General features: G+C 35.3%; 2 protein-coding genes, 1 non-coding gene and 1 pseudogene across 7 annotated transcripts, besides 8 other annotated features; 2 read left to right on the top strand and 2 right to left on the bottom strand.

The window, feature by feature from the left end:
• On the bottom strand, positions 20935 to 21023 carry MIR4795 (microRNA 4795). Its single transcript, NR_039958.1, has one exon. It is a non-coding gene; the product is annotated as a microRNA 4795 (primary transcript).
• Positions 21507 to 21646: an enhancer, noted in NCBI's record as "active region_20110". NCBI's record gives its function as "activates an Ori minimal core promoter by ATAC-STARR-seq in GM12878 lymphoblastoid cells {active_cell/tissue: GM12878}" and the evidence as "EXISTENCE:reporter gene assay evidence [ECO:0000049][PMID:35858748]".
• Positions 21757 to 21816: an enhancer, noted in NCBI's record as "active region_20111". NCBI's record gives its function as "activates an Ori minimal core promoter by ATAC-STARR-seq in GM12878 lymphoblastoid cells {active_cell/tissue: GM12878}" and the evidence as "EXISTENCE:reporter gene assay evidence [ECO:0000049][PMID:35858748]".
• Positions 21907 to 21956: an enhancer, noted in NCBI's record as "active region_20112". NCBI's record gives its function as "activates an Ori minimal core promoter by ATAC-STARR-seq in GM12878 lymphoblastoid cells {active_cell/tissue: GM12878}" and the evidence as "EXISTENCE:reporter gene assay evidence [ECO:0000049][PMID:35858748]".
• Positions 22007 to 22076: an enhancer, noted in NCBI's record as "active region_20113". NCBI's record gives its function as "activates an Ori minimal core promoter by ATAC-STARR-seq in GM12878 lymphoblastoid cells {active_cell/tissue: GM12878}" and the evidence as "EXISTENCE:reporter gene assay evidence [ECO:0000049][PMID:35858748]".
• CHMP2B (charged multivesicular body protein 2B) lies at positions 22055 to 50302 on the top strand. Of its 4 annotated transcripts, NM_001410777.1 has the most exons (7): positions 22055 to 22302; positions 35073 to 35199; positions 35445 to 35536; positions 40460 to 40654; positions 44621 to 44723; positions 48150 to 48256; positions 48458 to 50302. In NM_001410777.1, the coding sequence occupies exons 1-7, from the start codon at positions 22300 to 22302 to the stop codon at positions 48566 to 48568; spliced, it is 738 nt and encodes a 245-aa protein (NP_001397706.1). In that variant the 5' UTR covers positions 22055 to 22299; the 3' UTR covers positions 48569 to 50302. The 4 variants fall into 4 exon arrangements, with proteins under 4 accessions (NP_001397706.1, NP_054762.2, NP_001231573.1 ...); NM_014043.4 differs by lacking the exon at positions 35073 to 35199; XM_011533576.3 differs by lacking the exon at positions 22055 to 22302 and having other exon boundaries at positions 35070 to 35199.
• Positions 22147 to 22266: an enhancer, noted in NCBI's record as "active region_20114". NCBI's record gives its function as "activates an Ori minimal core promoter by ATAC-STARR-seq in GM12878 lymphoblastoid cells {active_cell/tissue: GM12878}" and the evidence as "EXISTENCE:reporter gene assay evidence [ECO:0000049][PMID:35858748]".
• On the bottom strand, positions 54150 to 71330 carry POU1F1 (POU class 1 homeobox 1). 2 transcript variants are annotated; one of them, NM_000306.4, is made up of 6 exons: positions 71067 to 71330; positions 68093 to 68164; positions 59034 to 59258; positions 56817 to 56981; positions 56019 to 56079; positions 54150 to 54850 (listed from the first exon to the last, which is right to left on the bottom strand). In NM_000306.4, exons 1-6 carry the CDS (start codon positions 71206 to 71208, stop codon positions 54640 to 54642), a joined length of 876 nt encoding a protein of 291 aa, NP_000297.1. In that variant the 5' UTR covers positions 71209 to 71330; the 3' UTR covers positions 54150 to 54639. The 2 variants fall into 2 exon arrangements, with proteins under 2 accessions (NP_000297.1, NP_001116229.1); NM_001122757.3 differs by having other exon boundaries at positions 68093 to 68242.
• Positions 67798 to 67847: a silencer, noted in NCBI's record as "silent region_14544". NCBI's record gives its function as "represses an Ori minimal core promoter by ATAC-STARR-seq in GM12878 lymphoblastoid cells {active_cell/tissue: GM12878}" and the evidence as "EXISTENCE:reporter gene assay evidence [ECO:0000049][PMID:35858748]".
• On the top strand, positions 117942 to 119652 carry KRT8P25 (keratin 8 pseudogene 25; annotated as a pseudogene).
• Positions 140395 to 140896: an enhancer, noted in NCBI's record as "H3K4me1 hESC enhancer chr3:87394799-87395300 (GRCh37/hg19 assembly coordinates)". NCBI's record gives its function as "activates a minimal SCP1, AML or CMV promoter by ChIP-STARR-seq in naive H9 embryonic stem cells {active_cell/tissue: H9 hESC(naive)}" and the evidence as "EXISTENCE:reporter gene assay evidence [ECO:0000049][PMID:30033119]".
• Positions 140897 to 141396: an enhancer, noted in NCBI's record as "H3K4me1 hESC enhancer chr3:87395301-87395800 (GRCh37/hg19 assembly coordinates)". NCBI's record gives its function as "activates a minimal SCP1, AML or CMV promoter by ChIP-STARR-seq in naive H9 embryonic stem cells {active_cell/tissue: H9 hESC(naive)}" and the evidence as "EXISTENCE:reporter gene assay evidence [ECO:0000049][PMID:30033119]".

The following is a 144179-nucleotide window of genomic DNA, read 5'->3' on the forward strand; positions in this document are numbered from 1 at the left end:
ATCAAAAACTTATGATTCAAATATCACAAAACTTTTGAAATGCCATTGTCCTAGTCTGTTTGGGCTCCCATAACAAAATACCATAAAGTGAGTGGCTTAAACAACAGAAATTTATTTTCTCACAGTTCTGAAGGCTGGAGGTCCAAGATTAGGGTGCCAATAAGCTACATGGTTGGAGTCTGGTAAGGGCTCTTTTTGTAGCTGGCAGATAGTTTCCTCTTCTTTGTGTACTTACATGATCTCTTCTTGGTGAATGAGGTGGGTGTGGGGGGCACAAACAACCTCTTTAGTGTCTATTCTTATAAAGGCAATCCCATTATGAGGGCCATACTGACAGCTCATTTAACCCTAGTTACCTCCCAAAAGTCCCAGCTCCAAACAATACCACATTGGGGGTTAGTGCACCAACATACGAATTTTGGGGTGACAAACATTCGGTTCATAACAACCATTAAATTTCTAGCTTAGAAATTGCATGTTGGTTGAGACAAGAAGTAAAATATCTGTTCCTATATTCCTGGAAGAATAAGATAAATAATTGTCAATTACTTTTTAGTGTATCACATATCTTCGTTGTGTGTTCAGATTACATAAGCATTATTAACACTACTGGACATTTTTATTGATTAATTTTAAATTATGCTAGGTCTTCCACTTATGAGTTTGTGTTTTATTTACATTTATATAAAATAAAAAGAAAAAGAAAGAAATAAAAAAACTACCCAAAATATATAGGATCCAAAAACTATGTAAAATAGTATTTTTACTATTTACTAAAACACTAGTCTCGGTACTGAAAGTCTGAATGTGATTACTCTGACACACAGGGAAGGAAGAGTGACTGAGGAGTTGAGCAGGTGGGTCTGAGGGGATGCTCAGAGTGACAGAGTGATTCTGAGCAGCCATTTCATGGCAAAGTTGAATACACGTTGTGACTCATCCAGTTGTACACTGATAATTTGTATATTTTTCTTTATATACTTTACAACATAAAAAAAATTTAAGAAATGTTATGAATCACACATTTATGAATCACACATTTACTGCTTTTGCAGGAAAGATAAAGAAGACAGCCTCAACCCTCAAGCAAGTCAAAGTCTAAAGAAAGATTCAGACCTGCAAACAGATTGCACAACACAATGTGGTAAATGATAAATGACATATATGAGCAGAGTTCTTTACTAACACAGACGAGGAAATAATTAACTATGCCTGGGGAAATCAGAAAAGATTTTATGATAAGTAGCATTTGAACTGGGTCAGGAAGCATTGTAAGGGCTCATATTGCTACAAGTTAGTTACAAAAATGTAATTTAGTTTTGAAGAACAATTATAAATATAGGTTACCTGATCGTCAATCACCTTCAGGTAGCTCAATATTTATTGATTAACACTAAAAAAAATGTGAACCAGATGCAACCAAGTAAAAAAATCCTTGCCTTATTACCCAGAGTTTTATCTAAAATAGTAATAGTAAGCCTGGACATGTGTTTATGCTCCAACTGTGGATGTCTTTGTCATTGAAATGAGCTTTTCTTTTTTTTAACCATGTGACAATGAAAGGCAGAGGGCAACGAGACAATAGAAGAGATGAAACAGTAAAATGTCACATAAATGCTGATGGAGTACATTATGCAAATTGATACTATGCAAATACTTAAATGTAGTCTTAGTAATGAAGAGATATGAAAACATGAAAAAAATTCTTCAAAAATGGTTGCCAATCATCAGTGGCTGATTATGAATACAAAAAACTAACCCTTGAGGAAAAGAGCAATGGCCACATTCTCATTGATCCAAAATTTAACTGGAAGGAGATGCAGGCTCTGAGATACAGAGTCGCAGCAGCATCCATGTTAACAAGAACTGGAGTTCAAAGAGGAATTACTCTCAACCTTGTATACTGGTAAGAGGGTCTGTTTCAGGGAGTGGTGAGAAAACACATTAATTTTAATGAAATAAAAAGTTTGGCTTAGGAATTTCTGTTTTAGTGGAATTGTATTCTTGAGTACTGCTCTTCTCTGTCAAAGCCACTGTTGAATGATATGCTGGAAAAATTACTCAACCAGAAGTAAAATTTCACATTATTTAAAACCTCTATTTACTTTACTATCATTTTAATTTGGGAAATCCTCACTCTTTTTTCTTTAGCAAAACTCTCTCAAGATGGAACACTCAAATTAGTCAACTGTCAGGAGTGCTCTTGTAAGCTTCAACTCTTAAATTGTGGTTTACTCCTCACAGCCACCTAAATTTTCAGACTTTTCAGTGTCTTTCTCCATACTACATATTTTCTTTAACCTCAACTTGGGAATTCAATAATTCATCCTACTCTATTTTGCAGCTCAATGCTGAATTTAACATAATGGCATTTGCCACACTTTCCTGGATTCTCTTGTTTTGTCATCTTTCTGCTACACTCTCAAAACTATTTACTCCCCATGAATCAATACAAGCCCCACCTTTAATCCTCTTTTATGATGGATGTCTCATCCACTGGTAAAGATGAATCACGTTACAGCATCCCTTAGCATTCACACAAAAATGTGTTTTCTACTTTAAACTACATCAATAAGGTGCTTCCTATTACAATTACATTTTTGTCTATTGTTTGAAACATTTGTTCCAAATATTTACTATGCTCTTCAAATTCCCAAGCATATCCCTATCCCACACTGTTGGTAAAGATGCACATCAGTCAAAAATCCCATAACTTCTCTACCAGGCTCAGTTATCCACATCCAGAGCTGCACACCCACTTCTTTTCTCCTTCTCTGTCTCTGAGATCAAACTTCTCCAATTCTCAGAAATCAAACCTTTGACCTATGAACTAGAAATTATATTCTCTTTCCTTTTCTGTTGATCTCACTCCACTAATTATCCTCTTTCTCTTTTGCATTATACAGATTCTCTTTTACTTACCTAATTAAAATAGGTAAATTCTACTCAATCCAAAAACAACTCTGATTCCTTTTTCCAGAGAACAACAAAAACCATATCTCCATGTTACTACCTCCTACAGTTACTGACTTAGCTCCCTTCATGCGCTTTCTCTATTTGGCCAAACTTCTTGAAAGAATACTTTAGACTTCCTTTTATTTGTATCCTAAATTTTTATTTATTTCTTGTAAAGGGGTAAATAGGGAAGCGAAAATCTGGCTTGAGCGTATATAGAAGGCTATAGGTCCTTGGGCAGATTACATAAGTTTTCTAAGTCCCAATTTCCTATTCTATAAAATGTTGTTACCCACTGTGCAAAATTGGTAGAGGAATTGAATAGCATAATATTATAAAACACTTGACACAATACCTGATATAGTATAAATGCCCCATAAATATTATCTATCATTATTCCTTAATATTTTTGTTTTTTTTTTTTTACTATTGTTCTTCAACCCACTATAACCACTTCTGCCCATAAACCCATCCTGCATAATTCTACGGAGTCACCCTTGTGAGAATCACCAACAACCTTGTCAAATCCAATGAACTACATGAAAAGTTTTTGTTCTGCTTTAATACTAATATTTGATGTCGTTAGGTGCTCTTGCCACTTGGAATACTTCCTTTATTTGATGTTTACAATGTCTTCCTCTCTCTTAGTTCTTCCCTCTACTTATTCCTTATTTGTGTCCATTGTTGAATACTTGCTCTTAATGAGCTGCTAAATACTGGATCTCATCAAAGTTCCATCCTTGATTCCATTTTCCTCACTTCCTTGAATGTTCGTTAGGAGAGTTTACTTGAACAAAGCTGATGACTCCAGCTTCACATCTTCCTTGAGCTCCGAACTATTTTCAGTTCTGTGCTGGAGGGCTTCACACAGATGTCTCACATACATACGAAACATAGGATGTCTAGGGTGGAACTCATTTGCATTCCCCTCAAATAATGTGCCTTCTGCAATCTTTATCCTAATTTTCTCTATCTACTAGTCTGCAGTTCTAATTTTGGACCTATCATAACTCAACTGAAATATTCAATTCATTTCTTTTTATCTAGTGGATTTGCACTCCCAGCTTATCTTCCATACAGTTGTCTTCTCAAAAACCAGATATTGGCAGTAAGCCAAGATCGCACCACTGCCCTCCAGCCTGAACGACAGAGTAAGATTCTGTCTCAGGAAAAAAAAAAAAAAATCAAATATTGGCACTACAACATGAATGTACTTAATACTAATGAATTGTACACTTACAAATGATAAATGTTATGTTGTATGTATTTTACTACAATAAAAAAATCAAATAAATAAAGTGGTTCAAATGCTGAGGACATTTAGTGGTCTTTAGTGGTTCCCACTACTACAAGCTCTTCATCATTGCAAATAAGATATTTCAGATAGAGCTCCAGCTCAATTAAGCCACGACATATGCTTTTCTAAAGCTTACAGATTTAAGAATTTTATTTATATTTGCTGAAAGGGCTCTCTTTTCTTTTGTTTCTCTCTCTCTTTTTTTTTTTTTTTTTGAAACAAAGTTTCTCTCTCTTGTTGCCCAAGCTGGAGTGCAATGGCATGATCTCAGCTCACTGCAACCTCCGCTTCCCAGGTTCAAGCAATTCTCCTGCCTCAGCCTCCTGAGTAGCTAGCTGGGACTCCAGGCATGCACTACCACGCCCTGCTAATTTTTGTATTTTTAGTAGAGACAGGGTTTCACCATGTTGGCCACGCTGTTCTCAAGCTCCTGACCTCAGGTGATCCACCCGCCTCAGCCTCCCAAAGTGCTGGGATTACAGGCATGAGCCACCACACCCAGCCTTTTTTCTCTTTTTTTTGAGACAGTCTCCCTGTGTCATCCAAGCTGGATGAAGTGCAATGGTGCAATCATAGCTCACTGCAGCTTCGACCTCCCAGGCTCAAGTAATCCTCCAACCTCAGCCTCCTGAGTAACTGGGACCACAGGCATGCACCACTATGCCTAGATAATATTTTTGTAACTTTTAAAAAATTAATTTTTAATTTTTGTGGGTACATAGCCAGTTTATATATTTGTGAGGTACATGAGATGTTTTGACATAGGCATGCAAGGTGTAATAATCATATCATGGGAAATGGGGTACCCATCCCCTCAAGCATTTATCCTTTGTGTTGAACATAATTCATGTATACTCTTTCAGCAATTTTTAAATCTATAATCAAATTATTTTGACTATAGTCATCCTGTTATGCTATCAAATTCTAGGTATTAATAGTAACATCATGGAGAATGGGGTAGCCATCCCTCAAGCATTTATCCTGTGTGTTTCAAGCTATCCAATTACACTCTTAGTTATTTTTAAATGTACAATGAAGTTATTATTGACTGCAGTCACCCTGTTGTGCTATCAAACAGTTGTAATTTTTGTAAAGACAGGGTTTCACTTTTGCCGAGGCTGGTCTAGAACTCCTGGGCTCAAGCAATCTTCCTGCCTTGGCCTCCCAAAGTCCTGGAACTGGCCAGGCACAATGGCTCACGCCTGTAATCCCAGCACTTTGGGAGGCAGCGGCGGGTGGATCACGAGGTTAGGAGTTCAAGACCAGCCTGGCCAAGATGCTGAAACCTCGTTTCTACTAAAAATACAAAAAAATTATCTGGGTGTGGTGGCACGTGCCTATAATCCCAGCTATTCGGGAAGCTGAGGCAGAGAATTTCTTAAACTGGGAAGGTGGAGGTTGCAGCGAGCTGAGATTGTGCCATTGCACTCCAGCCTGGGCACAGAGTGAGACTCTGTCTCAAAAAAAAAAAAACAAAAAAAAAACTGTGCTGGAATTACAGGCAGGAGCCACCATGCCCAGTGAAAGAGGTCTTTTAGACTCTGAAATATTATTTTAAATTATTTATTACAAAGCTTTTAATTATTTTATGTATACACATAAAGAAAAATGCAAGCAGACTATATCATCTTGGGCAGATTACATGACTTTTCTAAGCTTCAGTTTCAATTGGTTATGAAATTCCTACAATATATTCACAGTCAGAGTCCCACTCTTTTGAATCTCTTTTTGACTCACTCATCACTGACCATGTTTTCCCACCAATTACTATTTGATGCACAGTTATTCCTTATGACCTCACTATTTTCTTCAAGATTTTCATCTTAACTCTGACCCCTGTTCTACAGGTTTTGATACCTGTCACTTTATTAATCTTACCAGAAGATATCAATAGGTATTTTTCTTTTGACAACAAGGACTTACACCCTTTCCCAATGGTCCTTTGATGGTTGGTTGGTTGAAAACTTGGAGATTGCTGTTGTCCACTCTTACTAACAGCAATAACAACTATATAGTTTTGGGTATATTTATTTTTAAACACAGCTGATGTATATCCACTATCTAACTACAACCAAAAAGTGAAATTATGACAAATGTTAAAAGGGGATTGTGCCTGTTTCAGATAACAATAGGCAGTTCATTAGCTCAGTCATTATCCTCCAATTGTGTGTGTATGTGTGCATGTGCACTTGTGTGTGCATGCAAATACAGAATAACATTTTGGGGAAGATATTCTTCAGAAGTATTTTAAAGTCAAAAATTCAACATAGAAGAAATGTTTGGTGATTGGCAGTTATGCAAAGCTTCACAATGATAGCATTGCCTTTCTTCATCTATGTTCATAATATTCAACTTTTTAGTGTCTTTAATATTGACAGGATCATTGTGAGACATATTAAAGAGCTCCAAGATTCACTGGCTTATCCTACTTGACTACACTTATATTTATTGTTTTCCTCAGTTGAATCACATGTTGCTCAAAGTAAAAATGCTACCACTCAATTAGCTGAAAATTTCTGACAAGCTGCTATCAAACACCTTAAAGATAGTCCTGTGCTACAATTGAATTAGTCACACAAGCTTCTCATTTGTTTTGATATTTCATCAATCTACTCTGAGATACACAGCAATTTCCCTTACCTTGGGTTGCATTGCCTTTTATATGATAGCCATTCTTTTTACAAACATCTCAGTAATAAATACGTGAATATCTCATATGTGTGGATCCTATTAAAGCTTTGGTTATTCTTTACAAGAAATTATGGATTTGTATTCATTCCTCCTCTAATGAATATTTGCTTCATTAATATCAAGTCTATGCCCCACTGCTCTGTTTTCATGCTCTTCTAAGTACACAATAACATATTGTTTTAATGCCAAATCAGAGTAATCTTTTTGATGACGTTTTTAGCAATGCACATAACTCAACTTAAGTGACAATAGAATAGCTATAATGGAGTTCCCACATGTGCTGGAAATAACAATTCCATCAAGATTTAGCCAGCAGTGATTGTAAGTTGCCCTCAGCTATTAAAATATTAGAAAAAAAATGTGCTTTACAACAACAAAATATTGTTGATTCCTAGAAAACTCAGAAAAATGAAAATTCCAAAAATTCTTTACTTTTTTCTCAACTGACAATTTCACCCATTTACTTCTTTCTCACTGGATGACTTCCCTTTCTACATTACATAGAGATTAGAGGTGTTATAAGTAAGCTGCTTATGTTCTCATGTGTCTCATCCGGCCTTTGTTCCTTTGCTTACATCTCAAAGGCAAAGATATTCTTTTTCCTTTCCAGGGATAAACTCTCTCTTTTGCTCTTGGACTGGCAAATCTGTGTACATAGCTAACACCCCAGGTGACTGATGAAGGTAGTTTCCAGATCAGTTTAATAAATAATGTTGCTACTATCTTTCCACTGAGAGTTATCATCTTGTTATAAGTATACATAGGCGGCAATATAAGTTTTCTGTTCCTTCTGTTCCCTTCCTTTAAGGTAATCACTATTAGTAGAAAATTGTTTGTCTTTTTGATGTTACACTCAAAAGAATACAGATGTTCTAAACTATTCTAAACTGAGGACACCATGAAACTTTAAAACAAGAGTATTAGTTGCCTTGACTGCAAAATACTCTATTGACTTTAATCCTTTGAGGGTGAGAAGAATAAGAAGAAAGATGAGAGAAAAATCTGTGAATGATAAAAGGTAAAGGTACTTCTGGGCACTCATCGAAGGCTGGTAGACTATGCACTAAAGGGAGCTGTGGATAAAACCTAATACAGTTTCTTACCTTTCTCCATAAGCTATGTGGGTTTGAATCTAATAAATTAAAAGAGAGCTACTGGAGCTATACACACCACCAGACATCATAAGGCACAATGGTGAGGTTATATTTCATTTCAAGTGTCTTGGAAACTATCTACTTCCTTTCATTTTACTCTGAAACTTTTGAAGTGTATTTGATCCTTGCTGCCTCCACTTCCTTTCCCACCATGAGTTGGTCTTTAATTCCATGCATTTTGACTTCCTGTCCCTATATTAATGAAGCTGCATTTCTGAAGGTCATCGGTTATAATTACAAAATAAAATGTCTTTTTCTCCATTTCATATTTTTTATACATTCTGTATGATATTTAACAGTTTTGACTACTCATCCTTGAAATTCTGTTTCCTTCTGACTTTCCTAACACTAAATCAGGGTGGTTTAACTTACTTATTTGTGTTGTTTATTTTTCTTGTAATAAGCTCAAATTTTACAAAAGGAAGAAACTAAGAGAAGTTGGTAAAAGAAGATGGTATATTGAAAGAAAATTCCTACCAGGAAGTCATAAAATGAAATAATTTGGAAACATATAGCTCTCCAACTCTCTATTCCCAAATTGATTTTCTTTAATGCATGGTAAAGGGGTTAAGACAAAAAGGTATTTATCAGGTAAGAAATATTCTCTCAAGCATAAAGACAAGAAAGTGAGCATGTTATCTTTCTCCTATAGGCAAAAGGACATTTAGTAACATGCTTTTAGAAATCACAAACAGAGGTGATTTCTTGATTCACAATAATTTCTTTCATAACTGGATATAGCCCATTACTTAGTGGCTACATCTGTACTCAATGCTTTGTATTCTGAGTGTACCTGAATCAGCAGGGGTAGACATTTGACCCAAATTAGGAATACAGATTTGTTAATCTTGGAATTAGACATTTACAAGGAAGTGACACAAAGGTTTGCTGGGCATTTTATCTGGGTCCTGCTAATAAATATCAGTATCTAGAGAAAAAGAGGAGTTCCTCAAAGTGCTTACAGTTGCCCTAGCATCTCCTCTTCAGATATACAACACAGTGCTCAATCTTTTAATTAAAGGTGTAATTCAATAACAAATACTGCATAAATTTACAGAGATAATCTAGCATTACCTGGTCCCTCATGTAACACTCCATAGGGGAAGGATGTGTTTTTCTCCTTTGTTGTTCCTCATAGGTTTTGGAATGTGCACAAAGTTAAATCGTATGAAAATTTTGGTAATTAAATATTGTTAGAAAATGTTGCTCTTTTCAGGTTAAATCCTTCATAGAGTTTCATTATAAAGTTCAATCCATTTTTTTGTATCTCTTAACCATTTGTTTACCGTCTTGGCTCAGAGAATGCTTGTATGTTCAGAGTTACTTTTTATTTTCTATTCTTTACAACACACCTGTGAGTTAACAAAATATGATTATTCATACTGTACAGATGGTGGGACTAAGGTATAATGCCATCTAAAAGCTTAATAGCAGAGTTGAAACCAGAATTTATGATTCCCCAAACCTCACGTAGAGCAATATTTTCTGTGATATCCCTGCCCTCTCTTTAATGTTCATGAACAAAAGGCTGCATATAATTTCAATTTCAAATCAAAATGCCAACTACATTTTCAGAATGGGTTTGGTCTTTCACTTCAGTACACTAAAGATAATGTTATCAATTATCTTATCAGATCAGGTTACCAAAGATTCTATCAAGCTTTGTTACAGATGTAATGCCAATTCATTTTTTATCATCATAGTTTATTTTAAAGTTTGTTTTTTGCCTATCTCAAAGAGTATGTCAGAAACATAATTCTTGGTTGATTTTAGAAAGTATTATCTTCTGTTTAATTATGCTTCAGTTTAATTCCTTTCTGATTTCTTCTTTGGGGCAGGTTTATTGAAAGCAAGCAGTGATTTCCGGTGGAAATAACGTGTTGAAAATAGCACATGCCATAAAGTACAGTGCTCAATCTTTTAATTAAGGTATAATTCAATAATAAATACTGCATAAGCTTACAGTGAGCATCCGGTATTAGCTGACCGCTCACTTAACAGATACTGAAACACTCTCAAGGGGCAGGATGTGTTTTTCTCCTTTGTTGTTCCTCTTAGGTTTTGAAATGTGCATAAAGTTAAATCATATGAAAATTTTGGTAATTAAATATTGTTAGAAAATGTTTCTGTTTTCAGGTTAAATGCTTAACCCTACATGCCAGGTTTGGAAACCTGTCAGTTTAATCATTCAGAGTAAATCACATCTTATGCCAAGAAACATGAAAATTCAAATTAAACATATTTGACTACTGATAAAGAAAGGACAGAGGAAGAAAAATAATTTGGACTGATATACTTTTGTTCCTTTTTATAAAACAGCTATATATCAATATTAATAAAAAGGTATTTTTCCAAAAACCTGAGTACAGGAAGAAAAGGTATTGGCCTGAGTATGTATTTTACCAATTCCTTTTCTTCTAGGGCCAATTTTGTACTAACTCAGTTAACTGAATACATAGGATAATATATCAATTAATTTACTATAATGCAGAGCAAAATAAATCTTTGCAACATTTATCCTTTAAAATTAAGATTTATTAATGGATTTTCAAAGTTTAGCTTGCCATCCGTGTTGTTCTGACTTTCTTTCTGTCAGTTAATGAAGCGCAGGGGCTAACCTAATTCATATGATTCCCATCTGTCATCTCTGCAGCAGTGATGAAACCCAAAATGAAATTCCATTCTTCATTCAATTCCTGTACCTTGATATTAGTCAGGTAATCAAGCACAACTCCCAGACTCTTGCGTTTTCAGATGAGGAAACTAAGGTCAAGTAACTTGCCCTGGGTCACACAGAAAGACATCATAAGAAAAGGGAACAGATCCAGTAGCCTTGGACTTTCTTAGACATTTCCAAGACCACTGAACCATACTACCTTCCAGGTAATTGCCTTTTGTAACATCAAGTGGGTCACATCTTTTTTTCTTTGTAAGCAGAAACCATCTCTTTTTCTTTCTTATTTTTCTTCTTTTAAACGGGCATGTAGAAATGCTGTTCTCTATTTAGTATTTCTGGTAATTATCTTCAAGAAAATCAGAATACAAATTTAAAGTACTCATTAACATGCTGATTAGGAATTTCTCTCAAAGACTCAAAAGGCTGGAAGAGACCCCCAGAGATCATCTGATCTAGCCCCTGACTTCAGGCATGTTTCACCTAAACAGTTTCAGGCAGATGGAAAACTGTATTTATGACCCCCAAGGAGAGAGTCCCCAGCCTCCCTTGACAACACAACCTTGGGCTTAGATCTGCTCTTCTACATAATGGGTTATGTGCAAAATACAGAAAAAAGAACCTGCCCTCCCTTGTAATGTCAGATATTACTAATACGACTAAGATTATCCATATATGTTTGTATTCAAATATCTTCTTATCTGATCAATATTTCTGATTCTATTTTGGAAAAGTCTTCCTAGTCATTAGGCATTCTTTTACATAAAACCTGTTCTGATTTATTTTTCAATTTGAAATTATATCCTCAAAGATACTGAATGTCGTTACAATTTTAATTGAGTTGAAATGTCTTTTTAGGCTTTTCTGCTTCTGCAATGAAGAATGTATCCCATAGAAATGCTAGTACTTTCTCCCAATCCCTACCCCTTCACGCTAACCAGGATAACTTCAGACTGGGTTTGAGAGAACTGTGAGAACTAAAAACTACTTTTCATGGCTTAGAAATTGTATGATGACATGTTCACATCATGACTTGTCCATGAGAATTGCCTTCCTTACTTTAAATGTAATCTTCATGATCCCAATCCCATTTCTGCTTATGTTTTATCAGAGACTGATCTCATCTTAGACCAATTTTGCTTCAGTCCTAAAATAATTTTCTGTTTACATTAAAATCATACTATTTTTATATGAATGTTAATGAGTGTGTTTCTAAATCTCCACATTGAATGACAGAAAACATTTACTAGGGGAAAAAAAAAAGTTCTTATCCCAAATGTATCTAACAGAATGAGAAGTTTTCCCAAGAGGCTGGCCTCTGATGTTTATACAATCAGCCTCAGTACACTACATAAATTATGCCCTGGGCATTGAAGGTGGTAGAAACATCCTGTCATTTCTTCATATGCCAAAATGTCTGAATGTATCAACAATTTGTACAGATTGCTGAGAGCTTGCCTTCTAGATCTTCTCTCCTCTCCTTTATTTTCTCCTGCTTTATTAAGACAGATCTACAGTACAGGACAAGCATTGGGTTGAAAGCTGGATCTTGCGGGTTCCTAGTTGTAGACCTTCTGCTGAAAAACAGGTGTGCAATTCTGTGAGGTGTGGCAATTCTCTGTTATGTGTCCTGATATACCTATTTGTAAAATGAAGTCCTTATAATAGATGACCTCTAAGGTCCCTTTAGCCTCTAAAATTTTAGCATACATAAATGAACAAATGAATAAATGACAAATGAATAAATGAATGACAATATACAATTATTGAAAATGTTGATCTAGTTCTGCCTAGTTTGTCTTTTTACAATAAAAATTGAATGGCATTTCTCAAATATGCATTTTTAAGACATATTTTTAAAGTCATTTGTATGGGTATTTCAACTAAATTATTGAGTGTCTTAATTACATCTATATTTTTTATTTTTTTTGAGACAGAGTCTATCACACAGGCTGGAGTGCAATGACATGGTCTCGGCTCAATGAAACCTCCACTTCCTGGGTTCAGGCAATTCTCCTGCCTCAGACTCCTGAGTAGGTGGGGGACTACAGGTGTGCTCCACCATGCAGGGATAATTTTTGTGTTTTTAGTAGAGACAGGGTTTCACCACGTTGGCCAGGCTGGTTTCCAACTCCTGACCTCATGTGATCTGCCTGCCTCAACCTCCCAAAGTGTTGGGATTACAGGCGTGAGCCACTGTGCTCAGCCCAAATGTATTTTAATCATAAACTTGATGTAGATTGAATTTTTTTTTTACTTAATATAACAAATATGTGGCTGGGTGCAGTGGCTCACCCCTGTAATCCCAGCACTTTGGGAGGCCAAGGTGGGCGGATCACCTGAGGTCAGGAGATCGAGTCCATCCTGGCCAACGTGGTGAAACCCCATCTCTATTAAAAATAAAAATAAAAAAAATTAGCCGGGCATGGTGGTGCGTGCCTGTAGTCCCAGCTACTAGGGAGGCTGAGGCAGGAGAATCACTTAATCCCAGGAGGCAGAGGTTGTGGTTAGCCAAGATCGCACCACTGCACTCCAGCCTGGGCAACAGAGGAACACTCCGTCTTAAAAACAAAACAATCAAAACAAAACAAAACAAATATGTATTGGATCCTTAGGTGCCAGATATGTGGAGGATAAAAGAAAAAGGCAGTCAGTTACTGAAACATTTAAAATGTGCTGATGGTTAATACCATGAATGCAGCTTTAGCCCCAAATTAAATGTCAATTAAGCAAAATTTTTAGGCTGGATGTGGTGGCTCATGCCTGTAATCTCAACACTTTGGAATGCTGCAGTGAGGGGACTGCTTGAGGCCAGGAATCTGAGAATAGCCTGGGCAACATAATGAGACCCTGTCTCTTAAAAATCAAACAAACAATCAGACAAAAAATCAAAAAACAAATTTAGCTGAGCTTAGTGGTATACACCTGTAGTACCAGCTACTTGGGAGACTGAGGAGGGAGGATTGCTTGAGCCTGGGAGTTGGAGGTTGCAGTGAATTATGATTGCTGCACACAGGAGGAGGTACCATCTCTAAAAACCCCAAAATGATAATATTAATAAATAAATAAAACTTCTATTAAATACTAAAGTGGCTTTACGTATCCACAAAGCAGGCCTTGGAATAAAGTATTAAACCAAGTCTGTTCCAATGAAAAATGTCATGTCAGGATTTGTACAATTCATCTTTCCTAGAAATCTTCTAGGGTTGATCTGAGAAAACATCAGGAGTCCTTCTGCCAAATGAAAGCCAATTAGGTCAATATTTTGAACATGTCTAACCATAATGGACAATGATAGCAAAGGACAGCATATTCGTGTCAATAATGTCAACAGTGACCTTAATAAACATATGGAAGATGTTAGGTACCATTGAGAAAGCAATCTGCAACTGGAATAGCCCAAAGAATATCATGTAGGGCCAATGAATATATACTTTATTTAAAAACTTAGTCTTATCTATGGTAGGCAGAATGTTGTCCCTCAAATATGTCCACATTCTAATCCCTGGAACCTGTAAATATATCATGCTACATGGCAAGGGGGAATTAAGATTACTGATGCAGTCAAGGTTGCTAATCTGCTGACTTTAAAATAAGGAAAATATCAGATAATATTTGAGTGGGTCCAATGTAATCCAAGAGTCCTTAAATGTGGAAGAAGAAAGCGCAAGAAAGTCAGAGTCAGAGAGAGATCTGAAGATGATAGGCTGCTGCTGTTGAAGATGAGAAAGGGGCAAGTAGCTAAAAGAATGCCGTCAGCTGCTGGTTGCTAGAAAAGGCAGGAAACAGATTCTCCCCAGAATTTCCAGGAGTGCAGCCCTGATGAATCATTGACTTTATCTCAGTGAGACCCATTTCATACTTCTGGCTTTCATAACCATAAAATGATACATTTGGGATTTTTAAGCCACTAAATTTGTAAAAATCTAGTAGAGCAGCAATAGGAAATTAATACAGCATCCTTCTGTCCCCAAATGAGGGACAACATCCAAGAGAGTTGGGAGAAACAATGTCTGAACAATCTCTCTTATAAATCAATATCCTCTCCCACCTAAAGTCAAAATGGTTCTTAAGACTCTCCACACCTCTAAATGAAGCAGATGTTGACACAGTAACTGTTGTAATCCATAAAGTCTGTTTTGACATGATAATTCAACTTGTTATTCTAAAGTACAAAGTTAATCCTCTTAATACAAGGTACTTTGCCTGTGTGATTAGTTGTCACTATATTAGTCTGGTTTCATGCTGCTGATGAAGATATACCTGAGAGTGGGAAGAAAAAGAGGTTTAATGGACTTACAGTTCCACATGTCTGGGGAGGCCTCACAATCATGGTGGAAGGCAAGGAAGAGCAAGTCACATCTTACATGAATGGCTTCAGACAAAGAGAGAGAGCTTGTGCAGGGAAACTCCCCTTTTTAAAATCATCAGATCTCATGAGACTTATTCACTACCAGGAGAACAGCACTGGAAAGACTCACCCCCATGATTCAATCACCTCCCACCAGCTCCCTCCCACAACACATGGGAATTATGGGAGCTACAATTCAAGATGAGATTTGGGTGAGGACACAGCCAAACCATATCAGTCACCATCCAAAATAGATTCTCCTTATTTTGGTAAAGACCCTGTCTTAATACTTCTTTATAACTCTTCATGCAATGTATAGAATAGGTCATCACTAAATATGATTATTCAATGCATTATCACAAGGAACACTTAAAAGTGAGTCTCAGGTAAAGAGCCATCCCACCACAGGTATAAATACATATTATTGACAAAATTCCAACACACTGAATGTGTAGGTCTTTGTTTATGAATAGTTGCCTAAACATTTTATAATATAAAAGTAATATTCAAATTCTAACTTTTTATTGCATTCTTTTAAAATGGTGGTTAGTAGCCAAAATTGTAATTCTCACAAATAAATTAGAAACTGCAAGTATGGATAAGCAATTTTCATATTAAACTCTTGAAAATATGATACAATATTCTTCCAGAGTGTGAACATTATACACATTCAGATATTACTTTTCATTACTGCTGCATCTATCAATAAATTCATGGTTATACATTTTAGATATTCTTATATCTAAAAATTATTTTTAAAATTGTTTCAGTTTTTCATCTGATCTTAGGCATGTTTGAGCTTCTGAACTACTTCTTGTATATAGGAGAAACAAATTTAAGTGAAGGTATTTTTTTAATGGGGATATATTTTAAAATATAATAAACTATAGCCCAATTATTGACAATATTTCTAAACAAAATTTCTACTCAGAAATTCAATCATTTATGTAATTTTGTTAGTGACTCCAAGTTGTATAGCTATCTATGGCATCTTGTAATTTAATTCTTGTTGTAGACTTTTTAATTTCTTTGGACTTTTAACTTCTTTGGAACAGATTCATGTATAGATCATTCATAGATTCCTCAGAGTGAGGAATCTCTCTAGCACTACACATTTCATATAGTAGTTGCTCTATAAGGATTTGTTAGATGACTAAATTAAAAAATGCATAGAAGACCATATAAATGTAGCTTGAAATGGTGATTATAAAAAGGCCACCTTATTTGTATGGAAAACGTAATGCCATTGTTTTAGTAAATTATTCATACTTAGTAATAAACATCCAGCCAGCACCTCTCTTAATTCCTATTCATTTAAAACATAAAGTGGGATAGCTATTACAGTTTTATTTTATTTTATTGAAGAACCAAATCCATTACTCCCATACTTACGTTTATTTCTATTTTGTATGGGAGTAGCTCTGCACTCCACAGTCCTTATTGAATTGAAGAGCAAATATATACATATGCTGTGTTGTGCCAGGGGGCACAAATTCTGCTTTGATTTACTCATGTGAAACTCCTATTAACACTGTGAGGAATTCAGGGCAAAGTTTAGTTTATTTTTCAAGAAGGATCATGTTGTTACATATTCCAAATAACACATGAAGTCTTTTAGACTTTAAAACCAATGATGTGCAGCCATACACATTTCGGGTACTCATTTAGCTTTCCATTGACTAAGTCTCTGAATAGTCTCACCCATTCTTTATGGCACATAGTTTTAAAAGCAAGATTTGACAAAGAGGGAAATGTGCTGAGTTCCTGGAGCTATTAAAGTATAAATGTAAAAATTATGAAAAAATTCCAAATTTAAGGCTTACATACTGAAACATGAAAATAATGTTCCATGCGTTATTTGGTAAGAAATATACAAAAATTATACATGTGTTTAATTTGTTGATTGTTGTCATTTAGTCAGCTAGAATAAGTGCTGCCTACTTGCTCTGAATTTGGATAAGTTGAGAGAAGGGAATGAAGACAGAAAGGGAAGATATAGCAGAATTTCCTTCTAGTTAACCCTCTCCTGAAACCAGACCTTCCTCCGTGAGTAAGTGTGGAAAGTAACAATCTTAGACAGGTCAACACTCTTTTCACTGTCCTGCCCCTGAGCAAATACAACCTACCTGGATACCATCTCAAGAAAACTGACAAACAGCTTACATTGCTGGTTATAGGGTCTGAACACTCAAAGAGTCTGTCTTCACATATTCTGGCTGAACACCTTACTAACTATAAAATTTGGGGAAACCATTTTATTTCTGTATTGATTGCTTACCTCTTATTATGGGCTGAATGTTTGTGTCCCCCCAAAATTTAAATGTTGAAACATAATTCATATTGTGCTAGTACTAAGAGGTGGAGCTTTTGGAGGTGTTTAGATAATGAAGGCTCCACTCTTATCAATAGAATTACTGCCCTTACAAAAGAGGTATGAGGAAGCTTATTGATACGGTTTGGCTGTGTCCCCACCCAAATCTTATCTTGAATTATAGTTCCCATAATTCCCACGTTGTGAGAGGGAGCTGGTGGGAGGTAATTGAATAATGGGGGCAGGTCTTTCCCCTGCTGTTCTCATGATAGTGAATAAGTCTCACAAGATCTGATGGTTTTATAAAGGGAATTTCCCCTGCACACGTGCTCTTGCATGCCACCATGTAAGATGTGACTTTGCTCCTCCTTGCTTTTGGTCATGATCGTGAGGCCTCCCCAGCCATGTGGAACTGTGAGTTCTCTCTTCTTTATAAATTACCCAGTCTCAGTTATGTCTTTATTCGCAGCATGAAAATGAACTAATACACTTATTCATTCCTCTAGCCATGTGAGGACACACAGAAGGTGATATCTATGAAAAACAGTCCCTCACCAGATGTGGGACCAGCTAGAACCTTTATTTTGGACTTCCCAACCTCCAGAACTGTGAACAATAAATCTGTTTATAAATTACCCACTCTAAGGTATTTTGCTATAACAGCCTGAATAGATGAAGTCACTTATAAGAAATGAGATATTTTAGACTTGAAAAATGATGATTCTCTCTGTGCTAAGCTTCTACATATCTCTAAAAAATTTTTCAATGTTATATAGGTTAATGTTTTATTCTTAATTTTGTTTATGATAATCATGTAGCATCATGATAGTCACTGTAGCATTATTAAATATAAAGCAGAATACAGTGTAGTTAGTGAAATAGCAAAACAGCTTAAAGTATGCTCAAATTTGAATCCATGTGAAACATGAAACAAATGAGTTGATGTTTTCGCTAAATCCTTACATACATACAGAATTATTTATTGACTTTTAGGTTCTCTAGATCTCTACTGTTGTTCATGGAGATAGATAATGTTAGCTGCTTTTCATATATAAAGAGACTTGAAGTTAAATGTGTCAAATCAACAAAAATGTACCAAATGTATATATATATACTTGTCATTTGGCGTTAAAACATTGAAACATGGATAATATGAAAATACGATTGCATATTAAGTTTCTATTAAATATATTTACATTCTAGTAGGAAAATTATTGAAGGGCCTGACAAGAGATTCTCTCTGAACCCAAGGAGTTTAAAATTGAAGCTGAGGAGAAAAGACAAACAGAAACAAATCTGCACCGAATCCTTCCAGTACCAATGTTAGATACATATTTCTATAACAAGTCAATTCCTACACAAATAACAGATTTAAGAACAAGAAAACCATTATCTTATTATTTATTTGTTTATTTTACTTTAAGTTCTGGGATACATGTACAGAACGTGCACGTTGGTTACATAGGTCTTCATGTGCCATGGTGGTTTGCTGCACCCATCAACCCATCATCTAGGTTTTAAGCCCCACATGCATTAGGTATTTGTCCTAATGCTCTCCCTCCCCTTTCCCCCCACCCCCTGACAGGCCCTGGCATGTGATGTTCCCCTCCCTGTGTCCATGTGTTCTCACTGCTCAACCCCCACTTATGAGTGAGAATATGCAGTGTTTGGTTTTCTGTTCCTGTGTTAGTTTGCTGAGAATAAAACCATTTTTTTATTAAGGAGAAAGAAATGGGCTAATTTGGGGAGGTGGTGGCTGTTAAGGTGAAGGTAACCAAGATCAGCATCAGAAAGCCTAAATCTTCAATTTGTGTTTTCTGTACTACAGAGAAGAGAATTTCAGCATGAAGATTACTTGAGAAAGCATAAAAAGGTAAAACAGCTGGAAACAACAATACAGATAATACAAAAATGATTATTATGTGATATGGTGTGAATGTACCCCCCAAAAATTCATATGTTGAAACTTAATCACTAATGTGATAGTTTTTAGAGGTGGGAACTTTAGGATGTGATTAAGTCATGAGGGTGGAGCCCTCATGAATGAGATTAGTTCCTTTATAAAACAGGTGTGAGGGAGCTGCCTACCGCCCTTTTACCCTTCTGTCCTTCTTGCCATGTGAGGATACAGCATCTCTTTCTTCTTGAGGATGCAACAGCAAGGTACCATCATGGAAGCAGAAAGCAGCTCTCACCAGAAACAAAACCTCTGGGTTCCTTGATCTTGGACTCCCCAGCCTCCACAAATGTGAGAAATAAATTTCTACTGTTTATAAATTACCCAGTCTGTGGTATTTTGTTGTAGCTGCACAGAGGGGCTAAGACATTACGTGCCAAGCACTACTTTGAATGTTTAACATATTAACTCATTTAATCCTTGCAACAGCTATTAGGTTGGTGCAAAAGTAACTGTGGTTTTCGCCAATTACTTTTGTACCAACCTAATATATGAAAGGTGGGCTAATGTTATCTCTATCACATATGTGATGAAAGAAACACGGAGAGCTTCAGTGAACTGGCCTAGGTCTTAAAACTTAAAAGTCACAGAATTGGTCACAGAACTGGGCAGTCTGTGTCCAGAATCAGCACTCTCCAATGTTATGCTATCTTTCTTCAAAAGCTGAACAAGGAGAAGAATGCACCCATTCAAATTATAACCCGAGGTACCCAAAGATGAAAAAATGGCAAATATTTCAGTTTCAGAGGAGGAAACTATGTTATGAAATACTCCAGAAAACAACATATATTTAAGTGTATCATGCCCTTTAAATAAGGAGCGATATAATAATACAAAATGTGTACAGGAGAAATGTGGCCACCAACTAATCAGAATGGACTCTAGCTAGACTGGTGCAATCAGCTGAATATCAGCCTTCTTCAAACTATGGGAGAACAAGCTATTAGAGTACTGAGTTTAAATAGTAAATATTTCTATTTTGTCTTTATTGTAATGAACAAGCCCTGTCTTTAGCTCCTGCTGTGCACTTTTGGAGGGTCTTCCATATGGTTGCTCCTAAGTATTTTGGCATTTTCCCAACTGTTACAATTGGGTCAGTGGGGGGGATTGTATAGGAGTAATAAAACAAGGGTGACTGCAGCAGGGAGGAGTACGATTACTACACACATAACAGCTTATTGCCTCTCATGCGTTCAAGCACAGCTCTATGCCATTCATTACAACAGACAGCCAGGGCAAACTGCCATAGAGCTCACTCCAGAAAAGGCCCGGTCTTGAGTGCAGAGACTAAATCTTCTCACTTACATGTCTTCCTAATGTTTCCTTACTTCATCTTCCCATATCGAGAATAACTTGAGGAGAAGCAAAACAATTATATCTTGCATATTACTACGTCATTCTTAAGAAAGTTTTCTTGAACAGACTCTCAGCTAACTTTTAGCAGCAGCAGCAGCATTATCAGTGGCTATGAGGGCTTGGATATCTCAGGAGGGGAAAAATGGGAAAGGCTGGCCTGATTATCATAAATAATAATCCTTGAGACATGATTCATAAATCCAGAAGTGGCTAATAATATTGACATTATTGTTATAGTGTCAATATTATTAGCCACTTCTGGATTTCTTCCATATCAGAGATAATATTTATGAAAAAAAAAATGCTACCATTATTTTTATCCTGTGGAAGGCAGTGTTGCTTTAAACAGTAGAGACTATATACAGGTACGCACGCATAGGTTGTATTTTCCATTTTATACATGCAAGGATTCTTTAAATAATTCATTACATTTTTTCTTTAACATGATATGCAGTTTTTCACAAAAAGCCCAAATAAACGGCTGTGAGGAATTCTAATAGGATCACCGTATAGCCATGACACTTTATGATTCATGATTTACAAGAAATTAAGAAATAGAGCTGGAGACATTTAGACCAGCCTACAAATTTGTGTGTGTGTGTGTGTGTGTGTGTGTGTGTGTGTGTTTTAATGTTTCCAGGCAAGAACCTTAAACAAAAAGTGTAGCATTAAAAAACTTCCCTTCGTCCTCGAGACCCCCCCAACTCTAGACACTGGATCCCCGGAGACCCACGCTGGGTCGTCGGAGTCTGGAGCCGGGGGCGGCAGGTGAGCGGCTAGGGTCCTGCAGGGGTCTGCGCGGTGCGGGGGAGGTCGCCGAGTCAGTCAGTGCCGAAAGGACCGCGAACTCCAGGGGCCAACAATCACCGGGTACGGAACTCAACGTTTCCGCCAGTTCCTGGATTACTCGAGTAAAAACAAACAAACAACAACAACAACAACAACAAAAATACTAACAGCAATGGGACCGTAATAAATCAACTCGGAGTGGGTACAGGCGGTTCCGGGACAACCCACACTTAGTCTAGGAGCCCGGAGATCCCTCATCCAGCTTTCCCCGGGGCAAGGGGTGAAGCGCTAAGCAAGGCTGATCACTGTCCTCAATCATCACCCAACCCGCGCACAGAAGCCGTGGCCCCACGCTCTCCTATCCCCGCCAGCTCCAGACTCGCCCCGCTGCCAACTCCCGGTGCAGGAGGAACTGGCAGCCGCAGACGTGAGGAAAGCGGCCGCGGCTTCAAACTCCGTAGTGCGCAGGCGCCACACAACGCGCAGGCGCCGCCTAGAAGTGACTTCTCCAAAAAGTGTGTTAGTTCCCGGTCACCTGAGCTCCGGGTGACGCGGCTGCGGTAGCTGCGGATACAAGCCTTCCGCGGGTCCTGCCTGGCGACCCCGACCTCCTCCTGCTGTCTCTCCGCTCCGCCACCCCGAACCCGCCAAGGTCCTGTCCTTTTCCTCCTGTCCTTTGCCAGCGTTGGGCCGGACCGGGCCGAGCCGGGCCGCCCGGGCGCAGTCTTTAACCATGGCGTCCCTCTTCAAGAAGAAAACCGTGGATGGTGAGTTCCAGGCCGGGCTGAAGGGGCCCAGCTCTGCGTTTTCTCGGCGTCTTTCGAGGCCTGCTGGCCGCGATTCTGCCTACTGTCCCTGGAGGCGGGGCTGGATCAAGTGGTCCCACAGGTGACCGCCCTCGCGGCACCACTTCTCTGCCTCCCTCTTGCTTCTGACTCACCTCACCTTAGGCTCACCTAGGCAGTCTGGTTGCTTCCCTATCCTCACGATTCCCCCACCCTCGGGTTTTCCTCAGCAGGATCCTGAGCGTTTCGAGGAGGCTAGCTGGCCCTTGAGTGTCAATAAACTTGGAAATCTGATGGATTTCTTGTTGGTTTCCTCTGCTTCGATTGTTGCTCTTCAGTTGGGCGATATACTACTTGTAGGCATCCATACAGGAAACTGGCAGTCTCGGAATGGGGAGGGAGGGGATAACAGGCTCCAGTTAGGAAATGAAGTTGGGTCTGGGTCAGTTGCTTCTTTAAGAACACCCCATCAGTAAAGAGATGTGAAACAAATGCTTTTTTGATTAACCCCAGTAGAAAAATAAACCCAAGGGAAGTGCCCAGATTTAGTTTTCATAATGGATTTTTCTCCCTTATGATTATTTTTTGCCAACTAAAGAAAGAGATGGGGTATATATTGTCTTCATAGAAGTTTAACATGTAAAGATAATTGTGTTGTTTCCCGCATTTAGCTTAATATCATCTTAAGCGGGGAAAAAAGTGAATGTAAAGGAATGTACAAGTTTTATGGTGCTCATATGCGATGCCTATAATGTGTTTATATAACACTTGATGTTTTCATTGATTGCTACCAGGAATTAAATTCATTCAAGTTATTTAAAAATTGTGTTCCCCATTATATGTTTAGTCTAGGTTGTTGCTGGTTCAACCAAAGAATCACTTCTTTGTAAGGGTCTAATTCTGCCACAAAAGGAGCAGTGGTAGCTAGACAGTGATTGGTACAAATAGGGTGCTCAGTCCAGACCTGGACGTAACTCCTTCATTCCTTTGTGTTGACTATTCCAATGCCAGCAAAATTATTTTGGGGAGGATAACAAAGAAGTCATCTCTGCTCTGCTGCTGTACACTTCATTTCAACACATAATCTACTTTACCTCTAATTTATCAGATGACATAATACATTTTTCCTTACTCTGGGTGACTGAACATTTTTTTGATTTATTGACTTTTTATTAAGTACCATTTGCAATACCTGGAATAACTACCAACTTCGTATATTAGGTGATACAGTGATGTGAAATGGATTTTATGTGTGCTTTTCATGAGAATGCTGCTTAATCTTTAATATGGCACTTTATTTTTTCAGTGTTTTAGCTGCCACTGTTGTGAGCTTCACTTATTTTACAGTACTCCAGGGAGTGGGGGTGGGGGAACGATTTATTTTCTTTTTGCTTGAGTTTTATATAGTTACAGTTTTTTTTTGTTGTTTAGTTTTATATAGTGAGAATTTACTAAATGGAGAAAAAATGGTTTCATCTCCTTTACTGTGATGTTACAATTAGAGTTAATTTTTTTTTAACAATAAAAGCCAAGCATACTAGTTTTAATCGCCTAATACCTGTCAAATATTTTCAAAGACATAAATCTCAGTTCTGTGCTTCCTGGTGCTTTTGGAAATTTAGTGACTATTGTACTTGAAGTGTAGAGGAGAGAAAAAAAGACAATGGGGATGTGCAATGAGTGTTTAACTGTATACTCATTTGCAGTTAATTCTTCCAAGAAATAATGTTTTTGCTGAATAGACTTATTTGTAAAAGAGTCTTAAGGACTCTTGCTAGGAACTATGCCACTAAATTAACCATATGTGCAATTTCCAAATGTAAATTTGGCCAGCAGGTACATTTACTATAAACTACCAAGATGCATACTTGATGTTTTCTTATATTATTGTGTCAATTCCAGTCATTTACTGACATCTTAATAAATAGATCTGTATTTTCGTTATTTTGATATAGAGCTTTACTTTTTTTATTCCCTGTTTTATTGAAAGGAAGTTTTTTTTTGTTTTGTCTAAAAGGTGACAGCATTCTTCTTGGTAATGAGGCTGTATATTATGAATATGAAGTTTAATGTATTTTTATGTCTCTCAGATCGTTGGATTGATCATGAGCTCTTTTATTGTATGCTGACTTTTAAATCTGTTCCAGCAGTAATGAAATTCTGATATATAAGGGAAACATGTACCTGCCTATAGATCTGGGGAATAATTGAATCTTTTTTCCTGTTTGGATTGGCTGGAAGAGTTATATACTGTATCATTAAAGACTACTGCACATGTAAATTTAAAAGGAAGACAACATTACAGCACTTATTACTATTCAGAGTTATGTTTAATTCATTTTGACACAAAGATGAACAAGTCTCTGCGGTGTATACTTTGCTGTAGAAATTAATGAGAGGTATACCTCAAGAGAAGGGAAGGATTCTTTGGAATTTGAAATTACAGTTGAGTACTACTTGGTTTTTCTTTTACCTGTGTAAGGATATACATATATATAGTGTGTTATGTTTACCTACAGTGTTTATTTTCCCCCTTTGTAGATTAATAGTGACCTATTTAGGGAAGCTAATTATGAACCTGTAAATCAGGATCCCACTAGGACTTGTCACAAATGCACAACTAAACATGCTTAAAAGTGAAGTTCTTTAAACACTATATAATTTTTGTCTGTTAACCTCAGTAAAGACAAATTTGACTAAGCCAACACTGTGCTAAGCATTGTGCATGCCATGTCTTATTTCTCATAAAACATATAAGTACTCATATAACATCCTTATAAAATGAGAAAAGCAAAGGACTAAGTCGTGTGTTCAAGATCATACAGCTATTAAGTGTCAGAACTAGGACCTCATCCCTTTGAGTATTATTATTACTTTTTTCTTATTAGAGATTGATACATGACACAGTTTAATTTTGCTCTTATCAAGCACATGGAATTCTCAACTTTTGGTAGATACCATGCAACGTTTACATTCTTTCTGGAACCAGACTTTTCTTTCGGAATTAGTGGTAGAACTTTACTTTCTAATGGTGGTGGAACTGGAAATAACCCACTCCTGACTCTCCCTGGACACAGCATTTCTTCGAAAGTATGGCCAGTTTCTTTTTGCTTTTCATCTAAACCTTTTGAAGGAGTAGTGATGTCTTATCTCCACTTCTTTACTTAACAGACTGCCTCCCCCACCTTACAGCAGTTTGCCTTGCATGGCATGCAATGAGATGTTGCTTAGATCATCAGTAACTTCTAGATTGTCAAATCTAATGGCCATTATTAGTGAACATCTCTTGGGCCTATGTTTTGCATTTGATCCTGATAATTAATTTATTCTCTGAAATTCCCTCTCTTAACTTCCAAGACATAGCACTCTCTTAATTTTCCTCAAATTCCTCTGACCACTCCTTTCTTTCTCCTTTCTGTATTTATTTTTTTTTCTTTTTCTTAAACCTACCCATTATATGTTAGTGTTCTTCTTGGTTCCTTCCTACGCTACCACTGTTCTAACTGCATTCTCTCCCTGCATGATCTTATTTACTCCTATTTTAATTGTAACTTAAGTACTGATGGATCCCAAATTTGTGTCTCTAGATGTGTTTTTGAGTTTCAGGCCAGATATCCAACAATTTGCTGAATATCTGTACCTAGGTGTCTCACAGTACCTCAAACTCAAGACCCCAAACAGAACTCATCATCATATCCTTTGAGGTATCCTCTTCCAGTGTTGACAGTGCTTGATGTTGCCTTCTACCATCAACTAATTACCAAGTCATGCTTCTTTCGCTTCTTAAATATTGGACACATAGGATCTTCCTCTCTGTGTTTGCAACTCTTTCCTCTATTCAGATCCTACTTAACTTGCACTTTACGATACCACCTTTTTGCTTTTCTTTCCTGTAGCTTCATAGCCCTTAAATCCTTCATCCACAAAGTTGGGTATGTGATTGAAACTTGAACCCAAATCTGACTATGTTACTCCTCAGTGTAAACCCCTTTATGAAATCTCTGGCACCAACAGGATCCACTGTGAGTGTTTTAATAATGCGTGTATGGCTCTCCTTGAACTGGCCCTTCCCTTTCTTTCTAGCCATGTCTCTGGACATTTTAGCATCCAGCAGCACTGTTCTTCTGTTCATTGTTATCTCCCATACTCTTTCTCACCCTGACATATTTTTGCTTTTGATGCCCTTATGCCTAGAATTCCCTTTTTATCTTCCTCTAGCTAAGCTGAACTATCCTAGGTTTATTTCTTCTCAAAGTCTCTATGAAGTACTCCTTATGTTCCCCTTTTGTGGCATTTCTTTCTGACTTGGATTCACTAGAACCATAGTAGACCCTCCTGCACTTTCAAAGTTGGATAATGCTTATTCTGTCTCTTCTACATTCCATATTTGTAAGGGGCTTCAGAGTCTTCAGCAGAAATGAAAATATATCTGCAAGAGTTTCTAATTTAGAGATTAAATATCTAAAATAATATCATTTACTAACCAAAGTAGTATTCCAATATCCAGGGCTTAGAAGAGTCTGGATCCACACTTTGCCACCCACTGTGAACTTTAGTGCAAGTTAGAGGTAATTTGAAGAACACTACAGAGAGAAGAGGAACAAAGCTTCTTGGCTTTTGCCTCATTGGGATGATATTTGTATATGCTAGTTGTCTAGAGTTCAAAAACTGTGAGGTTTTGACTAAGTTGGGATAAATCCCCTTTCAATGTATTAGTTGTGATGCCACATTTCTGATGTTAAAAGGAAATAAAACGGAATACCCTTCAGAAACATTTTTTCTGTATTCCAGAATAAAATACACTATTCTCATGGTGGTACCTGCAGAATTCAGATCTTTCCCAGGATGCTATGTGTTCCTTTAGTGCTCCTTATTCTGGATATTTAAAAAACTCAAATTTTACTTTCTACTTAACCCCTACATTCTTGACATACCAAAGAAAAATAATTGAACATGGGATTGAGGAACACAGTATACTCTTCTGAGCATTTTCTTAGAAAAACATTCTCCCTACTTTTAGAATAGATATTTCTGTAGGAAAAATGTGTTCCCTCTGTATTTCTGCATCCCCAGCATGACAACAAAGACAGACATTTCCTTTCTGGCTACCATTTCCTATCTTCAGGTCCATTGGCCTGTGAGGCTTTTCTTCCAGGACACATTGCCTCTCATTCTCTCATTTATCTAAGATGAAAAATGTGCTTTGACAGTTTTCTGAACTGCAGTTTTATTGATGATGTTACTAAAGCCTTTGCCGTTGAGGACCAAACAAGACTCAAAAGTCTACTGACATGTGCCCATCTCAAAACCATCTTTTAGCTCTTGAAAACCAGTGGCATTTTTATGTTTATAAATTGGTTCACATGAATTCCTCAGGGCTTGAGTGACTTTTGAGAGTTACTAGTAGGAGAAAAAAATTATTTTTGCTACCGCATATGCTACTGTAGGGCTTGGCTTGACTCCCCAATTTCTCTTCAGTATTTTGCCTCTTCCAAGTCCTGCTGTTTTTCAGTTTAAACCTGGTTCTTAAGTTAGTTGGCTCTCTTGACGATGTCTAGGTAGAATAAAGCTGTTGGCATGATCCCCCTTTGTTCTTTTTGTTTTCTATAGTTGCCTTTTGTTTTCTTTTTACCGTGTATTAGAACTGATTAGTTAAGCTGATAATATTTGTCCCTGAGTGTCAGATATACCATTCCCAAAACCTGAGAAGCAAATTTGGTTTGCATATCAAATTCTAATTACTTTGTACCCACTCTCACTGTCATTTTCCTTCTGCATTTGAGTAAATCTTGTTCCTAGAACCGGAACTTTCTGGATAGTGACCTTTAATATTTCTTTTTAATGCCTTAGCTTTTGAGTTTGTCATATTTTTGCAGTTTTTTTTTCTCTTCATCAAGTCAAGATGAAACATCCTTACGTAGCCAGGACTTCTTTTCACTTTACTGTTCATTGGCAAGCTCCATCATGCCTAGTTAGCTGAATTGACGCTCACTCTGGGCTTTTCTTATATCCATAGCACAATCAGGATTTGTCCAGTGCTGTTACCAGTGTCACAGTGCCCACTATTCCCACTGACACTAGCTGTTACAGAGCTTGCAGGTAAAGTCTAAAGTAGAAGCTACCTCTTCCCTGGAGATCTTGATACCTTAAAACCAGTTAATGGAGATTATAAAGTAGGATGTGGGAACATTTTGTTTCTATCTCAATTGATATGATGATTAGGTTTAGAGTAACTGATAGGCAATAAAATCAATAGATAAAAATGTATTTTCTCAAAAGAAATACATTTAATAGTAGGAAATTTGGCTTATTAGATTAAAAAGTCTGTTATGACCTTATAGTGAAAAACACAGCATACAGTATAGTGGCTACTTCTCTAGTAGATCAGCTTGAATCCTGCTGACCGATGGTGATTTGCATACTGTCCCAGCATTCTTGAGGCATTCATCCTGAACTGCCTTGCAAACTTGAGATAGCTCCCCACCTTCCCCCAAAAGAAAGGCACTTTAAATAGTATTACTCACAAATTAATGAATGTCCATATTTATACTTGATAATTACTTTTTGCTTTTATCCTCAAATGTACAAATTATATCTGAACTAATGGTAGGGAGGACAGGCATGATTCAAGTTGGGGCTTGGCCTCAAACCCCAAGTAGAGAATTCTGGTGAGCTAGACTGGACCACATGGGAGACCTTTTTTGTTTTGTTTTTATTTTTTATTTTTTGACTTTTTATTTTTTGTAAGCAGATAAACCATATTGACTCAGAACCAAAAAAGGCAGAAACACCTTGTGTCTCTTAAGTCCAAGACTTAAGTCTATGATCTCATCACTCTACTGTAGACCTGTGTATTTCCTTCAGTAAGAAGAACCTGAAAGACTTGAGATAGGCTTTTAATGCCCAGAGTGGAGCCGGCCTGGGTGGCCTTTTCTTAAGTGTTGTGCTGGGCATGGGTGAAAAGAGGGTGGTGGATGAATCAAGCTTCCAGACCCTTTTTATCTCACTGAATGGTAAGAGAGAGAATATACCATATCATATCCATGTACCTTTGGCATTTTTACAGTGTGAAGTTTTCTATTACCACCTATTATGATGTCTTTGAAACAAACCACAAGGTAGATGAAGTCCTAGAGAATGAAAAATTGAGTGTATACCTTTATCTGCCTGAAGAAAGAAGCAGAGGATAGACAGGAGTCAAGCACTCCATCTCTCTTAGGTGGCAGCAGTACCCTGTACATGTTTCTGTCATGATCTTGCCTCACATTGAAAAATCGGGGAAGTAGAAAGTTATAAGGAAAACAGCCAATTATTTCAATGTTTCACATTTCCATTGTAGAAAGCTACCTATCATGTTTCATATTTTACTATTGTTAAATTATCTTTTTTGACAACTGATTTTGTTTTACATTTTAAAGACGTGTTAAATATGCCTGTAAGAGGAATCCTTTCACATTTCAATGTATATGTTTGTACTCCCATAGATCGCTAGTAAGTATGATATATTGGTATGCTATTTGCATGAAGAAAGGTGGGACTACAAACAAGCAAATAAATAAATATATGTATTCCCTTCTCTTAAAGAGATTGTAATCTTGGGATGGAATCATACCTACTAAGAAATAAATCTAGTGGATAATAAATTTGGCTGTAAAAACATTAAAATTGCCTCAGACCGTTCTCATATTATTCCTTCTGTATTATCTAGAAGACCAAATTATTAAATGTGGATTTAATATAGAGATTGTTTTAAAAAGAGAAGAGTAATATGTTAGTTTTATAGTATATTTCTATTGTCTCGTATGAAAATATGTTTTACTGTCTTTTCCTACTTACCATAATATGTTTTAAGGTGTTGTGATTATGTTTTAGTATGTAACATTAGCCGCTCTGAGTTTATAGCTTAGAACTGTTTAAATATTAATAGGCCTATTAACAACTATGAGGCTGTGGAATATGCAGTAGTTAATTTTCTTTATTTTTCCTTTTATGATATACAGTGACTGTTATGATACATATAGTTACATTATATTGAGAAAAATTAAACTATTTTAATTAAATTACATGTTTTGTTGAATTCTCATGTAATAATACTTGTTTTTCAGTAAAGATGGCTATATCTAGCCTTGACTCTGATTCTCAGACACCTATTGGGTGTTCAGCAATTCAGTTCACTTCTGACGGTAATTATCTAGAGTTAGGGCAGACCCTATAGGTGAAAGACAGTCCCACAAGACTGCCCTACTTCAGATGCCACTTGAAAGACGCAGATTGTGCTTCTGGTGAGTACTTCTGACTGACCAGGGTTTTCCTACAACTTCATCTTCAACTTTGATAATTCACTAGGACAACTCTCAGAACTCATCAGAGTGCTTTATTTACTGTTACTGGTTTATTTTAAAGTATACAATTAGTAATAGCCAAATGGAAGTGATCCATAGGTCAAGGGTCGAAGGTGGAGGACAGAGCTCCCATGCCCTCTCTGTGTGTGCCATCTTCCTAGCATATCAGTGTGTTCACCAATTGAGAGGTTCTCTGAATCTCTTAGGTAAGGTTTTTTTATAACCTAATCTCAAGCACCCACCTCTCCTGACATATGGGGGTGGAGTTAAAAGTTCCCACCCTTTAGTCAAGTGTTTGGTCTTTCTGGTGACTAACCTCATCCTGAGGCTATCAGCTACCCTCCCACACCTACCCCATATACTCAGATATGGTACAAAGAAGCTTGTTGTGAATAACAAAAGACATTCCTATCATTCAGGAAATTCCAAGGGTTTTAGGCCCTCTGTGCCAGGCACCCAGGATGAAGACCACATTTATATTTTTAATATCACCCTCGTAATGAAAAAAAAATGTATGTAGATAGAATTTTAGATCTTAACTTTCAGCAGTTGCTGTGCACCTGTGTCAATTATCTGGCCACAGTTTAACTTCTGAGTATAGTGGCTTGTCTTTCTGAGCAGTATTGTTGTAGCTTGTATAAGACCATCATCACCACCGAGCATGGTGGCTCACACCTGTAATCCCAGCACTTTGGGAGGCCGAGGCGGTTGGATCACCTGAGGTCAGAAGTTCGAGATCAGCCTGGCCAACATGGTGAAACCCCGTCTCTACTAAAAATACCTAAAAATACAAAAATTAGCCAGGCATGGTGGCGCATGCCTGTAATCTCAGCTACTTGGGAAGCTGAGGCAGGAGAATCGCTTGAACCTGGGAGGCGAACCGAGATCATGCTGTTGTACTCCAGTCTGGGTGACAAGAGCAAAACTCCATCTCAAAACAAAACAAAACAAAACATCACTATCTGATACTGTCAATTCATCTTATACTAGTTGAGTTTAGGGAGTCCTTAGTCCTTAGTACACAAAGGGGTTGTACTCCAGAAGTTCATTTATTATTTAAGTTTAAAAATTAGAGCACATTTTCTATGGAAACAGTGGGGTAAGTGGTAAATGTTTTTTATATCAGTCCATTGGCTTTGACAAAATAGGGAAGTAAGTCCAAAAGAGGATCGAGTGTGTTTGGGTGTTGGCGGATGAAGAGGTTCATGATTCCTTTGAAAGACAGGGAAATGAGAGCATTTTTGTTATTTGGGGTCAGCCTATAGATGTCTGAGGAAAGATGTGTATTATGGGCTGAATTGTCCCCCCTGCCTCCCACAATTCATATGACAAAGCTCTGACCACTCATGTGACTGTATTTGGGGATAGGGCCCTTAAGTATGTAATCGAGGTTAAATAAAGTCAGATGGGGCCCTGATTCAATGACTGCTATCCTTAGAAGAAGAGAAAGATCCACAAGGAAAAGGCCATCTGAGAACACAGCAAGAAGGTGGCCATCTGCAAGCCAAGGAGAGAGGCCTCAGGAAAAATTAAACCTGCTGGCACCTTGACTCCTTTCAGCCATCTGAACTATGAGAAAATACGTTTTCATTGTTTAAGCCATCTACTTTGCGATATTTCATTGTGGCAGCCCTGGCAAACTAATACAGCATGTTCCAATCCATGCTCTAGGGGACACTAGTATCTAGGAAATATTAATAGATATTTCTTAAAAACAGTTCTTAATACGTTTGGTCAATAATCTATGATAGGTTCTTCATTTAAGGATTGACAATGCATACCCATGTATTAAACATTCCCAGAAGCCTTGAAGCAAAGAAATGTGTTTAATTTTTTTTTCAGTTTCAACATTTCCCAAATATATTTATCTGTGGATCATCCATGCCCTCTCTTTTAAATGAAATGTATGTTTCCCATCAAGTCTCACTCATTTTAGAAGAAGAAAGTAGGTGGCAGGAGAGAAAGCCCCGTCCTTCTTTATCTCTGTTAGAGATGTGCTATGGTTTCATATTCCTGTATTTCAACAATAGGTAGAATAAATACCTCATTAGTAGATCCTGAGTATTAGATGCCCACCAGTATAAAATTGAGAAACAGAATAGGCAAAGGAGATACGATAGATGTCTTGTAGGTAGGATATAGGAGCTTTGACATCTTATTTTAGCTTTTATTCAGAAAGTAATTGTGGTTGATTAGTTTTATCAATATGACTGTAGTAACTATTAACTGTAACTATTATAACTATAGAATAACTATAATTATCCTAAAAAAGATAAAGATTTTTGGCTTTGATGTTTTAATTGAAGTTAAATTCATATAACATTAACCATTTTAAAGTGAACAGTTCAGTGGCATTTAGTACATTCATTCACAATGGTGTGTTACCACTACCTGTATCTAGTTCTAAAACATTTTCATCACCTCAAAATAAAATCCTGTACCCATTAAGCAGTTCACAATGGTGTGTTACCACCACCTGTATCTAGTTCTAAAACATTTTCATCACCTTAGAATAAAATCCTGTAACCATTAAGCAGTGACTTAACCATTGTCTCTTCTCCCCAACCCCTGCCATATACCAATTTGTTCTGTCTGTATGGAATTACCTCTGATATTTCATATAAATGTAATTATAAATTGTGACCCTTTCTATCTGGCATCTTCGCTTACCATAATGTTTTTGAGGTTCACGCATGTTGTAGTATGTATCAGTACTTCATTTCTTTTGATAGCTACATGATACTCCATTGTATTTATATACCACCGTTTGTTTATCTGTGCACCTCTTTGTGATCGTTTGGGTTATTTCCACCTTTTGGCTAATGTTACTAATGCTGTGAACATTCATGTAGAAGTATTTGTTTGAATACTTATTTCACTTCTTTCGATCTAAGAGTGGAATTACTAGGTCATACAGTAATTTGATGTTTCACTTTTTGAGGAATCACCAAACTGTTAAGCATAGTAACCAAACCATTTTACATTCCGACGAGCAATATGCAAGGGTTCCAATTTTCACATCTTCATTAACACTTGTTATTTTCCTTTCATAAAAAATTATCCTTTCTAATACATGTGAAGTAGTAGTATTTTCTTTAGGACTAATGTTGTGGAGCACACTTTTTATGTGTTCATTGGCCATTTGTGTATCTTCTTTGGCAAAACGTCTGTTCAAGCCTTTAGCTCATTTAAAAGTTGGGTTGTTTGTATCTCGTTTCTTGAGTTATAAGAATTTTTTATATATTCTGCATACCAAACTCTTATCAGATATATTGTTTGCATATATTTTCTCTTATTCTATAGGTTGTCTTTTCACCTAATAATGTTCTTTAATGCATAAAATTTTTAATTTTCACCAAGTCCAATTTATCTTTTTTTTCTTTTGTTCTTTATGCTTTTAATGTCATATTTAAGAATGTAATGCCAAATCCCAGGTCATAAAGATTTACTTCTATGTGTTCTAAGGTTTAGCTCTTACATTTAGGTTATTGGTCTTTTTTGAGTTAATGTTTGTATACAGTGTGACGTAAAGGTCCAACTTTATTCTTTTTCATGTGGATGTCCAGATTTCCCAGTACTATTTGATGAAGAGACTGTTCTTTCTCCTGTTGTTGTTGTTTTTAAATCTCTTTATTAAAAAGTTAGCCTAGTAAAGTAGTTAAGATCACTGGTTCAAGAGACAGAATGGTTGGATCCAACCAAATCTGGTGTTACTACTTGCTATCTATGTGGCTTTGGGCAAGTCACTTAGCCTTCCTAACATTGAGTTTTCTTAATTAAAAAATACTTTAATTCTTCAAAAGGTAGGTCTAAAGAATCCAAATGAATTCAGATAAATTAGAAAGATACTATAATTGAGAGGATACTTGCAGTTATCAGAGCATTTGTATGTTATTTACTCCTTACTATCCTTTTTTATGAAAAAGAAAGCTGAGGTTTCGAGTATTAACTAACTCTTCCAAGGTATAATCATGATGATCAAGTGGCTGAGGTGAGATTCAAATCCAGATCTGCCTCATTGGAAAGTCTGGTGTTTCAGTCTGTTAATATTTACTGCAGAAAACCAAACAGATTTAATAAACATATAACCTGTCTTCCTTCCTGAATTTCATATAGTATTAGAGTAAGGAAACATGAAAAGGGTGTGTGTGTGTGTGTGACATATATATGTGCTATATTAAACACTATACTAATCAGTTCTGTAGGGGAATATTTTATTGTGATGTAATACTTTTGGTTAAATCTCAGACTGTAGCATATTTGCATTCACCTGCTATCAATTCTTTATATTTTATTAATATTTATAATTCAGGTTTTAATATTTAATTTTTTAGCATATTAAAGTAAAAAAAATATTTTGACATCTAGTAAATCTAAGGGTTTTTTTTTGTTTTTTTTTTTTGGAGACAGAGTTTCGCTGTTGTTGCCCAGGCTGGAGTGCTGGAGTGCAATGGCATGATCTCGGCTCAACGCAACCATCACCTCCCAGATTCAAGCGATTCTTCTACCTCAGCCTACCGAGTAGCTCGGATTACAGGCATGTGCCACCACACCCGGCTAATTTTCTATTTTTAGTAGAGATGGGGTTTCTCCATGTTGGTCAGGCTGGTCTCGAACTCCTGACCTCAGGTGATCCACCCAAAGTGCTGCGATTACAGGCATGAGCCACTGCGCCCAGCCAATATAAGATTTTTTTAAATCATGATCTGTGAATCCAGTATTTTAAATGATATTGAAAATTTTACAACCCATAAATTTAGGTTTCTTTTGTGATTCTCCTAGATGTAATAAAGGAACAGAATCGAGAGTTACGAGGTACACAGAGGGCTATAATCAGAGATCGAGCAGCTTTAGAGAAACAAGAAAAACAGCTGGTAAGTAGAACGTTAAATTTCAGTTTAACTTTTCAAACAAATTTGGAAATTACTGTAGGAATAATTAGCTAACTAGGAAGAAGGCACATGGCAGGTGGTAAGTGATTTACTTAATTAAGAAATGGCAGTTAATGATTTTTGTATCTTCTGCTTACCTTTGTTTATTGTGTCATTCTGCTGACTTTTATTGGGATTCTGTGTATTCTGTTGATTATAGAATCAAATTATTCTTCAGTTTGTGAGAGTCATAAGTATCTAGGAAGAAAGATTGCTCAAGACAGAACCACCTTCTTAGTTAACAGGAAGATGAAATAGTCATGGAAAACAAAGGAAGGTTATTTTAAAAATTACATTAACTCATAGGAGTCTTGCTTGATATTTTAAAGATCGTTGTGTCTTTGACAATGAATGTACTTTTATAATAGACTGGTCTGGTTCATTTTTAAATATTCTTTATGCTATGTTTTTATGTGTATGTTGCCTCAAATCTTTAAAAAATATCTTTATTGAGGGATAATTCACATGCAATAAACTGTACATATTTCAGGTGTACAATTTGATAGGTTTTTGACATATGTATAAACTCGTGAAACCATTATTACAGTTAAGGTAATGAACATACCCATCTTCCCTAAAAGTTTCCTTATGCCCCTGGAAATCCCTCCTACGCATCCCTGCCTGTCTCCCTTTTTCCTGGTGAAGCAAATACTGATCTGTCTCTGTAGATTACTTTTCATTTCTAGAATTTTATATAAATGGAATCATATAATATCAACTCCTTTTTTATGGCATCTTTCATTCAGCATAATTATTTTTAGGTTAATTAGTGCTGTTTCATGCATTAGTGTTAATTACTTTTTATTGATGAGTATTATTCAATTGTTTGAATATTTCACAATTTGTTTATCTGTTTACCAGCCAGTGGACATTTGAGTTGTTTCCAGGTATTGGTTATTTGAATAAAGTTACTTTAAACATTCAATCAAAGTTTTTGTGAACATGGTTTTCATTTTTCTTGGGTATATTCCTGAGAGTGAGATTGCTGGGTCATAGGGTAAATGTATGTTTAACTGCTAAAAAATTAAAATTAAAGTGCTGAAAAATTTGCAGAGTGCCTGTGATGTTTTCTCTTCCCATTAGCAATGTATGAAAGTTACAGTTGTTTCACATACTTGGAGTTGACAGTCTTTAATTTTAGCCATTTTAGTGGGTGTATAGTACGTTGTCATTTTAAATTTCATTTTCATAATCACTAATGATGTTGAACATCTTTTTATATACCTGTTTACCATTTACTTATCTTTTTTGCCAGAGTGTCTATTCAAATATTTTACCCATTTTTTCATCAAATTGTTTTCTTACTTAGTTACAATAGATTTTTATATATTGTGGAAACAAATGCTTTATTAAGTATATGTTGTACAAATATTATTTCCAAGTTCTTAACCTTGTCCTTCATTTTCCTAAGTGTGTTTTGAGGAATGAAAGGGTTTTTTGGGTTATTTTGATCAAGTACAATTTTTTATTCTTTTATTCTTTTTTTCAATGTTGGAGTTTCTTACAAACGTCAATTAGGTCAAATTGGTGATAGTGTTTTCTAAGTCTTCTGTATCATTGCAGATCTTCTGTCTACTTGTCACAATTAGAGTGTATACATAAGAGTGGAGTTGTTAATATTTCTCATCCTTTTTTCTGTGATTAGTACTTTTAGTGTACTACTTAACTTTTAGTGTACTAGCCACGAGTGCCTAACTCATAGTCAGTAATATTTTCTCCTATGTTTTCTTCTAGAAATATTACAGTTTTAGTTCTTACATTTAAAACTGTGAACCATATTGAATTAAGTTTCAGTATGGTGTCAGGTAAGGGTAGAGGTTCACTTTTTGCATATGGAAAGTCAGTTGTTTCAACATAATTATTGCTGACACTTTCCCTTGTCGTCTTTGTGGAAAATCAGTTGTCCAAACGTAGGCATCTTTCTGGGCTCTGTTCCATTGATTTACATGACTGCTTTTAAGCTAATACCGCATTATTTTTGTTAATAAAGGTTTAAATAAGTCTAAAAGTTAGACAGCATTAATCCTTCCACTTTGTACTTCTTTTTTCATAATTGTTTTGGCTATTTTAGGTGCTTTGCATTTCTATAGGAACTTTAGAATACAAATCAATTTCTACAAAAAAGATCAGATTTTGATTGGGATTACATTGAATAGTTACATATTAACATTGTGTCATAAGACATATTAACATAATGTTAGTTAACATTAACAGAAGACATATTAACATTATGTCTTCTGACCTATGAAGTTATTATGTATCTCTCCATTATTTAGATCTCCATTTATTTAGATCTTCAACTTTCCTCAGCAGTGTTTTGTACTTGTTGAAATGGTTGTGTGGTTTTCTTTTTTAGTCTGTCAATACAGTGAATTACTTTGATTATCAAAAATTGAATCAACCTTTTGTTCCAGGGACACACCCCACTTGGTAATGATGTATTTTTTTTAATGTATTTTCAGTTTGCTGAAATTTTAAGAATATCTGCACCTGTGTTCATAAAACATACTGATTTGTAGTTTTCTTTTTGTGTGGTGGGTTTTTTTTGTTTGTTTGTTTGTTTGTTTTGAGATGGAGTTTCACTTTTATTGCCCAGGCGGCAGTGCAGTGTTTTTATTTGATTTTGATATCAGGGTAATAATGCTGGCCTAGTAATGCTGGCCCCATAGCTTGAGTTGGCAAGGGTCCCATACTCTTTTCTTTACTGGAAGGGTTTGTGTAGTTCTTCCTTAAATGTGTGATAGGATTCATCAGTAAAGTCATCTGTGAGTGAAGATTTTCTTTGTGGGTAGGTTATTAAACTACAAATTCTGTTTTAAAATAGATATAATAGATTAGGTTATCTGTCTTATTGAATGAGCTTTGGTGGCTTTAGTCTGTCAAGTAACTTGTCCATTTCTACTAAATTTTAAAATATACTGATATATTGTTTATAATATGCCCTTACTATCCTTTAACATCTTTAGGATAAGAAGTGATGCCCTTCTTTGCATTCTCGGTATTTGTAACTGTGTTCTCTCTCTCTCTGTCTCTTTCTCAGTTGTTTTCATCATCAGCCTGGCTAGTGGTTTATCAATTTGATTGATCTCTTATTTAAAAAAAGAAAATAACTTTTGATTTTTTGTTTCATTGATTTTTCTATATGGATTTTTCTTTGTTTCTGTTTTTGTTTTTTGTTTTTTTTTTTTTGTTTTTTGTTTTTTGTTGTTTTTTTTTTTGAGATGGAGTCTTGCTCTGTCACCAGGCTGGAGTGCGGTGGCGTGATCTCAGCTCACTGCAACCTCTGCCTCCTGGGTTCAAGCGATTCTTCTGCCTCAGCCTCCCAAGTAGCTGGGACTACAGGTGTGTGCCACCACGCCCAGCTAATTTTTGTATTTTTAGTAGAGAGGGGTTTCACCATGTTGGCCAGGATGGTCTTGATTTCTTGACCTCATTATCTGCCCGCCTCAGCCTCCCAAAGTGTTGGGATTACAGGCGTGAGCCACAGATTTTTCTTTCCTAGTTTATATATATATATTTTTTGTTTATCTTATTTCCCTACTTTGTGTTTCATTTGTACTTCTTTTTTCTATGTTATGTTGAAGCTTATGAAGTATTCATTTTTTTTCAAATACAAACTTCAATGCTGTAAACTCTTCTAAGAGCAGTTTTAACTGCAACTCACAAATTTTTATGTTGCATTTTCACTTAAGTTCAAAATATTATTTTCTCTGTGGTTTTTTCTTTAACCCATGACTTATTTAGAACTATTATTTTTAAATTTCTGCTTATTTCTGATTTTCTTTTCATATTTTTCTTATGAATTTTGAGTTTCATTGTAGTTAGAGAGCATACTTTGTGTGATTCCAGTCCTTTAAAATTTATTGAGCCCTGTTTTCTGATGTAGAATATGGAATACTTTGGTGATTGTTTAGTGACACTTGTAAATAATGTATATTCTGCTTTCAATGTTGGAGTTTCCTACAAATGTCAGTTAGGTCAAATTGGTGATAGTGTTTTTTAAGCCTTCTATATCACTGCAGATTTTCTGTCTACTTGTAACAATTAGACTTTGCTTAAGAGTGGAGTTGTTGATATTTCTCATGCTAATTATGCATTTGTCTATTTCTCCTTTCAGTTCTGTCCATTGTGTTTTATATATTTTGAAGCACTTTTATTAGGTACATACACATTGAAGATTGTCCTGGTATCTTTATGTATTGATTCCCTTATATCATTATGAAATACCCCTTTTTATTTCTGGTAGTATTCCTTGGTCTCAAGTTTATTTCATCTCTATTAATATAGCCACTCTAGATTGGCAGGTTTTGATAAGTACGTATATAGCATATATTTTTCTGTCCTTTTACTTGAGTTTGTTTTTGTATAAGTTGGTGTCTTGAGATAGCATATAGTTGGGTTTGCTTTCTTATCTAATCCGACAGTCTGTCTTACAGTTGAGGTATAAAATGGACTATTTTATTTAATGTAATTATCTATATTACTAGTTTTAGATCTATCACTTTGCCCTTTATTGCTCTGTCCCACCAACTCTTTGCTTGTATGTTTTTTCCTTTTCTCTTACCTTCTTTTGGATAGTCTTTTTTTTTTTTTTAATTTTCTTCTGGGCTCTACATGTGCACTGTTTTGTAGACTTGCTTTGTATTCATGGATGGAGATACTAGTTCTGTCCTTTCCATGTAAACATGTAGACTAAATTGCCTTCTTAGATTTCTCTTTTGCTCTATGACTTTATAATAGCTTCTTCCCCTCTTCATGATCGGGGACAAAGGGTCTGTTATGTGTATTAGATCTGTTCTTCTGAAATAAATTATTGACGACTACCCTTTAATAATTTTATTTTCTTTTGTTTGTTTCTTCTCTTAGGAATTAGAAATTAAGAAAATGGCCAAGATTGGTAATAAGGAAGCTTGCAAAGTTTTAGCCAAACAACTTGTGCATCTACGGAAACAGAAGACGAGAACTTTTGCTGTAAGTTCAAAAGTTACTTCTATGTCTACACAAACAAAAGTGATGAATTCCCAAATGAAGATGGCTGGAGCAATGTCTACTACAGCAAAAGTAAGTGAGAGCTTTTATATTCATAGATTTTTAATTTTATCAACGATATTTAAATATCAATATTGAAAGCAGATTTAAAAGCACCTCCTGGTGTATATGTGATACAAAATGTGTGTAATTTTTAGTAAAATGAGTTATAATACTAGATAATCCAGGTAATTACTTCTAGATTCTTTATTGATATGTTTTAATACAAAATTTCTTGTTTGAGGACAATCCGTTTTCTTTCTTCTTTTCTTTTTTTTTTGAGATGGAGTCTTGCTCTGTCACACAGGCTGGAGTGCAGTGGCAAGATTTTGGCTCCCTGCATCCTCCGCCTCCTGGATTCAAGTGATTCTCCTGCCTCAGCCTCCTGAGTAGCTGGGATTACAGGCATGCACCTCCACACCTGGCTAATTTTTGTATTTTTAGTAGAGACGAGGTTTCACATGCTGGCCAGGCTGGTCTTAAACTCCTGATCTCAGATGATTCGCCTGCCTCAGCCTCCCAAATTGCTGGGATTACAGACATGAGCCACCGCGCCCAGCCAACAATCCCTTTTTCTAAAGATCACATGTAGCTTCTAATTTTATGAAATTGACTTTTAAAAGTATTTGCTTTTTTCCCCTCAAATTGTCAGAAGATTTTTGACCTTCTTGTCTCATTATATGTTCTGACTACTTTTGAGTGATAATTTCCTCTTGATTCATTTTTATGAATGTGTGAGAAGGTCACATGAATAATAAGAAAGATTTATCAGAATGTTTGTCTAGAACTTATGTTTAACTTACTGTATACACACACAAACACATTTTTCTATATCTGTAATCAGTGTTTTTACTGTAGTTTAAAGGACTCTGAGTCTTTCAGTCATTTAATAAATAAAGCACTCCTTGATACTGTTAGTCATCAAAAGAGGTTAAGACAGAAACTGTGCTTTCACAAATTTTATAGTTCAATTGGAGGCTTAAGATATGTCTCTTGGAACCTACCCACTATATATCAGTCATGCTAAGCTTTATGAACTGCACAGACCTTTGAGTAGGGTGATCTAAAAGACATTGCATAAGACAAAGGTTTTAAGAATATCATTAGATGTTAGCTGTACAGAAGAGGGATTGTGAATATGAAGTGCAAAAGAAAAAAAATAGCCTCAGAGGAAAGTACAAGCTTTATGTTAGGGAAATGGTATACACAGGCAATTTATGTTATTCATAGTAGTTATGTCCCATGAAGTCGGGAACACTGAAATAGTGCATATTGAACCATTGCTCCCAGGGGAAATACTGAGTTATATTTCTGTGAGCCTTTGCCCACAACGTTTTTTCATTACCTAATCTGTACCTAACTAACCTTGTGTTTCTGTTTAAAGATGCCATATTTAATATATAGCTGATTTGCTCATATTGAGCTTATGACTAATGGGACTATACCTCATTCTGGAACAAAGCTTATCTAACGTGTATTTTCTCCATAAAGCACATCATGTCCTTCTTTCACTTAGGAACACTGGGCAGCATGTTAATACAATGCTTGGGGATCATTTTTTATCAGTGAAATCACAAACAAAAAGCACAAAAGTGAGAAAAATGTGACACTAAGTAAACTATGGAAAGGACACTTAATTTGCAGTAAGAAGGCAGAACATCCCCTTGTTTGACCTCAGCTGGAAATGTGCATGTTGGGTGACTCACATGTTTTGCTGCTTTGTAAATGTCACAGATGAGCATTAAAACACTGCAGGTATTCATTTGAGGTTACAAATAAATTTTAATGAGTAGGTAAATTCTCAGATATGGAATCTACAAATAAGGAGTATTAACTGTAATTGCATTTTAGACAGCAGAGCACATGAAAGTCGAGTGCTGTGCAAACATACAGTTAGAAGGAATAAATTCAATCTTTGATCGCAGAGTAGGTTGATTATACTTAACAAAAATATATTGTACTTGGGTGGTGGACACCCTAAACACTCTGACTTGATCACTACGCATTATATACATGTAACAAAATTTTATATGTAACCAATACATTTGTGCAAATAAAGAGTAGAATGCATCCATTTTGTGAAGTACAAAAAGTACAGTGACACATTATAATCTTTAAAAAGAGAAAGTTTCAAGCCTCAAGCCGGGCATGGTGGCTCATGCCTGTAATCTCAGCACTTTGGGAGGTCAAGGTGGGCAGATCAGTTGAGGCCAGGAGTTCAAGACCAGTCTGGCCAACATGGCAAAACCCCACCTCTACTAAAAATACAAAAATTAGCTGGGCGTGGTGGTGGGCAACTGTAATCCCAGCTACTTGGGAGGCTGAGGCAAGAGAATTGCAGAAACCTGAGAGGCAGAGGTTGCAGTGAGCTGAGATCACGCCACTGCACTCCAGCCTGGGTGACAGAGAGAGAGACTGTCTCAAAAAAAAAGAGAGAGAGAGAACGTTTCGGTATACATTTTGTTTCTCAGTTACCTTATTCTTTTTGAGTGTCTGATTTTTGAGACAGTCTCGCTCTGTTGCCCAGGCTGGAGTGCAATGGCGTGATCTTGGCTCACTGCAACCCCTGCCTCCAGGTTCAAGTGATTCTCCTGCCACAGCCCCCTGAGTAGCTGATATTGCAGGCATGAGCTACCATGCCTGGCTAATTTTTGTATATTTAGTAGAGATGGGTTTTCACCGTGTTGGCTAGGCTAGTCTCAAACTCCTAGCCTCAAGTGGCAGGAGAAAACATAGCACATTTAAGGAATAAAAGATGTGTGTCTAGAGGGCAATAGTGCAAAGTTTAATCCATGTTAGTTCTCATAGGCATATTATGGAATTTAGCTTTTAGCTAAATTTAACAGCACTGGAAAGCCACTAGAGAGTTAGGTGTGTTGGGGGTGGGGAGGGATGGGGGGAATGCAGTGTCATACTTGGAAAGAATACTTTGGCTACTGCATTGCATGCCATTGAGAAAGGACTGTTTGCTTCATATCTTTGAAATCAACATGTTTCTATTGTATGGATTCTTTTAATATACTGAATTAGCTATATAATGCATACATATATGTTTATCATCTATGTATTATGCATCATATATATAAAAATGCAGTCATGTCTGGCTTAACAATAGGGATACATTCTGAAAAATTCATCTTAGGCAATTTCATCATTGTGTAAACATTACAGAGTATACTTACATAAACCTAGGTGATACAGCCTACTACGCATCTAGGCTATATGGTATAGCCTGTTGGTCCTAGGCTACACTGTACTGGATTTTGTAGGCAGTTGTAACATAATGGTTTAAGTACCTGTGTATCTAAACATAGCTAAACATAAGAAAGGTATAGTAAAAATGCAGTATTATAATCTTATGGGGCCACTGTCGTATATGCTGTGGGTAATTAACCAAAATGTAAGCACATGAAACATGATTGTAAATAAATTTTGGTGGTACTAGAGAACATGAATCTCTTAATGAAATGAGTTGTGAATATATAATGTAAGAGAATTGTTTTCACATAGTTTTTCAAAGCTCACATTTTTATATTTTTTTAAACCATGGTTTAAAATGTGTTAATAGATTAAGTATATATGCTAGTATATCTTCTAATCTTTTTTAATTTAGACATTAAAATTTTAATGAAAGTTTTTATAAAAATTAAATTTAAAAATTTATTGACATTACCTACTTGCCACAAAAACAGGTAAATTTTATTTTCCTATTTGAATAGCAAAGGATTTTATGCTGATAATGTTTTTTATTACATAATTCCTTGCCTGCTGTTCAGATGAGGTTTTTCACACTGGTCTTTATTATATAGATGTTAAGCAGATGGTTTCCAAATGACTATTTCATTTTTTTCTAGAATATTTAACAGTCTATGTTTGATTACGGCAGGATGGATATCTTTTTAAAGCCTATCTATATTTGATGTGTTCCCTTTTGACTTATTTCATAGTAAAATTTTCATAATTATGGAAGTAACATGAATCTTGTAAATACATTTAAAGACAATGCAGGCAGTTAACAAGAAGATGGATCCACAAAAGACATTACAAACAATGCAGAATTTCCAGAAGGAAAACATGAAAATGGAAATGACTGAAGAAATGAGTAAGTTTAATAAATTATAATGAAATTTATAGTTTTCTCATCTTTGAATTAGCCATTTATTTACTATGTCTCATATTCTCATTCACGAAGGCAGAAATGATGAAACCAAAGATGATAGGCTCAAAATTCTATTTGTATTTAACTGAGGGAAGGTATAAACTATGTTATGCCACATCACTGTTACACATTGGCTTCAGCAGTTTTACTTTACTGATTAGTATACCAAAACCAACTTGTGAGGTACATAATTCATGATATAAGTCAAGCAGTTTCAGAGTTATGTCAACTCTTTGATACTGTAGAAGATTTGCCTGTATTAGAGGTAGAGGTAATGGAGCTCTTTTTTTGTTTGTTTTTATTCTCACTTTTTTTCCCTCTCACAAGAGTCTTCTAATATTTAGTTTTTGTCTTTTTGAATATAAACTAATTACATGTTATGGTGGAAACACAGAGAATACAGAGACAGAGCATATAAAAATTACCACAGCACTCAGATGTAGTTACCGTTAATGTTGTATGTTTATTTTCTGTTTTTTTCTCATAATCTTGATCTACAAAAGTGAGATCACCTTACATGTACAATTATGAATATCTTGCTTTTTAAAAACATAATAGTATAACATAAGCAGATACTCATGACCTTGACATTAAATCTTCTCTGAAGTCTTTTTAAAAAATAGCTTTAATATCATTTAACATCAGTATACCCTAGTTTATCAAACCATTCTTATGTTGGTCAATAAGATTGTTGTAAAATTTTTAACGTGTTTGATAATCCTTTGAAAAATATGTGTAAGTATTATCTTTGACTGAATTTCTTAAATCTCCTCAGAATATTAACTTTTATAAGGCTGTTGGTTTGTACTACCAATTCTTTCCGGAAGACTACACCAATTTTTATTTCACCAATAATGAATGACCGACCCTTCATAGCACCCTCGTCAACATTAGATTATTGCTTATATTATGTCAAAAACTGACATCATTGTTTTGAAAGTATGTTTTCTAAATGTTTTACAACTATAAAAAATGAAAAATAGAAAATTAAATGTTTTACAACTATGTAGGGATATACCAGTTTAGCTTTGCTTATCTGCTATCATTTTAGTTAACAGCATTTAATAACATTTAGTGTATAAAATAGTATCTAATTAAGTTACCAGGGTTAATAAACTCATTGTTCTAGTATTCTATTTCAGTATACCTATTTTTATTCTTGGTTGTAATAATACTGTATGTTTATCTTTGGCAGCTCCAAAAGTTCTGTAGTTTTTACTTCAGGCCTTTAGTTTGAAAACTATGAGTTTTTTCAGGTTGTTGAAGCATCATCAATGATTTTTTAATGACTGAGAGAATTGTTATTTATATAATGATCTTAGTACTTAACATGTGGTTTCCAATGCCAGTGATGGCAGTTCTCAGCAGAGAAATTAACTTTTCCATTAAGCTATAATGAAAAGAATCAATAACCCTTACTTAATCAGATATCTATAATACCTACTGCAGTTGTTCTCATTTGTATTTTAATACATTACAAGTTAGTCTGTAATATAATTTAATGCATAGCAAGTTAGTCTGTAGTATAATAGTAGTTATTGATGGTTACTCATTTTTTTAATAACGTAGTAAAATACACTAACAATATTTTCATCCAAAAATAAATTCAAGGTGTAAATCAGCATATCTTTTTCAACTTGGAATTTATATTCTGCCATGTTGCTCCAAAGCTTGTTCACAGTTAAGACACAAGATCGTTGGGAAATCTTATACTATACCTCTGATGAGCATTATTACACTTTTTCTGAAAGCATTCTTCTTTGTTAGTCTGATTACACCTTTCTAATCTTTTTCTTCTATCTACTTCATTCATTTTTTTTTTTCTGCAACTACTACTTTACTTATACTTATAAACTCTGCATGACCTGGACTTTGCATCTCCTGTATTACTTTGCTAAGTTACATCTGAGTAACATACCGCGAAATTATTTTTTTCCAGAGGCTTACCTTTGAGCATATTGACTAAATTCCTTTAGGGGTTTTCTGCTTACTACAAAATAAAATCCCCAAATTTTAAATAAAAGACAAGAAGGAAGTATTTAGCTTATGAAACATCTTCAGTTTATACCCTAGATGACTGACTACCTTATGTGACATTTCCAGGGAGTCATGGCTCATAGATTATAGGTTTGTTACTATAGCAGTCCTAAACCAGGACACCCTGGTAGGAGCATTGCATAGACAAGGACTCTCTTGCTAGTAAATATTAAGCCTATTTGCCAGGAGCCCCAGTTACCAACATGATTACAAGGAAATCACACTAGGTTACCTGTCTTTCTTTTTCTGGGGACATTCCCCAGATACCAGGAGAGGAACAATTTTAGGCTAGCTGCTTTAATTTTTTTTTTTTCTCCCAGACATTTGCCATTTATGTACCTTAAATAACAACCAAACAGAAGAACTTATTCCTTCTTGCTTGTGTCCCTGTTGCCTCACAGTGACTTTGCCCAGGCCATTCCATTTATGTATCTCTGTGTGGTTAAACCCTACGTATCCTTGCCAGATTACTTCACATGTAACTTCCTCCCAGTTGGATGTGATCTCCTTCTCTGAAACTTTATAATCATTTATCTTTTCTCTTACCACAATCTGTTTCTTAATTTTTTTCTTTTATACTCAAGTGTCAACTACCCGAGGTCTTTGTTTTTCTCCGTCTATATACCCATTGTATTTATATTGCATTTCAGGCACTAGATGCCCAAGATTCAAAGATAAAAAAGACATAATCTCAATCCATCAAAAATTGCTTCCCCACAACTCAACATGATGCATTCTATACAGAGTGCTTTCAATAAATATTTTGGGGAGGGAAGAGAGGTAGAAAAGGTTGTAGCAGTAATAATCCTGTTAAATCGGACATCATTCTTTGGGCAAATTTAATAAAATATTGAACCTTAGATTTCTCTAGAATATTCTACCTGTATCTTGAATGTAAATTTAAGAGGTATAAAAATATGATTATAGATATAAAAAGAGTAAATCGTTTTCCAGATATTAACAGGATATTTATTCTTGCATATTCTTCCTCTACTAGCTTAATGGATACAATTTGTGAAATAATATTTAAAAATCTTAAACATGTAGCTGTGACTATCACATTTTTTTGTCTATTAGAATTAATTTTTTAAAAAAGAGTAGACTTGTTTGCTATAAGATAATTTGTGTTGAAATGAACATTATTCCAGATTTAATGGCTCAAATATGTATTTATCAATTTACTTCACTGACATTTTGAAGGATTTTTTTAGTTTGTTCACTGAGTTTGCCTTCTGTAATATACAAAATAGTTGGGCTAGACTGTAAATATGTAAGTCTAACCTGAAGTTTGTTTGAAAGTAACTGCTTTGCTCCTTCTCCCATATCCCCTAGTCAATGATACACTTGATGACATCTTTGACGGTTCTGATGACGAAGAAGAAAGCCAGGATATTGTGAATCAAGTTCTTGATGAAATTGGAATTGAAATTTCTGGAAAGGTATGAACATCATCTTTTCTTAGTTGGAAATAGTTTCTGCCTACCACGTTTGTCACTTAATTGTTTTGTTTTTACTAGGAGGTGCATGGTTTTTATTTCTGTTTCAAAAGTAAATTAAACAGACCTCTTTACAGCACATCCTGTATGTCCTAGTCCAAATGTTTCCTAATGCACGTTTGTCTTTTTCATTGTTTAATATAGATGGCCAAAGCTCCATCAGCTGCTCGAAGCTTACCATCTGCCTCTACTTCAAAGGCTACAATCTCAGATGAAGAGATTGAACGGCAACTCAAGGCTTTAGGAGTAGATTAGTCAAAAGAAGTCATACTATTTTGCTTACTTATAATTATGTAGTATAAACCAAGCACAGTGCAGATTTCTTTTACAAAACACATGTATTTTGCAAAAAAAAAAAAAATGAAGACCATGAGTGAACAGTTGTTTCCTAACCCATGGCTATTTAGAATCTTTTGCCAAAGAATGACAATGATGCAAAAATGGGAACAGTTTGGATTTTAATTAGAACTGTTTAGGAGTGATGATGTGTAAAAAGTTGACTTCTCTTTTGCATGGCACAGAGAAATTATATTCCTTACTTCATGTCAGTTTATGTTCTAAATCTTTTTCACTGAATATAAAAATCTTGTTAAATGCCATTAGGCACCAACTTAAAGAGGGTTGTAAAAATATTAAAAGTATATCGTTAATTCTGTATCTGTTGCTTGTCTTTTGTAAGTGATTATGTGTTATGACCATAGGTGGTTACAGCTGCCAAATTATTTTTAAATGGTCAAAAAGAAGAGTGCTATTTAAACATCTGTCTTAAACAAAAACTGTCATAACTTTTCTTTTTTCTTTTTCCATTAGGAGAACATTCTAGTTGGTAAATTTCAAAATGTGCTTGACACCTGCCTTAAATAGCACAGACCTATTGTGCACATCTTTAAATTATTTCAGCTGGCAGAAAAGAATTACATTTAAAACTGAAATCAAGGCCTCAATACAAAGATTATCCTGGCTCTTTTCTATCTCTGTGGGCCTAATTGAAATATGTACTCTTATTTTAGACACGCCTCTGTTAAAACAGACCAGGTTTTCCTGGTCTCAGACCTATGATGACTTGTCCCTTTGATGTCACTACTGTGAATTGAATATAATTAGTAAAAATAGACGATGAATAAATAACACTTTATAGTAAGAAAACAATATATTTTGGCCATCTAAAAATGAGAATTATAATTATATGAATTATAATTTAAACTGTTTAATTTTGTTTAATGTGTATATTGAATCTTCCAAATTGAAGCCATTATTCTCAATTAAGTACTACAACTATGACAATGCTTGACCTACATTTCTAAAATAAAAATTCACATTTTTTGATAAATAAACTACAGTTTTACCAGAAATTACTATCTAAATGTGTATTAGCAGTATTTTTTAAGGTGAAATTGCCTTGGTATCTAATGAATGTGTAGACAGGGAGATAAAATGAAGGATTGCCAGACTAGTTAGAATAGAATTTAGGATTAGGTTAGTTTTGAAAAATGATGTTGTAATATATGGGTTCTAACACATCCTACCATAAAAACTGGAGGAGATATGTGTAACCTGGTTAATTTGGGATGGTGGACATTTTGGGCTAATACTGACAAAATACATCTTAGGACTAGTATACATGTGACACGGATTGCTAGGAGGAATGAAAAACTAAACTGTATAGTTTATATTCCGTAAACCATTTTATAATGTTCAAAGATTAGGTTTTGTTATTGATAGTATTAAATACACAGTTTCTCTTAACAGTGATGGGTGAAAACATTTTACCGGATTATGGAATGTTTACCAGAACATGTTTTGATTCTTGAATGTACATAATAATGCCATCTAACTTATTTACGTTCTTGTTTACATGTGGGAGCTTTTGTTTTCAAAAATTATTTTGTTAAAAAATCTCAATAAAGATTTATTATTGTTGTTCTTTTCTTACCTTTTTTGCTCTTTTTGGTTCCTGCTAAAATTAAAAATTTTATGCATATTTGGTAATTTTTCAAAAGAATGATCTTTATTATTTTCCTAGAAGTACAATTAGATAAACTCTGCTACTTAACATTAAAAAAAAAACTATCTTCTTAAGAAATAATTTGTACTAGACTAATGTTTGTGAATGTAATAAGCCTAAGAATTGGTGGTTTCACATTAATTTGTTCCCAGTATTCTCAGGGATTAAACATTTTTAAGTTTTATTTTTGAATGTATAAGTCCCAGTGACTTATTTCATTTCAGTCAAACATGGATACCACAAAAGAATTTGGACATAAAAGACAGAGAGATCATTCTGATTTGGCTACATTTATAAAGTGTTCTGGTGGTAGTTTTCACAATCACTGTCACTGTGAATTTGTAATGTTATTCTATCCTTTGCTAAAAAGGAAAGTTACTTTTGAGCCCTTAAAGAATAAGAAATAAGGGTTCTTATAGATTGAGCTTAATGAAAACACTGGGTTTTTTTTAACCTGTTTTTTCTAACTTCTTTAGGCACAAAAATAAATATTTAACAATTGTAATCAAATAAGAGGTTGCTGTAATCAAACAAGAGGTTGCCATAGAAAGAATAGAAGAGTATCTCTATGACTGAAAAGGATGCAGCCCAAAGCCACATTTTGTTACCAAATGAAAAAGTTATTTATGGGGGAAATTTCGGAGTACCAGAGAAGTAGAACGTCATACGAAAATGTCAATACTCATGATAACACCTGTTCTTAGAAAACATAAAATGACCATCTGTCAGATGATTATGTTGCACACACTGTACTGTGTGCTCTGAGGGGAGTATCTGGTTATTGCAAGAGCTAATGGGAAGGGGCTCAAGATTGTGACCCTATGGACCAGAGAGAGGAAGCTGTCAGCCTATGGGCTTTATGTTGTTTGACTTGCACAGTGATATATCTTTTACTTTTTGCATTTGAATGCCTTTAGAGAAAACCTGGTACTCTCTTTTCCGCCAAAATGTGCATTTCCTACCATCCTAGTTGCCATACTTCTCACCTGATCTCTGTGGGCCTAATTGAAATATGTACTCTTATTTTAGACACTCCTCTGTTAAAACAGGTGTTTTAACATGTTAAAACAGACCAGGTTTTCCTGGTCTCAAAAGAGACCTGTGATGACTTGTCCCTTTGATGCCATTACTGTGCATGAAAAGGTTTTGGCAACTTCAGAAATACAGATCAACTTTCCAGTTTCCTCTCTGTAGAAGCTGAGGGTTCAAAACCATTCTAAGCTTAGTTGTTTTAGTAGTCAATTGGATTGATGTTGCCTTAGAGGAAGCCTGAAGATTGTGAAGCCTGATTTCAGGTGTCCTACTGTTGGAACACCACATTCCCCCAACAGCTTGAAAATACACCCCCCCCGCCGCCATCCCCAAACACTGAAAATATTTCTCTGACTACACAAATCCTTTCCACCTTTAGAGATGGAAAGGTAAATTGTATGAATGAGTTTATCAGCCACCTTTACTAGGTAAAGTTGAATGTACCAAACTAGTAGAAATGACAAACATCTTTCTTCCATTTTAATGGACAAATCTACTGAATTCCTGAAGACTTAAAGAGTTCACAAATATGTAAGAGGGAAAGACTATGGCTACAGTCAGCCTTTGTCATTTATTCCCCAAAGTATGAACATATCAGTCTACACAGTGAATTGTATGTCATTTGTTTAATTGAGGTTTAGGATTCTAAATGGCATTAACCATTTTCTATTGTTTTGAAGATTAATCAAAATAAAGCATTATTTTAATGTAGTTAGAAAGTAGTCTCAATATAAATGAGTTTTGTATAATACAAAACATTAATACAAATGAGTTACTGGTATTTACTGGCCGGGGAGGCCTCAGGAAACTTACAATCATGGTGGAAGGTACCTCTTTGCAGGGCGGCAGGAGAGAGAATGAGAGCCCAGCTAAGGGGAAAGCCCCTTATAAGACCATCAGATCTCATGAGAACCAACTATTGTAAGAACAGCATGTGGGAAACAGCCCCCCTAATCTTCATCTGGTCCCTCCCACTACACGTGGGGATTATGGGAACTACAATTCAAGATGAGGTTTGGGTGGGGACACAGCCAAACCATATCAGTTAGCAAATAATTGCTATTTCACTGGGCACACTGGTTCATGTCTGTAATTCCAGCACTTTGGGAGGCTGAGGAGGGAGGATCGCTTAGGTCTAGGAGTTCAAGATCAGGCTGGGCAACACAGGGAGACCCTGTCTCTACAAAAATTTTGAACATAGCCAGGCATGGTGGCGTGGCACCTGTAGTCCCAGCTACTTCAGGAGACTGAGGTGGAGAGCCCAAGAGACTGAGGCTGCAGTGAACAATAATCGTGCCACTGTACTCCAGCCTGGGTGACAGAGCAAGATTCTGTCTCAATAATAATAATAATAATAATAATAATAATAATAATTTGCTATTTCATTAGTAAGTATTAACTCAAAATAATTTCTTTTAGGGAAAATACATGGTTCCCAATACTGGTAGTGTCTAAACTTGAAAATAATGACCTTATGGATGGATGTTTGATAATACTACTTATGATCTAAACATATTGATTTAAGCATATATACATGCTTATTTTTGTTACATAAAGTAAGAGTAAACATTACCAGAGGAATCATATTTAAAATGCAAAATAATCACTAATCTAGATTTATATTGCATGACATTTTGTTTCTATTTGCAAGTTTCAAAGTGCATATATACATTTTTGCATATATACGTATACATTTATGTATACATGATCTGGCTTTTAGCAAACTAAAGAATCCCTTCCCCAGTTAATGTGTTTTAAGTAGGCGAAGAAATACTGAGTTATCCAGAGAAGGGGCTTGAATGCCTGTGTGGCTGAATAATTTGGAATTTACTCTTAAATAAGAATGTTGTATTTAATATCTTTTGGATGCTAAATGTGTGCTTAAGCATGGATGATTAGGCCACTGAAAGCTGTTTTGTTAGTTAAATGTCTATCTTTGTTAGTAATATATCAAATTTTACCCATCTAATTGATGGTGATTATGTATGAACATACATATATGATCTATGTAGATTATGACCTGTAAAAATGCTAGGTCTTTAATAATATCATAAAAAGAGACTGGACAGTATAATTTATTTAGTAAGCATTCTAATTCAACAATAAAATTTGGTCTAATTGTTACCACTTTTGTTATATAAAATAAGTTAGATAAACATAGCCAGCAGATTTACATCCAAATGCAAAACAGTCACTATTCTAAGTTAATATCACATTACAGTTTGCTTCTACTAGCATGTTTCAAGGAAATGCATTCTTATAATTTAAATAAATATGTTCTTGTCGATAAAATTCTCAGAATTAAAATCTCAATATGTCAAACTTTTTACAAATAGTAAATCAGATTCTAATCGATTATACCAAAAGTGATCATGTCTTGTTATAGAAACCTGGATGATTTTCTAGATTGTGAGATTTCAAAAACATTATAATTTAAAATTAGGTGACACCATTCACATTTGTAGCCATTGTTAACCTTAAACACTCCTTCATTTAACAAAGATTGCATGCCTAATATGAGCAAGAACTTTCCCAAGCCCTGGAGAGGGAACACCAAACAAGCCAGATCTCTTCCTGTCCTGTTGCAGCTTACAGACTAATGGTTTGAGGCTCAAGAATCCATAAAGCATTATTTTCTACAGCTACACATCAAAAAGCTAATATTTAGGAAGAATAAAAAGATCAAAAATTAATGTTTCTACACATCTCTTTTGAAACAGTTCTATCAGCTATGCCCTAAATTTTAGCTTCAAAGTATCAATTCTGATTGAGGTTTATTCCTAAAGGGAGTAATAAAACTATAAGACACCTCCAGCTCTTAAGTTCAAAACTTTTAGTTCAGACAAATTAGTAGAGTTGGTAGAAAGCAGAACATTGGTTAATTTTTGAATTGGATATTTCTGGTGATGTGCTTTACATATGTGTCATTACTGACTTACATGTTAAAAAGCTAATATACATGTTTGGAAAAGGAACTTATAAACCCATACTCATATGTCTGCGTGTGTGTGAGAAAGAGAGCGGGAGAGACAGAGAGATCATTTTATTACTGTTAATATATTTGGCTTAAAATAGATAATGTGGCTTCTGAGAATAATTATTTTAAGTAAATAACATCAATATAATTTAAATTGTTGGTTTCTTTTTTTTAAAAAAAAGTGGAAAAGTAAAGCTTCTGTAAAAGCTATTGATATAAAATGATTTTAAGTCAACCAAGTAATTTCTGTTTTTGTTGAGGAAGAGAAAGGAATGAAACGGGAGAAAAAGGCTATTATACAATAGAAAAATCTTATCTGCACTCAAGATGTTCCTTAGAAATAGAAAATAAACTCTGATTCAGACTTGTTTTCACCCGTTTTTCTCTCTGCCTCCGGTTGCAAAACCAAACTCTTACTACTTCTTTCTCCAGATTCAGTTCTTCAGCCATCCTCATGATCTCTTGAGAAGAAGGTTTATTCTGTTCTCCAAAGTGTCTCTCCAGAGCATCTTTAGCAGCAATGCTGGCGGGGGGTGGACATAGGGGGTGAAATTTTGTTGTTTTTAGTGAAGTTTTTGGCAGCTCAAAATTAAGGTAGGTTGAATTTCCTCAATATTAACATGAAAAGGAAACTTAAAAACTCTGAACACACTTGCAGGACACTTTAACAAGGACAAATGTATAATGTGTTAAATATGTAGATATTTTGTCTTATGTAAGGTAGAGTTACACGAGAGTCACGGAAAGCATTAAGTAGGGGACCCAGACTTTCTATGTTTTTCCCACTTTGTGCCACCAGAGGGCACTGAGTTCTTGAGAAGAAAATGAACATTTTCCTAGACATTTCTAAATATCTCCCCAAAATCATTTAGGGCTGTTTACGATAAAGGAAATCTCTAGTAAACAACTGACCAACCAAAACAAAACCTGTCTTTTAGTATTTGCTAAGCATGTCTCACAGAAACTACAAAAAGATCAATGAACAATCTTTCTGGGTTGAAATGCAAGAGGTCATGTTGAACTTGAAGAGACCGAAACACTGATTACTAGTGTCACATTTTTAAATACTATAGACACCATGGATACTACATTGTCAGAGCAATAAGTTATAGCTAAAAGGGGAGAAGATATGGCCAGTCTCTTAGAAATGATTGTTTTCTTTCTGTTTGTATTCAAAATTTTGGAGTAAAAGTGTTCTTGAATCAAACAATACATAATTTTCCATCAAATGTTGAAAATTATTAGCTCTCCATTTCTCAAAATTAAGTTATTACATTATTATTATTTTTTTTTTATTTATTTATTTATTTATTTATTTATTTATTTATTTATTTATTTATTTATTTTGAGACGGTGTCTCGCTCTGTCGCCCAAGCTGGAGTGCAGTGGCGCAAGCTCGGATCACTGCAACCTCCGCCTCCCAGGTTCAAGCCATTCTCCTGCCTCAGTCTCCTGAGTAGCTGGGATTATAGGCACCCACCACCATGCCCGGCTAAATTTTGTATTTTTAGTAGAAACAGAGTTTCACCATGTTGGCCAGACTGGTCTCGAGCTCCTGACCTCAGGCCCGCCTTGGCCTCCCAATTCACCTTACATTTATATGTTATGTTACACCTGCATTACACTCAAATGCTCATTCCATTTATAAAATACCAGTTTTGTCCTCTAGTAACTTTTAATATAAAGAATACCTTATAGTTGTTCTTCGTTTTCTTTTCCTTTCATTTGCTCCCACTTTTTCATTGTACAAAGCTATAATGTGGAAAAGAGAGATAATTACAAACACAAAGTAGACTTTTTATAAAAAACGATCTGATTTGGATTTCAAATTTTCTTCATAAAACAATGCAAAATAAAAATGCTAGACATTTTTGTCTTAAATTTTTGCAGTCTTTTTCTATTACAGACCTTAGAGAAAAATCTCAACGCAGAAATAAATATTAACCTTGCAAAGACACTTTCTACAAATAATATCCTCACTTTACTTTTGTTGGAATGCTTGCTGTAAATACTCTCAAACCTCACTCTTTATCAGGCTCTGACATTTGTATGAGTAGATAATTTTAGCTCATTAAGTTGCATATCTAGCAATTGCTTATATTATTTTCTTGGAAGACTGGTGTGTGCAAATGTTTTGTGTACACTAATATTAGGATACAAATGTGATTCATATATAATTTCTCTAGTATAAAAGAGAGGAAAAAAATGGATGTGTAAAAAAATAAGTATTTTACCCCTTCATGCTGATGCCAACAAGCTTTCCTTATATAGGTTATTCTATCCTCAATAAATTTATTTCCACACTTACATTGCCCTTCCTTTTTTGTTGTTTGTTTTAGTGTGATATAACAAAATGTTTATTTTTCATCTCAAAGAGAAAAGGCGGAAAAAAACCCCTCAAACCTCCTGCTTTAGCATTAATCCTACTTATTGAAGCCATTATTTTTAGGTTAAAACACAGCACAGCCTTCAGAGACACAATTTAGTACCTCCTACTTGCTCAGCTTCCTCCAGCCATTTGGATAATATTGCTTTCAGTTTGCATGCATTTTTAAAGCTGAGCTGCAGATTTTCAAATCGGCAGATTGTTGTTTGACTGAATTCAGAGCCATGCACAGCTGCCAGGGCCTCCCCAACATTTGTCTGGGTGTATCCTGTGAAGGGACAATAAAGACCATCAGCTCCAACTTTCCAGGAAATGTTAATTTTGGTTCATTGTCACACAAATCTGTGTATCTTTGTCAACTATTACACACTATTTTTTAACTATATATTCTTGGCAAATCAGAATTATTTAGTAAGATTCATTATACTTTGAAGTACTTGTGCAATACTTCAAAACATATTTCTTCTAGTTAATAAATTACTTTTATCTAGTCACTGAAAGAATTCAGATAGAAACATCTGCCATTCATAATATTTAACCAGTGTTTAGGTGTGTCCTAAACACTTCATAAGGCACTTGAAAATTATGGCTTTTTTATCATTATTGTTAGTTATCAAATAATATATGCTCAAAAAATTTTAATATATTAACTATAATGCATAAAATATACGGTTATATATCATAACATTCTTATTTCAACTCTAAAAGATTCAATGATATTGTTGAAGGGTACTAAATAAAACTAAGAATTATGTCACTTTCCCTAAAACCATATTTATTAAGAGGCTATGATTACACATTTCATGTATACTTCTGAGCCCATTTTATAGTTTTTGATAATGCCTCTGTCTTCAGACTAATGATCCTTATTGTTTGTCGCAAACATTTTTAGAGTACAGCTGAAATAACATATAATTTGAAACATTCACAGTAATATAGATAGAAAACTGAAAATGAATTTCACAAAGATTCCTACTACTGTGCTTATCACATGTAATAGCTACATATTATTTCAGGACCTAAGGCTATATACCTATATGTATAAAATGGTTGCATATGATGCCCATCAATAAATATTCTTATTACATTATCTATTGTTCATTCTGCAAGTGCAGAGGTTTGAACTATTATTTCAATCCATTAAAAAAATACACAATTTTATGCAATTTAACCAAAGTCAATTGTTATAGTTGTTTTATTTTAAAAACACTTCAGTAGAAAATGAGCAAAGGCTCTGAACAGATAGTTCACAGAAAAGGAAATATAAATGATTGTCAAGCATATTAAATAATATACTTTACACTCATAATAAAAGAAATTTTAAATGAAAAAACAGTGAGATGTCACTTTGACCTGTCTGATTTGCAAAGATCTAAAAGATTAACAGCATATTTTTTCTTTCAACCACCATTTATTTATTTTGTGTTATAGTTATACTCTTCTAGATGCTGGAGATATCATTAAGGAGAAAATAAAAAGAAATAGATTTTAAAAACTCATGCCGTTTTGGAGTTTATATAGCCTGAGGATGGTGAAAAAGATTCTCATGGTAGTAGTAAAATTTGGTACAACTTCTCTAGAGACCAGTTTGATAACATCTATCAAAATTACCAGTACACATACTTTTGATCAAGCAATTGTGCTTCTAACATTTTTGCTGCGCATATATTTATATGAGTGCAAAATAACATTTATAGGGTTAATCATCGTGGTATCGTTTTTATCAGCCAAAGATCAGAAACCACCTAAATTTCATCAGTAGAGGACTGGTCAAATAAATTGCAGTATATTCATAAAGTGGAACTTGACAGCCCCACAAAGGAAAAGGAGCTCTAGAAAAATTACTACTGAAAACTTCAAATAATACATATGTTTGGCACAATACATATATTTCCATATATATTTACTTATATATCCATGAGATATCATTGGAAAGATACACAAGGAACTAACAACGATATACAGAAAAAGCAAGCAGAAGGGATACATGTCACTTATACTCTTTTGTACTTTTGAATCATATAAATGTATGGCCTATTCAAAATTTCAAATAAAATATAGATAAAAATGGGCACTTCAAAACTAATGTTGAGGTAAGTTTTGAAAGAGTATTATTAATTTAAAAATTATGTATTTAGGCTCTTAAGAAATTATAAGGAAACAAATGTTTTTGGAGGATTTCCATAACGACTAACTACGTCCACAGTAGAGATGAAGAATGAGAATCATCTTGTACTTTTTAGCAATATATAAGAGATTTAACAGCAATAAAGATTTGCAAACCAAGTTCTTTTTCCTGTTGCCTTTAACAAGCACATACCTAATTTAATTCGTCTCACTTTAAATTCATTGGCAAACTTTTCAAGTTCTCTGATTTCTGGAGAATCCATGTCTATTGGCTCTTCCACCAATTTACTTTTCCGCCTGAGTTCCTGCTTGAAATCAGCAGCTGTGGGGTCCTCTGCCAGAAGAGGCTGGTGTATAGGAGGAAATCCATGACTCAAGGTGTGGTCAGGAAATTTATAAAGACAAGGGGTTAAACTACCTGTGAGTAAACAAAGAAATAAAATGAAAAAGACCATTTGTCATTCTCCTTATTTCTATATAAGAAAGGGTTTTGCCTGACTTAGCCCATTATTCTGCTCTAGCCTGTCTCAGTACTTACAAGGTTACCTTACATTCAGTCTTCCGAAGAAGGAGTCAAAGTAGCTTAGTAGAATTGAGATTATTTGTCTTCTACCTTCTCCAGAGCAGCAAAACCAAAGATAGGGTTAAAGGAAAGAAGCAGGGGACTGCAAATAACTAAAATAGAAACAAACAACTTCTCTCAGAAGCATACATTTTCTATCATGTTTTTCTCTTAAATGACACCTATTCCTGGGAATCTGAGGTTGAACTCTAACCAGAGTCTATGCATTGAACTCTGTTTTCTTAATTCATTGAATAAATAATGGGTGATGTTTGTTGTGATCATGGCACTAAATGCTTCGGCTAAGTGCTATGCTGAGAAGTTTTCTTGTGATTGGGAAATTGATTTCACAATATAAAAACGCCCCACTATTTAATCAGTAAAAACTTGATTTTATTAAGAAATAATCACATCTTTTTTAATTAAATGAAGGTAGGCAGAAAGAGAATGATGAGAATATAAAGTATATTAATATGGCTAAATAGGCTTGAGGAGTGATTAAATATTAACAAAAGGTAACCTTAAAAGTTCTATTAAAAAGTCACTAACAAGATTTCTTGAAAAATATACAATATAATAGAATAATTTCTTGATTATTATTTAAGGAAAAGCAAATATAAGAAGCAAGAAAGTTTGCAACTTTATATATGATAAGTGATTACCGATAAATGGTAAAGCATTGACTCTACTGAGTGGATATGTTAAATCACAAAAAATGTAAAAAGGTCTGAAATTATTACACAATTGCTTCCAGATTTCCTTTTTCATTGGAAGAGTCTATCTCAGTTGGGAAGTATAGGTGAGAGGACAGTATATAAGCCAAATTCCAACACATTTTGTTTCTTGTTTTCTTTATCAATACATTACAATTTTTATCGACAAAGATTCTACTTCAATTTATATTAAATGACATGTCTAGTGTGCCTTCCATATCCATGGGTTCTGCATTCATGGATTGATGCAACCATGAATTAAATACACTTAAAAAATAAAGTAAAAAATAACAACACAAGAATAAAAATGATACAAATAAAAAACCCAATACAGTATAACAATTATTTACATAGCATTTACATTGATTTAGATATTATAAGTAATCTGGAGATGATTTAAGGTAGAAGATGTGCCTAGGTTATATGCAAATACTACACCATTTTATACCAGGGACTTGAGCATCGAAAGATTTTGGTATCCTTGGGGGTCCTGGAACCAATGTGCCACATAGAAGGATGATTGTATAAGCAAGACATTTTTATATAAAAATATTGAGTAATTAATCATTTTCTTATAAATATAAATATTTTAAAATAAATTACTATGGAATACATGCAATAATTATTCTTAGAAACTTACTGGAAAAAAATGCATCAAGAGTTCATGCTACCTATAATTTCTCCACACATACATTCTCAAATCAAAGACATGAGTAATAATATATTTTCCAGAATACAGAAATCTTACATTAATATATCAATATATAATGAGCAAAGAATACCGTAACTCAGCAAATTGTTGGTTTATATTTTTTATATAAAAATATGTAATCATAAATATGTAGTTATTTATTTAATTTAATTTATTTATATAAAATTTATATTTTATATAAATTTAATTTAATGTATTAAATTTTATATAAATTTAATTTAATGTATTATTTATATAAAATATGTAATTATAAATATATAATTATAAATGTGTAATTATAAATATATAATTATAAATTTATATAAAAATATGTAATTATAAATATGTAATTATATCTAATAGGGTATATTATTTTTTCTAAAACAAAGTAAACATACAAATGAGAGATTAAACAAATTAGCATAACATAAATTTATCTGCTCTAAAGCTGGGAAAAGATGTGAAAGAAATTATTTTTGTCTTTAAAAAATTCCTGCTACTTTTACAAACCAAAATTATCCAGGTTTACTTTTGTAAAAGTCAGTTAACTATCCATTTTATGCTTTATTGTGTGGCATCTTGATCAGACAAGAGAACATTTTTAAAAGCAATTTTACCAACTTTTCTTTTATTATATAGCTTTTCTTGAAAATATTTATTGCCGTGGGGTTTATTTTTAGCTTTTTATTAATTTTAATTTTCTGCTAAATTAAAAGAAGGACTAATAGATGTAAAAGAAAATTGATGACATTTATGTTATCATTTATTTAATCTCATATTTATCTGAAGACTTGTTTTGTGCTTATGCTTTCAGAATTGATTCTCACATATATTTATAAAACCTTCACTTCTTTGATTATTTAGGTCCATCAGGTATCACTTAATACATTTAATGATAAAATACCCTGAGAAAGAGTACAAAGAAAAGCCAGGCTACTGTTAGATTTTGTACATTTAACATATTTTAAGACACTTTAGATAACTCATTTAACCTATGTCAAATTATGTTTATTTTATATAAAAAATTTGTGTGTTTTTTACTTACGCATACTAAAAGGTCTAAATTTGTTATCAATTATTATTATTATTTTCAATTTCTCTTGCTGATCATAATTATGTACTGCTACAAATCTTCTATGCAACACTTTGTGTCGTGTTAATTTCACATTTGTTATCATCTTTATCCTTATACAAAAAATGAGTCAGGAAAGATATATATTTTTCCCCATAATTTACAATGGAGGAAATTTAAGTAGAAAGAAAGTAAATAACTTGCCTCCAGTGCCCAACGAATTAACTTTGCAGTTTAAACCAGAACTAAAGTCTAATAAGCATTGCAGTAAGCCACATCAAAATCATTGCCCGGTTCATTCTCCAGGCAGTCTATACTCAGGCAAATTAAATAACTTCTCTTTAAAAGGTTTTCTCTGCATTTAAACACCTTTGGCTATATTAAACAAACACTGTTCCACAAAAATATTACAATAAAATATATATAAAGTGTGTCATCCCTGTTTCCGTAAAATTGTTTATTTGTTTGTTTGCTTATTTATTCTTTATTTTTAGAGATGGGGTCACACTCTGTCTCCTAGACTGGAGTGCAGTGGTAAAATCTTAGCTCATTGCAATCTCAAATTTCTGGCCTCAAGCCATCCTCCCACCTCAGCATCCTAAGTAGAATCTACAGGCATGCACCGCCATGCTCATCTACTTTTTTAAATTTTTTGCACAGACGGGATCTCACTATGTTGCCCAGGCTGGTCTCAAAACTCCTGGCTTCAAGCAATCCTCCAGCCACAGCTTCCTGTAGTGCTAGAATTATAGGTATAAGCCACAGAACCCAGCCACAAAAATTGAAAGGTAGTTTATACATTGTAAGTACTCTGGGAAAGTGGACACGCAGAAAACAAATTTGAATGGAATCCATGAAAAGTACACAGAAAATACCATGCTCCAAGGTTTGGCATCCAGAACAAGAAGGAAAATGTGATGTGTGATACATTTTTTATTTTTTTCCCTTTCCCTTTTTTTTTTTTTTTTTTTTTGACACAGCGTCTCGCTCTTGTTCCCTAGGCTGGAGTGCTCTCGGCTCACTGAAACCTATGCCTCCTAGCTTCAAGCAATTCTCCTGCCTCAGCCTCCCTAGTAGCTGGGACTACAGGTGCCTGCCACCACACCCGGCTAATTTTTATATTTTTTAATTTATTTTTTATTTATAATTTTTTATTTAGAGACAGGGTTTCACCACATTGGCCAGGCTATTCTCGGACTCCTGACCTCAGGTGATCTGCCTGCCTCGGCCTCCTAAAGTGCTGGGATTACAGTTGTGAGCCACTGCACCTGGTTCACTTTCATTTTTCATTGCATGAAAGTATCTACAATTATCTGCAAGGTCACAGATTTCCTGGAACTAACTTCACACAGAATTTCATCACAACAATTTAAAAGAACAGCCAAACGAACCTCTGTTTCTAGCATCTGAGCCTGCATTTGGGGGAGTGTGGAGAGTGATTGGGATGATATGTATAGCAATATGTTTTTCAAATCTTTTTAAAACCCAGATTACTGCAAAAAGTAGGAATAAGATAAAAGATGTTGTGAGTCATGTGTGACAGAGGTCTCATCAACATTTTCTGAAACATGGATAAAGAAAAATTATCTTGAGGCCTGGACAGCACACACACACATAGCTCAGAAGTGTTTGCACACTGTAGTTCCAAATACATTTTCACATTGAAGATTAATTCACCAGAGCCTTTCTAAATTGCTATGTATGCATTTCTGTGTGACAGAGGAGAGAGAAGAACAGAGGTAAATCTTTTAAAGCAGGCAATGGGGGTCAGAGATAGGGATGCCTTACTAGGCGCTGACTCAATGTACCATAGCATGGGGCAAATTGATCTTTGCAGCATGTGGTTAGCTGACAACATCATCTCACGTTACTGGCTTGATGCCTTAAAAAAACAAACAGGGGAAGCAGAGGGACATAGTAAAATACGCCACCCTGCTGTGCTTGTAACATGCACAGGAACATGTATCTGAATATTTCCATATATTCCCCTCTGTTGCTTAGGCATAAAAATTCAAAGGAAATTATAAACTTCCACTGTGATCTTTTCACTCTTGTGCATTGGTAAATCCTATCCGTGTACAACTGGGGCCTATTGCCTGTGTTTGTAAATTAAGTTTAATTTGAAATGCCTATTTCTTTACACACAGGCTGTGACTGCTTTCCTACTACAATGACAGGTTGAATAGTTGCAACAAAAACTAGAAAGGTTGAGATATTTACTGTCTGGTTCTTTACAGAAAAGGGTTGCCAACCCCTAGTCTGGAAGTGAAAATACATCATGTTACTGCTACCAAAAGACCTTTCACGATGTGGAAGCAAAAGATCTTCAGAATTACTTGTTTCCTTAGAGTTGTTACAACCAGAACAATTTAGGGCCAAATAAAACAAAGAACTAAACAAAAGAAGTAAATTAAGAAAAAAAAATTTCAAATTTCAAAAAATGAAAAGATGGGTTCCAAAAATAGACTAGACTATTTCTCCCTGTCAGTTGCCAGGCTGATTTCCGTTTTCTTCTGTATTAGCCCAGGCAGCAAGAATATTTTCAGCCATAACAATCTTTTCTTTTAATATCCACTTCTCATGAAAAAGAATTGGATGCTCATCATCTTGTTTAAGTCCCAAGAGTTTGGGACTTAAACAAGTTTGTTTGTTTTGTTTTGTTTTGTTTTCCCCTTGAAATTAACTTTTAAAGCAAGGACTTTCACACTACTTCTTGGTTTGGCCACTACATCATGTAAAGATGGTGGGTTTAACATTTATTACAGTGAGGTTGATTTGCTGTTTCCACAGGACAGCAGAAAGGGTGAACCCCCATTGAGCTTGTTTCCTGAATTGTACTCTGCTTCAGATACTGGAGAACAGAAACAATCTCAGAAACCCAAGAGTCAGAGTTTTGAGAACTTTTTTTTTGATACTTTGTTTTGTTTTGTGTTTATCTAGGAGAGACTTTGAACAGCATCTGTAATTCTAGGTTTTCTATTATTTGTACTGTAAGGTGTTGATTTGAATTCTCTAAGTTCTCAGGAGTGAAAGGACAGAAGGAATTTAGCTGCAAGAGTACGTGAAGAGAAGGGCAAAAGAGAAATCATTTTGAGCTGACACAAATTTGCTACTACTCAACCCCAGTAGAGTTGTAGTACCCACCACAACGTAGATATGAAGAGATTGGAACTCAGAGGTGTTAATCACTTGAACAATGTTAGTAATTAGTTAATGGCATGGATAATTCATTACTCCCAATTAGTCATTCTCTTTATTTTGCCTGCACCTGGACTATTACGTACAGTGGATTCATCTGATCATTAAAATTCTACCTACCAACCTGACAAAATATTAGTTATAGCTCTTCTTTTCCTGTGAGTTATTAATTTAATGAAATGCTCAAACTAAATGTAAGCATCAGAGTATGAGTAATGAAATAACCATATGAAAATAAAGTAATTTCACATATTTTAGAAATATAGTTCTTCCTGTAGCTTCACTTTTATATAGAGTATGTGACACCGTGTCGTTGTTGTTGTTAAGACACTTCTGTGGATTGTGTGCAAGGGGCTGATTTGATTAATGACTTAAGACTTCTCAGAAAATTCAGATGACATAATAAGGTTTCTATTGTGTACTTTATACATTTGTCTCTTATTTACCTTTTCTCTCTTATTTCTGAATTGCTGTATTTTGTAACTCAATTTATGCAGCTTTACTGGGGATAAAGTCAGGAGAGTTCAGATTCTCTAAGATCTAATCTCTCATGAAGCAAATGCTAATACTGAATTATGTCCCAATATAGACATTCTGACATTTAAAGCATATCACATTTTAACAAAATTTTTGAGAGGGATTTAACAATCCCTCTCAAAAATATTCAAATATCTTTGTGCTTGTGATGGTGAGTTTTTCTTTCAGTCACAGAATATATTTAATCTTAAGACCACAGTGATAGCTCCAGACCTTGGTGTAAGTCTTCTGCTCTTGATGTCACTAAGACAGGGTTTTGAATCATTTTGAAAGGCTCTTCCAGGGGTCTTTACATTTTAATTGAAATGAGGAAGAGGTTCGTGGAAGAGGGTTTGCTGAGTTCATGCTGGAGGAAACTTGTATCAGAAAGACATGAGCTGCCAACACTCTCAATGTGAACATTGGCATATTGGCTCCAGTCCTGGAAGCAGTAAGGGTGTTAGAATTCTGAGGCCAGCTGCAAACTCCCGAGGCCAGTGGTGGCCCTCTCTGATTAGGCAGGGTGGGAGTTGGTAGCAAAAATTATCTGAAGGTATTTGGGCCAGAGATTATTGGCCCCTGCTCTGTGACTGGTTTTAATCTTGGTGCCAACCTCAATCAACTGGCAGGGACTGCCTCTGTGCTGGGTTAAGAGAGAAACTAACAATGTACCTTGGTTCCTGGGAGTTCCTCTAAATGAACTGTAAGGTCTTTCCTCCAGGAAACAGTGGCATGTGTTTGTCATTTCCTGTCTCATAATCAAAATGCTGTAAAGGCCACAGAAAGCAATCCACCCGCACCTCCAGTAGCTAAACGCATTTATTTTACTATTTTATAATGACAGTAGTTCATCATTGAGGAGGGCTATTCTCATTAACCATGAATACTAATTAAGCATGTTGATCATAAATAATCAATTTTCAGAGAGGAAGAAAAAATATGGCTTTAATTCTTAATTTTTAAAAAAAGACGTCAGGATTTACAGGTCATTGTTAAGAACACCAGTCTTCATTTAACCATAAATGTTAGGATACTGGTTTATTCAGAATGTTGCTTGATAGAATGTAGGAGAAGCTCATATTTTTCTGGATTATTATTTTAAAGTTTTAATGTTCTATTTAGTCTTACATGGACAAATTTTGAGATATCAAAGGTTAAACAATTTAATTAAAATTAAACTATTTGCTCCATTTTACTTGAAAATTATAGGAATAAATCAATATTTGTCTGCGGTTTTTTTTTTTTACTGCTTATCTGTATCATAACAAAACACAAGTCAATTAGAAAAGATTTCCCTAATAAGTGATTCCTTTATCCACAGTTTTTCCCTCAGTATCACACACATACACACACACCATGCACACGCACACACACATTTACTCACACAGTTTGTCATCAATAAGAATTCTTTTCCTGCTGTAGTAATAAAGATAAAATATCAAAGAATTTCTTTTCTTTTCTTTTATTATTATTATACTTTAAGTTTTAGGGTACATGTGTACAATGTGCAGGTTAGTTACATATGTATACATGCGCCATGCTGGTGCGCTGCACCCATTAACTTGTCATTTAGCGTTAGGTATATCTCCTAAAGCTATCTTAAAAATAAACCAACAAATGAAAATCCTGCGCATAATAAAACTGTGTACTTTTTAAAAACAATTAAAATCTTATGTGGCCATGCCATGAAATTAAACAAGAATTTTTGATGAATAGATCTCATAAGCCAGATCTACGCATTCCTCAAAAACTGTGCTTCAATGCCTTTATAGAAGGATCAATAAGCAGGTAGCCATAATTGATACAGTCATACTTCACTTACCTATAGGAGAAAAGTATGTAACTTCAATGATTTCAATCTCACTTAAGACTCACTCAGAAGCAATTCAGAAAGGGCTGCTAAAGCCTGAAACAGCTATCACTAAAGCCCCTACCAATCACTCTTAGCTTCAATCAATGTCTTATTTATGTTTATGGACCAAAGGTCCAGAAGAAATATAATGATGAGGGGGGGTGTTCTGTAAACCTGTGCTGTCTGATATGGGAGTCGCTAGCCACATGTGGTTATAGAGCACTTGAAATGTAGCAAGTGCAACTGAGAAACTGAATTTGAAATCTTGTTTTATTTTACCTAGTTTACATTTAAATTTAAATAGCCACACGTGTCTAGTAGCTACTATATTTTTAGTGAAGGTAAGCCTACCAATAGCATCATGTTACAACTAACAGTTTGACGATAGTGAATTTCAATAAAAACCATACAAAGCAAACTCAAGAAGCACAGCAGTTCAGAGATACGTAAGTAGGGAAATTAGGTATAACCCCTATGGTCTCTGTGGGTGTCACAGAGCAGGAAACAAGAAGTGGTGATTTTTAACAGTAATTTTCAAAGTTAAGAAATCAAATTTCATGTCACACTCTGATCACAATTCTTTCAGGCCCAGAAAATCCATCTAAGTGTCCCCAAATTCAATAACATGTAAAAGACAACTTTTCTTACCTGCCATCACTCCATAGGTTGATGGCTGGTTTCCATAATGACAGGAAGGAACAGAATAATGAAGTCCTGTTGCTGTGTTTCCCAACGTTGTCACCGAGAAATGTGTGCACAAACATTTAGGAGTTTGGATCAAAGACAAAATAGATGGGACTGGTAAGAAAATGTATAAGGATTCAAGACACATTCGTTTTATTTCAAAAATACACATTTATGTGGTTCTTAAAGTTACATGCCAATATGTTTTTCTCATTTTGGGTAAGTTCTCTGACGAGTAGGTTAAAACTAGGGGGGATCAAAGTTTGTCTCATGTAACGAGATAATAAATCATCAAAACGGACTTCATTAATTATCCTGTGCTCTGTGCTATGGCTACGAGTGCCCCGTGAAGGGGTGACTGACCAATTTAGACCTTGGCCCTTTGGGAGTTGCAGAATGCTTGTTGGTTCTGTTCAATGCAGACATTGCAACTCGCCGACTAGAAGAATAGTCCTTTAAAATTCTTGTGTTGCATGGTATTATAAAGCAGTCTGTATGAATGAATACAGAAATTCACTCTTGAACAGCGTATTTTTGCTTATTTGTCTAACAAATTTGTTTCATCAAAGTGGAAATGGCAGAGCAAGTAGCCTTTTATTAGATACAATCATAAAAATCTCACTGCATTCAGAGTGCTATTAAAAACCTGTAACAATATATGATCTATTTATTTTGATGTTGAAACCATGAGGTTGTTAGTTGTCTGCATATACACAATTGATACAACCATTCTAATGATAAAGCTGGTCAAAAAATGAGTTCATTCATTGAGTGACTTAATATCCATAAAGCCATAAAGCCGTACATAAACATAACCGTTCATAAATGGTTATATGCTTCAGGAAATCAATGTGTATTTTGGAAGTAAACTGGAATTATTAGACTTTTATCAAGTTTTAAACACAAATCATCAAGTTGATAGGGAGCACAAAATATTGACAATAAAACCAATATTTCCTTATATATTTTATTTTCTCAATTTTTTCCTTCATATTCTGAATATATTGGTTAATTTTCATAAATTAATTTTCTTGAATAAATGAGATATTATAAAGTATGGTTAGAATCCTTTGAGAATACCAATATACAAACTAGTGATTAAAGACATGCCTTTCTTCATAAAGTAAAATAAATTATTTTAAAATAGAGAAAAATCTTTAATTTTTAAAAATCTGTATACATTTTTATTTTATAATTAATAGCTCAAAAGAACTAAAGTCATTTTGCAATATAATGATTACATATAATGCATTACTGTGCATTCCAAAATTAAGCAAATTATCATTAAACATATTTAATACTCAAGTGTTCCCATTAAAGTCAGTGTTTCTATAATAGTTCCTTAGACAATTAGATGTATATGATTCAAATTTCATTAAAAAATTATAAATCAATGCTATTATCATTTAAAACATTTGTAGGTCACTTTTATTAATTATAATTCTTTTTTAATTTTAAGGCTTAAATAATTTTTGCTTTTCAGATTTTAGGAAGTTAAATACAGGATAGGCTAATTTACTAAATAAATTGTTACTTATTTTAAAGTAAATAAATGGCATTTTGAGTATAAAATTAGATTTTACTAGATTATTACCTCGATTCTGAATTGTATTTTCATGCTGGCCAAATTATCTTCAAACACAGAAATAGTGTATTATTCTCATTATTCTCAATCTATAGGATGACCTACTATTTAAAATATGTGATTAGCTATGTGGTAATTGCTTAGATTTATTTATAGCATATATTTTTGATAAAAACTATTGTGTCTTCCAAAAATTATGTTGGAGGATACTTCCTGTATTACCCTTTAAATTAAATTACAGAAATCTTTGGCGGATTCCTGAAATTTAATTTAAAAGGTAATATTGAAAAATCTCTACATTAAATGATTTTACCAAAGTCTAAATATCTGACCTCTAGATTCTTTAAAATCCACCAGAAGATTGGTGCCAAACTTACGCATGTATTTAGAAAATGCTTAATAATAACAAAAGATAGAGCTTAAATCCTTCAAATCAGAATAATGTATCAACTCAAACTTTGATTTCTAAATGTATATAATTTCATTCCTAAATATGAGAAAAATTGCATTTAAAACAAGTGGAAAGTGAATATTATATTGCTATTCAATGGAAGAAATTTACCCAATTCAAGTCTTTCTCCATTTGTAAATCAACTCTAAAACACTTTGTTACTGCATAAAGAATGAACACACTGGCAAAACATATGTATTTGGCTGATTGTGTTGAGCCTGTGAATTCTTAGGTTTAATTTTTGTTCTAAAAAGTTATGTGAGATAAATGTTAAAACTTAGAAGTGAAGTAAGTCTCTTCAGAATGCAATTTTGAGAAAATTTACCTTAGTTAATGGGCTTTAAATGTCATGTTATTTCTTGCTATAATTTCTGTATCTTATGCTAAAATATGTTAATTAAAACTCTATTTTATTCTATGAAATCCATTGTTGTTGATATTCAGATTGTTCTGTTGTGTTTAATATAAGGTTTATAGCTGTTTTTAGATAGTAAATGTAATTTAACAACCGAATAAACCTTTAAGATAAAGAAGTAGCACCTTTTAAATATTGTTATTTTATAATATTCATTTCATTTGCTCCTTATTCTATAAATATTTCCATTAAAAAGGTTTTTAGATTTAAAATGTCCAAGTTCATTCTTTTCTTATGTAGAAAACAGATTTTCTTCCTTACAACAAAGCCAACAGTGATTTTAAATTACTACACTTACTAATATTTCTTTAAAATTTATTTGGCATGTTGGCTTTTTAGATATGCTTAATGCTTACTTCACTTAAGACAAATTAAATTGGAGGGGTAAAATGAAAGATGCAAAGAGATTATTAACTATCAAGATTCAAAGCATTCATTCTGAAATATTTAGGCCCGGTCATATGTAAACTGTCATAGGAGTCAGTACCTGTAGACATCACATTGGTGGCATGGTTGGAGACTGGTAGACACTCGGCAGCACTGTGATGCATTATCAGAGGCAGAGTTGCAGAGGCGTCAGAATTCAGAGGTATAAAGGTATCAGCCGAAGTAAAAGCTTGGCAACTCATTCCCACAAGAGAGTAGAAAAATAAGGAGAACCGCTGCTCCCCAAATCAGAGTTTTATTATATTACTGTCTCAAAGGGCCGATTCAATTCTCACTACCTGCATATATACATCAGGAAGGCTCTGAGGCACCAGGAGGGTGCGCGCTAGTATTTATACTGCAAGGAAATCCCTTTATACATGTTAATAGTCTTTTCCCAGGAGTATTGCTTTATCAATCTGAACCGTCTTCCTTTTTTACCCCAAACATAATCCATGGCAGAGAAGGAAGCTGATTCTGGGGTATAGATGGAGGGGAAGGGAGAAATCTGAAACCTTATTTGACAACTTCAGTAGTTCAGACCTTTTAGAGAGGAATCAACAATTTTGAAAACACGTCCCTCAAAAAAATAATGCCACAATCAATTGAAAAATAGTAGGTATCTTTTTGCTACTAACACAATTGCAAATGTATAAATATGAGATTTTTTTAAACAACTTCTCATTAAATCTGCGATAAAACATGAAACAAAAGAAGTGCATAGTATTATACATAATTTTAAGAAACAATATTTAAGATTATGAGAGAAGCATATAATACTAAACATGAGAAAATATGTTGTCAATTAATGATTCATACTCAAAAATGCACAGCTTTTAAAAACGATGACAACCAATATAAGTTTTACTATATTATAAGTGAAAAATGGAAAAAAATTGGATAAAATGTAGTAATGATAGGTTGGTGCAAAAGTGATTGCATTAATGGCAAGAACCGCAACCACTACTGCACCAAAGTTAAATACAACTAAGATATGGGTAATTGTTATCTTTACCTCGATTTCAATTCACTCAAGAACCCAATATTTAGTAAGCTGTTACTAGATGCTGACAGTATTCTAGGTATTTATACAGTTACGTCATGCAAATCTCACAACATCTATGTGAGTTATGTACCTTGCCATTCTCACTAAGCTAGACTCTGTGCCACAAAGCCTGAGATAACCATGGTAGTTGCTAACTAGATGCAAACTTCTCACACAAAATATATTGACTTTATATGAGAATGAAAAAAATAATATGCTACAGCCAACTATTTCAAAGATAAATAACAGCATCAAAACTTTACAATGATCATGATTTATGAGTATGTAATGAGTAAATAAAATACTATTTATGTATTGTATATTAAGGTAATATAGCAAATAGAAGTAAGCGAACAGGAATAGATATTATTGATGTGAGTAGACACTAATTTTGTACTACGGAATGTTTTAAGATAATTTGGAATTGGTTGCTTTGTATCAAATTTCATGTTAATATTGATAAGACATTTTCAAAAACTTGAACACTTTGTCAGTAAGCAGCTGATATTTTGAAGGAAAATATGTAAAAGCTTGCCTAAATCATTAGATATGGAATGAAAATATTTATTCTAAAAATGACATATTTTTTCATTCTGAATTCTATATCTTTGAAGCTTTATTAGTCTTTTCTAATGAGAGAAAGTTTCAAGTAATCAAAAGCATTATTATACCCTTGCAGAATTCTGATCATTTTCAGACTTCACATATACAAAAAGGTGATTTTCAGTATGTCTATTTGGAGTTTCTGTTAAGAAAATTAAATAAAAGTGTGTTTATTGGGTATCATGTATGTTAAAAATTAAGCTAAATGATATTTATAGAAAATGTAATTTGAAAATGTCCCTTAATAATTTTACTATTGTTATATAAAGTCATTGGAATATGTTGGTAAAGTATGTGAAAAATATACTTTATGAAGTATACTGAAGATACTTTATGAAGTACCATAAAACCTGCCTAGCAAACAATATAAAATTTTCCCAGTTATTTACCATGATATCTAAAAAGTTTTAAATTGCAATCGTAGAATTTCTTCCATAATCATTTTTAAAAATTAAACACCTGTTCTGTTAAAATGAGGTAAAGCCAGGAAATAAATGTTTCCATTACAGTCTTCTACGATACAATATATCTATAGGATTATCTGGAATGTACCCCTTTAAGATAGATTCTTAGAAGTAGAATTACTAAGCTTAAGTCTTACAAACTTTTAACATCTTGAAAACATTACTAACTTGCATTTTCAAATAATTAATTATATTATGATTTTGATGTAAAATATCAGGAGTAAGTCAAGCAAAAAGAATTGTTTATTATCAGGAGACACAGGAGTTTCTTGGCACTCACAGAAAAGAAGGAAGTCAGGCCATAGAGACAGACTGAATAGAAAATGAGGGCACACCTCTCTGACTCTCCTACCTGCTTTTTTTTTTTTTTTTTGTCTCAAACTTTTTTCCTTCTCTATAGAACAGCCTAGGCTGATTCTCCATCCATGTTCACCTCAAAAATCTCTAGATCATGCCTTAAACTTTCAAGGAGGCAAACAGACTATCTTGTAGCTTCTCAGTCGACATTTATGATAATTTTTTTTTTTTTTTTGGGGAGTCTCACTCTGTCACCCAGGCTGGAGTGCAATGGCGTGATCTTGGCTCACTGCAAACTCTGCCTCCCATGTTCAAGAGATTCTTCTGCCTCAGCCTTCCAAGTAGCTGGGATTACAGGCGCTTGCCACCATACCTGGCTAATTTTTGTATTTTTTGTACAGATGGGATTTCACCATGTTGGCCAGGCTGGTCTCGAACTCCTGACCTCAAAAGATCCACCCGCCTCGGCCTCCCAAAGTGCTAGGATTACAGATGTGAGCCATGCGCTGGGCCGAGAGAAATACTCTTATTGGCTATAACTTTTTGGTAAGTTCCAGAAGTATAAAGATGGTTCCCAGTGGTCCACACTTATGAATGGGTAGGATAGTCCTGGATACATTCAGATGTTTGTAGACAAGGAGGGATAGAACATTGTCTTGGAAGACACCCTTAAAATATGACTGATGCTCTTATACCATCTTACACTAGCATTAGTGGTGTAAAATCCACAATTGTCTGGCATTCTCATTGTTAGTAATAATGTGTAAATATATATGCCTTATTAATCTGATAGGATAATATTTTAATATTTTAATCTGCATTTTTGATTGCTGATATGCTCTGTTTTCAGGTTTATATTTGCTATCTGTATTTATCGTTTTGTTAATTAACAGATTCTATATTTTATCCTTTTATTTAAAGGCCATTCAATTTTATTATCCATTTGTGTCTTTTACAAATACACTGAAAATTTTAATTTTCATTGCTCTGATCATTGTATGATTAAAATTTTCTTAATGTCTCATCTTTTAAATTTATGCTGGACCTTGGTATACATAGTATTTTATGTAAGAGCTAAACATGTGGTTCATTTTTTGCATGCATTTTTAATGATTTCAGACTTTAAAATTTGACCTTATCCAAAGGCTTATTTATTTATTTTTACTTTTGTTTTGTTATTTTGGCACCTTAAGAAATTTTCTATTGACATTTTAAGCTGCCATATTCTGTATGTTTCTAGAGCTCATTTATAATCACTTAGATAATAATGAAAATTGTAGCTCAATTTGAAAACTACCAGATAAATAAGAAGAAAATTCTACTTCAATCTAAGATGATAAAAGAAAATATGCAGAAAAGAAGTCTTCGCCAGGTGTTTTTAGCCTGATTTATTCACCGTATTTCCTCTTAAATTAAGCAAAGGATTGATTTTTTTAAATACTCTGAGTTTCAAAAAAAACCACATCTTGAGAAAAATATATATAACCCCAGAAAAAATCCTGTCATACTAATATAAAGACACATGCACATGTATGTTTATTGCAGTACTATTCACAATAGCAAAGACTTGGAACCAACCCAAATGCCCACCAATGATAGACTGGATTAAGAATAAGTGGCACATATACACCATGGAATACTATCCAGCCGTAAAAAAGAATGAGTTGATGTCCTTTGCAGGGATATGGATGAAGCTGGAAACCCATCGTTCTCAGCAAACTAACGCAGGAACAGAAAACCAAAGACCGCATGCTCTCACTCCTAAGTGGGAGCTGAACAATGAGAACACATGGACACAGGGAGGGAAACCTCATATACCGGGGCCTGTCTGGGAGTGGGGGCTAGTGGAGGGATAGCATTAGAAGAAATATCTAATGTAGATGACGGGTTGATGGGTGCGGCAAACCACCATAGTAGGTGTATACCTATTTAACAAACCTGCACGTTCTGCACATGTATCCCAGAACTTAAAGTATAATTTTAAAAAAATAGCTGGGCGCGGTGGCTCATGCCTGTAATCCCAGCACTTTGGGAGACCGAGGCGGGCGGATCACCTGAGGTCAGGAGATCGAGACCAGCCTGGCCAGCATGACAAAACCCCGTCTCTACTAAAAATTCAAAAATTAGCCAGGCGTGGTGGCGGGCTGTAATTCCAGCTGCTTGGGAGGCTGAGGCCTGGAGAATCGCTTGAACTCGGGAGGCGGAGGTTGCAGTGAGCCGAGGTGGCGCCCTTGCACTCCAGCCTGGGCGACAGAGCAAGACTCTGTCTCAAAAAAAAAAAAAAGAAAAAAAGAAAAGAGAAAAATATGTAACCCCAGAGAAAAATTCTATTAAGAATTAATATTCAAATCTAATTATCTCTGGGTTATATATAAAATTAAAACCTCTTTTCCTCTATTTTTCATATTTATGTTTTCTAATTTTTCTACTTTTTTTTTGTGAGTTCAGAAGCAGTATATATATTCAGCATGGAGATAGATTCTGTAATTAAACTGTCTGGCTATAAACCCAAGCTTTATACCTTAGTGGCTATACATTGATGGACAAGTAATTTTACCCTTTAGTGTTTTGGGTTATTTTATCTGTAATATGGAGATAATAGTAATATTAAACCCACTTACAACAATACTTGGCATGTAATAAGCTTTCAATAAATGTTAGCAATTACTAATTGCAAAACTTTTTAACTATTGTTTATGCATAGTTAGTCTATGTGCTTTATATGTATTATCTCATTTTATTTTCACATTAACCTAGTGATATAGGCACTAGTTTACTGACTGGGAAACTGAGATAAATTCTTACCAAAGGTCATTCAGTAAGTGGTGAAGCTGGTGTAGTAATATAAGCCACTTAAAGCCTGAGCAAGCTACCTAATACTGTCCTCTATTATATAAGGAAAATCTATATAGATATTGATATTTGTCTAAGTCTAGTTCTGTATCTCATCTGTGTATCTTCATATGTAGACTTTTTGTTTGTCACATAGATTCAGAGAGAAAACATGGAAAGAAAGCTGATTCTCAATGACGTGATGATCTTTTCAACTGTATCTCTGTACAATCCTGTATTAGTATTGCGCTATAGTACATGAATGATATGGGCATTATTCCTTGCAGAGCAATAGACTGGAAATGCTGAATAACCCCATTCAATAATGTGTTCAATTGATGCTAATAATTGTTATTTCCACCAACTTGCAATTCAAATTACTTTGAACTGATTACAAGTTGTGGATAATTCATACACACACACACACACGCACACACACATATGATATAAAGACAAAGGAATTAAGATGGGGGCTTCCATTACAATAAGAAAGTGAAAATGAATCTAAATTAATTTATTCAGTTAGCTTAAGTGGCAGTAAAATGTTGTATTTCCACAACTCATAACCTTTGAAAAGATGATAAGTTTTACTCAAAGTAGTTTATTAAGAAAAGGTTACTCAGCCATATGGTTTAAAAAGGGACTCTGCCACACTGGAAGCAGACATTATTTAAGGCACATATCAGTCATGCATGCCATGTTGGGCTCTTTATTGATAGTGAAAACAACAATGAATGTACACATTATGTAGATCGCCCTTGCTTAAATTAGTTTATATACAGAAATCAAGGTTCTTTATTGCCCAAGGAAGAGATAATGTTGACGGTTTGCAACCTTGCTGAAGATGAATGCTCTCTTAATGCTGTCTAAAGGGTAAACTTGTAACTTATGGCAAATAAATGTCAAGGTGAGACGCTGACTTAGAAATGATGCTCGCCCATAAGGGCTATCTCTCTGTTGTACTATAGCTCAGGGGTAGATTTATCATTTGTCTCACTTAAATAGATCCATCCTTGTCCAAACAATATACCACTGTGTCTGAGTTAATTTAGTTGGAAAATCTCTTTGCTCTGAATTTTCTTAGACCACATTAATAGATAATGCATAGAGGTACATTTTAGAGTGTGTAAATCTTTCACAAGAGATATGTTTGCTATTGCACTTGAATAAGAAGTCAGATTTTCATTCCTTATGCCCATGGTGTAAATAAAAGAAAAAATGATTAGCTCTTTAGTAGTCTTACTGGGTGACACAAGGATATCATATGGTGTAATAAGAAATGAATACAGAACATTGCAAATTAAATGACATTGTGCTGAGTGAGTCTGCCACCTTTTTTCATTTAGGCATCTCTAAAGATGAAAGAAGCAGAATGCTTTCTTAGTTACTGCAATAAGATTATTTAATTATAATCATCTGGCTATGGCTTAGTTCATGACACAAGATAATCTAATGTAGGGATTGCAGAAGGGAGATGAGGTAAACAGGGGTACAAAGCGGGAAGAAGAAAGGTGTTTCATTTCCTCTGATGGAGATCAAAAGGTATATTTGATTATTTGGGATTTCCCAGTGTTTTGTTTTGTTTTGTTGTTGAGGGGGCCTGGACTATGTTAACTAAAAAATTCAGCCTATCAGGATTGTTTAAGGATATAGAGACTCAGTCATGTCTCTACAATCCACAAAATTTGGTAAAACAATTTCATAAAAGTGAAGGTAGGCAAAACTTACCATATATCACAATGAAGAATTAGAAGGCTTTCAGAAGACAGATTCATCCCATGTTCTGCTTTAAGACTCTCTATTCTACCATAAATTGTTTATACAATTTCTGCCTATCCTTGTTTATTTTTTAACTACTATGTTTCAAAGTATAATTTATGCTGTCTTTTTCCCTACTTAATATTCAGAAATGTAATAGGCAGATGAAGTGCTTATAAATTTTTGTTCCTTCCGTCGAGAAACTGGGTATCTAATAAATTAAATTTTCATAAATCATTGTTATTCTGAATCACTAAGGAGAGTAGATGTGGCTGAATCTTACTTGATTTATGATTCAAGCAGGAAAAAAATGAGTGGTTTGATGGATGTGAGAGAAATAAATGGCAGCATAACTAAATGAATTGAAAAATCCCAGTGACTGGGGGACATTACTTAGTGCTTAAGGCTGTTCCTGGCATGTAGCATAGGAATGCAGTACTCTTTTTGATTATTTAGTGATTAATTATTTAGTAATTAAGAATGCAGTACTCTTTAGTGAAAAGAAAATTGTTTCTTTTATAATAAGATAGTTCTTTCTGAATTCAAAATCAAAATCAGATTCAGTTAATGTTTATTGAACATGTACTTTGTGACATATTTGTACAATGTACTTTAAAATACATTGTTATTCTATCATATGCTATTTAAATTGTTATAATTTTAGTGCTTTCCGAGTTATCTGCTCATCTCTGTCCTATATTTTCACAACATTGTTGGAGAGATTATTGTTTGTAAATTTGTCATTTACCTTTTTATCGGTTTAAAAACAACACGTTCCTATATGTTTCTTATAGTGTTACTATCACAGAAACATTCAATATGCTGGTTTATATTTAATTCAAAAATCATAATCTTCCCACATACTTTTTTATCAAGTACTAAAATTCTTTCAGTGCAGGAACTGAACAATTATTGTGCAATTAAATGTAGTGATAAACTCAAGCTTAATTCTTAAGTGTCATGCTGAGGAAGTGAAATATGCTGTCCTCTATGCAGGGGAAAATGGAGAGAACAGATTAAAGAAAATTTATATGAGAATACTTTCTTATGTCCCAAATAGCAATGAAATATGCATGTATATGTGTAGGTATGAATATATGTGTGTATATATATGTGCACGCATGTGTGTGTATATATGTGTGTGTATGTGATTAATTGCTGTCTAGATAATAAAGCTCTGAATAAAATAAATATAATAACATTACTTTTGACAGGAGGCTGGAAGTTTAATTAAGAAAAATTGAAAGATTCAATAACAGGTAAATAAAATTATAATTTCTCTCACTGAGACACCTGCCTTATACTACATTGATTCTGCAAATGAAAATTGCCACGTTGTGCCCTGCAGGAACTGTCTCTGCAGCTAAAGCTGTTCTTCTCACGGTTCTCAGAGAACACGTAGGATGTAAACAAAGTGCTCTGACAGAATTTTTTAAAAACTAGGTTAGTTAAATTCTGAATTTTAAAGGATGATAAATAATCAATCTGAGTAAAACAGCTGACCTGAAAATGTTTGTAGACAATATATTTAAATGCATAAAATAAATTAAATCAATGACATTGATATTATTAAGATACTACAGATAAGCGAACATTAAAAAGTGAGTTTTCATGAAGTCAGGTAAGGAACTATAAAGTCAGAAGTGACTAGAATCTTCTAATTACTTCATCCTATGAAGTAAGATTATTTTTAAGCACATTACATGCCATAATAAATAGTTATTATTCTTCTAATGAAAAATTGAAAAACTGATTCAGAAGTTACAAATGATTAATAGTTAAAAAGTTGATAATATTTACAAAATATAAAAACACATGACAATGTTTTCTAAAATACATTCCCTCTTAATAAGCCTGTGTATTGACTAGTTAATACACAGTGAAATAAACACGTACCTTAACTTGTCTTACTTTAACTCTATATACTTTCAAGGGATTAAATAGACTGGAGATGGTGAGGGGAAAGAAAAGGATAAGGAAGAGAAGAGGGGGTCCAGGGAAGAAAGGTGCAGAGACTGAGAAAGATTGACCATTTACCATAAATCTAAAAGGCCCATGTGTGTGTCATGGTAGGTAGGAACATGCACACGGTACATGTGCGGGAGAAAATAGTGTTCATGTTTCATATGTGCCATATGCAAAAGAAAAATATACCATACAGAAAATTCAGTTTATTGTAATAGAGATGGTATAAAGGAAAATATCATAAAGTATTTTGGTTTTGTATTCTTAAATTATTACTTATAGTATCTGCTCTATTTGTGCTTGATATTCGTAATTTGGAGAGAAAAATTAGGGAGATGGGAAGGATGAAAATAGAATGCATAGAACAAGTTCTTAGGATTAGTCAATTACGCAAGTTTGTAAAGCTAACTACAAAATTCTAGTTTAAAAATGACTAGTAATGAGAACAAAAGTTCTTTAGAGTTCATGGGGCTTTGTAATATTTTAATTGCTTCTTTTGTGTTGAAGAACAAAGTACAAATCATAATGATGTTGAGAAACGATGACCAAATGGAGATTAACGTGAAAGCACTCAGAAAATCCTTTTCATTTTTATTCATACCTGAACTTTGGGCACATACTTCTGTTTAATGAATATTGATGCGATAGACAGAAAAACATCATCTGTTCAAACATGGTCGGTAGTTTAAGGTTTCATTTTTCTATCAAACATCTTGCAGACCAAGTGATTTCATCAACATATTCAAATCAAAGCCTAGCACTTATTAAAGGTCACTTGTAATACTTTGAAACATAAGACAGAGAAGACAAGATGTTAACCTAAAAACATTATAATGGAGTTTTTTCTAATAAAGTAGTAATTAATATTTCATATTTATAATAATTCATTAAATTCTACTAATAATTTCAAAATCATTTATACAAATCTCATTGTAAACATTTAGTTTCTGATGTAAATGTTCTTAAAATGAGTAGGAAAAAATGTTATTTAATAAATGGTACTGTGACACTTGGCTTACATTGAGAAACATTTTGAGCTTCAGTTCTGACCATATAAGCACACATAGACTAAAATGTATTTTATAAAAATGCAGTTACACAAGTAGAATTTATAGGAGATTATTTCATCTCATCTTGAAAATTGACCTGTAAAGAAAAAAATAAGGATTCTTTTTGGAAAAGACATATAGATTTGTGTGTGGGTGTGTGTGTGTATATATATATATATATATATATATATATATATATATATACACACATACATATATACATATAAAAATGTCTATACACTAAAATCACCATAAACATACTAATTTTAACACTTTCAGCTCTGAAAAAATGACAGTCTTATTAATGGAGAAAATGTTCTGCCACAAGAGGAATGATGTATAAAATAAAGTGTTTAAATGTATAACTGGGCTCCCATACACACACGAAAGAAACCACAAAGAAAAGGGGGGAAATAAAAGAAAAAAGAGAATCAGAAATCTTCATATATCAGGGAAAAGGTGGGTAAATATGTTGGTGAATCTATGCCACACCTGGCTTACTAGTGTGGTAGAACAAATGCCTCGCTTAGCAATAGTTAGCGACTTGGGTTTTAGTCGCACATTTAATGTACAGGAAACAAAAGCATGGATCCATACAAAGTGAACAATTGGATTCTAGACAGCTCAATTGCTACATCATCTTCTAAAGCTTGCACTCTCACTGGAAAAAAGAATTAGAGAAAAAGTATCTGCTAACAGAGAAAAAGAAACATGACAAAAAAAACCAAAACAAACAAAAAACCACCAAGAAAAAGCTTATCTCTGCCTGGGCTGCTGGTGAAAACAAACAAAAAAAACACAAAAGCTTCCCTTGATACTTTTTCTAGAAAAGAGGTATTTTTCACTCTAAGAAATAATCATGAAAACTATTCCTGTGAGAGTCATAGTCATGCTCCTTTGACAACTGGAAGGACTCACTCATAATGCTAAGTACCGGGGATTCACACAGCTGCACAATCACCATCACTACTGAAAATAAAGCTCATGACTAAAAATGACAAATCACATGAGTAAGAAATCCACCATGAGCAAGAGTGCAAAACCAACAAATTAAAGACTGAGCAGCCCAAGAACTTGAGCTAATGTAAATATTATTCAAAATAAACTAGAAAATAAATAAGGTCTAAAAGAAAAACTGGAAGCTGTAAGAAAAGAATAGGCACTAAAGTAAAGAACATGTACATTTAAAAACAAACCAACTTGAAAATATAGAAATGAAAATAAAATAAGTGAAATGAAAAACTCTGTAGATAGCATAAACAGATATAACTGAAGAAATAATGTAAAAAATTCTATTTATATCTGTGGGAATAATTTACAACAAAGTACAAAGAAATAAAGAAATGTGAAATAAGCTAGAAAATTTAAGAGATGGTATAACATGAGGTCTATTATATTATGAATAGGAATTCTAGAAAAAGAACATAAAATCTGGGAGGAGCAATATTCAAATATATGATGGCAAAGAAATTTCTAGATTTCCTGACAGATAATGTTCAGATTCAAGAACAGTAGGCCCCAAGCAAATCACAAAATACCCCAAAGAGCCAAAGCAATCTCAAGTAAAAAGAATAAAGCTGAAGGCATCAAACTATCTGACTTTAAAATATATCGCTAGGTCATAGTAACCAAAGCAGCATGGCATTAGTACAAAAACAGACATATAGACCAATAGAACATAATAGAGAATCTAGAAATAAATGCATGTATTTGCAGCTAATAGATACTTGACAAAGGTGCCAAGAACATCCAATGGGCAAAAGACAGTCTCTTCAATAAATGGTGCTGAGAAAATTGGATATCTATATGCAGATGAATAAAACAAGACCCCTATCTCTCACCATATGCAAAAATCAACTCAAGATGGATTAAATATTTAAACATGAGACCTGAAACTGTAAAACTACTAGAAGAAAACAGGGAAAATACTTCAGAACAATGGTCTAGGCAAAGGTTTTACAGCTATGACCTCAAAAGCACAAGCAACAAGAACAAAAATAGACAAATAGGACTATATGAAACATAAAAAGCTTCTGCACACAAAAGAAACATTCAGTAGAATGAATAGGTATCCTGTTGAATGTAAGAAAATGTTTGCAAATTATTTATCCAACATGGGACTAATATCCAGAATATACAAGGAACTTGAACAACTCAACAGTACAAAAAAGTGGACACAGGACACGCATAATTTCTCAAAAGAAAACATAAAAATGGCCAACAAGTATGATATGTTTTGTCTGTGTCCCCACTGAAATCTCAATTCGAATTGTATCTCCCAGAATTCCCACGTGTCGTGGGAGGGAACCGGGGGAGGTATTTGAATCATGGGGGCCGGTCTTTCCCATGCTATTCTGGTGATAGTGAATAAGTCTCACTAGATCTGATGCTTTTCCAGGGGTTTCCGCTTTTGCTTCTTCCTCATTTTCTCTTGCCACTGCCATGTAAGATAAGCTTTTCACCTCCCCTCATCATTCTGAGGCCTCCGCAGCCATGTGGAGCTGCAAGTCCAATTAAATCTTTTTTTGTGTTCCCAGTTTTGGATATGTCTTTATCAGTAATGTGAAAATGAAATAATACAAGGTATATGAAAAAAAATGCTCAACATCACCAGTCATCAGGGAAATGCAAATCAAAACCACAATGAGATATAATATTACCACAGTTATAATGGTTATTATTTAAAAGACAAAACAACAGATGCTGGCAAGGATGAAAAGAGAACTCTTTCATCATTGGTGGGAATGTAAATTAGTACAACCACTATGGAAAACAATATGAAGATTCCTCAAAAATCTAAAAATAGAACTACCATACGACCCAGCAATCCCATTACTGAGTATTTATTCAAAGGAAAAAAATAGTATATCAAAGGGATATCAGCACTTACATGTTTCTCGTAGCACTATTCACAATAACAAAGATATGAAATTAATCCAAGTATCCATCAATGGGTGAATGAATAAAGAAAATGGGGTATATGTTCACAGTGGATGACCATTTGACCATAAGAATGACATCTTGTCATTTGCAGCAACATGAATGGAACTGAAGGTCATTATATTAAGTGAAATAATTCAGGCACAGGAAGACAAATAATGCATGTTCTCATGCATATATCAGAGCTAAAATAATTCATCTCATGGAGGTAGAGAATAGAATGATAGATACCAGAGGCTGTGAAGAGTGTGTGGGTTGAGGAGTGGATGAAGAGAGGTTGGTCAGTGAATATAAACATAAAGTTAGATGATTTTTTTTTTGAGACAGAGCTTCACTCTGTTGCCCAAGCTGGAATGCAGTGGCACAATCTCAGCTCCACCTCCCGGGATCAAGTGATTCTCATGCTTCAGTCTCCCGAGTAGCTGGGATTACAGGTGCCAACCACCATGCCCAGCTAATTTTTTATATTTTTAGTAGAGACGAGGTTTCATCATGTTGGCCAAGCTGATCTCAAACTCCTGGCCTCAAGTGATCTTCCTGCCTCAGCCTCCCAACCTGGTGGGATTACCAGGCATGACCCACTGCACTCGGCCTCAAAGAAATAAGTTTAATGTTCAATAGCAGAGTAGGGTGACTGGTTGGCAATGATGTATTGTATATGAAAGTGGCTAGAAGAGAGAACTTGAAATGTTCCCATCACACAGAAACACTAAATACTCAAAGTGATGGTTACCCTAAATACCTTGACTTGATCATTATATTAATACATTATATTACTACATTCTAAGCATGTAACAAATACCCACATTTACCCATAAAAATGTAAAATATAATGGATCAGTTAAAAAAGAAAAATCTGGGCCTGGCACAGTGGCTCATCCCTGTAATCCCAGCAGTTTGGGAGGCTGAAGTGGGTGGATCACTTCAGGTCAGGAGTTAGAGACCAGCCTGGCCAACATGGTGAAACCCTGTCTCGACTAAAAATACAAAAATTAGCCAGGTGTGGTGGCACACATCTGCAGTCCCAGCTACTTCGGAGGCTTGGGCAGGAGAATGGCTTGAACTTGGGAGGCTGAGGTTGCAGTGAGCTGAGATCATGCCACCACACCCTAGTCTGGGCGACAGAGCAAAGCTCTGTCTCAAAAAAAAAAAATAAAATAAAATAAATATAAAAAAGGAAAATCTAAGCAATAAACAAAGTCAACAACTATTAAATCTGGTGCTAAATATGTCAGTGTCTGAGTTTTTTATACATTAGGAATACAATACAATTGAAAATAAATTAAGATATAAAATACAGTTAATAACAAATTAAAGTATGTTCATGTCCTACTATGTGTCAGGTTGTTTTAGGCCCTGGAGATATAACAAGGAAGGAAACCCTGACAAAGCATACACATAGTCATTAAACAATATAAACAATATTCTGTTATACTAATACTCAAAGAAATAAAAATTATAATAACAATAAGATATGATTGATCATATATTAAGATTGAAAGAATAAAAAAGATAACAAATTGAAAATGTTATTCTCATAACTCTGTGTAGAAATGTAATCTGTATTGCATTTCTTATAAGTACCACATGCTAATTGATTGCACCACTGGAGCTACAAATTGGTATTACGTATCTATACATCTATTTGGCATCATCATCAATATGATGATGAATCTCAAAGTGTTAATGTAGAGTTCTTGCCCATAGAAATGTGTCATAAATATTTAGAGATGCCAACACATATTTCTGTATAAGTGTTTTCATAAAATTATTATTTTCTTAATAAGAAATGAAAAAGTCAGATGATAGGGGAATGTTGAAATAAATAATAGTATTTACATATAAGGAATACAATGCAGCAGTGGAAAAAATGTTTTAAAATAATATTTAATGGAATAGGCAATAAATCTCATTATAGAAATATAAACAAAGCAAGATAAAGAGCTTTCATAGAGATTTTCGACAAGTACTCTGAACCATGTTAATAGTTTAAAATTTTGTAAATAAACACTAGAATTCTTAGAAACTGTATTTTTTCTTTTCTAAAATGATGATAAAACAGATATGAAAATTCAACAATTATATCAATCAATCAACATAAAATAAAAATTTCAGTTTTCTGGTGAATCAGGATGTTATTCTAGAAACTGATATTCTCCACACCTTCTTCACCTGGAATGCAAAACACACAAAACAAAATGAAACAACAAACAAAAGAAAACAACTCTAAGGAATTGACATTTTGGGATGACTTAATGGGTTGTTTCTTATTTGTTTATCTGTTTTTTGTCATCTGGCTCTATTGTCTTTACCAAGTGCATTCAGTCTTAGTTGATCAAACAATCCACTTCATGTCACAATATTGAGCATAAGGTAAATTACCTTATTTATCAGGTAATTCATCAATTTATCAATTTTGATTTTTTTATGGAAAACTTTTAAAAGGGCTTTCTGATTTAAGGAGAAGTTTATGAATCGTTTAAGTAAGAATGTAAGATTAGAAGGGGAATAGTTAGAATAGAGGAAAAGCATCGAGGGGAACCATAAATATCCAGATATGGTGTGATGATGGCCTCAACTGGGAGATGGAGGGCTGACAGTGGGAAACAGGAAAGGCAAATAATGGAACATATATACTAGATCACACTATCCATATATTTAAGTTAAAACCCATATATAAAAAGAGATACAAACTAATGGCAATTGGAGAAGGCTTAGAATAAACAGTGTTTTATATGTCCTAGGAATTCCAGAATTTCATTCTCAAAGTTGAAATATGCTAAAACATTCATACAACATGCCTATATTTATTTACCAAACATTTTTGCAAGTGTATTCCAGAGGTATTTCAATTATACCTTTCAATAGATAAAATATCAGTTCTACAAAACTATTTTTTCCACAGAGAGATAATTTTGAAGAAATGAAAATAACTAAGTTTTTCAATAATTATTTACTAAACATACACAACATACTGGGTACTGTGATTCTTGGTTGGGAGAGAAGCAGAGATGCATAAGATGTTGTCCCTGCTTGAGTTTAGGATATTTTTTAACCAACAAGAAATACTATTTCCTTCATTGTTGCTGGAAAAGTTTATTTCATTGTTTTGGAGAAATTGAACTGGTCTAAAGAGACCTGGAATAAGAGTTCTCCCTCAGTGCTCACATAGCCAGTCTAATTACTCTTTCACAGCCAGATTCTCACATCTTCAATAGAATCACTTAACACTGAGTTGAAAGACACCTTAGAGATCATGTAGTCCAACTTGCTAATCAGTTAATAAAATAAGAAGGCTTTACTGAGATCCAACCATGTAAGACACTATAAGACACTAGGGCTATATATACAGGCCCTACTAAGAAGAAGCTCATGATTTTGAGAGAGTCCTAACCTCAAAACTAAACAATGCAACAAGGCAAGACTATAATATAATTACATACATCACACCTAAGGATTACTGAGAAAAGAGTAATTCATTTGCATTTACAAGTGTGGTCATGGGAGGGGGGAGCAAACTGTGGAAGATTTAATAACATAGTAGGTAGGTGACATTTTAGCTAGATATTGAGATATTAATATACCAATAGAAGAAACAAAGAGAGCAGAGGAGTGTAAGGATGAAGACACAAGAAACAGCATGGTCGTCTGCAGAACTGAGTTGTTTTCATTTGACTAGACTGAAGGAAAGAAGACTATCTTGATTGACATCTATATTCTATGACCAGATGGTATAGTTACCCAAAGAAATATTGAGGTTAAATTAAAGAAGAAAATAAAGACATTGGTCAGGAAAAATCAAGAGCTATTCAATACAAAACTAAATTACTCAGTAATGAAGGGAAATCAGTAATTGGAGGCTAAAACTCAGACAGTTTTCTTAAAAAAGAAGTTTGAAGTAAACAGAGTGAGTGATAAATTCTGTGGGGTGGGATATTTCAAAGAAACAAACATTACAGAGACTGCTGTAGATGGGAGCCTATGAGTCTTTTGGCCGCCCCTATTCCACATTTTCTTTTGACCTCTCTACTGTATTACAAGGACCCAGCCTCATCCTGGGCCTTTTAGAAGCATCTGTGGTCTGAGAGTTGCTTCCTGGCTGCATCCAGGAAGGGTAACAGTGCATTTGACATTGGGAGTGGGCATATACAAGCCAAAGGAAGTTGTCTGAATAGCAATCTCTAAATAACACAGAAATCTTTGGTGAAGAGCTCCGAGTGTGGACTGAACCTTCTTCAGCACTTATGCTCATCCTTTCTGAAGTCCTTGAGTTCTGCTTAAGAGTTGCCTGCAAGTCTTCTCTTCTCCAAGTAGCCACACCACTATTCTCTAAGTGGAATAAGATAATAAGTAAACTCTTGATAATAGAAGCTTAAGCTGAAGTGTCACTGTGAAACAAGAATTTGAAGTAAAAATATCAGTCCACCAATGTGCTCATGATATCCTACAACTTTACCCTGTAAATACAGTGCTTAAAATGAAGCATCTTCCAAAGCTTGTATTTAATCCCTTTTCATAAGCTAAGACCATCTTAGTATAGGCTATATAGCCCATCTACACATTTGCTTGAAATATTATTTGCAACTTCCTCTTAAATTGCAAATATTGCTATAGCATTGTCATATGTCAAATGTAACCCAGGAAGTATACAATTTGTGGATACAGAAGATGTCAGAGAGAAAGTATATTTATAGAATGGATAGTTACGGCACAAGAGAAAATCTATTAACATTGTCACATTAATACAATTTGTATTGTATCAAGATTTGTTTAAAGTATTAATAAGAAAATTGTTTAAATACTCCATTTCATAGTAAAAATGTTTTATACCATTCTTAATGTGCATATTTACCTAGGGTAACTGGCAGTTTTAAACGACAAAAACCTTGATCAGAAAACACTTAAGTCATTTCAGAATTAAGGGTTGTTTACCACAACGTCATAAGCTGTTATAAGTTTGGTGAAGTCTAATTTTAACTATAATGTCAATAGCAAGTACTGTGAGTAGGTGTTAAAACTTTATATACTAAGTATGTATACTAAAACTTCATATACTAAAAGCAGGTTAGGTAGGAAAATGAACTGTGTTAGTCTGTTTGCATTTCTATAAAGGAATAGCTTTGTCAGATGTATAGATCGTGAAGATTTTCTCCCAGTTTGTGGGTTGGCTCTTTACTCTGCTGACTGTTCCTGCATATCTGACAAGGGACTAATATCCAAAATCTACAATGAACTCAAACAAATCAGTAAGAAAAAAACAAACAATCCCATCAAAGAGTGGGCTAAGGACACGAATAGACAATTCTCAAAAGAAGATATACAAATGGCCACCAAACATATGAAAAAATGCTCAACATCACTAATGATCAGGGAAATGTGAAATGAAACACAATGTGATACCACCTTACTCCTGCAAAAATGGCCATAATAAAAAAATCAAAAACCAGTAGACATTGGCATGGATGTGGCGATCAGGGAACATTTCTACACTGCTGGTGGGAATGTAAACTAGCACAGCCACTGTGGAAAATAGTGTGGAGATTCCTTAAAGAACTAAAAGTAGAACTACCATTTGATCCAGCAATCCCACTACTGGGTATCTACCCCAGAGGAAAAGAAGTCATTATTCGAAAAAGATACTTGCACACACATGTTTATAGCAGACAATTCACAATTTCAAAATCGTGAAACCAATCTAAATGCCCATCAATCAACGAGTGGATAAAGAGACTGTGATATATATATATATATATATATATATATATATAAAATCCCATATCATATCATATATATCTTATATCATATCATATATATACACATCATATATATATAATGGAATACTACTCAGCCATAAAAAGGAATGTATTAACAGCATTTGCAATGACCTGGATGAGATTGAAGACTATTATTCTAGGTAAATTAACTCAGGAATGGAAAATCAAATATTGTATGTTCTCACTGATATGTGGCAGCTAAGCTATGAGGACACAAAGGCATAAGAATGTGACAAATGGACACTGGGGACTTGGGAGGAAGAGTGGGAGGGGGACAAGCGATAAAAGACACATATATGGTGCAGTGTATACTGCTCGGGTGATGGGTGCGCCAGGATCTCACAAATCACCACTAAAGAACTTACTCATGTAACCAAATACCACCTGTAACCCAATAACTTATGGAAAAATAAAAATTTAAAAAAGGCATACCTGAGACTGGGTAATTCATAAAGAAAAGAGGTTTATTTGGCTCACGGTTCTGCAGGCTGCACAGGAAGTGTGATACTGGCATCCATTTCTGGTAAGGGCCTCAGGAAGCTCACAATCATGGTGGAAGGCGAAGGGGGAGCAGGCATATCACATGGCAACAGAGAGCAAGAGAGAGAAGGGAATAGGTGCCAGGCTCTTTAAAACAACTCAGTGCATGAACTCATTCCCACAGGGAGGACACCAAGCCATTCATGAGGGACCACCCCCATGACCCAAACACTTACCACCAGGCCTACCCCCAACATTGGGAAACATTTCAACATAAAATGTGGAGGGGATAGATATCTGGACTATATCATGGGCTTACACTTAAATCTCTTTATTTCCTAGAACAGGTTCTTCATTACTTGAGAACTACCTACTGTATTTCCCATGGCTCCAATTTATGAAATTTGAATGTCATGGCATTTACTGGGCATTCACATTTACCATTACCATAGCCATGGTTGCATTTATGCAAGTAACAGTCATGTCTTTGTCTTTGAATTAGTTTATGACTAATGTTCATTTAATCAGAATGGACATTAATAAAACACTAGCAGAAAATGTGTCATTATCTTTGTAGCAGCAATAATCTATAGTATAAGCAGGCACTTTCTACTAAATTAGTATCCATTTTTACTAAATCTCATTCTACTAGCTTTCAGTAATTCATGCATCTTCAAAAGTTACCCAATGCAGTACTCAAGAGTGGTTTATTTATTAAGAGGTTCTACATTGTAGGGTGTCAAAGGATGGGCTAGGCAGTCCCCAAGTCTAAATTAAAAATTTTAAGCATGATGGTTTGAGTTGCAGTTTTTCTATTCAGACTGAAACTATATCTTAAAACAGTTATTTAGAGACAGGAAAAGCACTTTTAGCAAACATATACAGAGATAAATTGTTTCAGGAAATAAAAATAGGCTTTCTCAATGTTATGTCAACTCAAATTCTCAAGAAATTATCATCGAATAGAATTAGACAGTTTTCCTGTTGCTCATTCAAGCAGATGGTCGGCATTGACCATCATTTAATGATAAAGCAACACAGAACAACAATATGAATTTTCTCCTCAAAAGAATATTAATACTTTGATCAGTATAAAGTATTCGCTATATAGGTTAAGTAATGAGTGTCTAGATATGTCTCCACAGAGGTACGTGCTACTATGGTTTTGGTGATAAGTTATGGTTTTTCTATAGTTTAGTAGAATATATAAGCATTATGAGACATCACTTTTTTTGCTATAGAAATTACATTAAATTTGTTTTACGTTAGGAAAGCCTACAAGAGTGTTGGATATTGTTCATTTGTTTGTTTTTTGGTCTGGATGGCAAGTAGAAACTTCAATCAGAGTTGTCTTGGCAACTTCATTATTAAATTCCTGTAGGGTCTGCTCTGATTAGGGAGCAAAAAAGCAATAAACAGATTGTGAACCTCCAGGTTCCCAAAGACTTTGCATCTTTCCCATAATTTGGCACTAATATACTAGGTAGATAAAATGCTCATATTCTTATTACTCCTTTCATTTTAAAGAAGGTTTTGAAAACAACCAACCACACGAAACCTCAACCAATAATTCTTTAAGTTACTGGTAAAACTGATCATTTTTCCCCAAAAAAGGTCTTCAAGAGAATAAAACCTACAGTAAATTTTTTTATTGAGTATATTTATGCTTTGTACCCAGACTATTTTTTAAAAAATTTTTAAGTCACTTACAAAAAAAGTATTGAAAGCCAGAGAATTACAAATGAAGCAAGAAAAGAAATATCCAAGTTATGTAGCAGAAAGGATGCAGAGAGGGGTACTGTGACCTTTGGTTCATGGCAGGCACATGGATGACTACATTAAGGGAGACAGCAAATATTCCAAGTACTAAATGTTTTCATGGCAGCACTGTGCAACTAGAGCACAGCATAAAGACATGAGCGTTTCTAGAATCCCCTCCGAAAAACGCTCAGAAACGTGACTTTATAAACTTTGCCTGTTACAAAATTTCACCTTCAGGGTGCATCTGCTTTGCCATTTCTCCCCTACTTTATTTTTCTGCCCCAGGAAAAGAACAGTAAACTGTTATCCAAAATATGTTTGGAAGGATGAGTTAAACAAAATTAAGAGCCAATTGCTGAGAGTTAATCCAGAGTGGTAAAACTTTTATTTCATTTATTCAATAAAAACAAACAAAGTTTCTAAGCAGGGATCTGTCATTCCTGGCCTCTCCCCATACAAACACTCTAGAGTTAAATTATAAGCCTTTTGTAAGCTGGCACCAATACTTCCATTCTAATTATTTTTATTTTAAATGCAGGTTTACATTTCTGTTAATTGTTTAGGTGATTTCCATGAATAAAAGAAATTAGAGAACTTGAGAGGGGAAGAGAGAGGCCTGTATTGCAGGCTACTCTGACTGTAGCATGCAGTGATCATTCACCCACAGACTCAGGAAATACAATGGAAAATTGATTAAAGGCATGTTTATTATTGATGAGTGTGCATCGCACAAATTGCGTTCAAATAGTCTTAAAAATTCTTAAAATGCTTTTATATAAAAAATTTAGAACAATTTCAAACAAAAAGTTGAATTAAAAGCAATTCTTGTACCTAAAGTCAACTCCTCATTAGAAACTTTTGCTATTACAAACGTTTTCCAGGTCTTGGATGGACACTTTTACTGCATTTTTAAATGAATTTTTAAAAAGTAAAATTCAAATTAGCTAAAGTAACTTTACGTACTTTGCATACAGTACATTACTTAACTTTCTAGATTCTCACGGTCCACTTTCATACTATGCCCACTATGTTTGCTTTTTCCTCCATTATACTGGCAATTTCTTTAATTACACCAGCAGGTGGCACTATGATACACTGAACCAGGGAAAACAAAATGAATTGTTAACATTTCGCTGGGACTATTGATTGCTGTCAGGAAAATCAACTTCTAAAGTCAAGTCATATTTTAATATTTTTCTTTATTAAAACCTGCAAATAAAAAGTTAAAGCTTGACTTCTGGGTACTTTTATGAATTATACAGAGATGATGAAAGGTATATATCTGTTTCTTCAGAAAATTTGGAGCTATGCAAAAGAGGAGCACCCAGAATACACATTGAGTGTGTTTCCAGGGCAAATCTGCCTAAGATAAAGGCAGATATTTATGAAAAGCTTTAAAGTGGCATTTGCTTAGAAGGTTCCAAATGTACTTATTTATTAATAAAAAAAATTATACTCCATAATGAAACTGTTTAAAATCAACTCTGAATCATCAGTAAATGATAATTATTTGTTTCAATTTTCAAGAAAAATGTAACAACTATTTATTTTATTGTTTTATCTAATCTTACCACTGAAACCATCAATACATGAACGATTATAATATTTTTAAAACAAAGTTATGCTGTACTGCAAAGTATTTTCAAAATTTGCAGTACCAAAGATCACATTATATATGTTTGCTAGCATAAGTTTTGCTGAATATCAGAAAGTGTTTAAGGAAAATCTACTCTACTGAGGGAATATTGCTTTATTTACTTTATAAACTTGTATCTCTACGTACAATTGAAATAAGATATATGTTTTTAGTTTAATATATTCTCACCAACACCCTAGAACAACACACTAGGAAAACTCTTTAGGCAGCCAAATCTAGGCCACCACTCATTTTGTAAATAAAGTTTTACTGGAACGTAGCTATGTATGTTCATTTGTGTATTGTCTATGAATGTTTCACACCAACAGCTGAGTTGAACAACTGTGTTATAGATGGGCTGGCCCACACAATCCAAAATACTTATCTGCCCTTTACAAAACGGTTTGCCAACCTAATTCTTTTTTTTTTTTTTTTTTGAAACGGAGTCTCGCTCTGTCGCCCAGGCTGGAGTGCAGTGGCGCGATCTCAGCTCACTGCCAGCTCCGCCTCCTGGGTTCACGCCATTCTCCTCCTGCCTCAGCCTCCTGAGTAGCTGGGACTACAGGCGCCCGCCACCACGCCCGGCTAATTGCTTTTGTATTTTTAGTTAGAGACGGGGTTTCACCGTGTTAGCCAGGATGGTTTGGATCTCCTGACCTCGTGATCCGCCCGCCTCAGCCTCCCAAAGTGCTGGGATCACAGGCGTGAGCCACCGCACCCGGCTTGCCAACCTAATTCTAAAATACAAGTTTGATTTATTTTTTTTCCTTTCAAATTACGTAAAGAAATTGCATGAATAAAAAGTACAATAATAATCTAATATATGCTTGTGATTGCTCTCTACCAATTGTTATACAAATAATTAAATGAAACATCAAAATTGATTAATTAATACTGAATTCTTTAGACTTCAAATAATTTTGGATGGATATCCCATGAGACACAGGGGATACAAATAGTTATAACACTCTGTTACTCATATGCAGGAGCTTATAGTGTTTTTGCAGAGGTAATATACTTAAAAAAGAGAACTGCTAATACAAACCAAGTTAAGCTAAGTTCCAAAGATTAGATATAGTGAATAAATGCTGTAAGAATTCAGGAAAAGGATAGATGATTGTTTAAGGTAACTAAATTTGGAGGCTATGTAATCAATAATAATTTTAAAGATGGAGAGTTTGCTTAATCCTAAGAAGTAGGATTCACAAGTTTGGTTAGCAAGGGTAAGAAAGAACATTCTAGACCAAAAGAATAGGTTGACTCATTTTGATGTAGGTACATGTATTCCAAACATTTATAACATTTTATAATTTATTTTATTATTAATATGTTACTATGTTCTTGAGTTTTTGATGGTTTTGTCATTTAACTTAAAATGGAAATATGTATCTAATTTGTAAAGGATAATTCCTACCAGAAACATATTGTATAGAGAAGTAATCGCTAAATGATGACTATAAAAAACTACAGTTTATGTGGTGCCTAAATTCGTTTCCTCCCAGTCTCCAAAAAAGAGTGATTTTTAAATTCAGTTAAGTATAATCAAAACAATATTAGTAGAGCTTACTATACAATTGATCCTGGTTTTTAAGTACCTAGGCATACAAATATTTTATCTGAGTATGTCAAGAGAGACAGTTCAAGGGAATAGAGTTTGTTAATACAGAAGACAGAATAATACTATATATTTTATCTTCAACTTAATCTGTGTGCTTTCATTTCAAGGGCCACAAGTGTTAAGATAATTCAAGAGGTTAGTAAAAATGTATAATGAATTATTATCGGATTGAAACAGGTATTCAATGTTTTTAAACAGAGTTTTGCTTCATATTCAGAGGAAAAGGAACAAGTTAAAAAGCATATTAAATGTTGTTTCAGTATGACTGTTCTGTCTTCAGTGGAAATGCTGGGCAGTTTTGATTGCTTATTCTTTGCTTATTTTAAAATACATTGTCTAGAATTTTCTTAGATAAATTTGAAATTAAGAAAAGAAAATAAATCTTCTTAGGATTTACTTCTGCTACAATTTAGAGTGTGAATATAGAGAAAGACCTAAACAATATGACTTTGGAGTACAGGAATTATAGCATTAAATAGGATATTGGTAGAGCAGGAAATTCTAATTAACTACAGTAACATGTCAGTTATTTGGCACTGTTCGATAGAAATAATAGGATGTGAATTTCTATTAAACACATCCTATTACCGTTATTAATGTATAACATTACATGTTATACATTACAAATAACATGCCAAATAACACTGTAATAGTATGTGTTCAATAGAAATTTTTGTCTGTGAAACTAGAGACAATCCTTTTCAGTGTTAAAACATTTTAAAAAACATAAATAACTAAGATTCTTGAAGATTATATAATATTTATTAGTTGATGCAAGATCATCATCAATATCAGTCATCCTCATCTTATTAGGCATCAGTAGCCACATTTGCCACTCTAATTAGAAGGGCAAACAGATTTGGACAAAACTAATTGTGGCCTATGGGAATATTGTTTCCCATTCTTTAATTCCTTCCTCTGCCATACGACCTTGAAGTGCACTAGAGTCCGTGAAATGCATTGCTCTGCTCCATCCATGTTGGGCTTAGTCAAATGATTTTTTTAGGCATATGCAATATGGATAGGTCTTAAGAAACACTGTGTATTTCTACTTGCTTTCTTATGCTCATGTTAAATGTCAAAAGAAGAGTATGCCCTGGATAGCTGCTGGTCCCAGAATGAGACCTGTGGAGCTCCCTGGAGCCCCACCGATACCCTGGAGCCCCACCCAGCTGACCCACAGCCTGAAGCAGAACTGCCCCATATAGATTTTTGAACAAGAAGAATAAATGTTGCTGCTTTTCTGAGCCATTGAATTTAAGTAATAGCTCTGTACTATACAAGATATTCTGCATAAACCAAAGACTTTATTTTTGGTGACTTCAGCTTATATTAATCTATAAGTCATGAATAAAGCATAAGGCTTGTTTTTGAAAATTGATGGTGGAAACCTCACTTAGTTTTTTATACATGCATAACGCAAGTTAAGCTGTAAATTGTAGAAATTTCTGAATCTTTTCTAGATGCGCGATCAGTTTTACCTGTATCTGAAATAGATGGTTCATGGAAGCACCTATAGCCACAAATGAATTTTCGTACTTATTTGATAAGGTTTAGAATTTCTTTAACAGGGTAGGGAGATGTGTTTGATTTTACAATTACATTAAATGAATAAACTAATGGGAGAGAGTAATTTTTTGGTAGATTGTCTCCAAAAATGGGAACCAGCAATTCCTCCCATTCCTATTCTATGTATGCTTCTCCTTTATCAAAAGATGGGGTCTGTGACTCCTCTCTTTTAATCTGTGCTGGCCCTGTGACTTGCTTTGACCCTATATCAGTTTTGGGTGTAGAGCTTAAGAGATCTGACAGTTTCCACTTTTGCTGTTTTGAAAGCCAAGCACCAAGTAAGAAGTTGAATCTTGTTGGAGAGAGAGGACCAGCCAGTCTCTGGCTGTTCCATTCACCCTAGCTGAGGTATCAGCCATGTAACTGAGGCCAACTTGATGGTGCAGCTATAGTCCAACTTCCAGCTAAATATGTTTGCCTAAATTTCCTCAAGTAATGCTCTCTGGAACTGAGGGGTCCAGCTGACCCTAGACAATCTGAAAAACATCATGAAATCTAATAAACCCTTTTTATGCCACTAATTTTTGCAAACCAACCGACATTATGGAATTAAATTATAATTTCATAACTTTTTTTGGAATATTAATTAAACTAAATTAGAATTGGAAAGAGAAGAAAAGTATAACTAAGGCAGGGAACAAACCAAGAATTCTGATCCTGATATGTCTAAAGTTGAAATTTCCTTTCTTCTTAGTTTGTTTTGGTATTTTGTTGAAATTTCCTATGAAGAGAGACTGACTTGGCTCTTGTCAGCATTTGAATTTCTTAGCCCTATTTCATGAATTTCAGATATTTCTAACCCTTGTGTTTTGATAGAGTATATTTAGTGTTTTGTATTTAAATTGCTAAGTGATATGAAAACTACATAGAAAAAGGATCCTAACTTTCTTTTACTTGGCCAGCATCCCGCTTGAAATACTGTGGAGAAAATTTTGAGTTGAATAGGAGAAACACTAGACTCAAAGTGCCTCGGTTTTCCAAAGCTGTCATCTTCCTGTAGGTTTCTTATGCAGAATAACCTGTTCCATATTCAGGAGGTAAGTATCAATGGTTTTTTACGTGGATATCAATATAGGATTTGACATGCCTGTTACCTTATTCTCAATAAGATTATGAAAATGTATGCATTAACTGTTTTTGTTTTCTTGGCTTTAAGGACTACAACTGTAAGTCAACCATATATAAAAGCACATTAGAAAGTGTAAAAGAAACAATACTTTAAAAAGAATAGATCAGATATTTATAGTGGACTTGCTTCTAACTTACTAAGAACCAAATCAAATAACATATTTTCTCACAACAATTCAGTGTCTTGGGAATTTGCAAGTGTTTAAACAAGTTCTAAGTTTGTTGCTCATCCAATTCTCAGAGAAGTTTAAATTTGAAATATAAAAAGACTTTTGCATTCTTCTTGTTGCAAGCATCCAGATTCGAAACCATCTACATTTTCCCTGTAAAAACAGAAATTGGTGAGAAAAAATATTTTAGATTTAGGTGGACATTTTAACAATGCATGAAAAGATTTGGTAGGGGTCTAAAAAAATGGCGATGACCCAGCAGTTATTTAAAACTTAAAAGATTTGTAACCAACCCAAATGCCCATCAATGATAGACTGGATAAAGAAAATGTGGCACATATACACCATGGAATACTATGCTGCCATAAAAAAGAATGAGTTCATGTCCTTTGCAGGGACATGGATGTAGGGAAGCCATCATTCTCAGCAAACTAACTCAAGAATAGAAAACCAAACACCACATGTTCTCACTCATAAATGGGAGTTGAACAATGAGAACACATGGACACAGGGAGGGGAACATCACACACCTTTGCCTAATGGGGGATGGGGGGCAAGGGGAGGGACAGCATTGGGAGAGCATTAGGACAAATACCTAATGCATGCGGGGCTTAAAACGTAGATGACAGGTTGATAGGGGCAGCAAATCGCCATGGCACAGGTATACCTATGTAACACACCTGAACATTCAGCACATGTATCCCAGAACTTAAAGTAAAATAATAAAAAAAAGTTAAAAAGGATCTTTCCTGCATTAAGAATACCCAGCCACTATTCACTCCACCATGGTAGTATTGGAAAAGGCGGACAGCTAATGCACTTGACACTCTTAACAAAGAGTGATTTAATCATATTTTATACTAAGAGCAATGGATGCTAACAAGGCCTTTAGAAAAAGACATAAACTTATGTATGTTTTAGAAAGATCATTCTGAATACAGTGTAGAAAATGGGTCAGAGACAAGCACACTTGGAAGGAGGGCTTCGGCACTGGTCCAGTACTTCAACTCTGGTGGCAGAGATGGAACCTCTCAGGCAACTTCTGCCTGGGATCCCCTTTCCTGTATTTCCAAATTGCTCAGCTCTTCATTTCTTATGTGTCTCAGCTCAAAAGTTGCCTTATCAGAAAGGCTTTCCCCAAGCACCCTATAAAATAGTTCAACTACCACTCTCTACCCCCACTTCATATTATACCCCTCTGCTTTATTTTTTTCATAGTATTTCTTTTCCTCTGACATTTGTTTATTTTCTGTGTTTCTTCATTAGAATGTAAGCTGCTTGAGGAGAGAAACTTTGGGTCACTGGCATCAATGGCTCCCAAAAGATTTCAAACAACTTGCTACTCCAAGTATGATCTATGGACCAGCAGTATTGCTATCACCTGGGAACTTATTAAAAATGCAGCATTTCATACCCCATTCTAGAACTACAGAATTAGTAGCTAATTCATTTTGACAAGATCCAAAGTAATTCATGTATGCATTAAAGCCTGTGGAGCACTAGCCCAGCACACTTAATTTTTTTAAATTTTTTTAAATTATACTGTAAGTTCTGGGTTACATGTGCAGAACGTACAGGTTTGTAACATAAGTATACACGTACCATGGTGGTTTGCTGCACCTATCAACCCGTGACCTACATTAGGTATTTCTCCTAATGTTATCCCTCCCCTAGCCCCCCAGCCTCCACAGGCCATGGTGTGTGATGTTCCCCTCCCTGTGTCCATGTGTTCTCATTGTTCAACTCCCACTTATGAGTGAGAACATGTGGTGTTTGGTTTTCTATTCTTGAGTTAGTTTGCTGAGAATGATGGTTTCCAGCCATCCATGTCCCTGCAAAGGACATGAACTCATCCTTTTTTATGGCTGCATAGTATTCCATGGTGTATATGTGCCATGTTTTCTTAATCCAGTCTATCACTGATGGACATTTGCGTTGGTTTCAAGTCTTTGCTATTATGAATAGTTAGCCCAGCACACTTTAGATCCTCAATAAATTCTAGATGACAGCATAATATTAGAATAGGTAGAAGGTGACCATTGGATGAACATATAGACAGAGCTACAGGAAAAAGTCAAGGATGATAACTGAGTTTTGGGGCTTATAGCTTACGCAATTAGGAAGGTGGTGAAGCAACTCAACGAGATAGGAAACCCAAGTTTATATCTTGGGTTTAGATGAAAATTTAATTTTTTCAAAGGTGAAAATTTAGTTTTGGATATTTTGGATGTGCGTATCCTGTGAACAGTCAGTAGCTAATTAAATATGGAAACCTGAAATTCAAAGGGAGATCAAGATTAGGCATATAAATCTTCTATAAATATAAATGGAACCATTCAGAGACTTACACTTTAATAGATCTCCCAATTATACCGTGACCAGATGCAGACAAACTGGAGCATTCACAAAAACATTTCTGTTTCAATGTTGAACTAATGGAAAGTGGCTTTAGCTATTTCTCATTTACTTAATTTTGCCCCAGTCAGACGTGCCTCATGATTTAGAAGGAGTACAAACTTCCTGCTACTTATTACCCAAGATGTTTAATCCTTTTAACCTACAGTTCATATTATTAGTCAATATTGGCTGATACTAATTACGTGTTGTGGTTATTATTAACTGCTTATACTAAGAGGGAGACCAATCTGCTAAAGGCTTTCTTTCTAAAATTTCTGCCTTAGCTATGTATACATTATATAATCTTGGCAGGCAATCAGAAGAAATATTTAGGGGGCATTTTTTTCAGCTTCACTGAAGCATTTAACTTAATTGATTACACTTGGCTTTTACAGACAATGAGGACTCCCTGGTTGTAAATTGCTCAGATGACTATTCTCAATGGATGATGATATAATTAAACAGTAATTTCTGTTTCAAATGATAACATACACAAACAATGGGCAGCTTCCATTTGCTTGGGGATAAAATAATTTAGAAAAATTACAGACTATCACTATTTAAAAGCAGCAAATGTAAAAGAGGAGACTAATGGTTTTCTGGTGAGTTTTTTCACTATTAAATCAGAGAATTCTCTAAAAAGATAATGCTAGCTGTATTGAAGGCAAACTAGTGTGTTTATTGACTTCTGTGAGCACCTGTAAGAGGTTCACTTTGCAAGGGTATATCAAACACGGTGCACTTTTTCATAACTTTGCTTTAGTATTCCACTTCTCAGAATCTCTCTCAAATAAATACTTTAAAATAATTCCCAAAAAAACCACACAACTATCTTCAACTGGTTATTTTGCCATTATAAATGAATTTAAAAAAATTATTTTAACTGTCTCTTCTCTCTCAGAAGTGTGACCAGATTTTGGGATCTTTCTTCTGGGATTCCTCACATAAGGGAGAGCAAGTTGAATAAAGAGAAATATCCAGGCTTTTGGAGAAAACAGGCAACAGGATGCTATTGAAGTTGGCCATTCAACAGTTGCTTCAGGAAAGTGGAGGCCCTGTGCTTTCAAAACACTAAGACAGAGATAGGAGTAAGTGAAGTGTTCGCATGTTATGGGAGACCCAGACTGAAGTTAACACAGAATGACTGGGGGCCACTGGAGGGGCACATCCCGCCCGTCAGGATTCCTGAGGCCACGGGCTATGCTACTGTGATGCTCTGAGTCCCAGAGCCCATCCTCAGCTTCCCAGATTACTTATCTCCAGGGCTCTTAAAAATTCCCAAGGAAGGCCACACCCTCCCTGTGTCCCTTAAAAAATGATTAGAATTGTTAAAAAATCTTCAATATCTAGTGGTGATGGTGAGGCGGTGGGGCCTATTAAAGAAACCATCATGACTTGGCTTGCTGCTTAATATCTTCCATCTATTAAACATATTTGATCAAATTCTCCCAAATATTCATTTGAAACAACACGACTAATATATCAGGTTCTCTTAAGTGTTTGAAACCTATAAAGGTACACAAATAAAACATAAGTGATCACTATAAGACCTTATTTCTATCTACACACATACACATATATAAACTGGTCACAGAATATTACAATTGCATGCTTATCTTAACATCCTCTAAAAGCAGAGCCTGAAACTAAGGCTTGCAGGCAGGTGGTTCATTGGGAAATGATTCCAGGGAATGTCAGCAAGAAATCCTGAGCAGAGTGAAGAGAGGAGGAAAAGCCAATCAGGGATGCCTTATGAAGTTGATCATCACTCTTGACACCTGGTGGTAGGCTCTAAATTAATTTATGAATGCATCTGAGAACTGTTAGCAAGGAAACGAAAGCTCTGCCATCCTCATTGGTCAAGGGAAGCCACACCAGTGTTAACTATCTTGAACTTTCAGGGTGCACATTTGTGGGCTCCCAAGTAGGTTCTCTTGAGGACAGGAAGTGAGAGTTATGTGACTTGAGCCCTAGTTACAAATCCTGTGTGGATCTGGTCATTATGGTAATGTCTAGAGGAATAGACGAAACCAAAAAGTTTCAAAATTATCCCAAGTAATTTGCCGTCATCAATAGAACATTATGTTGTACCCACTCTTTCACTATATGATTTCCTAGCTGACTGCCACTTTATACAATATTACTCCTGTCATAATTCTTTTAGATTTCTATATCCAGTTAATGACTGACTCTAGGATACTGGCCATTGTCTTGATCTCACCTCCATTCCCCTCCATTCTACCTTTACCACTAGAGGGCATATATTAGACTATGTTATTACTAATAATGGTAACATCTCTACTCTCTCTATGACACATCCAGCTTTCCATACCTCACCTACTATATTTTTGATAACTTAACTTCAACATTGCTTATGCCTCACAAGGACCTATAATCCATCGATACTTTGGATTGTTCCTCCATTTCTTGTGTTCTTATTCCCCATCTTACCCAAATGAACTTTCTTACGAAGTGTTCTAATTAGTCTCTGATATATGTCTTCAACTGTCTGTCCTCTCTCACATTTTGATGAAATCACACAGATAAAGCCACTCTTCCTAATCTGTGCATCCTCCCACACAGAGGGAAATCACAGGAGCAGGCTGAGTGGTCTCACTTAAACTCACCACCACCACCCTCAAGTAGGCTCTTAATGCTGCTCAGGAATCAAACATTTCCCTATCTCATTTACTCTCCCACTCTGGCAATGATTTCCCGTCATTTCCTCACTCCTCAAACTTCTAACACCTTTCTTATCTTCATTCTCTGCTAACCACCTTGTCTCCCATTTCACTAACAAAACACAAGCAATCGAAAAACTTCTAGGAGACCCCACTACCTCTTCTACTCTCTTCCCTGTATATTTTCCTGTGTACTCTACCCTCTCTCCAATTTCAGAGAACAAACTCCTCTTCTTGTAGTCTAAACTTTGTCACTTTTAACCTCTCAAAGTCAACTTGCAAACAGTACATTCAGGTTTTGTGGGGCCTGAGCTTATAAATTTTGGAGGCCTTCTTTAGGAAAGAGTACAAAATTATACATATAAAATTAGGTACAAATGTGAATATTTATTTAAGATAAATCTCCACATGCTTGAAATATAAAAAAAATTGGAAAATTCTATAAGAATCTTTAAATTAACAAAAATATATTTTTATTAATAGCCTAGTATGTTTCTATAATGCTTTTTTTCTTCTATATTTTGTTGCATACTTGTTGGTTGCCTTTGCATATGCCAAGAATAAATTTTAGAATAATTTAAATAGATTAGAGTGGAATAGAATGGTAATCCAGTCATTCTTTTAGTATTATTGATTTTGAATTTATTGTTAAAATTTTAGAGAATTTTATTTCAACTTCAATATTGGTAATGTCATGTGTATTTTTAAAGACTGTTGTCAAATTGGGGCAATATTAGTTTTTTTCACATATGAGTTATAAAATCTTACTCTTGTGAGTGACAACTTTTAAATACCTGTATTCTTTTAGTGGACAATAGTATCCAATTTTTTATGACATCATTATATTATAACTTGCATATTTCTTTATCAATGTCTTTATTTTGTGGTAAACTATCAAGAAACAAATGTTTTCAATGTGTTCATATGATTTATTTCTTCTTATAAATTTGAATATCAAGTAAGCTGAGTCTATTCATTAATTCCAGTAGAAAGTGTATACTTTCTTAATTATTCATTTTTATAAGATTAAAAATATTAAAGCAATTTGGCTTCTTTAATGTCAGAAATAACTTAGCTTGCCTTAATAGAGGAATATATAAAAAATGATTTTATTGGTACAATCATAATTTTACAGACTGTATTGTCATGTATATCCCAGACAGAATACTTGTGTTGTGACTAGTTATCAATGAAAAGCAAATTCTCTACCTCCAATTTTTAATATTTGATAATTTGAAGAATTTCCCAAAGACTAGTTTCTGATTCCACACATTGTAAACTTTTTCCTCATCCATTACTAACATAATTCAGGTACTGGGCATGGCAGGTCACTTTCATATTGAGATGTGGCCTCTGATCCTGCCAGGATGCCAGGTGAGTCAGCACTGTGGTAAGAGATAGGATTGCTGGAAGACATTGTACATGGAATCAGGCAGCAGTGACTGTCAACTACGAAAACATATCTTGCTAAACTCAAATCAAATGTATTCCCTAATTATATCTACCCCTAGACTAATCTGCCAAAATGTCGGTGACCACTCTGACACCACCTAACATGACTAGACGGGATGCTGAAGTGGGAAGAAATACTAGTCCTAATCATTTTGAGGCAGGATAGGTGGTCAAGGAAGTAGCCGTGTTCTCAGGATGTAGCAACCATGGTGACCATACAGCCAACACAGTAGGCCTAAGCATTCGCATTGTAATTGAGCTCATTCAAGCCATATGCACTTTGATTTTACCTGTCCTCAAAGTGACCCTTTTCTCTTTTTAATGGTAAAAAAAATCCCTGGGTGAAGATTTAAAATGCTAATGAACATGTGATATATGAACAAGCATGTACAGCTACTGCACATGTGTACCCAGGAGACCACTCAGAACATGCTTACTATAATACCTCTTTCCACCTCCTTATGGATGATCGTGTAAGACTCCTGTAAAGGTTGTCTCCTGGCCAGGCATAGTGGCTTACACCTGTAATCCCAGCACTTTAGGAGGCTGAGGTGGGAGGATCACAAGGTCAGGAGTTCAAGACCAGCCTGGTCAATATGGTGAAACCACGTGTCTACTAAAAATACAAAAATTAGCTGGGCGCGGTGGCATGTACCTGTAGTCCCAGCTACTAGGGAGGCTGAGGCAGAAGAATTGCTTGAAGCCTGGAGGCAGAGGTTGCAGTGAGCTGAGATTGTGCCACTGCACTCCAGCCTGGTGACAGAGTGACACTCGGTCTCAAAAAAAAAAAAAAAAAAAAAAAGAAAGGCTGTCTTCCTCATGCCTGTCTTTGCAGTCTCACCTTTATGAGCAGCTTGCCCTGCATTACCTCTCTCTGAGTACACAGTGTATACTGTCTATTCTGCACTTACTTTAAAAATATTTTTTTTCCTTTTTAATAAATTACTCTATCTTGCACTTCTTTTGCTGTGTGTCTCTTGTTTAAATTCTTTTAAATTAAGAAGACAAGAACTGAGGTTTCACATCAGCCATTAAAAATTTGTGTTTAAAATTTCCTTGCATTTGAAAATTTTGCAAGAGAACATACGACAATGTCAACCTATTGCTCGGGTACCTTTTATGGCCTTGGGAGTAGCCTGTGAAACTGAGGGTCCCTGAAACTTAAACTTCATTAGCTTTGTAGCACATCTGCCTATAATAACCAAGAATTTTGTTTCCAACAAAAATATTTCCCTACCTGAGGTTTTTCTCATCAGTAAACAAATATTCTTTTACATATATCATGAATAAAATGTCTTGACAATTCTTTGCTCTCACACTATCACCTCATTATTTTTCTTTCCTTTATAGTAAAACTATTTTTTAAACAGCAAAACTGTGTTGGATAAATTCACTCTAATTCCTCCCCGCCTAGGTTCTTCAAATTTGCTACATGCTTCCTTAATCTTTATCTCTCCTTTCAAACTGTTTTTGTCAATGTCACCAGTGAAGTAACCTCAAAATCCCACATTCACCCACTCTTACCTGCAGCTCCTGAAAACTTTCTCATCTCAGTTAATAGTGACTTCATTCTTCCACTTACTCAGGCCAAAATACTAGAGTCATCTCTGATTCATGGTTGCTCTCATAAAATTGTCAGAAAATCCTGTAGGCTCTCCCTTCCAGTACCTCTTGGTATAAGTCATCATCCTCTCTCACATAGAGTAATGCCACAGTCTCCTAAATGGTCAGTCTCTCTTCACTCTATTCTCAACAGTGCTGTTGGAGAATTTGAAACTATAAGCCAGGCCCATCTGCCGCTCAAAACACTTCCATAGCTTATACTTTTACTTGGAATATAAGCTGAAGTCTTTACAAAGGCTCTAAAAGCTCTTCCCAATCTGTCCATGGCCTTCCTGCCCTCATCTCTACTCCTCCTTTGCTCACTCAGCCTTCCTTGTTAGTTCTTGAACATCTGGGTGGGCTCCCAGGCAGGGCAGTTCCTCTATCTGCAGTGCTCTGGCTTGGACTATCCATGCTGCTGGGCCCTTCTCGCTTTCAGTCTTTACTCAAATTTTATCTTCTCAGTCATGCTTCCCTGATCATTTAAATTTAAATGATTTATTTAATTAAAATTTAATAAAATTAAATTTTAAAATTTAACGTTGCACTCTCTACAATTTTTCTATAGACTTCTGCTTTAGAAGTCTGTAGAACTAATAGCACTAATCTCTACTCATATTCTATAGATCATGATTATTCTGTTTATTATCTGTTGATCCCCTTGACTCCACCCCCACTTTCTAAGAACAGAAGCTCCAAGAAGGCAGGGTACTGCTGGAATGAAGAATATTGGCCAGTACACACACAAAAAGGCGCTCAGTAAAAATGTATTTGTTGAATACATGAAAGAACAAATGAAGGACTAAAACTTTCTCTTATATTTCTGATGTACCTCTCATCAGTAACATACAACTGGAATATTCTTTAACTCAGTATTAATTACTTATCTTTTTTTTTTTTTTTGAGAAGGAGTCTTGCTCTTTTGCCCAGGTTGGAGTGCAAGGGCGTAATCTCAGCTCACTGCAATCTCTGCCTCTGGGATTCAAGTGATTCTTTTGCCTCGGCCTCTGGAGGAGCTGGGATTACAGGCATGTGCCCCCATGCCTGGCTAATTTTTGTATTTTTAGTAGGGACGGGGTTTCACCATATTGGCCAGGCTGGTTTCGAACTCCTGACCTTAGGCGATCCACACGCCTTAGCTTCCCAAAGTGCTGGGATTACAGATGTGAGCCACCACACCCAGCTGACTTACTTATCTTTTAACTATCATGTTTTATTCATTTATAGTAATAGTAATTGATGGTATATTTTCGATTTTTTCTCCCATCTTAGTATTTTTGAAAATGTTGCTATTTCTACACATCTTTCACTTTTCTCCTTTCTTGTTTTCAATTGGATTGCTGAGGAATTTTTTCCCATTTCCAATTTTCCTCTCTACTAACTTGGAAACTATTGTCAACCAGCCTTAGAAGCATGGACTCTCTATTCATAGTTTAATTTGCTAGTCTAATAAATGGATTTTTTTATAGCTAAAGAAAGCACTAAGCTTCACCATATACCATTCTTCCTTGTCCATTTGTAAAGTTCAGAGGTATAATGACAAATTTTTTAAGTGCAACTTTTAAAACTAAACAAAATATCATACTCAAACATATCTCAGCACAAATGGAAACTTGAAAGGTGAAGCCCCCTAACTATATAGTTAGAGAACATGCCTACTGTTGACAAAAAGAGTCAAACACTGTAAAATATTTGAAGATATTTATTCTGAGACAAAGCCTGATTAATGGACCATGACATAGCCCTCAGGAGATCCTGAGAACATGTGCCCAAGGTGGTTGGGTCGCAACTTGGTTTTCTACATATTAGGGAGACATATGGCAACAATCAATACATGTAAGATGTACATTGGTTTGGTCCAGAAAGGCAGGACAACTGGAAGCCAGGGTTTCCAAGTCACAGGCAGATTCAAAAATTTTCTGATTGGCAATTGATTGAAAGAGTTATTATCTATAGAAAGGAATGTCTAGGTTACCATAAGGGATTATGGAGACCAAGGTTTTGTCATACAGATGAAGCCTCCCGGTAGCAGGATTCAGAGAGAATAGATTGTAAGTGTTTATTATCAGACTTAAAGAGTGTTCTGTCAGCAGTTCCAAAAGAGAAGAGGGTATAATGAGGTATGTCCAGCTCCCCCTTCCCATCACAGCCTGAACTAATTTTTCAGGTTAACTTTGGAATGCCCTTAGCTGAGAGGAGGGGTCCAGTCTGTTAAGATGGTTGAGGGGTAGGCAGTAACACTTTATTTTTGGTTTACACTACCTTAAGACAGTCTGACTGTACTGTAGAATTACTTCAGAAATGTTAAACAACACTGATGTCTGGGCCTCATTTCCACACAGTGAAATCATAACCCTCAGTGAGGAACAGACAGCAGGTAGCTCCAATGATTCTAATGTGTAGTCAGAGATGAGTGTCGCTGCCATGAATCATTCATATGCCTGAGCTGGCAACACCTGGCATTTTATATTCCAAATATCTTTACATACTATTCTCAATCTCTAACTTTCTATTTATAGCAGATAAAAATTCACAGATTCATATTTTCCACAAAGTTTTTCTTCTCACTATTTGAAATTCTTACTTATTAGAAATTATGTTGAATTGACAAACATTTTGTAAGTCAGATATCATCTAGAAAGTTACAAGCAGTGGTGTGTTGGTATTTAAACACTGATTTTCTCAAGGGGAAGAAGACTGATTTGTAGCATTTGCCAATTTCACTGGTGTAAATACTTCCACAATGACCAGTGTTAAGCTATCAACTAGCTGTCACTAATATTGGAATTAGGAAGAGAGGTGCACAGTTAGCTTTCATGAGCCTGTGAGCCTGCTCCAGGACACAATTGAGTGTAAGGTTTTCAATCACATTACAGAATGATAGATTCACCACCTCATTTCACAAATGAAGGATCCAACATGCAGAGGGTTTAAGTCACTTTTTCTAAATGAAACATTTACTTATGAGAATATTGGCAATTAATATTGAAGCAGAATGTGAGATGAAACTGTAAAATTATGTGAAAACACACACACATACATATTAATTAATAAAAATCCCAATTAACCTAACATTATGTATTGACTGACTTTCTTTTCTATTGCTAAGGTGTGATGTCTCTTCATTACTTAGTAAGTGCTTATATATAACAGGCATGTTCCTGGTTTACGTATTATGCTCCATTTTCTCTATTACTCTTCTTTAGATTAAAATTTGTTTTCACATTTACCAGGACATTCTGCCTCAATTCTCCTCTTTTGAAACTATGGCTTGGCTCTTTCTTACATATTTTTCCAGATATCTTTAAAATATTTTAAATTATTTTCAAATAAATTATTTATAATTTTGTTTAGAATTAACCAATTAAATATGTAATTAAGGAAAATTAATAGTTATTAAACATTAAGAATTTCCATCAGAGGAATTTTAATGCATTTATTATTTTTGTTGTTATTAGGAGTCAGTTTTCTTTCTTCATTTAAAAGTAAATAAAAGATTTTCATAGAAAAATTATTAATTCTGTTTCTTGGCCAATTATATTTTCAAGATATGAAAACATATAAATACAATAAACTATGCCATATATATGTACACAACCATACAAATACATATATATATACACATTTGATCCTCATTCTCAAGTTGCATATTTGTGAATTTGCATGCTCACTAAAATTTATTTGTAACCCCACAATCAATACTCCGGGTGCTTTAATGGTCATTCAATGTCAGTTGTGACTATGTACGGAGCAGCAAAAACTTTGAGTCACCCCCACTGATGCACATTCCCAGCGAGGTCAAACAAGGTGATGCTTCACCTTCTTGTTTCAACTGTTTACCTTAAGAAGTGCCCTTTCTGTGGTCCATTTAGTGCTGTTCTTTAACGATTTTTTGTGCTTTTTGTTTGTGATTTTTGGTTTAAAATGGCTTCTAAGTATAGGGCTGTAGCCTACTGTCCCTAAGCACAAGAAGGCTTAATGTGTCGTAAGGAGGAGAAAATATGTGTGTTAGATAAGCTTCGTTTGGGTGTGTGTTATAGTGCTGTTGACCTTGCGTTCAACATCGATGAATCAACAATACGGTATATCCAGGAAAGGGGAGAAGAAATTCGTTGATTTATATCTGAAGCTACTCTCGAAAGTGCTAAAGTGACACCTATAGTGCTTGATGAAGCTACAGAAAAAAAATAGAAATGGGTAAATTTGTGTCATCATGGGATGACAATCAATAAAAAAGGTGTATTAAACATCACTATTATGAGGCTAAAAGCCAAAGAAATTTACAGTCACATAACCAGAGCCGGTAAAATGATAAGCCCTTTGTGGCTAGTGTTTTATAATGAAGAAATACTGCATATAATTATTTGTAAGAAATGTATATTAAATACTGTCTTTAAATAGAAATACACATAAAACATGGTTATATATTGATTGGTTTATGAAAATGTTATGACCAGAGGCTTATAGGAAGCTAACCCTGTATTTCACCCAGGAGCAGTAGCACAGTATTCAGTAATTCAGTGTTGGAGGCGATTTTATAGAAGAACATAATTACCATGAATGACAGGAATCAACTCTATATGATTACATGTATGATTACATGTATGATTACATGTATGAATACATGTATGATTACATGTATTTTACAGAGTTTAGGTAGCTGATTTTTATGTACTTCGGATGTTGTATGTGTGTGCACATATAGATTAGTATACACATGAATTTTCTATCCAAACATTTAAGTATTTTCTCATATTATTATAAATTATTTCTCATCATTACTTTTAATGAATACTTAAGGTTTTCTGTGGAAAAATATACTTATGTCACCATTGCCCCTTTGTTTACGGAGTCATATTCAAGTTTCTAATGTCTAATATAGAACTAAATGTATTTTATTATCCACATATAGGATTATTTCTTAATAATAAATTGTAGGAGCCCTTTTCTGCTTTGTCATAATGTTGTAATATTTCTTTACTTAAAAAGCTTTAAAAATTTATGTTCTCATTTTTTATATAAATGTGAAAGTAAAACAATAATGTTGAAACTCCTATATGAAATATTAGGAATATAATATTTTTGTGTCATGTTTTGGAATGACAGAACCTAACTACCCAAACTTAACTACCCCCAACCATTTAAATAATTTCATTAATTTAACTCAAGATTTAATCTTTATCTGATTTTCTCTAATATTTAAATTTGCATGCAAATGTATAAAGAATTAGCTTAGGTCTATATGTTTATTCGGTTTAACGCTCAAAGTCGATCCTTTTCAGTAAGAATAACCTGGATAACAGATACCTGATTTTTATTTTGTGTTTAGTGTTTATACTGTTTTTAGCAGGCCTTTTGCCAATTAATCATTAACATGAACTCTATCTTTGCATCTTTTTTTTTCTTTTTTGAGACTGAGTCTTGCTCTGTCACCAGGCCAGAGTGCAATGGCGCGATCTCGGCTCACTAAAACCTCTGCCTCCCAGGTTCAAGCAATTCTCCTGCCTCAGCCTCCTGAGTAGCTGGGACTACAGGCACGTGCCACCGTGCCCAGCTAATTTTTGTATTTTTAGTAGAGACGGGATTTCACCATGTTGGCCAAGATGGTCTCAAACTCTTGACCTCGTGATCCGCCCTCCTCAGCCGCCCAAAGTGCAGGGATTACAGGCATGAGCCACCACACCTGGCCTGCATCCTGAACCTAGATGATTTACAACTTGATGATGTATGATTTGGGCACTGATTTTTTTCTTTTAAGGTTTTATAGATATTGCTTTATTTTCTTATATCGTTTGGTATTATAAGATGCATTCTGAGGTCAGTTTGATGTTTGTTCCATTATACATATGCTGTTTATGTTGTTTTTATTGTTCAAATCATTGGATCAAATTACTGAAGATGGTGGTATGTCATCTTGTATATTCAAATATATTTTCCCCAAGTTCTAAGACTTCAGTACTTAACATTCTAAAATCATATGTATATTAAGTTTTAAAACCATATTATTTCAATTAAAAACAGTTTGGTTGATGAAACATTGCAGAACAGTTATTTCTGTTTGAGTTTCATTGTTACAGTATAATCTCTATAATTTGTTTTTGCTTAGAAGTGTGGACAGAACAAGATAATGTATTATGAGATATTTTAAACTATTAGCATAAACTATTAGCATATGTGATTGGAAGATTTTTATATTATATTAATGTGATTATTTCCATTATTTCTTTGAAGATTATATTTTCCTCATCAAAATAAAATATATTTGTTGTAACCAAAATATATTAAATAAATTATAATATAATATCTTATAGAATATTTTCGGCTTCCTTTAAGAAGCTGGTATTCAATTGACTGATAGTATTATTTATTCCTTTGGACCGTTTTGGGTTCTTTAAAGCATATATCTTCAGCTTACATAATCTACATTGGCGGTCAAACATTAACTAAGATGCAATCCTTTGCATTTTATGGTTGATCATAATCTTATGGTTATGCTTATCCATGTGTACAGATGACTGTTTTAAGAAAGTGCAATGCAGAGTTACAGTGCAGGCAAACTAGGGTTTATCATACCATTAAGTAGCATTTAGCTTACCACAACTTGTTTTTCTCTCAGGAGAAAATAACACTCAATGCAACTTATGATTTTCTTTCCCTATCAGAATCTCCTTAGCCACCACGCAACATTAAAACAACAGGCAAATGAAGTCCATTAAAGGTGGGTGTGATCCTTACAATGAGGTATGCAGTGTCTTTTAGAGTGTAGACCTCGTGGACATGTGCAGAAAAACAGTTAATATTTCCTCCTCATTAACTCCTTAGAGTTTGAGATTTGGCCATGAGACATAGTTTCTTTCAACCACCATTCATGCGTTGTTATTTACTTCTGCTCAGATTGTAGTATTTTTTATGATATTCTTTATAAAACAATGTGTAGCAATGCCTCATAAGCTATTGTTGCCATCTGTTTTTTCCACTAATTCCTGGAACATTCACCTGCCCTGAACATTCATAAAATTTGCATTTTAACACCCAGTGTGACAATTTTTCTAGGAGTTTTTGATGTCCCTCTAGTACTATATTTTCTACCTGCTTTGCCAGCCATTTCAGTTTATAACATTTCTCCAGAATGACAAATAAAGGCAGAGACTAAATTAGAGTAAAAAAATAGCTTACAAAAAGGCACTAAATATGGGAAACTCCACAATGCTTTCTTTATTTTGGCAGAGAACATAAGCCATTACTCATTCTCTTTTGTTAACAGGCAATAAAAAATGCTTATTAACTACAATCTTCAGTATAATTCTATAATATTTTGGCAAGGAACTAAACTTTGATAAATTAATGCTGTTCTACAGCAACAATAAACACATTTAGCGAACATTTAAACCCTTTGCAATGTGACTTCAACCTGTCTTTCCAGATTTTTTTCTTTTCCTTTAAGCAGGAGGTAATGTATCGTCATCACTGGTATGCTGGTGAATGTTTAACAACCAACTATTTGAAAAAATATTCTGATTTTTAGTGTTTGCCAATTTCTGAGGTGTGAATACTTCAACCGTGGTTGATTTCAAACATGCTCCTTTGAGAAGAGATCTGCATAATCAGCACTCAATATTTTATACAAGCCAGCCCAGAACGCCCCTGGGTGTGCTGAAGTCAGTTTGGAATTCTGTTATACTATTTATGAGTTATGTGATTGAGGTCAAGCTGCCAAATCTTCTTCTTTCTTTATATTCTCACCTATAAGGTAAAACTTAACATGTAGGGGTTTTTAAAAATAGAGATGCTATATGCAAAGCAATGTGCATGTTAGCAAATAATAGATTCACTGAGTAGTAGGTACTGTTAGTGTTATTACATCCTCCTACATTTCTGTCTTAGTCAGCTCAGGTTGACATAACAAAATACCGCAGATTGGTTGGGTTAATTAACAGATTTTTTTTTTGTACATTTGGAGGCTAGACGTTTAAGATTGAGGTGCCACTGGAATAGGTCTCTACTGAGACCTCTCATCCGGCTTGCAGATAGCTACCTTCTCATGGTTGTCTCACATGGCCTTTTCCTCTGTATGTTCCTGGAGAAAGATCTCTTGTGTCTCTTCCTCTCCTTGTAAAGACAGCAGTCCTATTAGATTAGGACCCAACTCTTATGACCTTATTTAACCTCGATTATTTCCTAAAAGGTCCTATCTCTAAATTCAGTGTCCATATGAATTTTGGGGAAACACATTTCAGTCTCTAACAATCCCTGCGCATCCTCTAGGTTTTTCCCTGTGTACTTGCTATTTCCCAGGCATGCTTTGTTCTTGCTATTTTCTGTAATGATATGTCATGTTGATAGATGAGTTCAGATTGTCAAATCCAAATTTATCAAAGTCCACCATAGCTACCATTATCTTCAGAAATACCTTCCTGATCACCCTGACAAAAATAATCTTTCTCATTTTAGCACTCAAAAAGCTTCGGTTGTATCTTTCCTATGATGCCTATCTTTCTCTGACAAGTGTTATGCCATATTTCATTAATTCTAACATACAAATTTTTCTCCACTTTAACATCCCTGAGATGTTTTGCTCTGATCTTAAGACAGAATAAAGATGAGGACTGCCTTATCAATTAAAAATACTTTAATAACACCTTACATCATTGGCCAGCATTAGTAATATGACATAGAAATATTTCTTCAAATGCTCATTTTGCCAATGCTTTCATATATATATAGGCACTTAACAAAATTAAAAGCAAAATTACATCTATGAATATAAAATTTTCTTCACATGTGAAAAGTTCAGTTTTTACATTCCTTTATTCTGTAAAAATATATTATTTAGCATATATTTTAGTTGATTTGGCAACTTGCAAATAAGATCTCTGCTCATGTGGACAAATTTAAAATAGGGAGAAATGAGTAACTTTCTATGTGCTGTGATTTTAAATTCTAAATTAAAGAAGCCTAATTTAAATTACCTAAATAAAAAAGTACATTTATATTAACCATATTATATTAAAGCATAATACTCAAAATGGTAAAATCAGGACTCATATAAATACAAAATAAATATGTATCCAAGGGGGTAAGGTGTTGATCTAAAACTGGTTAATCTGGTTAATGTCTTACAGGGTGATAAATCTTTGGGATTTTGTTGGTTCTCCTAAAAGAAACTGTTTGCATTTGTACTGGAAAACCATTACAAGTTAACCTCTATCCTTAAGTAGTGATAAAATAGGCAGTTAGAGGCAGAGCAAGATGGCTGAATAGAAACCTCCACCAAGTATCTCCCCCTGCAGGAACACCAAATTTAACAACTATCTACACAAAAAAGCACCTTCATAAGACCCAAAAATCAGATGAGTGATCACAATACCAGGTTTCAACTTCATATTGACAAAAGAGCACCGAAGAGGGTAGAAAAGACAGTCTGAAATTGCTGACACCACCCCTCCCACTCCACGACAGCTGCTGGCCATGTGGTGTGGAGAAGAAATCTGTCTGCTTCGGGGAGGGAGAGTACAGTGATTGTGGGACTTTATACTAGGACTCAGTGCTTCCAACACTGGGCAAAACTCAGCTAGCACCCATGTAGAGAACATTTAGACCAGCCCTAGCCAGAGGGGAATTTCACATTTAAGTGGTCAGAACTTGAATTTCAACAAGCCTCCCCACTGTGGGCTAAAGTGCTCTGGGGTACTAAATCAGCTCGAAAGGCAGTCTAAGCCACCAGGACTTCAGTTATGAGGCAAGTCCTAGTGCTGAACTGGGCTTGGAACTAGTGGACTTGCCGGGCATGCAACCTATTGAGACACCAGCCTGGGTGGCTAAGGGAGAGCCTGTGCTATCCCTCCCCAGCCCCAGGCAGTGCAGCTCACCGCTCCAGAAGAGATCCCTTCCTCTGCCTTAGGAGAGGAGAGGGAAGAGTAAAGCCTTTGTCTTGCAACTTGGATACCAGCCCAGCCACAGCAGGATAAGACACCAGGCAGATTTACGAGGTCCCCATTCCAGGCCCTATATCCCAAATGACATTTCCAGATGCACCCTGGGCCAGAGGGGAACCTGCTGCCTTGAAGAGAAGAATATAGTCCTTGCAAGATTCATCACCTGCTGATCAAAGGGTCATTTGGCTCTGAATTATCAGCAGTGGTATAACCAGATAGTACATGCTACAGGCCTAGGGTGAGATTCTGAGATGTGCTAGCTTCAGGTGTGACCCAACACATTCACCACTGTGGTGGCTATGAGAAAAGAACCTTCTGCTTAAGAAAAGCAGAGAGAAGAGCAAAGGAGACTTTCTCCTGAGCTTAGGTACCAGCTCAGCCACAGTGAGAAAGAGCAGAAGCAGGCTATTAGAGTCCCTGATTCCAGAACTTGGCTTTTGGATGGCAACCCTGGACCTACCCTGGGCCAGAGGGAATCCTACTGTCCTGAAGGGTGGGTCCCAGGCCCGAAAACATTCACCAAAAGCTAATTGAAGAGCCCCCGGGCTTTAAGTGAACATCAGTGGTACTCTGGCAAAAGTCCCTGTGGGCCTGCGGTGGTGGTGTATATGGGGAGAGACTCCTTTCCCTGGGGAAAGGGGAAGGAATAGTGGGAAGAACTTTGTCTGGTGGTTTCAGTGCCAGCTTAGCTGTTGCAGGTAGATCTGTAAGGTTTCGGACTCCAGGCTCTGGCTCCTGGACAACATCTCTGGACCTTCTTTGGGTCTGGGGGAACTTGCTTCTCCAAAGGAAAGGACAAAAGCCTGGATATCCTTCCCATCTACTTATTGCAGAGCCCTAAGGTATTGAAAAGATATAAGCAGTAGCCAGGTAGTAGTTACAATGGGTTTGGGGGAAGACACATTAATGGTCTGGCTTCAGGTTTGACGCTGCACAGTCCCAGTAATGGTGGTCACAGAGGTGTTTATGTCACATCTGACCCAGCACCAAGCAGCTCAGCACAGGCAGAGAGAGAGAGAGAGAGAGAAAGAAAGAGAGAGAGAAAGAGAGAGAGAGAGGCTCCATTTGTTAGGGAGAAAGTAAGGAAGATAACAAGAGTCTGCCTGGTAATCCAGAGAATTCTTCCAGATCTTACCCAAGGCCACCAATGTGGTACATCTATGAGTCTGAAAGAACCATAATATTACTGGGCTTGAGGTAGCTTCTCATGCAGATATGGCTGCAGTGAGCAAAAACTTAGATTCAACACCAAGTCCTTTCAAATATCTGGAAAGCCTTCCCAAGATGTATGGGGTCAAATAAGCCCAGGCTGCAAAGGCTACAATAAATACCTAACGTGTCAATGCCCAGACATTGATGAAAATCTACAAGCAACAAAATCATCAAGAAAACATGACCTCACGAAACTAAATAAGGCACCAGGGACCAATCCTAGAGAGACAGGGATATGTGACCTTTTAGACAGGGAATTCAAAATAGCCGTTTTGAAGAAACTCAAATATGTTCAAGATAACACAGAGAAGGAATTCAGAATCCTATCAGATAAATTTAACAAAGAAACTGAAATAATAAAAAAGAATCAACCAGGAATTCTGGAGTTAATAAATGCAATTGATGTACCTAAGAATTTGTCAGAGTCTCTTAATAGCAGGATTGATAGAGCAGAAGAAAGAACTAATCAGCTTGAAGACAGGCTATTTGAAAATATGGTCACAGGAGTTAAAAGAAAAAAGAATAAAAAACAATGAAGCATTACTACAAGATCTAGAAAACAGCCGTGAGAAGCAGCTTATCCATTCTTCCTTGTATCTCCACTGGGTTCAGGCCACCTGTCTCCACTCCTGCCTCCACCATGTCCATCAGGGTGACCCAGAAGTTCTACAAGGTGTTCACCTCTGGCCCCCGGGCCTTCAGCAGCAACTCCTACACAAGTGGGCCTGGTGTCCACATCAGTTTCTCAAGCTTCTCCCGAGTGGGCAGCAGCAGCTTCTGGGATGGCCTGGGCAGAGGCTGTGATGGGGCCAGCAGCAAGGGAGGCATCACAGCTGTCACAGTCAACCAGAGCCTGCTGAGCCCCCTTAACCTGCAGGTGGACCCCAACATCCAGGCCATGTGCACCCAGGAGAAGGAGCAGATCAAGACCCTCAACAACAAGTTTGCCTCCTTCATTGACAAGGTATGGTTGCTGGAGCAGCAGAACAAGATGCTGGAGACGAAGTGGAGCCTTCTGCAGCAGCAGAAGATGACTCTGAGTAACATGCACAGCATGTTACAGAGCTACATCAACAACCTTCAGCGGCAGCTGGAGACTCTGGGTCAGGAGAACCTGAAGCTGGGGGCAGAGCTTGGCAGCATGCAGGGGCTAGTGGAGGGCTTCAAGAACAAATATAAGGATAAGATCAATAAGCGTACAGAGATGGAGAATGAATTTGTCCTCATCAAGAAGGTTGTAGATGACGCTTACATGAACAAGGCAGAGCTGGAGTCTCACCTGGAAGGGCTGACTGATGAGATCAACTTCCTCAGGCAGCTGTATGAAGAGGAGATCCGGGAGCTGTCCTAGATCTTGGACACGTCTGTGGTTCTGTCCATGGACAACAGCTGCTCCCTGGACATGGGCAGCATCATCGCTGATGTCAAGGCCCAGTATGAAGAGATCGCCTATGCAGCTAGGCCAAGGCTGAGAGCATGTACCAGATCAAATATGAGGAGCTGGAGATGCTTGCTGGGAAGCATGGGGATGACCTGTGTCATACAAAGATGGAGATCTCTGAGATGAATGGGAACATCAACTGGCTCCAGGCTGAGATAGAGGGCCTCAAAGGCCAGAGGGCTTTCCTGGAGGCCGTCATCACAGATGCTGAGCAGCATGGGGAGCTGGCTGTTAAGAATGCCAACACCAAGCTGTATGAGCTGGGGCCCGCCCTGCAGTGGGCCAAGCAGGACATGGTACAGCAGCTGCATGAGTGGCAGGAGCTGATGAAATCCAGCTGGCTCTGGACATTGAGATTGCCACCTACAGAAAGCTGCTGGAGGGCATGGAGAGCTGGCTGGAGTTGGGGATGCAGAACATGCAGAACATGAGTATCCATATGAAGACCACCAGTGGCTATGCAGGTGGGCTGAGCTCAGCCTATGGGGACGTCACAAGCCCCAGCCTCAGCTATGGCCTGGTCTCCAGCTTTGGCTCTGGCATGGGCTCCACCTCCTTTAGTTGCACCAGCTCCATCAGGGCCATGGTTGTGAAGAGGATCAAGACCCACAATGGGATGCTGGTGTCAAAGTCCTCTGATGTCCTGCCCAAGTGAACAGCCATGGCAGCCCTTCCCAGGCTACCCATCCTGCAGCTGTCTCAGAGCCCATGGGGGAGGCAGCTGTGCAGGGGAATGCAAGACCCACCTGAGGTTCAGCCCTAGCCTTCAGCCCACCTGCAGGGGCAGCTTACTGCCTATGGCACCCCCCTTGCCCATGAATCCAGCTACAAAACAATTTTTTCCCCAAAATAAAACCTCAGCTAGCTATGCACACACACACACACACACACACACACACGCCACAAAAGAGCAAATCTAAGAGTTATTGGCCTTTAAGAGGAGGTAGAGAGAAAGAGATAAGGCTGGAAAGTTTATTCAAAGAGATAATAACAGAACTTCCTAAACCTAGAGAAAGATATCAATATTCAAGTTCAAGAAGCTTATAGAACCCCAAGCAGATTTAACTCAAAGAAGACTATCTCATGACATTTAATAATCAAACTTCCAAAGGTCAAGGATAAAGAAAGAATCCTAAAAGCAGCAGGAGAAAAGAAACAACATAAAATCGAGTTCTAATATTCCTGGCACAGACTTTTTTGTGAAAATCTTACAGGAAAGGAGAGAGTGGAATCACATATTTAAAGTGTTGGAGGAAAAAGAACTTTTATCCGACAATAGTATATCCAGTGTAAATACCCTTCAAACATGAAGGATAAATACTTTCCCACACAAACAAAAGCTGAAGGATTTCATCAATACCAGTCCTACAAGAAATGCTAAATGGAGTTCTTCAATATGAAAGAAAAGGATGTTAATGAGCAATAAGAAATCATCTGAAGGTTAAAAATTTACTGGTAATAGTAAGCACACAGAAAAACACAGACTATTCTAACCTATAATTATGTTATATAAACTACTCATCTCTTAAGTAGAAAGAAAAAAGATGAACTAATCAAAACTAATAACTACAACAACTTCTCAAGACATAGACAGTACAAAAAGACATAAATAGAAACAACAAAAAGTTAAAATGAAGGGAGAGTATGTTAAAGTGTCGATTTTCTACTAGTTTTCCTTTTCCTTGTTAGTTGTTTGTTTATGCAATCAGTATTAAGTTGTTATCAGTTTGAAATAATGGGCTATAAGATATTATCTGCAATACTTATGGTAACTTCAAATCTAAAAACATACAATGGATACAGAAAAACCAAAAAGCAAAAAATTAAAACATATCACCAGAAAAAAATTACATTCTCTAAAAGGAAGACAGGAAGGAAGGAAAGAAGGAAAGGAAAACCACAAAACAATCAAAAAACAAATAATAAAATGGCAGGAGTAAGGGATGAGTCCTTACCTATCAACAATAACATTAAATGTAGGTGGACTAAATTCTTCAATTGAAAGACATAGAGTGGATGAATAGGGGAAAAAAAACAAGACCCAATGATCTGTTGCCTGCAAGAAAAACACTTCACCTATAAAGACACATATGGACTGAAAATAAAGACATGGTAAAAGATATTCCATGCAAATGGGAAACCAAAAAAGAGCAGGAGTAGCTATACTTATAACAGAAAAAAATAAATTTCAAGACAAAAGAATAGAAAAAGCCAAGGAAGGTTATTATATAATGATAAAGGATTCAATTCAGAAAAAGGAAAGCAATTTTAAATATATATACACCCAACACTGGGGCATAGAGATATATAAAGGAAATACTAAAGAGCTAAAGAGAGAGACAGACCCCAATAAAATAATAATGAGACTTCCACACCCCACTTTCAGCATTTGACAGAGCTGACAGAAAATCAACAAAGAAACATTGGACTTACTCTGCACTGTAGACCAAATGAACCTAATAGATATAATTCATCCAATGGCTGCAGAATACACAGTATTCTTCTCCTCAGCACATGGCTCATTCTCAAAGAAAGACCATATGTTAGACAACAAAACAAGTCTTAAAACATTCCAAAAAAATTAATAATATTAAGTGTCTTCTCTGACCACAATAGAATAAAAGCAGGAATCAATAACAGGAGAAATTTTGTTAAGTATACAAACATATGGAAATTAAACTAGATGCTTCAGAATGACCACTGGGTCAATGAAGAAGTTATGAGGAAACTGTAAAATTTCTTGAGACAAATGATAAGAGAAACATGACATACCAAAACCTATGAGATGCAGTAAAAGCCATACTAAGAGGAAAGTATAGAGCTATAAGCACCTGCATCAAAAAAGAAGAAAAACATCAAATAAATAATTTAGTGATGCATCTTAAAGAACTAGAAAGGCAAGAATAAACCAAACTCAAAATTAGTAGAAGAAAAGTAATAATAAAGAGCAGAGCAGAAATAAATGATATTGAAATGAAGAAAGCAACACAAAAGACCAATAAAATGAAAAGTTCTTTTTTTAAAAGCCTAGCAAGATGGACAAACCTTTAGCCAACTAAGAAAAAAGAGATAAGACTATAATAAATAAATTTAGAGATTAAAATGGAGACATGACAATAGATACTGCAAAAGTTCAAAGGATCATGAGAAGCCACTAGGAGCAACTATATGTCAAACATTGGAAAACTTGGGAGAAATGAATAAATTCCTGGACACATATAACCTACGAAGATGGAACCATGAAGAAATCCAAAACCTGAATAGAGAAATAACAAGTAATGAGATCAAAGCCATAAAAAAAATTCTCCCAGCAAAGAAGAGCCCAGGACCCTATGACTTTATTGCGGAGTTTCACTAAACATTTAAAGAAGAACTATTACCAATCCTATGCAGGATATTCTGAAAAAATAGAGGAAGAGGGAGTACTTCCTAACTCAATCTGTGAGGCAAGTATTACCATGACATCAAAACCAGACAAAGACACATTAAAAAAAAAAAAACTACAGGTTTTTATCCTTAATTAACATTGATGCAAAAATCCTCCACAAAATACTAGCAAACTGAATTCAGCAACAAATTAAAAAGATCATTCATCATGACCAAGTGGGATTTATCTGAAGGATGAAAGGATGGTTCAACATACACAAATTAATCAATGTGATACATTATATCAACAAAGGACCAAAATTATATGACAACTTCAATTGATGTGGAAAAACATTTGAAAAAATTCAACATCCCTTCATGATAAAAGCCCTTAAAAAACTAGGTATAGAAGAAATGTGCTTCAACATAATAAGCCACATATGATAGACCCACAGCTACTGTCATACTAGTAAAAACTGAAAACCTTTTTCAGGAAAAAGGTTTTTCAGTTTTCCATACAGGAAAAACTGAAAACCTTTCCTCTAAAGGAAACCAAGATGAACACTTTTATCATTGTTATTCAACATAGTACTGGAAGTCATAGCTGGAGCAATCAGACAAAAGAAAAACATAAAGGCATCCAAATTGGAAAGGAAGAAATCAAATTATCCTTGTTTGCATGTTATATAATCTTTTATATGAAAAAACCTAAAGACTCCACCAAAAAACTATTAGTACTAATAAACAAATTCAATAAAGTTGCAAGATACAAAATCAACCTACACAAATCAGTAGCACTTCTATATGCCAATAGTGAATAATCTGAAAAAGAAATTAAAACATAATCCCACTTACGATAGCAACAAATAAGATAAAATACCTAGGAATAAACTTAACCAAAGAAATGAAAGATCTCTCTAATGGACACTATAAAATATTATGCAAGAAACTGAAGAAGGCAATCATAAGTTAAAGAATATTTTATATTAATGGATTCCATATTTATGGATTGGAAGAATCCATAAAATGTCCATACTATCCAAAGCAATCTACAGAGTCAATGCAATTCTTATCAAAATACCAATGACATTCTTCACAGAAATACAAAAAATAATCCTAAAGCTTATATGGAACCACAAAAGACCCAGAATAGCAAAAGCTATCCAGAGCGAAAAGAACAAAACTGGAGGAATCACATTACCTGACTTCAAATTATACTATAGAGCTATAGTAACAAAAACAACATGGTACTGGCATTAAAAACAGACACATTGAGAAAAGAAACAGAATAGAGTGCCCAGAGACAAATCCATACATCTACAGTGAACTCATTTTTGACAAAGGAACCAAGGACATACAATAGGGAAAGGACAGTTTCTTAAATAAAATGGTCCTGGGAAAACTGGATATCCATAAGCAGAAGAATGAAAGTAAACCCCTGTCTCTTGTCATATACAAAAATCTAATCAAAATGTATTAAAGACTGAAATCTAAGACCTCAAACTATGAAACTACTACAAGAAAACATTAGGGAAGCACCTCAGGTCATTGAACTGGGCAAAGATTACTTGAGTAAAATCTCACAGGCACAGGCAACCAAAGCAAAAATGGACAAATAGGATCACGCCAAGTTAAAAACTTCCCGTACAGCAAAAGAAGCAATCAATAAGGAATGGGAGCATTAAAGCAACCCATGGAATGGGAGAAAATATTTGCAAGCTACTAATCTGATGATGGATTAATAACCAGAATATATAAGGAGCTCAAACAACTCTATAGGAAAAAAACCTAATAATCCAATTTAAAAATGGGCAAAAGAGCTGACTAGACATTTCTCAAAAGAAGACATATAAACAGCAAACAGGTATATGAAAAGGTGCATGATATCACTGATCCTTAGAGAAATGTAAATCAAAACTACAATGAGAGATCATCTCACCCCAGTTAAAATGACTTTTATTCAAAAGACAGGCAATAATAAATGCTGGTGAGGATGTGCAGAAAAGGGAACCCTTGTATACTGTTGGTGGAAATATAAATTAGTACAACCACTATGGAGAATGCTAGGGAGGTTGCTCAAAACTAAAAATAGAGCTACCATATCTATTGCTGGGTCTATACCCAAAAGAAAGGAAATCAGTATAGGGGAGAGATACGTGCACTCTCATGTTTCTTGCAGCACTGTTCACAATACTTGCATTTGGAAGCAACCCAAGTGTCCATGAACAGATGAATCTTTTTTTTTTAATAAATGGGATACGTGTACACAATGGAGTGTCATTCAGCCATAAAAAAGAATAAGATCCTGTCATTTGCAACAATATGTATGGAACAGGAGGTCGTTATGTTATGTGACATATACAAGCCAGGCACAGAAAGACAAACTTTGAGTGTTTCCACTTATTTGTGGGAACGAACAATTAAAAAAATGAACTCATCGAGATAGAGTAGAATGATGGTTACCAGAAGCTGGAAAGGGTAATGGGCAGGTGGGGAGGAGAAGTGGGGGTGGTTAATGTACACAAAGATATAGTTAGAATGAATAAGATCTGTTATTTGATAACACAACAAGGTGACTATCTTAAATAATAAATTAATTGTACATGTTCAAATACCTAAAATAGTATAATTGAATTGTTTGTAACATAAAGGATAAATGCATGAGGTGAGGAATACCTCATTTACCCTGATGTGATTAAAATACATTGTATGCCTCTTTCAAAATATCCCATATACTCCATAAATATATACACCTACTATACACCTACAAAAACTAAAATATAAAAAATTAGGCAGTTAACAGAGGGTCAAAATCAAACGTATTCAAAACAAACTTCCAATAATCTCTTTTGCTTATTTCTAAATTTTGGATATTTTTCTGACATCTGTTGGCTCCATGAAGAATTTGAATTTGTTACCATGTAACTGAGCCTATATTATAAAAATCATAAAATGTTTGTTTGTTCTATTTTCTTTTTCTCTTTGTCCTTTTCTTCCATGTAAAACTGCTTGAATGCACATAGTAATTTTGGTAGAGGTTGGTTACTGATAATTGGTTAACTTTATAGCTTAACCCTGAGATGTTGTCTGTAAGATTAACGAACTTGGGTTGTTTTGTTGTTTAATATGTTAAAAAAAAAAAAAGAACAATGATCTTTAAATCATGCAGACCTCCTTGACGGCTGAGGCATACAAGTAGCTTTGATTATCAGGGGATATTGCCTCGCCCATTTTCTACTTTACTCATTAAAGCCTCCAGTACGTGAACATAAATTTTGGGGTTCTACAACAGCTAATGTCCAGAGGCTGCAAGTCATTGCTAATATTGGAGATATATGGTAGTACATGATGTTAAAGAAAAAATTCTTTTTTCTTTTCTTTGTGAAATCCTGGTAGACGTTAAGAGTAAACAGTTATAATAACATATTTAGGGAGTTTCTTAGGGATAGGTATATTTTCATAGTCATTGCCACGTGAAGAGCTATTGCCCATGGTATAGCACCAAAGACCTGAACTCAGAAGAAATGGGACAGTGACCTAGCTTAGAGGACAATGAAGAATGACAAAGTCAGTCTTAACTTCAAATTTTAACTAAGAACTTTTTTTTCCATGACAAATTTAAACATCAAACTGGAGAATCATAAGACCTCTGGAGCAGAGTTTTCAAATTATGTGGGATGAGGGACATAATATTTAAATAAATTTTATTTACATGTATTTTCTAGAGTGTGTGTTCTACTGGTCCATACGTGTCCTCATGTGCATGACTAGTATAACTATACTGGTGGTGCAATATGAAACTCACCAGATGAGTTTGCCAGCACCCAAACTATTCTATACCCTGCTTAACTAGATAAGTGCAATGATAATGTAGTTGGATGTCATTGCAATTTAAAAGATTGTTGTAAGCTTTTCAATGCATATTATCAGTTTCTTTATATACCTTGTCATGGCCTAGTGATAAACAGATCTGGCACCAGCCTGCAGACTGCATTTTATGTACTGCTCTACCTTAGGACAATAACATGAAACCGCTCTGACATCTCCAGATTTTTTCTTCTTCTCATGCTTAATTACTTTATTTGACAATTTTTAAAAATGTTGACTGTCATCTCAAGAACTTTGTTGCCTCTGTTTTTATAATGTAGTCATCAATGTAGCCAATACATGAAGCTTATCCAAGAAAACAAAAACATGAGAATAAGTTTTCTCAAAAAGTGGCTAATTTATATTAGCTTTTTAATCAATTGAATACAAATTAGGAATTTCTAAATTACAGATGGTCCCTGGCTGATAATTTCTGACTTTACATTACTTTAAGCATTCATACAACCATTCTTTTTTTCACTCTCAGTAGAGTATTTAAGAAATTGCATAAGATACTCTACAGTTTACTGTAAAGTAGGCTCTGTGTTAGATGATTTTCTCCAACTATAGGCTAACGTAAGTGTTCTGAGCATACTTAAGGTAAGCTAGACTAAGCTAAGCTATTATGGTAGGGTAGATGTATTAAATGCATTTTTGACTTATGAAATTTTCAATTTATGATGGATTTATTCTGACACAACCCCATCATAACACTTGTCAGTTAGTTATTAGGCATTTATATATTTATTTATTTATTTTAAGACTAGCCAAATGCAGTAGTGAGAAGGGGGAAAAAGAGTAGAACAAGGAGTTCAATCAGTAACTGACTGTAGTTATTTGGCCTTTTTAACATTAAATAATCATCAAGAGAACATATTGACCTATGGCTTATAATAAGGAAAAAACTATTTAAAGTACAAAAGACCAGCACTTCATGCCCCTAGAAGGTTAATAAAAGTGCAAATTGCTTTAAATTCAAGCACTAGCATTTGCTAATCTGGAACATTTTAATTATCCTCCTCTAAAAGCATTGACTTCTTATCATTAACCACAAAACAAGGTAAGCCCTTTGGTTCCTTGATTTCAATTTTTGGAACCTCAATAATTATGCTTAGTTTCACCTTTTTGCCGAATCAAAACATAAGATGGCAGAAAAGGACTGAAATCGGTCCAAATAGTACTTGAAATATGTTCATCAGTAAATATATTTTTAAAAATCCTAGAGGAGCTTTGATTTTGCAGAATGTGGATGGGAGAGGACAAGTTATAAGTGATAAACATAGTAAATAAGTGATACGGTATGTTGAAAGGTAATAATTGTTAAAGAAAGAAGAAAACAAATAGAGAAAGTTTTGAGGATTGAGTTTGTGGGGGTTGAGAGTGTGAGTTGTGGGAAAGGAGGAAGGTTATGTTGTGATATTAATAAGCATGATCAGTTTCTGCCCTTTTGAAAAGATACAGTCTGAGCAAAGACTAGAGGAAAGTGGTATGTCTGGGGGAACAGCATTTCACACAGGAGGAATAGCTGATGCAAAGACCTCAAGGCAGAATTTGTGCCTGATGCATTCAAGGAGCAGCCAACAGGACGGAGAATAGTACGAAGGGAACTCAGAGAGGAATTGTGTACATGTGGATGAGTAGGGGCCTACGGAACATCTTTTCTGTCTTTTATCTCTCCTTTGCTCTGGCCATCACTGCTTCACCTCGACAGGTAGGACCCAGTAGGTATCACTGCACATCTGGGGCTCGCAGGGCTTGCTCCTAAGTAAATGTGGAAGTGTGCAGTTAACATCCCCTGGAAAAGCCCAAAACCAGTGGGAGATGACTGCTGGTGAATAAGAATTCCCCAATCATATCGTTAAACTAAAATGAAGAATGAGCCTGAAGAATTCCTCAGCAGACAAAGCTAGTTAGGCCTCATAAATAACCTTAACCTTGCTTGATTTGCAAACATAAGTGAAACTTAATTGGGGCCATTTTTTGTAAATGTCTACATGAAAGAAAAATAGCATTTAGGCTTAACTGGTCAGAAGCAGGGACAGACCTTGTAATTTTATAACTAGGGACTTTCCAGTGGGATAGATCAAATAGGCAACAATGTAACTGTAACCAATCAAATATTTTCTTTGCTTTACTTCTGTATTTGCCCCATAAAAGCCTCCCCCTTGCATTTCCTTGGTGGAGCTTCTGAACCACTCTGGTTTGGAGATTACTGATTCATGAGTCACTGTTTACTCAAACTCTTTAAAATTGTATTGCGTCTCAGTCTGCTTTTGAACAATGTATAGGCACAATATTCATGACCTCAGAAGGACCTGGCAGGATTGAGTTGCCCAGAGATAACCATCTCAATGACACATCCGTGGGCATACTTTTCTCCTTCCTCTTGTTCCCTTTCTCTGAGTCTTGAAAGTCACTTTCAAAATAATAAGTTTCTTGCTTGTAAATGCTTGTCTGAGGCTTTGTTTTTTGGGACGATAGAAGGAAAGACAAAGCTAGGAGACTAGAGCATGAAGGATCATGTAGGTCACTTAAGACTTCGTAAAAACTTTAGCTTTCTTTGAGTTCAGGGTTTTGGACCAGGAAGCGAGATGAGCTGACTCAAAAGGAAGAAACTGAGGAAACAGAGAAAGAATACTCTTTATCAATCAAAAGAATGACTCTAGGTTCCAGTAGGCAACTAGCTGTTTGTCTCCCCAGGCAAAAATACAAACTCACAATCTTTAGTCTGGATAATCTCAAGAGAGTTTAAAACCAGGTTAAATAGCCATGCTTAAAGTCTCTTTTTTTCCTGTGGAAAATAAGAAGGAATGGCCTTTCCTTAAGATTGGTACTAGCCTTACATTCTGAGCCTAGTGGAAAAGTTCTAAGTAGGCCTCTGGGATTTTTGTGAAAGTAGATGAGGAATTAAGCTGATTCTAAAAGAGAATACAGTACTTAATTTTTATTCTCTCAACTCCTCGATGTTACCACTGTGGAAGGACAGAAAGCATTTTAAAACATAGAGAATGCAATTAACACAATAAAAATATGTTAATACCAAAAAGTTTGCTTTATATTTGATGTGTCTATGAATGAATTTTAAAGAATGATTGTTACCCAAGGCTTAATGCTTTAAGAATCTGTTGATGAAACCACAAAATAATCTGAATAGACTTTTTTTATAGACCTACAGGAACTCTTGATGTTTATTATATTACCCTTCAAATTATATATTCATTTATTCTAATACAACATAGTTTTTTCTTCAGTATTAGTGCTAAAAGATGTTTTTGTTGTTGTTGCCTACAGTTCTTGTAGTATGAGGGATGTTGGTTTCTGACAAATCAAACAGAAATGATGTTTTTGAACCAAAACCAGAATTTATATGACAAAATTTTAGCTTTCTAGAAGCAGAATTCTCTTTTAATTTATGGGTTTAGTAGCCCTTATAGATACAAACCTTTGTACATATTTTTGAGATTTAGGAGGCTTTCTATAATTACATTGAGAAATCAAAATAAACTTTGACTATGTTCCTAGATTGGATTTCAACTTTACCCTAATATAATAATAGTTTAATACAATTCCAAGCAAATTCCAAGCTTATTTTGTAAAATAAAAATTCTTAGCATGTATAGCTAAGTATACTTATATATCTTAGCATATATAACTAAGATAATTGGAGAAATGAAATGATCTAGAGGAGAATTTGCCTAGCTAGATAATATAAAATATTATGAAAGTACATTTATTAAAGAAATAAAATAGTCAACAGACATAAGAAATCAATAATGAAACCAACAGTTAACTCAGAAATAAAACCTAGGTTTTAGTATCTACATAATTTAGTAGTTTATGAATATGTAATTACAAATCATTAGGGACCAGAGGAGTGGTCAATAAATGATCCTGAGACAATTGATTAGTTTTTTGAAACAAACCTATAATATGTGCTCCTTGTGGAAGCAGAATTCTAAAATGGCACTCAGGATGCTCCATCCTAATCCCTGGAAACTGAATATGGTAAAGTATCCGTCCCATAATTATGCTATGTTATTGGCTAAGTTGACCTTAAAATAGTGAGAAATCTGGAGGTGAAACTAATTTAATTCATTAGGCTTTTTAAAGCAGAGTTTTCTACTTTCTACTATAGCAGAAGAGAAAGTTGGAGAGGTTGGAAGAACGAGAGAGAGTCAATACCCCCTCTCTGGCTTGGACTATGGAATAGGCCAAGGAAGAAGAAATGGAGGTGGCCTTAAGGAGTTCAAAGAGATCTTCTGCTGACAAGCACCAAGGAAATGGGAAACACAGTGCCACAACTTCATGAAACTCAATTGCACCAACAACATAAACAAGCACAGAAGTTGATTTTTTTTTTCTGAACTTCCAGATAAGAACCCAGTCCAGTCAATACCTGGATTTCTGTAAGACCCTAAACTGACAACCCAGTTTAGTTCGCCTGGGCTTCTAACCTACAGAACTATGAGCTAATAAATTCATGTTGCTTTAAGCCACCATATATGTGATAATATTCAGCAATAGAAAAACTACCTGATCTAAGCTCCACATGACTCAAGAGTAATTGTCCTTCTAGCCCAACGTCTGTGGGTAGATTCAGAAAGAATCTTGAAGGAAAGGTGGCACAGCAGTTTCCTGAGGGGAAGCGAGCAGGTGGCTGAGTGCCCAGAGCTCCACATGTGGCCACAGGACCATGGAGAGGGGACACAACCAAAATAAGCTGAATTTGGAAGTGAATCCTAGTGTCATCTCTGTCATCTCTAATGTGAGGCAAATGTAGAGGGAAGTCTACTTCCTTCTGTACTGCTTCTGATGCAAAATAAAAAAATGACATATGTTCTCAGGAATGAGGATGGAATTAAAAAGGAAAAGTCATTTGATTTGTTTTCTAATAATTCAGGTGCAAGCATAATAGAATTTGGAGAATTTTTTGTCATTATGACTGCTGATAAAAGTGATGCTATAAATAACAACTTCTTACAAATGGGTAACACCCCATACTTCTAAAGGAGTATTCACTTATTTGCCTTAATTTAATACTCTTATTGATAATGCAAGCTAGGCAGGGCATGACCAGTATTTTTATATTTATTTTATTGAACAAAGAGCCAGTAAAATGTCTACCTTTTATAAAGGGTTAATATAAACAATTGAGAAAACTGTTAGAAATATTAAATTTATAGATGGGCAAAAATAGCTGCATTTCCTTTTGGTAATATTAACTCACAATTTTTTTTCCACTTTGAATAAAGTAGTGGTAAATGAGAAAAATGATGACATTTCAGTTCACAAAAATTTAATTATGTATCTGAGCCATTAATCTGAAGATAATCACTGAAGGTAATCTTCATTATGAAAATTCTTGTCAGTAATGAAAAAAAAAAAGAAAAGAAAACTACGTGGCCTAAAACATGTTTTTAATGATAAGAAAAGAAAATGTATGTCTTACAGTAAAGTGGAAATTAAAGGGTCCAAATCATACCTACCACATATATTCATAAAAATCATCCTGCAAAAAAAATCAAAGTAAATTTACAAAAATATAAACAGTGATTTATATAGTAAGGCAATGGGAGTAGTGATTGAATGAGTAAGTCAAATGCCCCTCCCATGTCCTCCTCTTTGAAAACCTCTCATTACCAGCAGCTGCTATTGAAGATGCAGGCCTAAGCTGTATCTGCCAGTAGGCATCTGACCCAAGATAAGCCAATCAAATCCTGTGTCCTTGTAATTTGAAACTGGAATTCATGGTAAAACTAAGGCTGGGTCAGTCATTTTCTACTTACCTATATTTGCATGTATACTAAAGCAGCAAGAACAAATTTACAGAGAAAGGAAATAAAACTAACAAATAAAAAAGGGAAAACAAGATTCCTGTAGCTTCTGACTCTTCCCTTGTACATTTCCTCTGCCGTGCATTTCATCAAACTCCCTGCATCTGTTCAATCAGTGCCCTTTCCGGCTTTAGCTTGTTTGAGTAGGTTTATATTTCTTACAACAAAAACATCCACAAAAATAATGGATAATTTGAATGTTCTTTAAGTATCTTTTATTTATTTAAAAATCTATATTAAAAATTTACCATCAGAGTGAACAGGCAACCTACAGAATGAGAAAAAATTTTTGCAATCTACCCATCTGACAAAGGGCTAATATCCAGAATCTACAATGAACTCAAACAAATTAACAAGAAAAAAACAAACAACCCCACCAACAAGTGGGTGAAGGATATGAACAGACACTTCTCAAAAGACATTTATGCAGCCAAAAGACACATGAAAAAATGCTCATCATCACTGGACATCAGAGAAATGCAAATCAAAAACCACAGTGAGATACCATCTCACACCAGTTAGAATGGCGATCATTAAGAAGTCAGGAAACAACAGGTGCTGGAGAGGATGTGGAGAAATAGGAACACTTTTACACTGTTGGTGGGACTGTCAACTAGTTCAACCATTGTGGAAGTCAGTGTGGCGATTCCTCAGGGATCTAGAACTAGAAATACCATTTGACCCAGCCATCCCATTACTGGGTATATACCCAAAGGATTATAAATCATGCTGCTATAAAGACACATGCCCATGTATGTTTATTGTGGCACTATTCACAATAGCAAAGACTTGGAACCAAGCCAAATGTCCAACAATGATAGACTGGATAAAGAAAATGTGGCACATATACACTATGGAATACTGTGCAGCCATAAAAAATGATGAATTCATGTCCTTTGTAGGGATATGGATGAAGCTGGAAACCACCATTTTCAGCAAACTATCTCAAAGACAAAAAACCAAACACCGCATGTTCTCACTCACAGCTGGGAATTGAACAACGAGAACACATGGACACAGGAAGGGGAACATCACACACTGGGGCCTGTTGTGGGGTGTGGGGAGGGGGGAGGGATAGCATTAGGAGATATACCGAATGTAAATGATGAGTTAATGGGTGCAGCACACCAACATGGCACATGTATACATATGTAACAAACCTGCACGTTGTGCACATGTACCCTAAAATTTAAAGTATAATTTAAAAAAAAACAGAAAAAAAAATTTAGAATTTTTACAATCAAGCACAAATATTTCATCCAAAAATCTGTAAAAATATGCAAGTAAAAAAATGAAACAGAATGTAAGTGGATGGTCAAAATGAAAATATTTTTATACATATTTATCATCATTTAAGTCCCAAAAGATATGAGGTGGCATAGAGTAAAATACATATACTGTAGGTAAAATTAATTTCAGAAAATAAAAGTTAAATAAATTACAGAGATGGTAGATATTATGCCAGGAAACTAGGATAAGAAAATCATATTAACTGAATATAGAATTTGATTCCAAGCTTTCTAGTTGCCAAAGGGAGGAAAAGCACAGAATGATTTTCTATCCATTGTCTGATTAAAGGAAGCATCCTTGTTCTTTAGAAAAGACACATTTTTCCCTGTTTTTTAAGTCTGAATTGAACATCTTCAATATATACTGTGGTAGATTATGAAATGTGAACTTTAGAAAAGTAAAAAAGATAGTATCATCCATCTAAGACTTTAATTTTGTCCTGTAGAAATTTGTGACTTAGTGAGGTAAACCAATTTGCCTTGGGTCACACAGAAATAAGAGCAATTTGGTAAATGATACAGAAATATTTTCCTGTTATGTTAAATTCTTTAAATTAGCATTTTTGGAAGTCATTTGTAGAGTAGTTCAAGGGAATTGTGTTGGTGTGTCGCTTTGAAATTATAAAGGGATGGCTGTTTGACATGCATTTCATCTTTCTGAAAAAATAAGCTTAGTTCCTAACTTGGTCTTGAATTGATAGCTCCATTATTGTTGAATAAGACAGTTAATCCCTCAATGAATATCTGCAGTTCAAATGTTTTGTGTTGTTGATTAAAGTGAGAGTCATGGGCTCCAAATGACGATGTGCAGGTGGCAAAGTAATGTCCATATTAATAAAAAAAAACAAAGAATGTTATTTCTATTCTTGCCCAAGTAGAGAATATTTTCACCTATCAACTTCGGGCAAAACAGTGCCAGTGCAAAGAGGAAAGATCATAACTCAGAGACTTAAGATGTGGATTTGGAAAGTGAATCCATGCCAGGCACAGTGGCTCATGCCTATAATCCCAACACTTTGGGAGGCCGAGGTGGGTGGATCACTTGAGTTCAGGGGTTTGAGACAAGACTGGCCACCATGATGAAACCCTATCTCTACTAAAAATACTAAAATTAGCCGAGTGTGGTGGTGCACACCTGTAATCCCAGCTACTCTGGAGGCTGAGGCAGGAGAATCACTTGCACCTGGGAGGCAGAGGTTTCATTGAGACAAGATCGTACCATTGCACTCCAGCCTGGGCCTGGGTTACAAATGAGACTCTGTCTCAAAAAAAAAAAAAAAAAAGGAAAAAGAAAAAGAAAAAAGAAAGTGAATCCATGTTACTCAAGTCCCAAATGTATTAGGGTGTTACCATGAGAAATGTTTTTGGTTTATTTATTTATAAGATATAAAATACAAAGCCAGTGGAAAATTTCTAGGAAATAATATTGTGCAGTAAAAAAGAGAGTACAACAGTATATAACATATTGACCTCTTATCTAGCTTCAGACAGAATGGTTTTTTTTTTTTTTTTTTTTTGTCTTTGGCAGGACATTACGCTTCATTTGAGTGATTATAGGTCTGATAATTTTTCAAAGGTACTGGAGGAAAAGCAACAGTTTCATTTCTGTTTAACAGATACTACTTTTCTATGACTGCCAACCAAGGTCAAGAAGGTGATTTGGCCAAAGGCCCAGTGTAATCAAAGCCACTGTAGGTAAAGTGAAATATTTAATTATAACTCTCATTTTCCAAATGACTTCTTGACTAAATGGTTGCTCAAACATGAACCCAGGCTGCCAGGAGTGATTGTGCTTTCTGGGTGGACAAATGAAGGAAATTAAAGAAACCAGCCTGTTCGTGTAATTCTTGGCTGAATAAGAATCCATTCTTGAGCGAATATATAATAAGAGAGTAAAAATGAAGGCTAAACATGAAAGGAGTAGAGGACAGAGCCTGATAGACTGAGGTTAGGCATGCTTTCCATTGGCAATATCACATCAAGAGTAATAGAAGGTGAGAGGAAACGAAGATTGGATTTTAATATGAAGGTTTTATGCCAAAGCAATTGTTGCAATAATCGATAAAGCATGGCATAATATTAAGATTCTTTCTTTTTTTTAATTTATTATTATTATACTTTAAGTTTTAGGGTACATGTGCACAATGTGCAGGTTAGTTACATATGTATACATGTGCCATGCTGGTGCGCTGCACCCACTAACTCATCATACAGCGTTAAGTATATCTCCAAATGCTATCCCTCCCCCCTCCCCCCACCCCACAACAGTCCCCAGAGTGTGATGTTCCCCTTCCTGTGTCCATGTGTTCTCATTGTTCAATTCCCACCTATGAGTGAGAATATGCGGTGTTTGGTTTTTTGTTCTTGCGATAGTTTACTGAGAACGATGATTTCCAATTTCATCCATGTCCCTACAAAGGACGTGAACTCATCACTTTTTATGGCTGCATAGTATTCCATGGTACATATGTGCCACATTTTCTTAATCCAGTCTATCACTGTTGGACATTTGGGTTGGTTCCAAGTCTTTGCTATTGTGAATACTGCCGCAATAAACATACGTGTGCATGTGTCTTTATAGCAGCATGATTTATAATCCTTTGGGTATATACCCAGTAATGGGATGGCTGGGTCAAATGGTATTTCTAGTTCTAGATCCCTGAGGAATCACCACACTGACTTCCACAATGGTTGAACTAGTTGACAGTCCCACCAACAGTGTCAAAGTGTTCCTATTTCTCCACATCCTCTCCAGCACCTGTTGTTTCCTGACTTTTTAATGATTGCCATTCTAACTGGTGTGAGATGGTATCTCATTGTGGTTTTTGATTTGCATTCCTCTGATGGCCAGTGATGGTGAACATTTTTTCATGTGTTTTTTGGCTGCATAAATGTCTTCTTTTGAGAAGTGTCTGTTCATGTCCTTCACCCACTTTTTGATGGGGTTGTTTGTTTTTTTCTTGTAAATTTGTTTGAGTTCATTGTAGATTCTGGATATTAGCCCTTTGTCAGATGAGTAGGTTGCGAAAATTTTCTCCCATTTTGTAGGTTGCCTGTTCAGTCTGCTGGTAGTTTCTTTTGCTGTGCAGAAGCTCTTTAGTTTACTTAGATCCCATCTTTCAATTTTGGCTTTGGTTGCCATTGCTTTTGGTGTTTTAGACATGAAGTCCTTGCCCATGCCTATGTCCTGAATGGTATTGCCTAGGTTTTCTTCTAGGGTTTTTATGGTTTTAGGTCTAACGTTTAAGTCTTTAATCCATCTTGAATTGATTTTTGTATAAGGTGTAAGGAAGGGATCCAGTTTCAGCTTTCTACATATGGCTAGCCAGTTTTCCCAGAACCATTTATTAAATAGGGAATCCTTTCCCAATTGCTTGCTTTTCTCAGGTTTGTCAAAGATCAGATAGTTGTAGATATGCGGCGTTATGTCTGAGGGCTCTATTCTGTTCCATTGATCTATATCTCTGTTTGGTACCAGTACCATGCTGTTTTGGTTACTGTAGCCTTGTAGTATAGTTTGAAGTCAGGTAGTGTGATGCCTCCAGCTTTGTTCTTTTGGCTTAGAATTGACTTGGCGATCCGGTCTCTTTTATGGTTCCATATGAACTTTAAAGTAGTTTTTTCCAATTCTATGAAGAATGTCATTGGTAGCTTGATGGAGATGGCATTGAATCTGTAAATTACCTTGGGCAGTATGGCCATATTCATGATATTGATTCTTCCTACCCATGAGCATGGAGTGTTCTTCCATCTGTTTGTACCCTCTTTTATTTCCTCGAGCAGTGGTTTGTAGTTCTCCTTGAAGAGCTCCTTCACATCCTTTGTAAGTTGGATTCCTAGGTATTGTATTCTCTTTGAAGCAATTGTGAATGGGAGTGCACTCATGATTTGGCTCTCTGTTTGTCTGTTGTTGGTGTATAAGAATGCTTGTGATTTTTGCACATTGATTTTGTATCCTGAGACTTTGCTGAAGTTGCTTATCAGCTTAAGGAGATTTTGGGCTGAGACAATGGGGTTTTCTAGATATACAATCATGTCGCCAGCAAACAGGGACAATTTGACTTCCTCTTTTCTTAATTGAATACCGTTTATTTCCTTCTCCTGCCTAATTGCCCTGGCCAGAACTTCCAACACTATGTTGAATAGGAGTGGTGAGAGAGGGCATCCCTGTCTTGTGCCAGTTTTCAAAGGGAATGCTTCCAGTTTTTGCCCATTCAGTATGATATTGGCTGTGGGTTTGTCATAGATAGCTCTTATTATTTTGAGATACATCCCATGAATACCTAATTTATTGAGAGTTTTTAGCATGAAGGGTTGTTGAATTTTGTGAAAGGCCTTTTCTGCATCTATTGAGATAATCATGTGGTTTTTGTCTTTGGTTTTGTTTATATGCTGGATTACATTTATTGATTTGCGTGTATTGAACCAACCTTGCATCGCAGGGATGAAGCCCACTTGATCATGGTGGATAAGCTTTTTGATGTGCTGCTGGATTCGGTTTGCCAGTATTTTATTGAGGATTTTTGCATCAATGTTCATCAAGGATATTGGTCTAAAATTCTCTTTTTTGGTTGTGTCTCTGCCCGGCTTTGGTATCAGGATGACGCTGGCCTCATAAAATGAGTTAGGGAGGATTCCCTCTTTTTCTATTGATTGGAATAGTTTCAGAAGGAATGGTACCAGTTCCTCCTTGTACCTCTGGTAGAATTCGGCTGTGAAGCCATCTGGTCCTGGACTCTTTTTGGTTGGTAAGCTATTGATTATTGCCACAATTTCAGCTCCTGTTATTGGTCTATTCAGAGATTCAACTTCTTCCTGGTTTAGTCTTGGGAGGGTGTATGTGTCGAGGAATTTATCCATTTCTTCTAGATTTTCTAGTTTATTTGCGTAGAGGTGTTCATAGTATTCTCTGATGGTAGTTTGTATTTCTGTGGGATTGGTGGTGATATCCCCTTTATCATTTTTTATTGCGTCTATTTTATTCTTCTCTCTTTTTTTCTTTATTAGTCTTACTAGCGGTCTATCAATTTTGTTGATCCTTTCAAAAAACCAGCTCCTGGATTCATGAATTTTTTGGAGGGTTTTTGTGTCTCTATTTCCTTCAGTTCTGCTCTGATTTTAGTTATTTCTTGCCTTCTGCTATCTTTTGAATATGTTTGCTCTTGCTTTTCTTGTTCTTTTAATTGTGATGTTAGGGTGTCAATTTTGGATCTTTCCTGCTTTCTCTTGTGGGCATTTAGTGCCATAAATTTCCCTCTACACACTGCTTTGAATGCGTCCCAGAGATTCTGGTATGTTGTGTCTTTGTTCTCGTTGGTTTCAAAGAACATCTTTATTTCTGCCTTCATTTCGTTATGTACCCAGTAGTCATTCAGGAGCAGGTTGTTCAGTTTCCATGTAGTTGAGTGGTTTTGAGTGAGATTCTTAATCCTGAGTTCTAGTTTGATTGCACTGTGGTCTGAGAGATAGTTTGTTATAATTTCTTTTCCCTTACATTTGCTGAGGAGAGCTTTACTTCCAAGTATGTGGTCAATTTTGGAATAGGTGTGGTGTGGTGCTGAAAAAAATGTATATTCTGTTGATTTGGGGTGGAGAGTTCTGTAGATGTCTATTAGGTCTGCTTGGTGCAGAGCTGAGTTCAATTCCTGGGTATCCTTGTTGACTTTCTGTCTCGTTGATCTGTCTAATATTGACAGTGGGGTGTTAAAATCTCCCATTATTATTGTGTGGGAGTCTAAGTCTCTTTGTAGTCACTCAGGACTTGCTTTATGAATCTGGGTGCTCCTGTATTGGGTGCATATATATTTAGGACAGTTAGCTCTTCTTGTTGAATTGATCCCTTTACCATTATGTAATGGCCTTCTTTGTCTCTTTTGATCTTTGTTGGTTTAAAGTCTGTTTTATCAGAGACTAGGATTGCAACCCCTGCCTTTTTTTGTTTTCCATTTGCTTGGTAGATCTTCCTCCATCCTTTTATTTTGAGCCTATGTGTGTCTCTGCACATGAGATGGGTTTCCTGAATACAGCACACTGATGGGTCTTGACTCTTTATCCCATTTGCCAGTCTGTGTCTTTTAATTGGAGCATTTTGTCCATTTACATTTAAAGTTAATATTGTTATGTGTGAATTTGATCCTGTCATTATGGTGTTAGCTGGTTATTTTGCTCGTTAGTCCACGCAGCTTCTTCCTAGTCTTGATGGTCTTTACATTTTGGCATGATTTTGCAGCGGCTTGTATCGGTTGTTCCTTTCCATGTTTAGTGCTTCCTTCAGGAGCTCTTGTAGGGCAGGCCTGGTGGTGACAAAATCTCTCAGCATTTGCTTGTCTGTAAAGGATTTTATTTCTCCTTCACTTATGAAGCTTAGTTTGGCTGGATATGAAATTCTGGGTTGAAAATTCTTTTCTTTGAGAATGTTGAATATTGGCCCCCACTCTCTTCTGGCTTGTAGAGTTTCTGCCGAGAGATCCGCTGTTAGTCTGATGGGCTTCCCTTTGTGGGTAACCCGACCTTTCTCTCTGGCTGCCCTTAACATTTTTTCCTTCATTTCAACTTTGGTGAATCTGACAATTATGTGTCTTGGAGTTGCTCTTCTCGAGGAGTATCTTTGTGGTGTTCTCTGTATTTCCTGAATCTGAATGTTGGCCTGCCTTGCTAGATTGGGGAAGTTCTCCTGGATAATATCCTGCAGAGTGTTTTCCAACTTGGTTCCATTCTCCCCATCATTCACATGGTCCCAAATTTCTTGGAGGCCTTGCTTGTTTCTTTTTATTCTTTTTTCTCTAAACTTCCCTTCTCACTTCATTTCATTCACTTCATCTTCTATTGCTGATATCCCTTCTTCCAGTTGATCGCATCAGCTCCTGAGGCTTCTGCATTCTTCACGTAGTTCTCGAGCCTTGGTTTTCAGCTCCATCAGCTCCTTTAAGCACTTCTCTGTATTGGTTATTCTAATTATACATTCTTCTAAACTTTTTTCAAAGTTTTCAACTTCTTTGCCTTTGGTTTGAATGTCCTCCAGTAGCTCGGAGTAATTTGATCGTCTGAAGTCTTCTTCTCTCAGCTCGTGAAAGTCATTCTCCATCCAGCTTTGTTCCGTTGCTGGTGAGGAACTGCGTTCCTTTGGAGGAGGAGAGGCACTCTGCTTTTTAGAGTTTCCAGTTTTTTGGCTCTTTTTTTTCCCCATCTTTGTGGTTTTATCTACTTTTGGTCTTTCATGATGGTGATGTACAGATGGGTTTTTGGTGTGGATGTCCTTTCTGTTTGTTAGTTTTCCTTCTAACAGACAGGACCCTCAGCTGCAGGTCTGTTGGAGTACCTGGCCATGTGAGGTGTCAGTCTGCCCCTGCTAGGGGGTGCCTCCCAGTTAGGCTGCTCGGGGGTCAGGGGTCAGGGACCCACTTGAGGAGGCAGTCTGCCCGTTCTCAGATCTCCAGCTGCATGCTGGGAGAACCACTGCTCTCTTCAAAGCTGTCCGACAGGGACATTTAAGTCTGCAGAGGTTACTGCTGCCTTTTTGTTTGTCTGTGCCCTGCCACCAGAGGTGGAGCCTACAGAGGCAGGCAGGCCTCCTTGAGCTGTGGTTGGCTCCACCCAGTTCGAGCTTCCCTGCTGCTTTGTTTACCTAAGCAAGCCTGGGCAATGGCAGGCGACCCTCCCCCAGTCTCGCTGCCGCCTTGCAGTTTGATCTCAGACTGCTGTGCTAGCAATCAGTGAGACTCTGTGGGCGTAGGACCCTCCAAGCCAGGTGCGGAATATAATCTCCTGGTGAGCCGTTTTTTAAGACCATCAGAAAAGCACAGTATTCGGTGGGAGTGACCCGATTTTCCAGGTGCCATCTGTCACCCCTTTCTTTGACTAGGAAAGGGAACTCCCTGACCCCTTGCACTTCCCGAGTGAGGCAATGCCTCTCCCTGCTTCGGCTCGTGCATGGTGCGCGCACCCACTGACCTGCGCCCACTGTCTGGCACTCCCTAATGAGATGAACCCGGTACCTCAGATGGAAATGCAGAAATCACCCGTCTTCTGCGTCGCTCATGCTGGGAGCTGTAGACCGGAGCTGTTCCTATTCGGCCATCTTCAAGATTCTTTGAAAAAGAGAGAGGAGTTGGCACAAGTCAATATGGGGACAAAGTTGGTGAGAATTCCTTACTTTAAGAATTTACAGTGTGAGAACATGAGTTGGGAAATAAAACTGTAATAAAATTACATTTATATTTATTTGTAAACTCACACCATGTTGGAAATAAAAATAAAAATACAGAAGTATAGGTCGGGTGTGGTGGCTCACTCTTGTAATGCCAGCACTTGGGAGGCCAAGGCAGGTGGATCACGAGGTCAGGAGATTGAGACCATCCTGGCCAATATGTTGAAACCCTGTCTCTACTAAAAATACAAAAATTAGCTGGGTGTCGTGGCACGCATCTGTAATCCCAGCTACTCGGGAGGCTGAGGCAGGAGAATCCCTTGAACCCAGGAGGTGGAGATTGCATTGAGCTGAGATCGCGCCACTGCACTCCAGCCTAGAGACAGAGCAAGACTCCATCAAAAAAAAAGTATAAATATTCCATTATCCAACAATTCCTGTTGTAATAATCTATCCCACATAAATAACAGAATGTGAATATATGTGTATATATATGTATGTACATATGCATGTAGTTAGGTAGGTACATATACACATACACAGAGTGATATGTACATATATATCTAAATTCCATTTCAGTATTGTTTATATTAGCAAAAACTGGAGGCAAACTAAGGCGCCATCTACATCATGCATCTTTTTAAAGGAAATGTATCATATGTAATAAACTAATTTTAAGCAAAAATGCAGGTTACACGCTGATATGTAACAAGAAGTGTTAGAAAGAGATTTGTAAAATAGATACACATATTGATATATGTATTATGATGCCTGCATAAGTAAAGCAGAAAGTTAGGAAGTACATATAACTCTCAGTTTTTACCTTGGTGCGACTGGAGGGGTGAAAGAAAGAACTTTAATCTCCTTACAAAATTTTTAGAAGAGCTAATGGTATGAGTAAATATGGGGTAAATATTTATTTTTTATAACTTTCTGTATCTTATAAAAAATTTGTAATGAGTTAGATATTTATCTGTATATTAACTATCTGGTTTGCACAGATAGACTGCATATTTCTAAAGATTTTAAAGGTAATATTAGGAGATAAACATCTCTAACATGTCTTCCACTGGAAGAAGGAAAACCATGATTTTTACATGAATATATCATTTTGTGTTTTATAATTTAACAAGGACACAACAGAAAAAGATATGAAGTCAGGCAGGATTATTTAATGCATATTGGTAAAAAAAAGACTAACACTGGTTAAAAAGATTAAAAAGTAACAGAAAAATGAAAACAAATGCATAAGATCTAAAAGAAAGGGACAGAAAGACTACCATCAGAAGATATGAGAAGATAGGTCGAATTATAAAAGCCATATTCAGGAAGTCATAAGATGACTTTTTGAATTATTAAATAGAGTGTCATAAAATTGATGAAAAGTAAGCCAGTTATATGCTTGCATGTACAAAAACAAAAAAATAAAATATATAAGGAAAACAAAGAGAAAAGATGCTTTTAAATCAATATAAAGTAGGATAAAGATGGTGGATGAAAAGGGTCCAATCTAAAGGAAATGAGAAGGGTAGATGCAAGATGTATAATTTCCACTTGCCAAATATTATAAAAAGACAAGTGGCAAGCTATGGCTGCACAGAAATCTTGCCTAAAAGAAAATGTAGAGGAAATAGAAAGCATCAGGGTCCCATAACCCAAGAGACAAAGGAATGACATGATGCTGAACATTAATAGACATAAGAGAAGCTGATCAAGGAATGATTCATATTCCACTTTTCAAGATGAGACGCAAACAGGAGTAGTAATAAAACTAATAAAATTTTGTCTTTATTGTATTAATCAGCATTTCCAAAGAAGCTCATTTGTGAAGAAGAAAGAAAAAAATTGTGGTATCTAAAGGGAAAATATTTTAAGATCTTGTTTAAGTTTTCATAAAAGAACAAATCTGTGATCATCCATGTAGCCTCTTTCACATTTTATAAAAATTGTATACCCAAGGAACTGGAAAAGACACATTCATCTAACATGGTTATTTCACTATCATTCTGGCCTCTCTGCCTTCAATTTCCTTGCTTCTTTCTTTCTTCTTCTTAACCCATGGTTTTGGATAATTATAGTTCATTTCTTCAACCCCAATAAGATTCTTTAGAGTATTTTGCTGCTTTATTCACTATGCACTTAGCTAACTTATGTTTAGTTGTTCTAATTAAAATGATTATTAAAATTATCTCAGTAATAGAAGACTTTTAACACTGTGTCTCTTTATTGATGGAAGGAAATTAAAAAGAAAAATTTATAAGGCCTTAAGATGTTGACTAAATTTGTAGTTTTGACAGTTTCACAAATTAAATTATTTTTAAGCAAAATGAACGAGCAATGTAGTGACAAATGTAAAACAAACATTGTTTTGGCATTTCACTGTGCCTACGATGAAGCACATGGCCTCAGTGGGGGGAAAAGGAATCAGAACGGATATCAGGAACTAAGGAAGGGACATCTGATAAAGTGACTGCAGCTCCTGGGCTGTGCTGAAGAACCCCGTGTTCTTGCTCTATCTCATACAGCCTTATTAAGGCTTCTTGCATGTGCGGGTCAGCAATAGGGAAGGGTGTACATATGTCAGCACAAAGTAATAAAGAATTTATTTACTGTGAATATAGATCCAAATAAATAAAATGCATACATGCTATGTACTATGCCACATACAAGGAATACAAAGTTAAACAGCAGGTGGACTTTTTCATAAAGCTTTCATAGTCTCTTGGAGAAAGACTGTGAACAGATAAACATAACAGAACATGGAAAGGGAGGAAGACCTGTACGAAAAAAATGTAGTTGGAATTAAGAGGCATTTCTGGCCTCCTTGCCGGCTGCCTTTAATTCTCACTATTCTACTGAACTT

This window comes from Homo sapiens, chromosome 3, assembly GCF_000001405.40.
Source record: "Homo sapiens chromosome 3, GRCh38.p14 Primary Assembly".
NCBI lineage: Eukaryota > Metazoa > Chordata > Mammalia > Primates > Hominidae > Homo > Homo sapiens.

Bases quoted from the DNA above. Each gene is read 5' to 3' on its own strand.
- CHMP2B (NM_001410777.1), top strand. The intron at 35,537-40,459 runs GTAAGTAGAACG...TTCTTCTCTTAG, and splicing joins AGAAACAAGAAAAACAGCTG to GAATTAGAAATTAAGAAAAT. The intron at 48,257-48,457 runs GTATGAACATCA...TGTTTAATATAG, and splicing joins GAATTGAAATTTCTGGAAAG to ATGGCCAAAGCTCCATCAGC.
- POU1F1 (NM_001122757.3), bottom strand. From the start codon at position 71,208: ATGAGTTGCCAAGCTTTTACTTCGGCTGATACCTTTATACCTCTGAAT. The intron at 56,080-56,816 runs GTACTAAATTGT...TCCACATTATAG, and splicing joins GGAAGCTGAGCAAGTAGGAG to CTTTGTACAATGAAAAAGTG. The intron at 54,851-56,018 runs GTATTCTTTATA...ACCCCCCGCCAG, and splicing joins AAACGAAGAACAACTATAAG to CATTGCTGCTAAAGATGCTC.